The sequence below is a fragment of the Lethenteron reissneri genome, chromosome 19 (assembly GCF_015708825.2).
Source record: "Lethenteron reissneri isolate LAM-NWPU_2019-01 chromosome 19, ASM1570882v1, whole genome shotgun sequence".
NCBI lineage: Eukaryota > Metazoa > Chordata > Hyperoartia > Petromyzontiformes > Petromyzontidae > Lethenteron > Lethenteron reissneri.
Window position 1 is genome coordinate 14202148 of NC_083797.1, and position 124271 is coordinate 14326418.

The window sequence follows — 124271 nt, forward strand, 5'->3', positions numbered from 1 at the left end:
GGTCATGAGCCCCAAGACTCCAGAACGGAGTTTTATTTTATTTTTTGGCCCCTGCCCTGGCAACAGCTGTGAGTAATTTATGAGCCGCAGTCCTCCTGAGTGCTGTGAACGTTTTTTGTTGTTGCTGCTGCTGCTAAAATTGAACTTTCATTTGATTTTTGTAACTGAAGAGTGGGGAAATAAGTGGCTTAAAAAAAGCTAATCCCGTGTAATTAAATCGTTACTTTCCATCACAACATGTTTTTAAAATGTATATTTAAAGTCAGTTTCCTTGGTCAAAAAAGAACACGGAGTGGAGCTATTCACCTCATCATAAGCAACGGTGGTCAATTTGCTGCTGGATGAAGTATCCGGGTACATTTTAAACTTACTGGTGAAGACATTCCTAAGAAAGTGTGATGTATTTTCTCCAAATCCTATCCAAATGTGGTTATGGCTGATGTTTAAGCACAGCAGCGGCTGTGATTCTACTTTGAGGTGAGATCACTGCGTCAAGAGTAGCAGAGTGGTGAATCGTCGCTGTGCGATGATGCCTCCTCCGCTTTTGTGAATTGGGCATTGAGAGTCGTTATCTTCATGTGCAGTGTACCGAATCAAAAGGTTCACATACTTTTCCACACGTGGTTATTGAATGTAGAATCATGAGGATAATTACATGTTGAAGGAACATAACATTTTTAGCCATTTGTTTAATCAGGTGACCATTATCTATTATTAAGATCGAATAATATGTCACGTTTGAAATATGTTAAATATGTGAAAATCCTAAGGGGTTCACAAACTTTTTCTCGGCACCCCCGCCCGTCGTCTTCCCGGGGCCTGTCACCGGAGCCCGGGACTCCGGGGTCACTGCCGAAGCCTCCTCCCCGCCGTCTTCATCCTCCAATCGTCCCGTCGCTGGGTTCTTGCGCTCCGCTCCCGATGTAAACATGGTGGCGGCAGTGCAGATACTCTGACACCAGTTGTAGAGAAGTTCCCACGGACGCACTCGGAGACGGAGATAAGTTAAGGGCTTTCGCCAGGGTTTATTAAAGCTTATCAATAATACACAAGGGTACACAACTCCCAGGGGCTAGGGGGGTCCTACTCTGAGTCCGGGTCCCTGCCGGCTAGCTCCGGTCTCTCTCTCTCGTGTCGGATCGTGGACTCTGCCGACTCCACCGACCGGAGAGAGAAGTACCTCTACGGCTACCGCCGGCTTCTCCCCAGACTCCCTATTCGATCCCTCTCTCTACCCCTGGTTCCCTCTTCACCCTTCTTACTCTACCCATTCCCAGAGTGACCCCGCTTACGTCACAGGATCTCCCTTAAGTACCCGAGGAGACGTGACGTCATCGCATTGAACGGTACACCTGACGTCACGTCCCCATTTTACTCCTCTACATTTGCATAACTTCTTTCACGCCGTACGTAGCCAACCGTGCGGGGGGAAGGACAGCAAACTCTTCTGGTCTGGTGACCGCAGTGGCACACCGGAGAGTTTTCAATTTTCCATTCGTGCATCGAGTACAGGAGGCCGCACCTGCTGCTGCTGATGCCACGGTTCGTGCAGAGGATGGCGGTTGAGGCTTTCTGGCCCAGAAGCGTCCTGGAGGATCCCTCGCGTTGTCACAGCCACCTCACGAGATGAAGAATCCACGTGGGAAAGAAAACAAACTCCAGCAGTGCAGCCACCCACGTGTTAAGGAACATCCCGTGGAAGCAGATATGGCAGAATGAATGAGATATATATTAGTACTAGCTGTACTACCCGGCTTCGCCCGGGACTTGTATCTACCACGGCCGGCCGCCTTTGTCTCCCCAGTGGCGATGTTAATACGCTACAGCAGTTACTCGTTTGAGGCAGAGTCGACCTAGGGGAGGTTCAAATAATCGTCACCGGTGGTGGCCGTGAGCGGGAATCGAACTGGGATCGCCGGGTTGGTAGCGCAGCGTAGCGTTAAGCACTACACCCACCGCTCCTCACACACCACACACGCACAGACACACACACAGACACACACACAGACACACGCAGACACACACAGACAGAGACACACACACACACACAGACAGCACGCTAACCACTACACTACCGCTCCCCACACACCACACACGCACACACACAGACACACACACAGACACACACACACACACAGACACACACACACAGACACAGGCAGCACGCTAAGCACTACACTACCGTTCCCCCTACACAACACACGCGCGCGCGTCCATAGGTACACATACACGCGCTTGCTGCAGACACACACGACTTTCAGGGTGCGTACGGCAGTAAACGACTGAAATAATAAAGCGGCAATGCTGTGTAAGGAACGCCTTAGACCCGCATTACACATTTGTGTAATGCGAGCGTAAACACACAAACACACACAAACACATACACAATATACACACACACATACATGCAGACACACAGACAGACACATAACACACATACATACACACACATACAAACACAGAAAGACATACACACACATACATAGACACACACATACATACACACAAACACATCCACAGACGTACATACACACATACATACAGGCACGCAGACATACACATAAACACATACAAAAAAAACCCACATACATACACACACACACATACATACACACAAACACATGCACACACATACATACACACATGCATACAGACACACAGACATACACATAAACACATACACACATACACATGACCCGGCTTCGCCCGGGACTTGGATCCACCACGCCCGGCCGCCTTTGTCTCCCCAGTGCCGATGTTAATACGCAACACCAGTTACTCGTTTGAGGCTGAGTCGACCTAGGGGAGGTTCAAATAATCGTCACCGGTGGTGGCCGTGAGCGGGAATGGAACTCGGTTCGCCGGGTTGGTAGCGCAGCGTAGCGTTAAGCACTACACCCACCGCTCCTCACACACCACACACGCACAGACACACACACAGACACACACACAGACACACGCAGACACACACAGACAGACACAGACAGACACACACACACACAGACACACAGACAGCACGCTAAGCACTACACTATCGCTCCCCACACACCACACACGCACACACACAGACACACACACAGACACACACACACAGACACAGACAGCACGCTAAGCACTACACTACCGTTCCCCCTACACAACACACGCGCGCGCGTCCATAGGAACACATACACGCGCTTGCTGCAGACACACACGACTTTCAGGGTGCGCACGGCAGTAAACGACTGCAATAATAAAGCGGCAATGCTGCGCGAGGAACGCCTTAGACCTGCAACACATTTGTGTAATGCGAGCGTAAACACACAAACACATACAAACACATACATACACACACATACACACAAACACATACACACACATACACACACATACATACACACAGACATACACATACACACACACATACATACACACAAACACATACACAATACACACACACATACATGCAGACACACAGAGACACACATAACACACATACATACACACACATACATACACAGAAACACATACACACATACATACACACACACATACATACACACAAACACATACACACACGTACATACACACATACAGACACACAGACATAGACATAAACACATAAAAAAAACCCACATACATACACACACAGACATACACACAAACACATACACACACATACATACACACATGCATACAGACACACAGACATACACATAAACACATACACATGACCCGGTTTCGCCCGGGACTTGGATCCACCACGCCCGGCCGCCTTTGTCTCCCAAGTGCCGATGTTAATACGCCACACCAGTTACTCGTTTGAGGCTGAGTCGACCTAGGGGAGGTTCAAATAATCGTCACCGGTGGTGGCCGTGAGCGGGAATCGAACTCGGTTCGCCGGGTTGGTAGCGCAGCGTAGCGTTAAGCACTACACCCACCGCTCCTCACACACCACACACGCACAGACACACACACAGACACACGCAGACACACACAGACAGACAGACACACACACACACATAGACACACAGACAGCACGCTAAGCACTACACTACCGCTCCCCACACACCACACACGCACACACACAGACACAAAGATCCCCCGTATAGCCTTAACAGACTGTAGGGGCAAGTGCTGTTAGCGAGCACCTATGAAGGCCGGAACGGTACACGAGGGGGTGGGTGGCCAGCACCACGCCCGACCGCCTTTGTCTCCCCAGTGGCGATGTTTACACACCGCACCAGGTACTCATTTAAGGCTGAGTCGACCTAGGGGAGGCCCAGGACCGGTTCAGATAATCGTCACTGGTGTTAGCCGTGAGCGGGAATCGAACCCGGGTCGCCAGGTTCATAGCGCAGCGCGCTAACCGCTACACTACCGCTCCCCACACAGACACACACACAGACACACACACAGACACAGACAGCACGCTAAGCACTACACTACCGTTCCCCCTACACAACACACGCGCGCGCGTCCATAGGTACACATACACGCGCTTGCTGCAGACACACACGACTTTGAGGGTGCGTAAGGCAGTAAACGACTGAAATAATAAAGCGGCAATGCTGTGCGAGGAACGCCTTAGACCAGCAACACATTTGTGTAATGCGAGCGTAAACACACAAACACATACAAACACATACACACACATACATACACACACATACACACAAACACATACACACAGACATACACATACACACAAACACACACATACATGCACACAAACACATACACAATACACACACACATACATGCAGACACAGACAGACACATAACACACATACATACACACACATACACACACATACATAGACACACACATACATACACACACACATACATACACACAAACACATGCACACACGTACATACACACATACATAGAGACACGCAGACATACACATAAAGACATAAAAAAAACCCACATACATACACACACATACACACAAACACATACATACACATACATACACACATACATAGAGACACACAGACATACACATAAACACAAACACACATACACATGACCCGGCTTCGCCCGGGACTTGGATCCACGATGCCCCGCCGCCTTTGTCTCCCCAGTGACGATGTTCACACACGACAGCAGTTACGCTTTTGAGGCTGAGTGGACCTAGGGGAGGGCCACGTCCGTTTCAAATAATCGTCAGCGGTGGTGGGCGTGAGTTGGAATCGAACTGGGGTCGCTCAAGCAGCTTAATGACTGTTTGTACAAAGAACATATAAAGAATCGATTATAATAACCAGGCAAGAGTCCACATTATAGACTGCCAGTACACGCACTCAGCTTCATAAGCAGGCTAGAGTGTACATGATAGAGTGGCAGTACGCTCACCGAGCTTAATAAGCAGGCTACAGTGTACATGACAGACTGGCAGTACGCTCACCCAGCTTAATGAGTATTTGTACAGTGAACATTAAAGTAATCGATTGTTGGCGCGTTGGGTTTAAAAGTAATATTAATAGCACACATTGTGGTGGGGGTGTAGTGAAGAGTAGGAAAAACTTTGATGAATTTACCTCAGAGTGGCGTGGTGGGTGTCGAGGCCTAGTAGCGTGCAAAGCCTGCGGCCTCGCCTAAAATTGTCGGCTTGGAAAAGGCAGGGTACGGGTGGCGTTCCTTCCCCCCCCCCCCCCTAGCGCTCCAACAATACTGTGTAATGGCTATTATTTAATTAAATACGGAGCTTATGAAAGTGGCGAAGGCGTGGCTAGCCGTTGGCAGGGGCAACCGCCGTCCAATGAAACTGCAGCCCTTGGCGAAGGCGTGGCTAGCCGTTGCCAGGTCCAATGAAAGCGGCGAAGGCGTGGCTAGCCGTTGCCAGGGGCAACCGCCGTCCAATGAAAGTGCGTATGGGCCAAAGTCCACACACACACACACAGACAGACAGACATGAACGATTTTATATATATAGATACAGGAGGTCGTGGGTTCGATCCTGACCCTGGCGCATTTGGAGTTTGCGTGTCTCTCTCCCTATGGTCGCGTGAAATTTTCTCCAGTTTCTCTGAGATTCCCCCTCCACATATAGAATAAACATCACGCGTTTAGAGTAGTTGGCTGCAATAAATATCCATGTGATAAGCCACTTCGTTTAGCTATTATCTATGATGGCCAGGTCGCTTCTGAAAAATAGCTATACAGCACAGTGGCCTTACCTGGTAAAATATAAAATAAAGTTTTAATGTTTTTAATCTTCCTGTTACTTCTCCCTACCGTGCTGCAGGGTAACGTTCATCTCATGCCGGCCAAACCGATACGTTTAATTGTGGGAGCTGGCTTTACTAAGCGCATCACCAAATGTAATACGATGGAGTTTTTTGTATGCAGTCAGTGGCGACTGGGCGGAGACACTCAACGCACTACACTCGAGAACCCGGGACTAGTCACGGGCGGCCGAAACCTGGATTCGAACCCAGGTCCGAAGCCACCAAACGGATAGTGAATATATCTTAATGCTCGTCGTTTGATGTTAATTAATTGGAAATGGTGGCAGCGGTTGGTTAGAATGTTTGAAATATATTATATTCACTTTGACGATGGGTCGGTGGGTCCCCAAGAGATGGAACAATGGAGATGTGTGTGAAACACACACCTTGCAGGCAATACTTGTATGGGGAAGTACGGCGAGTAGGTTGGTGACATGGTATCTGTTCAATGGTGGAGTGCGTTAACACCGCATACGCGAGGGGTTCGCTGGGGGTTACTCCGGTTTCCTTCCATGCACAGAAACATTGAGAAATAAAGCGGCCGAACATGCTCGCAGGCAATCCAAACCTGTTCGCCATTCGACTGCGCACGCGTTCAGCAGCCGTTGGTCACGCCATCTTTCGCCGTACACTGCAAAGTCGTGGCGATTTGGGCATACATATAAACATGCAAGTGTAGTGATACGGAATGGGTCACTACGGCATGTAACGCTGGCTGCTGGCAAAAAGGAACTTGGCTGCCATGGCAACCCTGTCGGCCAGCAGGTGAGGGGGTAGGCAGAAGGAAGGTATGTGGGGAGAAGGTGATGGAGGGGGTACGGGAGAAGCCCGGGAACCTCGGAGGTTCTAGAAGGGGGGCGTAGCCAAGGGGGAGTGAGGCAGCGCTAGGAGGATAAAAGGGGGATCCCAGAGAGGACTCAGGGCCGTTGTTGGAGTGGACCCCTGGAGCCTGTCAAGTCAAGTCTCGTCAAGTCTTCGTCATCATTGACAACATCATCTTGCCCTCGTCTTCAGCGTTGTGGGTCAGCAGCCTGTTGCTGTCCTGACCTTATTGTGGTATTCTCTGTGCCTGAGAAGGCTATAAATAAACAGAGTGCCTCCTGAAATAGTGTCTCTCTAGTTTGTCACTACACAGCCAAAAGAGAAGTCCAGGATAACCTGGCGAGCCGTGTGGCCTGCCTGCACGCGTGTAGCAATTGTATCGCTACCGACGATACTCAGACAGTCGGCAAGTAAAAACAAAGCCCTCTGATTGGTTACTTAATGGTGCCTGAAACGGGATTGGTTAGAGGCAGGGAAATTGAAGGGGATTGGAGGTAAAAATATAAAAATGGAAAGAGCGGGAAACGGAGAATGATTGGCAGGCAGGTCGGTTTGGATCGGTTGGGAAAGTGGAAGGTGATTGGCTGGAGAGAAAGTGGGTCCAGGAAACGGGGCTTGAGGGATTTACAGTAAGGAGGAAAGCTCGGGACGCTTGGAGTGAAGATAATCTTTGAAGACGGTATCTCGTGCCTGGAGGAAATAAAGACTCTCGACTCTTGAAGACTGCTGTGTCGGATGTCACTGCACGTGTATGAGGCGCCCACTGCCAGGTGCTGGGTTGATCTTCTGTCAGTGGCGTTCTTCGTGCCCATGTTCATGACAACAGCGGTTTACTTGGCACGGTAAACTCTCCGCTGTTCACCGCGGGACCGGTGGCAGTGGGTGTACACTGTACAATATACGTGTTGCATGTGTGTATTACACATATGTATGTTGAAGTTCGTTTGCACCATACGTAGCCAACCGCGCTAATCTGGAGGTGCGAGAGAAGGACAACAAACTAAACACAACAAAAGTTGTTCTAAAGAAATTAGTTTTTTTTGTTGAGCCTCGATGTTGTATATAAAAACAACACTGCTGACCACGCATGCAGTATATACTATATGTTTAAATATATAATTATAATAACAGTGAAAATCTAATTGAATTTGTTATATCTTATTTCATGATTTCCACCAACTCTCAAGACTCGTTTTTAGGAGGTACCTGGTGGTGGCGTGTGGGCCCAGGCCTTATTTTGTGCCCAGAGAAATCCCATGCGGATGGGGGGGAAATCTGAAAAACGATAATACATTGCTGACAATGAAATGATACATACGGTCTGCTCGAGAACGCGGCGGTAGTTGCATTCCTGAAGAACACCACGTTATGGGAAAATTGCGTTATAATAAATGATGTAGGGTAAAGCACAGTCCGCAATAACACGTGAGATGTATACGCAGGCCAAACAAAAACTGAGGTGCGTGAGTAGCATCTAGAAGCTTCCAGCAGCATCCCAATGCCTTGTGTGATCCTACTCGCGCGACGTTGTTCACTCGATTGCGTTATATCCAATTCGCATCCAGCGTTATAAAAAAAAATGTGTTCCCTAATACATTCGTCGCATAAAATACCCAATTCGCGTTATGAAAACAACACGCAGTGATTTATGAGAACAGACTGTATCCGAAACTGAAAATCTGACCATTATCAAACAACATTTACAAACGACCTGTCAACCCTGACTTTCTGTAATGCCTCCGGTGAGCTCCACTGTTGAAGGTGTGCGTCGCACACAACCGCTCACATCAGCGAGCTCAAATCACGCTCGCGGGTCGACTTGGCCCCATCCTCTCTCATCAGGGGTGGACAAACTGAGTGCAGCGCTGCTTCGTGGGAAGCCAATAGAAGCTGTCTGTCCTTCGTGAGACCGGTCCTCCGACTTGGCGGTGCCGTAAATCGTCGCCGGCTCTCCATTCCCTGGGCCGTTGGTTCCCGCCCCGGTGTTTCTTGCCTTTGTAGGGGTGTTAGGGGAGGGATTCCCACCAATAGGAGTGGGAGTGGGACGGTGACAGGAGAAGGGGGAGGAGCAGGTGAGGAGATATAAGGGAGAGAGCAGGCGGGAAGAGGGGTTGGTTGGCAGGAACGAGATTGGGACGGCTGGGGACAGGTGTGGATGGGAGGAAAGGAATAAAAGACGAAGCCCCTGCAACCTTGTGTCGGCTCTCCTTTACACCTTGGTCCCCTGTCCTCTGCGGCTCCCCGTGCCCATTCACTCCACAGGGTCTCTCCCCATGGCAGATCTCAGCCGACCTTATCTGCGCACCGCGGCCTAATGCCCGTAATTGTGTTTATTTTCCGGCCCGGCGAATTGTAAAGGTCGCCTTTGTAGTTTGTTTGCTTTCTTGTGTGTGTGTTTTTAAAGAGAATTCCCTGCGATGTATGGATGTAATGATGCATATCCACAGCACTATTACCATGCCCACACACACACACAGATCCACTGTGCAGAATTACACATCACACAGGCGAGTGCTCTGAGCGAGCACCTATTAACGCCGGCGTAGAGAACGACAGGGTTGTGTGGTCAGGACCACGGTAGCGAGATGTTAACTACCTCGCCTCGTTTTTTCGGAGGCCGTGGGTTCGATCCCGACCCTGATGCCTGTATATTTTGAGTTTGCGTGTCTCTCTCGCTGTGGTCCCGTGGATTTTTTTCCGGGGTTTTCTCTCCACATTTACAATCAACATGCGTTTAGATTATTTGTCTGCTGCTATAATGCCACGTGATAAGACACTTCGTTGAGCGATCATTTGTGGCCAGGTTCCTCTGAAAAATAGCTACTACGTAGCTCAGTGGGCATTACGTGGTAAAATAAAAAAAAATTGTTTAGTTTATGCCAACGGATCCACCTTCGTGTCACAATATCTAGGTACCCATTTAAGACTGATTCGACATAGGGGTGGCCTCGTACAGTTCGATATGGTCAGGAATTTAATTGACATATTACATATTAACATCGATTTGTGTGTTGTGAAATGTTTTAGATTTCTCAAGTTACATAGTTTTTTTTGGTGGCGATTTCTATTTACGTAGTTGCTGTGCTTTGTTTACCTATCCTTTTGTAATGTTGGTGACAAGCCAGGCCACTTGCCTCTATCATGGTATCTCGAGTTCTCACCGTGGTCACACAGAATCACCTTGAATCCGCGTCACCGGGATTGTGTAGGTACCACTATAACATTATACACACGTACAAAGTTTCCCCATATAGCCTAAACTGTTGAAGGCTGGCATGCCACACGGGGTGGTGGGTGGCCAGCACCATAGTGGTAGTCTTTACACATCTCACCAGATACTCATTCGAAGCTGAGTCTATCTAGCAGAAGGTCCACGGCTGGCTCAGATTATCGTCACTGGTATTTGCCATGAACGGGAATCGAACTCGGGTCTCTAACAGCTAGACGACCGCTGCTCATACACATGCACATCTTCTTATATATAAACGCCTAGCTTTATCTGTGATGAACGCTGCACTTCCCGTCGTTTTCATGCAGGGGGCGCGTAGGTTTGAACGACAGAGGCGCACGGACAGACGTTCGATTACATTGGAATCGATCTGCAGAACGAGGCGATTCTTTGTTGATTCGAGGAATCGATGGCCAGAATCGACTTGCCCCCCACCGACACGACTTTGCCATTTGTTTGGCGACAATTTCCCATTCTCCCCGCATACGCTAACACAATCAACAAGTTGCAGGAACAGACGTTCGATTACGTTGGTAAGCGCACTACTTTATCTATCTTTGTATGATGCATATGATGGACGCTTGCAAGAGAGAGAGAGAAGAGCAAGGAGAGGCGGCCCACTCTTCTCTGTCTATTTGCCTTCATAATGTTCCTTAAAGATTTTTTCACTTCCTGTAACAAATTATGGACGAGGACGAAGATCCCCTCGTAAAAAAGCATCGAAAGGCTAACAAACGAAAGCAAAGATGGTTGGCCAAGCAAAGTCAGGAGTCGATCGAGACAATGTGTGCAGCACATTGTCAATCTCAACAATGTTACAGCAATCGACAAACTGCTGAGCAATCCCAGTCGCGGCGTGCAGCGGTCGTTGAGAGTCAATGAAGCCATACATTTCGACGACACTCGAGTAGAGGCGCACAATTGCAGTCCAATGAACATCATCTGCCAGTTCTGCGGCTCGAGGAACTTCATTTCAGAACGCCCTGTTGATGGGAAATTCACTTCGTGCTGCCGTAAGGGCAAATTAAAGTTGCCAAAGCAAAAAGTCATCAACGGAGTTGAGCTGGAATATCCTGAGTTTCTCCACGCATTGCCGACTGACCCAACTCATCCGAATCACGCTCACTTCCGCGACCACATACCATCCTACAACAGCGCAGTTTCCTTCGTGTCGATGGGAGCGAGATCATCGATTTGCCAGGACGAGGCCCATATGTCTTCAAGGTCCACGGCCAGACATATCACCGCACATCTCACCTGCAGCCGCTTGACAATCAAGCACCGTAGTACGCGCAGCTGTACATGTTTGACAGCACGCAAGCAACGGAGATCCGTCAACAGAACACCGCAAATGCTCAGTGTCGTCAACCTATCCTGGACGAAATTGATCGCTTTTTCCGCCGGCACAACAGATTCGCCAACAATTACCAGTTGATGTGCAAAGTGGAAGCACGAGAAGTTGACCGTGCACTTCAAGCGGGAGAAGAAATTCCGTTGGTCAGCATGGTGCTGAGCCGTGATCGTCAGTCGGATCAACGACGATACAACGCACCAACATCAAACGAAATTGCAATGGTCGAGCGTGACATTCGCATCTACCCGAGGAATCCACAGAATCTCAATCAGCAGTTCATCAACCTCAATATCTTGAGTCCCAACATGGATCCCATGACGTACGCGATTCTGTATCCGTACGGCGAGATGCTTTTGTGAGGGGGCGCCACAGGCACCCCCAAACAACTAGTTCATATACAGTGAGGGAAAAAAGTATTTGATCCCCTGCTGATTTTGTATGTTTGTCCACTGACAAAGAAATGATCAGTCTATAATTTTAATGGTAGGTTTATTTGAACAGTGAGAGACAGAATAACAACAGCAAAATCCAGAAAAACGCATGTCAAAAATGTTATAAATTGATTTGCATTTTAATGAGGGAAATAAGTATTTGACCCCTCTGCAAAACATGACTTAGTACTTGGTGGCAAAACCCTTGTTGGCATTCACAGAGGTCAGACGTTTCTTGTAGTTGGCCACCAGGTTTGCACACATCTCAGGAGGGATTTGGTCCCACTCCTCTTTGCAGATATTCTCCAAGTCATTAAGGTTTCGAGGCTGACGTTTGGCAACTCGAACCTTTAGCTCCCTCCACAGATTTTCTATGGGATTAAGGTCTGGAGACTGGCTAGGCCACTCCACGACCTTAATGTTCTTCTTCTTGAGCCACTACTTTGTTGCCTTGGCCGTGTGTTTTGGGTCATTGTCATGCTGGAATACCCATCCACGACCCATTTTCAATGCCCTGGCTGAGGGAAGGAGGTTCTCACCCAAGATTTGACGGTACATGGCCCCGTCCATCGTCCCTTTGATGCGGTGAAGTTGTCCTGTCCCCTTAGCAGAAAAACACCCCCAAAGCATAATGTTTCCACCGCCATGTTTGATGGTAGGGATGGTGTTCTTGGGGTCATAGGCAGCATTCCTCCTCCTCCAAACACGGCGAGTTGAGTTGATGCCAAAGAGCTCCATTTTGGTCTCATTTGACCACAACACTTTCACCCAGTTGTCCTCTGAATCATTCAGATGTTCATTGTCAAACTTCAAACGGGCATGTATATGTGCTTTCTTGAGCAGGGGGACCTTGCGGGCGCTGCAGGATTTCAGTCCTTCACAGCGTAGTGTGTTACCAACTGTTTTCTTGGTGACTATGGTCCCAGCTGCCTTGAGATCATTGACAAGATCCTCCCATGTAGTTCTGGGCTGATTCCTCACCGTTCTCATGATCATTGCAACTCCAGGAGGTGAGATCTTGCATGGAGCCCCAGGCCGAGGGAGATTGACAGTTATTTTGTGTTTCTTCCATTTGCGAATAATCGCACCAACTGTTGTCACCTTCTCACCAAGGTGCTTGGCGATGGTCTTGTAGCCCATTCCAGCCTTGTGTAGGTCTACAATCTTGTCCCTGACATCCTTGGAGAGCTTTTGGGTCTTGGCCATGGTGGAGAGTTTGGAATCTGATTGATTGCTTCTGTGAACAGATGTCTTTTATACAGGTAACAAAGCTGAGATTAGGAGCACTCCCTTTAAGAGTGTGCTCCTAATCTCAGCTCGTTACCTGTATAAAAGACACCTGGGAGCCAGAAATCTTTCTGATTGAGAGGGGATCAAATACTTATTTCCCTCATTCAAATGCAAATCAATTTATAACATTTTTGACATGCGTTTTTCTGGATTTTGTTGTTGTTATTCTGTCTCTCACTGTTCAAATAAACCTACCATTAAAATTATAGACTGATCATTTCTTTGTCAGTGGGCAAACGTACAAAATCAGCAGGGGATCAAATACCTTTTCCCTCACTGTATATACACCCACACACAACATATTGACAACACTACAAAGACAAACCCATATACAAGTACTGATGTGTACACACATACACAGCACACACAATGCATCTCTGCTTAAATCCTTATACTGGACAAGAGACTTGTTTTTATTTGCCAACAGGTGAAAACGTGTTTATACACAAGCCCCACAAATGGCATTGTCTCTATCAGGTTATTCTTTTGAAGTCGTTCCAATTTCAAGAGGGAATATTTAGACATTTGTATCACCGATGACCTTCTGGGTGAGCTCTGCGAGTAAGCAATGCCGTGCGTCGAACGAGTGTCTGTGTGGACCTCCCACAGGCAGTATGGCCTCACGGCAATCCAGGGATCGGCCCTCGAGATGTGGACATCACAGAACTCCTGCCGGCCACAGTTCCCTCTTGCTCCAACTCTGGGTGGCACTGCTACACCCGCTGGTTTATGCCGCAACTCAAGTGGCCCGTGACTTTTTTTTATTCAGCGCCAAAAGCGTAGCTTCGTCAAATTAAATAAAAAACTAATTTCATCGGTGGATTTTTGTGTGCAATCACTGACGACCAGACTGAGACCATCAGCCCTTATGGAAAAAAAAACGCGGACTTACCAGGGGTGGCCGAAACACGAATTTAAGTCTCACACCGCAGTGACGTCGGCTCAGTGTTTAGACACGGCCACTGTGAACCTCACATCCAAGTAGCAATGTCAATTGGCCATTACCAGGGCTTAATTTCTCACTGAATATGTTCGGCATCACCGGTAGCTGGAGCAGGCGGCGCATGACTAGGAGCCGCAGCCAAAGGTACACTAAGTGTGGTGAGCATTTTTACGGAAATGTTTGCCGAGTTGGCGATGCGAACTGACCCAACTGAAATTAAGCCCTGGTCATTTCCGCCTGCTTCTCAAATGATATGTCCACTCGGACTGCTCAAGTCCAGTCCAGTTCAATGTGTTCCAGTCCTGCTTGGTCCAGTTCAGTTCAGTCCAGTCTAGTCCAGTTCAGTCCAGTCTAGTCCACTTCAGTCCAGTCCAGTTCAGTCCAGTCCAGATAAGTCCAGTCTAGTTCAGTCTAGTCCAGTTCAGTCCAGTCCAGTCCAGTTCAGTTCAATCCAGTCTAGTCCATTCTAGTGTAACGGCACGGCCTCCGAACTCGGGTCCACCCCAACTTGAAGGACGCACGGGCTGCGCTCGGAGAATCTGGAAGAGCAGCATGGATGCGACGTCACTCTGAGCTCCTCCTGAGTTGGCGAGCCCGGCCATTCTGCCAAGGCTGCCAGTACAGTCCATCCCCACCCTATAAAGTCCAGTCCAGTCATGTCCAGTTCATTCCAGGCCGACAAAGTCCAGTCCAGTATGCTCCAATCTGTTTTGGTCTAGTTCAGTCCGGTGTAGTGCACTAGAGCGTGGTTTAGTTCAGTCCGGTCCAGTCTGGTTTGGTTCAGTCTGGTCCAGTCCAGTCGAAGCAAAGTCCACCAGTCACATCCCCTGGGCTGCGCCACGCTCACTATCGGCAGTTGCGCAGGGCGGCCGCGGCGATCATGGACACGGCCCTCATGGCCTCGGCGCACGTGGGGCCGATCTGGCGCTCGGGCAGCAGGAAGCCGTAGCGGCCCGTGTCGCGCAGCTCCAGCGCAAACGAGTAGCGTGCCCCCTGCGAGTAGGCCCAGTCCAGCGAGCTGCCTGACGTCACGTCTGTGGGGGGAGGCAGGGAGAGGAATCTAACATTTTTTTTTTACCAGGTAAGGCTCACTGAGCTAAACAGCTCTTTTTCAGGAGCGACCTTTCCACAAACGATATCCCAATGAAGTGGCTTATCGTGTGGAAATATATAACAGCCAGCTCTTTAAATGCAGAAGGTCTCCAGACGAACCTCAGGAGTTGCGATGTAAATCAGCAGACGATACGCCTCCTTGACATTTATGTTCCTCCACATATATATAAAATGACTAAAGATACACACATCGCATCAGCCACATGGCCTTTCTGTCAGTGATTTTTTTTCAGCAGTATTGGTTCAAACAAGCAAAATATGGACATTAACCTCAAATGTGATAACATTCCAGCAATATGGCCCACAACAAAATAATATATATAAAATTTGATTCAGCGTCCCTGATGTCAGTGGTATGGGATGTGACGCCGTGGCGTATTTATCCACCACGCGTGCGATTTTACAGGAGAAAAAAAAGTAAGGTACAGTATTTTTTTCACAAATCTTGTTTTGAAATTAATCCTGGTACGGCTGGTTTGTGACATGCGGCTGCGAAATTGGACGCGAAAGCAATTCTTGTCTCATATTAATGGCCTTCCGTTATGCCGGCCGTAAACACGCAGCTTTTTTTTCTTCTCTCTCTTTTAAAAATAACAAACCCAGCAAAAAAAAGAATAAATAAGTGGCAAGTATCCTTTGATTGTGTAAACACGGCTCCATGATGTATGTCTCGAACAAATGCATTTGTCATCTGCCTTTGTTTCAAACAGCCCGTTACAGAGAAATCGTGTGGGGGGGGGGGGACAAACGAGGCAGCCACGAATGGCCGGCTCAGCTTGTGTCTCCTTTTGGGTTGAGTTGATAATTTTGAGATCACCCACCTGAAGCATCAGCCCAGAATGGGTGACGGACACGCCTGTACTCCGAGAGCCGGTCAATGGCACCGACTTGAACAATCTCTCAAACGCATTGAGCTGCGGAGTTGGCCAGATGATGGCAGTGCAGCAAGTGGGTTTTGTGAGCGCATCTGTGCGGACCCCTCCTAGCGGTGGCGAGATGTTAACTAACTCGTCTGGTATACACGGAAGTCGTGGGTTCTATCCCGACCCTGACGCCTGTTAATTGGGTGTTTGCGGTGTCTCCCTCCTGGTGCTAGAGCGGATTTTTCTCTGGGTCCTCCGGTTTTTCCCTCCTCATTTAGAATCAAATCACACGTTTAGATCGTGTGGCCGCTATTCAATTCCACGTGATGATAAGCCACTTCGTTGAGCTACCATTTGTGATAGCCAGGTCGCTTCTGAAAGAAAGAGCTACATAGCTCAGTGGGGCCTTTCCTGGTAAAATAAAAAGTTTAGTTAAGTGCCAGGTAGTCCAGTCTGCCTCCCACATGCGGCGTGGTCATAGGTTGAGCCAAATATTCAGACACAATACCCTCCCGGGAGAGAGTCAGTGAGGTTCTCTTTGGTCAAAACTAAATCCGAGTTCTTACTCTTTATTAATATTATACTGTATGAGTACAGGGCAGCCCTTTTGTCAATCCACTGCTGGATGAAGGCCTCCCCACACCGTGCGGGTCGTGGGGGCAATTTGACCATACTTCACCACGCTGGTCAGTGCGGGTCGATAAAGGTCGGGAGGCATGAATCTGGGAGCATAGAAGTGCAGCATCATGATTATTTTCATCATTACACGACCGCTGTAAAACGCAAACTAATCTTCACATGCACGTGTTGATTCGCGAATCGTGAGCATAATAATTTATTTTAAACCGATGAACCGAATTGTCCGCAATCTCTCTCTCCCGTTCCCTAACGATACCCTAACTGGACCTTTGGTTGGCGCTGAGGCTCAGATGTTTATAACGAGCGCTAAGAATCTTCAACGTGTCTGACCACAAACATTGTGGTTAAAGTAGACACGACTCCTTGTAAAAAGGGTTTCAGTTTGCTGTTTTAACATCTTTAACAGCTGTTTTGTTGCCAGATGAAAGAGGGGAACACCCTATTATCATATTTTGGTACTGGCAAAGAAGGTCCCATGATGTGTCAAGGTCGCTTTATGAGTGGCAAACACCCTCATCTCTGCCATGAACGTCCTAACTGGGCCCAGAGACTCCACCTGGGCTATGAGGGTCACCTGGGCTATGAGAGTCACCTGGGTTTTGAGAGTCACCAGGGCTATGATGGTCACCTGGGCTATGAGAGTCACCTGGGCTTTGAGAGTCACCAGGGCTATGAGGGTCACCTGGGCTATGAGGGTCACCTGGGCTATGAGAGTCCTAACTGGGCATCAGTTTGCATTCTGTTTGCTTTTTGAAGCTTGGGGAACACTGACTGGCTCTTAAGGGTGGGCCAAAAGTCAGGACACATTGGGTTATTTAATTAATTTTAATACTAGTGTAATAAAAGACTCCATTAGGCACTGCTGGTCTCCGCTTATCTTTTATTCAGGTTCTTCTCCGCACCTCGCTGGTCTCCTCCACGGACCAGCGTCGTCTCGCGCGCGCCCCGCGCACGCTCCCTCTCGCGTGCCACGCACGCTCCTCCGTTAGCTCCTCTACTCCCGCACACCGCTGGCCGACGGCGTGCTGAGGTCCTTCGGCCACGTAGCCGATGGCGCGGATCTCTCTCACCACCCAACATGGCTCAGACTCTTAATTTCCCCGACTGCCCCGATCTCTTCTGGGCTCCCACTTATATCCATTCCCCCCATGTAACCCTGACTCCTCCCCTTCCGGATCATCAGATCCGGCCTTCCCATACTACCCCGCTGGCTCCGCCCCCATTCACCTCGCCTCCCATTGGAGCCGAGGTGAACAGTGGCCCCTCCTACACGCCCCGCAGACCAGGCTCCGCCCCCCAATACCCCGGGCCATGTGATTAGACCAGAGCCCAGCAACAACCCCATTTACGCTCGCATTACATGACCCCCCCCCCCCCCCCGATGAAAAAGCCAGCCGTCCCGGCTGCAATAGGACAAAATAATGCGAGCGACAGCATCATAATCAGGAATCACCAGACACAGCGGAGAGTATAACAACAACACAATTAACGAAAGGGAAGGGATTTGGAACAAGTGCGGGTCGCCGGCCCATCCTTCACGAGAGGCGGCACCCTCAAAGGTCGCAGTCCCGACAGGGTTTTAGGAGCGGCGAAACCGGAACCATCCGCCGCTGGTGGAGGCCTGTCCGTCCCAGCACCCCGTTCCCCAGAGAGGTCCGTAGTCGGGGCCCCGTGCAACTGCAACCGCGGCGGGGTTGGAGGGGCAGCGGGGCCAAGTGTCCCCGTCGCCGTGGTAGGCCCACCCGGTGCAGGAATCCCTGTGTCCGGCAGGATCACAGCCGGCCCGTCTGACACAGTTGACTCTCCGGCGTTGACGTCGCGTCCCTGGCCGGGGACTCCGGCTGAAAAGGCGGGCGAGGGCGACTCCGACAGTCCCGCGCAAAGTGTCCAAGACGCCCACAGCGGTAAAACGACGAGTCGGCCCGCCGCCCGGCTTCCCCCCCTGTCTCGGCGATCCCTCAGCGGTGGCCCGGAGCGCAACTCTGCTCCCCCTCGAGGAACCCACTGGCCTGCCGCCGCAGTGAGATCGCCAGGCCCCCTCTCGTCTGGCACGAAGACGGCCTTCGACGGAGTCCACCCGACGGCGTCTCCCTCCACGGTCGGGCTCCCCGTCCAGGCGGTCATCTGCGCCCAACAGCGCAAGTTTAACTGCACGTTGAGGCACTTGGCTGCCATCCAGGAGGTCAGCTGCTCATGGCCGCACACCGGCAGCGGAATGCCCAAGTCCTTGGACAGCTCCAACATCTTGCCCAGTATCAAGGGCTCCAACAAGTCGGGCTCTGTCTCTGGATACACGGCAATGGTCGGCTCAAGCACAGCGCCCCGGAAAGCCACAGGCGATTCCTCCGTTGCCCGTTGCCTCTGGACGAATCTGCGGTGTGCATCGTCCGGAGGCTCGTACGCTTCCGCCATTTTGTCGAACGCCCCTTTCAGCGTCGTCTCGCGTGCGCCCCGCGCACGCTCCCTCTCGCGTGCCATGCACGCTCCTCCGTTAGCTCCTCTACTCCCGCACTCCGCACACCGCTGGCCGACGGCGTGCTGAGGTCCTTCGGCCACGTTGCCGATGGCGTGGATCTCTCTCTCACCACCCAACGTGGCTCAGCCTATTAACTTCCCCGACTGCCCCGATCTCTTCCGGGCTCTCACTTATATACATTCCCCCCACGTGACCCTGACTCCTCCCCTTCCAGATCGTCAGATCCGGCCTTCCCATACTACCCCGCTGGCTCCGCCCCCATTCACCTCGCCTCCCATTGGAGCCGAGGTGAACGGTGGCCCCTCCCATACGCCCCGCAGACCAGGCTCCACCCCCCAATTCCCCGGGCCGTGTGATTGGACCAGAGCCCAGCAACAACCCCATTTACGCTCGCATTACACGAGCATTAAAAAAATCGTTTATTCTTGAAGTTAATATTTGATCTATTATCATTATTAATATTTATTTTTCGTCTTCCTTTTCAGATGACATTTAAACATGGAAAGAAAATTGACTAAAGACGAATTAATTTTATGGATGCTAAAGGCAGCTATAATCTTAAAAAAAAGAGTCTGAAATACATTTTTAAAGACAGTTCACGCATAACGCATTCATGTTAATGTTCTAACATTTGTTGAAGTAAATTAGATCAATCTAATATGTGATTTGTTGAAATAAATGTCTTATTTTGCGATCGGTATATTGTACTGGACTCGCGTTCAGTTGCAATCCATAAAACAAATCATAACCATAATGCGTCCTAACTTTTGGGCCACCCGTGTATCGGAGTGATCAACCTGGTTTCTCTTTCGTATAAAAAACCGACCAATGCATGCTCTGCTCTAGCGCGTCCGCGGTGCAAAGCCTTGTGGTCGTGGGTGAAAGACACGTGGTCGTGGGTGCAGGCACGCAGCCGCGTGGTCGTGAGCACGCTGCTTGTTGTTACACCACCTCCTCTCCCGCCCCCCCCAGATGTTGTGCAGAACATCACGTGTGGGGATATTTTAGTCGTCTGTCTATTTCCTAAAAAACATCGGCGCTGGCGATTTAAAAAACAAATCCCCAGCAGGAACCAATCAGAGATGATTAGCTGCTGTTTGGCAGCGCTCGTTCAAAGCCAAAAGAAACAAAGATACGAATTGAAGACAAAGATCCTCCCCCGTGTAGCCTTGACAGACTGTCGGGGCAAGCGATGTTAGCGAGCACCTGTGAAGCCGGGACGGCACACGAGGGGGCTGGTGGCCAGAACCACGCCAGACCGCCTTTGTCTCTTCTAGCGGCGATGTTTACACACCGCACCAGGTATCGTATTTGTGGCTAAGTCGACCTATGGGAGGAAGCCCAGGACTGGGTCAGATAATCGTCACCCATGTCGGCCGTGAGCGGGAATTGAACTGGGGTCGCCGGGTTCGTAGCGCAGCGAAGCGCTAACTGCTAACCCCACTGCTCCCTACAATACGCGCACACACGCACATAAACAATGCCGTCGAGGTAGGCAAATACATGAGTTTACAGCGCCGCTCAGTGAGTAATGGACCAGGCGTCGGTCCGGCAAGGGTCAAGTTTATGTAAACTTGAGGGGGAAACTCGTCGTGTTTCTCGTGAGTGACGGCTTCCCTCCGTGCGCACGCGGTGCTGACGCGCGGACTGTGGCTGCGTCACGAAGGGCGCGCACTGCTGCGGCCCGGGTGTGTGTGTGTGTGCAGTGTGCAGACCGTGCCTGTTGCGTCCAGGGTGTCTATGTTGTGTACACGGTGTTTCTGTGGGCTCCAGCGTGTCTCTGTTGTGTCCACTGCGAATGTGTCCCCGTGAGAATTCCACCGCGAGTGTGTCACTGCGAATGTTTCGGTGCGAGTGTGTCACTGCGAGTGTGTGGCTCACACATGGTGGAGGAGGCAGGCCCGTAGTCGTATTTGCTGCCGTTCACTGCGTGCAGCGCCGACACCGCTTCATTGGCCACCAGCTCCTAGTGCCCACAACGTAGGACAGACAAAGGTCCCCCGTGTAGCCTTGTCACACTGTTGGGGCAAGTGCTGTTCGCGAGGAGCAACCGATGAAGACCGGAACGGCGCACGAGGGGGTGGGTGGACAGCACCACGCCCGGCCGCCTTTGTCTCTCTCGTACCGATGTTTGCACACTGCGCCAGATACATGGTGCGGTGTGCAAACATCGCCGCTAGGTACTCAAGTGAAGCTGAGTCGACGAGTGGGAGGCCCAGGACTGGTGTAGACACTTGTCACTGACGTTAGTCGTCGGTGGGAATTGGGCACATCCGAATATATACACACATACACTCGTTCATACTCGTATACACACACACACTCCACACACAAACACCGATATAAACTGCTTTAGCATGAGGTGCCTGGGCATATGGGCTGCATCACCCTGCCAGTGCATCCGTACCCGATGGAGGAGCTCGATTATAATGGAACAGTGCCCGAGATCTTTCAAGGATCCGTGACCTTACATAATCTCAACTGGACGGAACCCAGGATGGATCGTCGGCAGGTCGGTCTGAATTGTTTAAATCTGGCACGGGGTATCCCTTGAAGGGCATCTACATTTTCTTCCACAGGCATAAAGAGAGGCAATAGCCGTGGCTGACAATACACGGCACCTTCGTGTGGAGCGACAGGCCAGGCGGCTTCCACACAGAGCGTCACTTCCACAGCCGATGGTGATAAGAGGGCACGGCGACCTCCCACTGCCGAACCGGAGTAGGTCACGAGCTCACTGGCCAGAGATTGCAATACAAGTGTGAACAAATGTTCACAATTGTATTGCTCCGTCACTCCATCACTTGCAGCCTGGGTACGTTGTGTCATCACTCGTAAATATACAGACACAAAGATAAAGATCCCCCGTGTAGTCTTCACAGAATTTGGGGGAAAGTGCTGTTGGCGAGCACCTATGAAGGACGGCATGGCACACAAGGGGGTGGGTGGCCAGAACCAGACCCGTCTGCCTTTGTCTCCCCAGTGTTGATAATGTTTGCACACCGCACCTGATACTCATTTGAAGATGAGTCGACCTAGGGGAGGCCGAGAACCGGTTCAGATAATCGTCACTGGTGTTGACCGTGAGTGGGAATCGAACTCGTTACGCCAAGTTCGTAATGCAGCGTAGCGCTAACTACTACAACGAGCTATCCCCGCCGCACACATACACGCACACACGCGCACACACATGCACACATACACACGTGTGAGCTTAGCGACACACGCAAATGCGTGATGGGTCTGGTTAGTGCAGCGCATGATGGGTCAGGACCAGAGCTTAATTTCACCCTTCACAGACTGGCAGCCACGGGTGGCACCGAGTAGCAGCCATAGCGAGAGAACGTACTGGATGCGGTGTTCCGGGTGCAATTGTATTTATAATTTTAATGAAGCGGACACCAACGTGGATAAGGCCAAATCACGTCCAATATTTTCAATGTCATTCTCTCGTTTGGTTTCGTACACTGTCCGCATCGTTCGTAACCATTCGGCCTGCAGTCACTATGGCACTCAGAGATGATCTCAAATGCCACTTCTGCTCCGGCGTGTTGAGATGTGGTTCATGAGCCCCGAGTTCAACCCCTTCAAGAGAGACCTCAAAGAGCAGTGTGACCGGACAGCACTGCACATGCGAGATGATTTAGCGTTCCTTAAATAACTATTGACATTACATTGCATGGGAGGCGTGGGGCAGATATGAAATCATGATGATGATGGATAAAAACATCCCGGGTCACCAACCCAGGCAAGCCTTGGCTACAACGAAGTCCTGGCCCTGGCGGCGAGGTTTTCGGGGCCCTGTCGATGCGGTGCACGACGGTGGCGATGGCGGTGGTAGTGGCGGCGGTGGTGGTGGTGACGATGGTGGCGGTGGTAGTGGCGGCGGCGGTGGTGGTGGTGGCGATGGTGGCGGTGGTAGTGGCGGCGGCGGTGGTGGTGGTGGCGATGGTGGCGGTGGTGGTGACGATGGTGGCGGTGGTAGTGGCGGCGGCGGTGGTGGTGTTGGCGATGGTGGCGGTGGTGGTGACGATGGTGGCGGTGATAGTGGCGGCGGCGGTGGTGGTGGTGACGATGGTGGTGGTGACGATGGTGGCGGTGGTAGTGGCGGCGGCGGTGGTGGTGGTGACGATGGTGGCGGTGGTGGTGGCGATGGCGGCGGTGGTGGTGGCGATGGTGGCGGTGGTAGTGGCGATGGCGATGGTGGCAGCGGTGGCAGTGGCGCGTCGCGCTCTCTCACCACGCAGTGGCGGTTGGGGATGGCGCTGCGGCGGTGCGCGTATGGGTAGAGGAGCAGCTGGGCGTAGGCGTGCACCGTCACGTAGGCGCGGAGGAGCCGCCGCTGGCGCTTCAGGAAGCGCGCTGCCGCCTTCACCTCGGGCTCCGACTCGGGGCGGCCCCCGCAGTACGTCTCATCGCACGGGTGCACGGAGGCGCCCGCTCCTGGGACGAGCGCCGTAGACGCTGATTACCCCCCCACCCTCCATTTCCCCCACTCTCCCCCCTCACCATCCACTCCGCCCCCCTCACCATCCCCCCCCACCCTCTATTCCGGCCTCCACTCCACTCCACCCCCCCATACCCCCCTCTTCCACCCACTTCCCTCCCCTCCCACCACCCACCCTCCCCCCCATCCCTTCTCCCCCCCACACTCTTTACTCCCCTCCACCTCCCCACCCCCTACTCCCCCTCGCCCTCCACCCCCCCCCAACCCCCCCACCCTCCACTCCCCCATTCCGCCCCCTCTCCACCCCCCACTCCCCCTCTTCCACCGTGTAGGGTAGCCAACACCACGTCCGGCCGCCTGGTCTCCCCACTGCCGATGTTAGCACGCCGCACTCATTTAAGGCTGAGTCGAACTAGGGGAGACCACCACGCCCCCGCTCCCACCCCGCCAGCACAGGTTCGGGTGAATGCCACTGAGGTTGTACCGTGGCCAGGAATCAAACACCTTCACTCAGTGGGTGAACCACTCAGGATACGCACGCACACACGCATCTTGATGAGGACTCAGCTCATTGCCTAAGGACAAGTTGTGCTTTCTTGCCATGGGAATGTGGAATTCAGAGCACTTGTTTGAGCCGGGAGGCACGCTGACTGTTGTTTTTTCTCAAATTCTTGTTTTTCGCGAGCATTCGAATCGTGTTGTCTCCCTTTCTCAATCGTCAAAACAAAAACGTGGAAATATCAGCGCAGAAAAAAAACACCACGATTTGAGAAAAATTTCACAAGTACAGTGCGCCGGTTAAAGTGTGTTCCTGAAAGCTGGGTGCAGGGAATTCACGTGAAGTAAAAAAAACTGTTCTAATGAATATTATATTGTAAACCATCCTGGAATCACGCAGCCGAGTTTCACGTGTGTATACATAGCCGGCGGTTGGACACAATTCATGGAAACATGAAATGTGTTACCAATATTTAGCCTAAAAATACTCGGCCCAGTGTAAACTTAAAGGCTCCAGCACGTTGCGTCGTTGATATTTTTCGCCAATTACATTTCGCGGAAACCGCGTGATTATGGAACGTTTCCAACGTTTGGGTTTTTCTTTGAGAACTGAACCCACAGCTTGTGCAAGCCGTTGGTCAAGGTGAGTGTGACATGGCCACCTCCACCGAGTGACTTCCGGCCAACGGTGGTGGAGACTCCACGCCGACCCTGCAGAGGGGTTTTCACGAAGCTATTCGGAGCGGAAGCTGTGACCGCTTGCGCCGCGTTCCGCGTACCGCTCCAGCCGACGTTCCAGTTGCGGTTGGCGTCCGCTCCCAGGCAGCCTTTACGCGACGTTTTGGATCGCGTCTTCCGCCACAGGCGATCCTGCCGAGGGGGCGAGGAGGCAGAGGGGACACACGGCGCAGCGCGGTGACGCGTGCGGCTTACGAGGCCTCCGCTTCGCCTGGGGAATGAAGGGAACGCGGAGACTCGTTGGGCCTCGCCTCCGAAATGACACTGGTGTCGCGCGTGCCTCGTATCGTTTGTCATCTGCGCGTCGCGACTCAAAACGGATCTCGTGGCATGGAAACACGAGTTATACTCCAATGCTGTCCTGAAGGACATCCGGTGGTCCACCAAAGCATCATTCACTGTTCGCACACGTTGTTTGGTGACCAGCTGCACATGAAACAAAGATCCCCTGTATAGCCTAAACAGACTGTTGGGGCAAGTGCTGTTAGCGAGCACCCATGAAGGCTGGCACGGCACACTACAGCGTGGTGCTGGCTTGCCGACCTCCCTCGGTGCCATGCCATCCTTCATAGGTGCTTGCTAACAGCACTTGTCCCAACAGCCTATGTAGGATGAAGCCAGGGCCACCATAGCAGGCAAGTGAATGACCGCTCTAGGAGGAGAGTGAACGCGAGTTGGGCCAAAGCGACATTTGGCGGCGCATGGCCCGGCGCCACGCTAGCGCCGGGCTGGTGCGGCCTTGAACCTGCACCCATTTGAAAGGAATCTATAGTGCAGACGATCGTGGGGGCAACAAAGTGGCTTATCATTGCGTGAAAATGTATAGCCGCCAAGGACTCTAAACACATGACATTGTTTCTAAATGTGGAGGGGAAAACCAGAGGACCCGGAGAAAATCCACGTGGCCACGGGGACAGAGAGACACGCAAACTCCAAATATACAGCAGGTGTCAGGGTCGGGTTCGCACCCACGACCTCCAGTATACCAGGCGAGGTAGTTAACATCTCGCCACCGTGGTGCCCTGATACTGAGCGACTGACCTTGTTCCAGCTGTAGGCGTAGCCGTCCACATTGAGCACGGGCATGACGTAGAAGTCGAGGCGGTTGAGTAAACGACGCATGGCCGGGTCACTGCGCTGGGTGCGCACAGCCTGGGGGTGAGGGGGGGCAGGGGGTGGGATGGGCGGTGGGGGTGTGAAGGAGGGAGGGCACGGGGGTGGTCAGCCACAGAATAACACACAACAACATATTAACAGATAACCACAGATTAACACACAACAACACATTAACAAACAACCACAGATTAACACACGACCACACATTAACACACAACAACACATTAACAAACAACCACAGAATAACACACGACCACACATTAACACACAACAACAAATTAACACACAACCATACGTTAACACACAACCACACGTTAACACACAACCACACATTAACACACGATCACACATTAACCCGCGACCACACATGAGCACAGCAGATGCACTCATATCATTACAAGAGGGAGAGTGCGTGGAGGGAAGTAGAGTGAGATGAGAGGGGAGAGGTAGGAGAGTGCATGGAGGGAAGGAGGGAAGTAGAGTGAGATGAGAGGTAGGAGAGTGCCTGGAGGGGACTAAAGTGCGATGAGAGGGGAGAGGTAGGAGAGTGCATGGAGGGAAGTAGAGTGAGATGAGAGGGGAGAGGTAGGAGAGTGCGTGGAGGGGAGTAGAGTGAGGTGAGAGGGGAGAGGTAGGAGAGTGCGGGGAGGGGAGTAGAGTGAGATGAGAGGGGAGAGGTAGGAGAGTGCGTGGAGGGGAGTAGAGTGCGATGAGAGGGGAGAGGTGGGAGAGTGCGTGGAGGGAAGTAGAGTGAGATGAGAGGGGAGAGGTAGGAGAGTGCGTGGGAGGGGAGTAGAGTGAGATGAGAAGGGAGAGGTGGGAGAGTGCGTGGAGGGGAGTAGAGTGAGATGAGAGGGGAGAGGTAGGAGAGTGCATGGAGGGGAGTAGAGTGCGATGAGAGGGGAGAGGTGGGAGAGTGCGTGGAGGGAAGTAGAGTGAGATGAGAGGGGAGAGGTAGGAGAGTGCGTGGGAGGGGAGTAGAGTGAGATGAGAAGGGAGAGGTGGGAGAGTGCGTGGAGGGGAGTAGAGTGAGATGAGAGGGGAGAGGTAGGAGAGTGCATGGAGGGGAGTAGAGTGCGATGAGAGGGGAGAGGTGGGAGAGTGCGTGGAGGGAAGTAGAGTGAGATGAGAGGGGAGAGGTAGGAGAGTGCGTGGGAGGGGAGTAGAGTGAGATGAGAAGGGAGAGGTGGGAGAGTGCGTGGAGGGGAGTAGAGTGAGATGAGAGGGGAGAGGTAGGAGAGTGCATGGAGGGGAGTAGAGTGCGATGAGAGGGGAGAGGTGGGAGAGTGCGTGGAGGGAAGTAGAGTGAGATGAGAGGGGAGTGGTAGGAGAGTGCATGGAGGGGAGTAGAGTGCGATGAGAGGGGAGAGGTGGGAGAGTGCGTGGAGGGAAGTAGAGTGAGATGAGAGGGGAGTGGTAGGAGAGTGCGGGGAGGGGAGTAGAGTAAGGTGAGAGGTGGGAAAGTGCGTGGAGGGGAGTAGAATGAGATGAGAGGGGAGAGGTAGGAGAGGCGATCTGCGAAACAAACAGACCCAATCACACTAAAGCTGCACCTCCTTCACGAACCACTGGCAAAAGGCTGGGCTGATCCACTCGCGCGCATGCATCCCGCAGTCGAGCCACATCGAGGGCTTCGTCCCACCTTTCTTTTTCCCCACCTGGATAGAGGAGAGCGAAAAAAACTTAGAGACACAGAGAGAATGAGATGGGATGGGACACTCAGAGGGACAGAGAGACTTTTGACTTTTAAACAACTTTTATTGCCGCCAGCAGTAACATCACTGGAGGCGATTCCGATACGAAATACACAGTCACCAGAAAACAAATAAAAAACGCTATAAATACACGTGCTGTGGCGCTAAATGTGCCGAAATAAAAGTCACGTGGTGATGGTCACCGCGCACGCCACGGCGACGAGCGAGCACTTCAGAAGGTGAACATGAGGGTGCCGTCCACGCTGATACAGAGGGCTTTTCCGGCCCCAGCTTTCGAAGAAGACGCGCACATCACCGGCACGTGTAGAGTGAGATGGGATGAGAGAGTGAGATGGGATGAGACACAGAGAGGGACACAGAGAGAGTGAGATGGGTTAAGGGGGAGATGGAGGAGTGGGAAGTTCCACGATCCCGCCGAGGGTTGCACTGCCCCCGACTTGATCTCGCAAGGTCCACGGCCACGAGGAGCCCACTCTTCTATTGTTTTACTATGTTTATTACTATGATTATTACTATGCTTATTTTACCAGGTAAGGCCCACTGAGCTGCGTAGTTTATATACCGAGCTACGTCGTAGCTCATTTTCAGAAGCGGCCTGGAATGAAGACCACACGGTGCTACCCCGTGACAGTGCAGTTGGCGATGGAGTAACTCGGTATTTAAACTATAAACTAAGTCAGTTTAACGCTTTGCATAATGTGCATGGGTAATGTATGTTGACTCACACTTCTGCGCAAGAAAAGTGTGAGTGATCATATCTACGCCTCTATATAAGGAACGAAACAGGTGGACTTCTCCACAAATCTGGTTATCGCCTGATGAAGCTAGTTGTAATTCCTGGTGAAACGTCGTACTCAGATTGTAATTGGCATGTTCTGTTTACGTGAGCACCCTTACTAGTTGGCTGTGTCGGGTGGTGGCGGTTTTTAACGACACATTTATATATTTACGCGATCCAACCCCAAACAACTCTATTATGTATAAACTAACGTATATATATATATTTTAACCAGGTAAGGCCTACTGAGTTACTCTATATCGCTCTTTTTTAAAAAACGACCTGGCTATGACAAAAGATAGTTCAACGAAGTGGCTTTTCACGTGTCTCTCAAGCCAAATAATCTGAACGCGTGTCGATTCTAAATGTGCAGCGGGGAAAAATGGAGGACCCAGAGAAGAGTAAACTCGACCACGGGGAGAGATACACGAAAACGCCAAATATGCAGCAGGCATCAGGGTCGGGATCGAACCGACGACCTTCTGCACACCAGGCGAGGTAGTCAACATCTCCTCGCCACCGTGGCGCTCCACAGCGAGCCAGCCGCAAGAGATATTGAGCCTGCAACTCAGGCACGTGACTTGGCCGGTTTACCTGAAGAATGTATAGAGGCCTCCCCTCGTAAGACTTTCCGATGAGTATGCGCGAGACCAGTGCAGGATTCTGTTCCGCGACGTCTGACATCCACGTCACAATCTGCACATGCACACAGAAACCAAGACAAAGATCCCCCGTATAGCCTTAACAGACTGTTGGGGCAAGTGCTGTCAGTGAACAACTTGCACCGCACAGGGACAGCTGCCACTGGGGGTCCCCTGGTGCATCTGTGTATGTGCGTGAGAGTAATTTGGGCTATTAAAAAATGTAGGTCATAGCCTTCCACCCGTTTAGCCGCTGCCTTAATCCAGCACTGCTAATGGTCCATGAACGCGTGAGACCAGAGCCGTGACGAGGTGAGCGGCGCACCTCCTCCAGGGGGTGGTACACATTGTAGTTGTACCCCCGGGCATTCCTCTTGTCTCTGGTGGAGGTCTTGAGCTGGGCATCGATCACCTTCTGGACATCGTCCATCAGAACCCTGCCATCGACATCACCACCAACATCAGCAGGGCCGGCATCTTTGTCATCAGCAGAAGCATCATCATCATCATCATCAATGTTCTTCTATGCACCGTCGAATATGTGTGCTGGTCTCATCGATATCACAGATCATCGGTACTTCATGGGCATGTTGTCGGGTGGTGTTGCGGATCGAGCGCTTGGCCCTAAAGGAAGTGCTGCGAGTTCAATTTTGATCAGGGGCTGACTCAGCCCATCATCCCACTTCGAGGGAGTAAAATTCTACCACGTTGTGGGAGATCAACAAATGGTGTGGATATACCGGCCTCGGGGGCGGGGGGGGCGTTCATCCAGCAATGGATGGACAGAGGGCCAGGCATTATTATTGTTATTCATTCGATCAACAAAATGTCAAATGCTGCAACCCTCCTCTCATCCGCGACTCCTGTTACAAGTGTAGCGTGCACTCTCCTCACCAACACACAGAAGACAGGTAAGGGTTCCAGCACTTTTATTCTACCTTGCCTATCACATACAGCTCCCTCGTTCATCCACAACACTCTCTCTCCTTCATCCACAGCTCTCTCCCTCCTTCATCCACAGCGTTCTCTCCTTCATGTGAAGCTCTCCTTCCTTCATCCACAGCAATCTCTCACCTTCATCCACAGCTCTCCTTCACATTAAGCTCTCCCTTCGTCATTCACAGCTCGCTCTATCTTTCCTTCATCCACAGCTCTCTCTCCTTCATACGATGAAGCTCTCCCACCTTCATCCACAGCTCTTTATCTCTCTCTCTTGTCTCCTTTCACTACGGCCCCACTCCCATTCCCTCCCCTCATCCCGATCTTCTTATTCCGAGCCACCAATCTCCTTTCCTTCACACCTCGGACCGTGTGTCTCCTCATCTCCGGACACCAAGCCCGCCTCTCTCCACACCTCGGGGTTACTCCCGGTCAACTCGGTGCCAGGGATTTACGTCAGTGTGGGGGGGGGGGGGTAAAGAATGCCGATGTTGTTGGGGGGCCGTTACGGGGGATGGTTGTACAGAATTTGATTGTGATTGACATGCAATGAAAACTTGTAGTAGGCTATATATATAACACTCTCATGCAGATAGTTATAAATATATAGCCTGCTACAGCAGGAGGTTTCTACTGAAGAGACTTGTACCGCCCTCTGTCGAGTGGACCAGAGGTCATTTTAATGGCAATCAAGAGTAGTTCTGTAATACCCACTTCCATGAATCATTCTTTAACAAATAAGATATTTCCTCTCGTAACATAAATACCTGAGAGAGCACATTTTAGACAACGTTTGAAGAAAAATAATTAGACGGATGCATTTTGACAAAATATATATATCCCCGTGGCCACCACGTGAATTCGCGAGGTCGCGAGCGGCACCCACGTGTGCGAGACGTTGGCGCGCGACAGGAAGGCCTTGACCTCCTCGGGGCTCAGCGAGGCCCCGCGTCCCCGTGCGCCGCCCTCGCCGCCGCGGCGGCCCGATCCGGCCACGACGGAGCGGGGGACGCGGAAGTCGGTGGGGGCGCCCGGGTGGATGAGGTCGCCGCTGCTTGGGTGCCACAGGTCCAGCTGCGAACGATGTTGACTCAGTCAAATGTTGCGAGTCGCAAGGAACCGCCGTCAAGAGGGCACTGAAATTGGGATGTTTTGGCGAACTCCATTCGTGCGGGCGTTGCGTGACAGGGAATGTGAGTAACCCGGTGGAAGCCCACGTGCGTGCGGGGAGATAACGCTTGATGGTCCGCGCACAGAGGTGTTTACTAGACCACGTGCTGTACTGCTATATAGCCTGGCGTTCACATTGCAGCCCTGATGCTTTGGGCGTTTCATCAATTTGACCCACCAAGCCTTGCCTTCCAAACCGATTCACGCACGCGCATAGAGACAGCTGGAGGGTTGACTGTGAATCGTGATGAACAAAACTCATCACGGGGCCCTGCCGCTGCGGTGGTGCAATGGTGGTCATGCTGGACTTACGTCTCCGGGATTCGATTCCACCTCCTGGCGAGGCAGACGTAACAATGGGGCAAGGTTCTGAAATACCCCCGCTCCCCCCCACCCCTCACCCCGTCACCTCTGTCTACCCAGTAGCATAACTGTGTGCATCACAGTTGATTGGCAGGTCACGTGTGTGGTGGTGGAAACTGTGTGCACTGTCACCTATTCCATGCCTGACGAGTATAGAAGAGTAGGCCAAGTACCCTACGGGGTGGTGGGGGGGGGCTCTCTAAAGCAGAGATTCTCAACCTTTAATGCAGTGGCGGCTCCTGCAAAATTTCTCAGGGGGGGCAAATGTCTGGATGATTGATAAGGATAAGGTCCACCCATGCAATGGATAAATTAACAGCTTAAGCATGTAAAGGCAACTTCCCTTCTTTAATATTAATGAAAAATAAAGTGACTCTTACAATACATCTTGTTTGTTTCTATACTCACTATTAAAACAAACCACTCAAGTTTTTTTTTTTTATTAAAGATTCCACTAGGTGGCAACAAATTATATTGTTGGATGAAACGTGCTTACGTATGATGACGTAAGCACGTATGATGACGTAAGCACGTTAGGGCGAGCCCTCCCGGAAGCCATAGAGAATGCATTGCAGCGCCCCCGTTCGAAAAAAAACATCTTTGAATGTAAGTCTATGGGACCACTCGGGGCGATTCTCAGCCGGAGTGAAATCGCCCAAAAAGAGGCGGTACTCCACAGAACGTAGCATGACGCTGATTGGACTATATCCAGAGGCACAGTGACGGCTAGCGTGACTCTGTGGTTGAATGACATTGGTGGTGCATCGCCCAATCGCCCTAATGAAGAAACCGCCCCTGCTTTAATGGCTACTGCTGTACCCCCCCCCCTTGTTGAATCTTGTTTCAACCGAGTCTACCCCCCTCCCCCCTCCGCTTGTCTGACCCAGTGTGGTTCTGAGAAATAAATGTATGAATAATGAACGTAAATATTTTAATCAATTGTCCATTTTGTGAGGAATCCTAACTAGCTGCTAGTAACTGCAAGCGAATACAACAAAAAATCAACGGACGCTCTGCACGCGTGTGACGTGATGTGTTCTCGCTCGCTAGTTACTCTTGGAAACCCGCATTGTTAATGATCAAGGTGTTTAGAAAGGTCTTCTAGGTTACCATCTAGACTTAAATTGTATCGTAGTTATATGATATTGGCAGATTCATACATCATTATTCACCAATGGCTCTCACGTACGATATAATTTCACACGTTTGTAAATCACCTCGCGGACCCCCTGGGACATTGCCACGTTACCCCCAGGGGTCCGCGTGTAACCCCTGGCTGAGAACCACTGCAGTCTCGAGCACCCACTAGTCGGAGGTCGTTGCGCCAGCAGTGGAGTCAGCAACTAATAGCAGGGCTACGCCTCTCCGTTATTCATCAGATTATTGACTCAAGTGAAGGTGTCTTGGTGGCCCTCAGCTACCTCATCCACAGGCTGGTCGCGTGGAAATGAACACACGGCCAACACGGCTAGAGGCCTGGGTTTCATTCCCAGCCATGCATGCCTGTGGCAATTCGTATCTGAATCCTGAAGTTGAACATGAACCTCGTGACCTGGACCGTTGGTACGGTCCTGGGTCGGTGGTCGAGTGGCGCTCGAGCACTCTGGCGGCACAGCTGACATCCTGGCGTTTTGACTCAAGGTTTCGGCTGCCCTTCGTTGAACTTCTTTCGCACCGTACGTAGCCAACCATTGTAATCGGAGGGTAAGCCGGGGTTCTAAGCGTAGCGATTTGATGTCCTCAGCCTGGCCGCCAATGGCTGCACAAACATAAAAAAACCCCAGCACATTGAATTTGGCTTTAAGCGTTATTCAGCTCATTCAATTTTTTGAGAGTTAATTCGTTGGACGTGCAATTAACACGCCAGCCGGGCGAAACAAAACCGGCGCTCGCAAAGAGAACCTACCCGCATAAGCCTCTCCAAGTTCAAACAACAGAGAGTGAGAGAGAGCTTTGCGTGCGGATGCAGTGCATGTGTTCGGGCATAACATGCGCAGCATGACAGAGGGCAGGAAGGTTTGAAAAGTGACCCATGACCAATTATATGCCCTGCAGATAATTTCCCACACATGTGCTCCCCCCCCACACCCCCAGCGCAATGGTGATTGCCTAGGGACCAGGTGCGAGCAATAGTTTACGGTCACTGCCGTTAAATGTCATTCCTGAAAACCGTTCGCTCTCCGGCTTCAAGCATTAGGGGCTCCGAAACGAACACCGCGCCTCCGTTAACTCGTACCCGCTCACTAATTGGCTGGCCACATGCCGTTCAGATGAGTTGCGCTCGGCTCACAAATAGCTCCTGCATTTAAATCGAGGATGGTGAGGATTTCAACCCAAAAACAACATCATCATAATCGCCACCACCACCATCATCCTACCGGCGTTGATCAATTCAGAAACACTCTGTGGCAAATCCATTCTGGCTGAGCTGTGGTTCCATGTTGGAGGAATGGACTGCGAACGATGAGTTCTAAAATCGTATCGACTCTCATAACGGGTTGCAACAGAGCGCGCCATAGACGCGAGAGGCCGTTACTCATTCCCGCTTCAGCGTTGAGCATTTGTTTTAAGTTTATTTAACGACGCCTGTATCGTGCATCCCCCTCCTCCACCCCCACCCTTAAGACAAAGTCACGCACCAGGGCTGCGAATTAGATGGAAGCGAGAGGTGTGGTGTGCAGGTCGCCGTGCAGAACGCGTGCAGTACAACTCCGCGTGATGGGAGGGCTGACACTTTACACGATTTACAAGCCGAATTTTTTTCTGACATGCGCCCTTTTGGCTGGGAGTCAAGAGAAAACGTCGAGCCGCAATCCCAAGGTGGAAAGCGCTTGCCCGTGGACTGAGCAACTCTGTCAAAAGCCGTGAGTTCAATTCCAAAGCAGGGTCGATTTGGCCTGTCATCCCTCCAGGGTTCATAAAAAAAATTATAAAACCACTTTGTAGCAGGGCCGGCGCGAGGTGGGGGAACTGGGCTGGGACCTGCCTGGCCAAAAGTCCCTTTGACTCCCTAAGTTGCAAGATGTTAACCACCTCGCCTAGTATACAGAAGGTCGTTGGTTCGATCCCGACACCTGTATATTGGGAGTTTGCATGTTTTCCCCGTGGGTGCATGGAATTGTTCTCGGGTCCTCCGGTTTTTATCTCCACATATGAAAACGTGCATTTAGAGTATTTGGCTGCTATATATGTCCACGTGATAAGCCACGTTGTTGTTTAGCTATCATTTGTGACCAGGTCACTTCTGAAAAAGAGTAGGCCTCCGACACACACAAAAGCTCTACCCGCCCCCCCTCCCATCTGAGAGAAGTTGGAGCTGGGCCGGCGTTGTAGAGAGAATCGAATTGTCCTCAGTGGAGGGATGAGGAATCTCCGTTGTCACCGGAGCTCCGATGGAGATAAACGCCACTCAATAAGCCATTTAATTACAGAGACAACAAAAAGCACCGTGCAACACAATACTGTACTGACCGATTTAATGTGCAATCTGTAATGAGGATGGTGATGAGATGGAGCAATGAGATCGGCCCACGTGCTGGAGCGAGACGAATGGAACCCCGACGGCATGGGGGGAGGCCTTAATCAAGCAGTGGATAAACCATGACCGATGATGATATCTCCCGTAATGAGCCAGTGATGGATATTCCATCATCCTACGATTTACGTGGAGAACTTGGTTGGCCGTGAAACATGGACACACACATATACAGTAACATATATATGAGCAGCAATCACACACACACACACCCAAACACGGTGCAATGTTCATCCAGCAGTTGACTGAGAATGGATGATGAAAATTACGTTGATGATTACCTTGGCATCGCGTGCAAGTGTGCGCAACATCTCCGCTTGCCTCGAGTTGGCCGGAATAACGCGGATAACCTGCTGCCTGTGACAGACACGACGCGTCATTCCAGCTCACGAGGCCTGCATCGTCATCATCGTCGTCGTCGTCATCATCATCGCCGTCGCGTCCACGGAGCTCACCTCCCCCCCCACCATTCAATCGCGCGCGCGCAGCCAGGCGAAAGGACGCGCACAGAGCCGCAATCATTTACGTCGCGCGGATCATCTTGCCTGGGCCGCCCACAAAAGCCCGAGCCGGTCAATCACCTTCATTGATCATTGTTGCAGGCGGAAGCCTCCGACATGGGCAACAGGTCCGCCACCCCTGACCACACCACCCCTCCCCCTGGAGGTCATAAATAAATAATATATACGGAGACAAAGGGTTACAAAACCGCTGGTCACATAGCAGATTGATCTCACTGCTGCGTAGGTCGTGCCAGCTGTGCTGTACAGCCCTCCCAGGAATTTCCGGGTTGTACTGATGATGATGGTGATGATGTCCGACGTTTCGCTCCACGTGCTCAGGGCTTCTTCATGAACTGAATAGGATAGCTCCCCCCCGCACCCCCCAAACACCCAACCACTCCCGCTCCCCAGCACGTGCAGCGAAACGTCGGACGTCTTGCTGAACATCACGTGGTACGACCCGACAACACATCGGATAAACACATACAAATCATGACGCGGAAAGGGATATGCTCATGAGTCAATGCTTCTTAAGAATATTTTACTTAAATAAAAGTCAACGGTGAAAGAGTGCATCCATAGCTGTCAACCCATACGGTTTACCTCGTATTGGTGTGCAGGGAAATTGAGTTTTCAGGTCCATACGGCGTACAGCCGTTTCAATAGGGCAATTTTTGGTCGATTTGTTTGTGTTTTTCGCTTGTGATGAGACTGTGTCGGATGAACGTTGAGATTTGTAAGGGGCACGGGGTGACCAATGAGGTCTGAATTGGTCTGTAATAAGGTGGGGCACCGAGAAGGGATTGACAGGTATGGTGCATCCCTACTCAATCCTGCGTGAAGTATTTGCACATCTCCTTCGGTGGCCTTTGGCCAGTTTTGGACATTCCTGCGGCAGTGACCAGTCTCTCCGTCGAGCGGCCATACCGCGGACACTCCTGCGGGACGATGAGCCGAGTCGATGACCCGGGATGATGATGATTCTGCCTGCTCGCCCGTAAACTCGCAGCAGGGTCGTACCCCGTTGTGGTGTGGCACGATGTACGACGTTTCGCTTTACGTGCCGGAACACGCGGTACAACCCGCAACCCGATTGGCGAGCTGAACAACAGCAATGGTAAAAGCCCTAACACAGCAGCAGCAGCCGCAGCCGCATCGCGAATCCAGTGCGTTGTTGCGGGTGTACGTCACTCGATTTAAATCCGACTGGTGGATCCGTGGCGATCCGACTTACAAATAAGAAAAGGTCGTGAGTTCAAATCGTTGTCGGGGTTAACTCGACCCGTCATCATCATCATCACCATCATCGTCGGCATGGCTAGCCAATCGGTGGTTTCCTACTTTTTGTGTGTTAGTTTTGTTGTCCTTCCCCCGCACCTCCGATGACCACGGTTGGCCTACGTACGGTGCTCAAGAAGTTCCACATACGGGACGTACATACAGGGCCCCTTTAGCCCGGGACATGGCCCCGCAGCGATGTCGGGAGGGGCTGCAGCGGCTCCGTCTCCCGCGAGGGAATGCGTCTCCTCCAACCACGGACAAGCGCGCGTGTTTGCGGACGGCCGGGACACATTTAACGTTTGCGTTGATTTTAACTTATTTAACATCCGTTCCTACGGGCGCTACAGGTGGGGGAAGAGACTGGCTCCCGTTTGAGGAATGTGTAATTTCCACCGTTGGCTCAGTTGCCGTCCGAGAGAGAGAGAGGAAGGGGAGGGCGGGAGAGATGGGATGAGATGAACGCAGCTCGGCGCGTGTTTGAGCGGTGAGACACCGAGAAGTCTGCAACGATCGAGCCGCGAGCTGCTTTCGTTCGAGCGAAGAAGCCCTGCAAGACGTGGACGTTACAAAGGAACGAACACGGACGGAGACACGATATTGCCACTCGAAATGTGTTGCTACAGAGGGATGCTTGCTGCATGTAAGCCGGACTCAAAGAGCGACCAACGTAGACGCGAGAACAAGGTTGCGCGTAGAAGAAGACGACCCGACGACGACGATGATGATGATGCAGACGGTGATGAGAAGGAACCTGGCACTATTTGGACACACATGTAGGATGGATGGCAGCAGGCACATTAAAAGTTTGTTGTTGTTCGGAAAAATTGGAAAGAACCGGAAAGAAAAGAATACTTCACGGAGAATGACTTGACGACGACATAAGAAGAGTTCGGTGCCAGAAAGACGTGCGCACTACTTGAGTATGTTGGCGCTACAAATAAGACAGAGAGGAGAGTGGAAACGAATGCCGAAATGTGCGGTGGACACCTCCTACGGGGCTATCTGCCCACGGATCGTGATGACGACGACGACAATTAAGAAGAAGAAGCGCCCACCCTTCTTGGCGCTGGTGGCGTCTGTGTGGCAGTGCGAGCAGCGGATCAGCGATCAGCAGCGAACTCACCCGGCGTAGCGAGAGCCGTAGCCTTGCCTCCAGCCCGGCGCCTCCAGCTGCACCTCCACAGCGGCGAGGCTGAGCAAGAGGGCGGCGCTGACGAGAAACGCGTGAGCGTGAAACTCGACGGCGAATGCCATCGTCGTCAATGAATGGACGAATGGTCGGTGCAGGTGTGAGTGTGCGCGCGCGCGTGTGTTTTTACTCTGTGTACCGTGCACAAGTACGTTAGAAGTTAGTTCTAGGGATGTTGTATTTATGTGTGTCTCGGCTGATGAAGTTGTTTTCCCGATAAGTTGAACGCCTCTCTCCTCTATAAAGATGATGCGGAGGAGAAGCTGAGTGGGAAGCAGCGAGTGAGGAGGCAGTTGGCTGGGTGTGGGAGGGTTGCTGGGTGGAGGAGTGAGGGTGGAGTGAGGGGAGGGAGAGGCAATGTGTCTTGGCTTCCTGTGCGCTTGTGATGTGTGGGAGGGTGTGTGTGTGTGTGCATGACATGTGTTCACATGTATGCGCCTGGGTGTGTACGTATGTGCGTGTTCACATCGGTGAAGAGTGTGTGTGTGTGTGTACGTGCATGTGGGGAGCAGTATTGGAGTGGTTAGCGCGTTACGCTACGAACCTGGTGACCCGAGTTCGATTCCCGCCCAGGACGGGTTCATTATCTGAACCCGTCTTGGGCCTCCTCTAGGTCGACTCAGCCTCAAATGCGTACCTGGTGCGTTGTGTGAACATCGCCACTGGGTGGACACAGGCGGCCGGGTGTGGTGCTGGCCACCCACCCCATCGTGTGCCACGGTACCGGCCTTGATAGGTGATCGCTAACAGCACTTGCTCCAACAGTCTGTTAAGGTTACACTGGGATATTTGCCTTTGTATGTGCGTGTTAGCGTCAGTGTGTTAGTGTGTGGGGAGTCGTGTGTGGGGGAGTGGTGGCGCAGCAGTTAGGGCGCTGCGCTACGAACCCGACAACGTGAGCTCGATTTATCGCCCACGATCAATAAACAGGGGCAAATATTTGAACAGGTCCTAGGCGTCCGCTAGGTCGACTCAGAATTAAAAGTGTCATATGGTGCGGTTGTGTAAAAACATCGCCACTAGGAAGACAAAGGCGGCTGCGCGTGGAGCCGCCCACCCAGCCTTCATTTAACAGACTGTTGGGGCAAGCTGCTAACGGCACTTGCCCCAACAGTCTGTCAAAGCAAAACGTGATAATATTCGTCTTTGTGTTAGCGTGTATGCAAAATGACACTGTATAATTCATGTACCATGGTATTGCATTATTCATGTTTCAGTGATCTATTCACTACTGACTACTGCATATAACCTGGGCTCAATTTCTCGCTGTAATATGTCCTGGGTCGTTGGTAAACTGGCGATCGTGCAGATGACACGGCTGAATGTGTCACGCACGCCACTTTGGCGAGATGTCAACTACCTCGCCCGGTATACAGGAGGTCGTGGGTTCGATCCGGACCCTGACGCCTGTTTTATAGTTGTAGTTTGTGTGTCACTCTCCCCGTTGTCACGTGGATTTTTTTCCGGGTTCTCCGGGTTTTCCCTCCACGGTTAGAATCAGCATCACGCGTTTAGAGTAATTGGCTGCTGTAAATTTCCACCTTATAAGCCACTTCGTTGAACTGTCATTCGTGGCCAGCTCGCTTCTGAAGCAGAACTTACACAGCTCAGTAGCCCTTACCCCGGAAAAAAAACGTGTTTAGTTTGTGTTAATAGTTTAATAAAGCCCAGCATAGCACGCGCTTATAAACTGTATTCCTACATGGAGACTTCAACTCGCACCCTCACAGGGCCAGTAATCACAGCCAATCATCCGACAGAGTTGGAGAGTCAAAGCGAAGTGTTTCTCCGGGTGCGGCGGGCCTCGACCAGTCGTGGAAATTCCACATTCCTATGCTGCGGGCCAATCTCTTCATAGGACAACCAACTGTTGACTTGTACCGACAAAGCGATGGCTCATGGCATTAAGCCCGGAGGTGGAGAGACGCTTCACCATAATTGGCTTAGTTGGATCCCTCCGAGACCACGGCATCGCCCAGCTGCCAAGCGGGGCGATGATGAGAGTGAAAACAATACAACTAAAGGCGTTTAACAAACGCAAATCGTCTGCCACGGACGTCGTGGGGGGGGGGGGGGGGGACAGAGAAGCCCTGGGCACTTGGGGGGGGAGGCTAGAGGTGGGGGTGGGTGGGGAGGTTAGAGGAAGCGTGCGTGACACATTCCTGCAAAGTGTTCATTTTGGCAATTACGCGCGTACACTAACAGGGCCAGCGTTTTCACGAATATATTTACCCAGGAACGCCTCGGCGAGACTCGAGGCCCCTTGTTGAGGAAGGTCCTGCATCCAGGTGTTTGGCCGGGTCCCTTAAATACTCCGCTTGCAACTGAGTCGCGCCGTGGCCACCGTCTACTCGGCGGTGAGCATCCTTCAGAGGTCCGTTCAATGAGTGGGAAGCCGACCGGCCACCTCTCGACTGCTGTGGGACATCCGCCGCGGCTCGTTTGAAGCGAGGAGACACTCGGAGCTGCAACGTCCACGCGCGACTTATCTGCATTGCGTCGGCCAGCGGACCAGAGGCGCGCGGAGAAAATCCCGACTTGCACGGATGAGGGAGCAAAGGCTGAAAATTGCTCAACTCGCTGTACCGCCACCTCCTGGTCACCTCGCACAGCCCACGATTATCTCTGAGTGATCCACCAACCCCCCCTCCCCAACCCGATTCCAAAAGCCTGGACCACCACACATCCAGTGCTCCAAAAACTCTCCCATTCTAGCATCACCACATTGAGGACATCACAGCATCACGACGACGCCATTGCGTTCAGCACGTCCTCCTCGATGGGAACACTTTACCAATGTGTACACGGGAACGATCCGTTTATAGATGCCTCATTAAACGAATAATTGGAGACTGTACAGATGAAAGAACGTTTGATTTCGATGCCGCTACGCCTCTCCCACTAATTCCAATCTCCGTAGTACATCTGTTAACACGCTTCTCTCGTGGAGACGTCAAGCTGCCGCTCTTTTAACTTGTGCAAAACAAGTCAGAGGGTCGATGTAAAAACCAACGGGGCGATCTATACATTGATTAGCCTGCGTGCCTGTTTGAAAAGCACGTTTGATAATAGCATGGAGCGTATTGCTAATATTAATGCTCATTCAACTCTGGGGTTACAGCTGGCGGAGGACTTCATCCCGCGGTGGATTAACCACGGCCGGCAATGTTAATGCTGACGATGAGCGGAGGTTGAATGGGGTCGCGTCGTCATCTTTGTTATGATCTTTCCCTGCCGTTGAAACCCTCCAGCGGGGTGGTGACTCGAGCCGGGCTACCGTGACCACATGGAATCCCCGCGCCGCCACGTCCCAACAATGGAGAGAAGGCACCGTGCGTTCAACACAACCCACGGCGTCGTTTCTTGTTTTCTTCAAGTTTATTTAAACTCCAGAGACCAGGGATGAGTCTCATGAGAGACCTCCCCCCCCCCGCGTCTGTATTTATGCATCCCAATAGAATAACTTGCGGAGGTGTGGTAATTTTCTACTTTTTGGCAAAATGTAGAGCCTGATGCCGGCAGAGAATGGTCCGCCCTCTTGCCAATGACGCCACGGGGATCGTTAACGTCCCACTCTGAGCGGACTCGTAATTATTTTAGGGTTATTTGCACCGGCGGCAATAACCAGGGAGGCCCCTTGGATTCGAACCGCGAAACCTCTACAACCGCAAGGCCACGTCACCGTGCGTTTACTTGTCCTGGGCACGGGCTTGTGGAGCTGTGTGTGGCTGTGCGCGTTGCGAGAGGGTTGTGAGTGTGACGCGTCACACCAAGGAGCCATCACATTCACGCGAGATTCCTCAGCAGTCGCCATGTGGAGACTCTTCTCACACCCGCACGCAAGGCAAAGATCCCCCGTGTACCCTTAACAGGCTGATGGGGCAAGTGCTGTCAGCGAGCAGCACCTGTGAAGGGCGGCACGGCACACGAGGCGATTAGGTGGCCGGCAACACGCCCGGCCGCCATTGTCTCTCTCCTGCTGATGTGTAACATTTGATGCCGAGTCGACCTAGGGGAGGCCCAGAGCCGGTTCAGATAAAATCATCACCGGTGTTGGTTGTGAGCGGGAATCAAACCTAGGTCGGCGGGTGCGTAGCGCAGCACGCTAACCACCGCGCCATCACTCCCCACACATAAATACGCTGACATACACATACATTCAAACGCACACACACAGACACTGAAGCACACATACTCACCCTCTCTTGCTGTAACGCCACTAAAGGGTCTCTTTCACTAAGCCGCATTTACAGCCTGTCAGGGCGTGAGGCCATTCTGGGAATGTCTTGCACTGCGAATTTTCAATGCAAACGCCTCTGCCACATCCCAGAGGCGTTTGCAAGTGTAATAACCCGATGCGTCTTCGACGTGCGACTCCTAACTTTTACAGAGATAGGTTGCATCTGTGGAGACTTCCATTGTCTCTGTTCCAAATGACCGATTGGTCTGTGTGAACTCGGATGTTTTTTTTTATTAAATGGTGCAAAAGCAAAAATATCGTTAATTTAGCGTTTGCTCTTTCATATTCACACTCGCAGGTGGCAACTTTGAAAAGTCATGCTTCTGTTTTTGGCCCACGCAAAGCCTTTTGACTCGCCTCACTTTAGCACGAGGTATCTTATGGGGAGGAGGGATGTAGCACAGGCATTAAGGTCCTATCCTCACAATTGTTCATCTTCATTAGGTGTGAGTCCACGTCACTGGTGGAAGCACTCGAATCGTATTAAATTGGGATGCCAATGGGCGATTGTCATGACTAGAGCGATACCCTGAGACTGCAGGCCGATCGTCCCAACACTTGGCTTGGGATCTGCATCGAGCTTGAACTTTTTATTTTAATCGTAAAAAAGGTGCCGCCGCTGTTATCACCTTGTTTGCGCGGGATTTATCCACGCCCTCTGATTTCCTTCCAAATGAAAACAAAAGCTTACGAAAGTAAATAACCCAAACTTCCCCAATAGGACGCTTCAGACTCTCCGGTAAGAGAGGGCTCAGTGGAGAGTTGGGAGGTTTAGAATACAATTATATCGGTTGACGACTCATCACACCAAATCGTTCAGGGATGATCAAATGAGCACCGCGTTGTGGCGAACTGAAGAAGCTGTTATAATTATATACTGGCCTCCCAGCATAGCAATTTTCACGATTGAATCTGGAATGCCAGTGGAAATGCTCACCTGCCCAATACTTCTTTGGGTAGGCTGACACTTTAACCATTAATGCTGGATATTGATATGAGGTGGAATTATGTAATCACACAGCTTGCTTGTGTAGCGCCGTATATTTGGTCACTAGAGCGTCTAGCGTCTAGCACGAGTCACTGGTAGAGAGTGGAATTGTGTGTGTGAGAGCCTCTCTCAGACACGAGTGTATGTTATGGCATGGAAGGGGACTCTGGGGGGCAGGGTCCCAGGTGTCTGTCAGGGAGAGACAGTCTAGGATGTGACAGTATGGAGGAACCCGGGTGGGGACGTAACGAGAAGGACAGGGAGAGTGAGGTCCCAGAGCTTTCTCGGAAGATCCCGAAGGGGTCCAGAGAGCCGAGGGAGGCTGTCTTCTGGGAATCAACTCGCCGTCTACGTCTCTTCGGTCTTCGGGCTTCGGAGCTTGTTAGTCGTGGACCAAGCAGTATGTTAACGGACCTGGTCCGGTTATATAGTTACCCGTGGTTACCACCAGATAGTATCCAGTTGTAGGGTTAGGTAGTGGACCAGAGTACAGAGTTAGCTACATTGTATGTTAAGTAGTTAGTCCTGTTGGGGTTGTGAAATTAACGTGTTGCCTCCAAGAACAAGTGTGTGTCTCAAAAAAAACCACGACACTTGTATTGGTTCAATGCTGCTAAAATTAAGCACTCTCAGCAGGCTGTGTAAGTGTAGCGTCGGTGTCAGGCATTGTATATTGCATTGTTATTGTTGCATTGTTAAAATGCGAATGTTAACATTTTACATTCGCATTTTATAAGGTCTACTTATTCATAATTTTAAAGATTTTAGCCCTTTGGTATTACTTATACTTTGTAACGTTAGTATAGTTAGAGTGTATACATTTTATATAAGTTAAGATTCCTACTTGTTCAATGTATGCACCGTCCCGCCATAGTGAATTCCTTGTTTGTGCAAACTTACATGGCGATTAAAACCGTTTCTGATTTCTGATTCTGATTATGCACACTAACCTGTAGTAGCACACATCTGTCCATAGGGGGTGGTAACCCGGGATAGATAGGATGAGCCGAGCAGTTGGGACACCAGGCTCTCCCAACCCCAAGAGAGGGGTTGGGGGAGATATTCCAGAGCCCCCTAGAGAGTTCCAGAAGGGGGGCGTGGCCAGGGGCGGAGAGACCCGGCCACGGGTATAAAAGCCGGACCTCTGGACGAGTCCGGCAGTCTTCATCAAGCTGAAAAAAGAAGACCAGCTAGGCTGGTCCTTCTAAGGGCCGGGGCTGTAGTGGGCCAGTGGTCGACCCTGGGAACCCCCGGGACCCGATGTCCTTCTAAGGGCTGGGACTGAGTGGGCCAGTGGTCGAGACCCGAGGAACTTGGCTGGGTCGGGTCAGAGAGCCTCCCCCTAGGTCCCCTTCGCCAGAGGAACGTGAGGTTAGTCCGAGTGGTTAGGACACGCTAGCCCGGAGGCTATACCTCTTTGGGTATCAGGTAGAGAGGCCGCTATCCCTCTGTGTTAGGGACCCGTGTATTCCGCAGTTGTATTGAATAAACATGTTCCGCAAGCGCTTCATCTCAGGTCTCCCTGGAACCCACTACATTTGGTGCCAGAAGTGGCCATGGAAACACGCCGAAGACCACGTACCCAGAACCCAGACGGGAAAGAAGATGGCCAGGCAGCCGTGGGACCGGCAACCCAGGCTGCAGACGGGGAAGTGTTGCCGACCGGGCAGCTGCCTGCCCCGCCACCCGTTGTCTCGCCGCCGATGCGCAGCTCACTGCTAGAGGCGCATTGCCGCCTCGCTGAGCTGCTCCACGCCACTGCCTCCAAACTCGGCAATATTCACCGCGAGGAGGTTGCAGCGGGGGTGGAGGATGCGGCGCAGCGAGCAACGGACTCCACCGCTTCAAACCTTCAACTCCCGCCAGCATTTTTGGACTTCCCGGCACAGCGGGAGCCAACCGGAGGGCGCCACATCACCGCCAGTGCGACGGACCCAGGAAGAGGACATCTTGCCTGCCTCCATTCCAACCAATAGCAAAGCTATGAGGCTGCCCGGGGGACGCTCGCCGCCCGTCTGCCAGTGACTGCCGGGTCAGTGGTCCGAGTTGGCCCATGCGGCTGCAGGTTCTTCCGCAATCATGGGTTCCATAGAAGGGGTCGAGGTCCGGATGCTGGTCGACGCCTGCGCATTGGCAACCATAATCTCGGACCTAATTTTTTACATTCTACCCAGAAACTGTCGTTCATTACGGCCTGTTGATGTATAGTGTTTCGCCGCTAACGGCGGTTCATTGGGCATAATTGGCCGGATCGACGCCCAGATCTGTATTGGCGATGTCAAATTGAATGGTCCCATTCTGGTTTCTTCAACCCTAGCCATTTCTTGTCTGCTTGGCACAGACTTCTTGGGGAAGATGCCCATAACATTTTTAATCAATCAGGGTTGCATCGAGCTCCCCTCTAGCCGACGCATGTCCTTCTTGCCCTCACCCTCTCGGTTGCGTATGGCCTGCTGTACCGTCCAGGCGTTGGCGTCATGCACTGTTCGTATTCCGCCCGGGTTTCAAGTGTTGGTTTCCCTTCGCCTTCGGAAACCCATTGACTCTGACGTGATAGCTGCACGAGTTTTGTTAGGATTATCGAACACTGTGGTATGCGGGTTGGATCTGGTTGCTGCATAGACGCTCGTTCCTGGTTACAAAGATCCGTTCATCCAGGTCCTGAATGCAGGATTGCGTACCACCGTCATCCCCCAGGGTATTGTGCTTGCTCATGTGACACCAGCACCCCAGGGAGACTTGGTGGTGGGCCACGTAGGGGACACTCCCGCACCCCAACTGGATTCGGTCCTCGACGAACGTTGGATCGACTCCGTTTGTTCGGACAGTGCTGAACTGACTGAGTCTCAGCGATTTTTTAGATGTTTTTAGTAAAAGAAAATTTGACATCGGTTGTACCGATTTGCTAAATCACCACATCAATACAGGTAACGCCACCACTATTCAACAAAATCTATTCGCCTCAGCCCTGCTGAAAAAGAGCATGTCAGAATTGGCATTAATGACACGCTGGCGGCGGATATCATTTCTCCATCCACCAGCCCATGGGGAGCACTGATTGTCCTCGTTAAAAAACATGATGGCAGCCTCCGATTTTGCGTGGATTTTCGGTGGCTAAATAAAATCTCCATCGCCGACGCATATGTGCTCTCGACGATGGACGAGTTGCTCAATGCCCTGGCACGTGCGCGTTATGTTTCAATGCTGGACCTTTTGTCAGGATTCTGACAATTGCCTCTTGACAAAGCGTCCAAGCCTAAGACGGCCTTCCGCATACCGCAGGGCCTCTTCGAATTTAACTGGCTGCCTATGGGTCTTTACTCGGCCCCAGCGACGTTCCAGTGCCTGATGGAGCTGGTCCTCGCTGGGCTCCAGTGGGATGCTTGCCTGATCTATCTAGACGATATTATCATCTTTAGCCAGACTTTTGATGAGCACCTCAGTCAATTAAGGGCCGTTTTTGGTAAAATGCGGGCGGCACGGCTCAAATTTCTCCGTACCATTCCTCTTGGATACAGATGCCAGCAACACCGGCATAGGGAGAGCGTTGACACAGGTTGTTGACAGTGTGGAACACGTGGTCGCATATGGCAGTCGGGTGTTGTCCCCCTCGGAGCAACGCTATTGTGTTACCCATCGCGAACTGCCGGCCATTGTCTTCTTTGTTCAGCAGTACAGGCCCTACCTGTACGGTAGACACTTTACCGTACGTTCCGACAATGCAGCACTCCAATATGCCCTGAGAGTTAACCAACCATCAGGCCAATTGTTCCGCTGGTTCGAGGTCCTCCAGGACTATTCTTTGACAGTCATCTATTGTAAGGGTGTCCGACATAGCAACGCTGACGCATTGTCATGACTGCCCAACTCTGATAGATGTGCGTGCTCCATGGGATTGGGCCACTGCAAGCAACCCGCTGACAGCCCGCCCCCTTCCCTCACTGCGGCAGCCAATTCCGGGGTGGATTCCCCTAAAGCATCAGATGTGCCCACCGCACGGGATGCACTGTTGCGCCTCTACCTGGACGATTGGAGATGTCTCCATTGTGCCGATGAGGCACACGAGGGTACAGGCCACGGGAGCCCGATTTCCTTTGTCGTGTGGGACGGCCTCGTCATGAAATGGAACAGCTGTGCACTGAGGTACAAGCTGGTGGTACCCACTCTCCTACGGGGGAAGGCTGTGTGGGCTGCTCATGAGTGCATCCTGCATCTGGGGGCACAAAAGACCCTTGCCATGCTCCAGCTTGATTTCTTCTGGTCGGGCATGGCAAGGGACGTCGCCGAATTGCTCAAAGGTTGTACCCAGTGCGCTCGAGGGAAACCTCCCTCTAAACCGTCGTGTTCGCCCCTACAATCCATTCACGTGTCTCGCGTGAATGAACTTGTTGCGCTTGACATCTTGGGGCCCTTCCCTGCCACTCCCCGGGGTAATAAGTACCTGTTAGTTGGGGTTGAATAATTCACCCGTTGGCCTATGGCCTGGCCGCTCCCCAACCAATCGGCAGCAGCCATCACGGAGGCCTTTCTCCAGGGCTATGTCCTGGATAAGGGTGTTCTGGAACGGCTGCTGACCGATCAAGGGATTTTTTTTTTCATCCACTTTGCTCCGGGATGTGTGCAACCTGCTAGGCACGTATAAAATTCGCACATCGCTATACCACCCACAGACTGATATTATGGTCGAGCGGCTCCACAGAACACGTACCTCTATTTTGAGCCACCAAGTGTGCGAGTCGCAGGTCGATTGGGACCTTCATATCCCCGGTGTATTGGCCGCCTACAGAATCGCACCCCATGCAGCCATGGGGTTTTCCCCATTCTACCTGATCTACGGCAAGGAGGTCAACCCCCCCATGGTCATTCAATTGTGCACTAAGTAGCCCTCCCCTAAGTCCAAGATCGCCGAACATATTCGATCTAATGTTCAGAGGTTGGTCGAGGCGCGAGAGGCTGCTAAACACAACTCTGAGGCTCGCCAGTTGGCTAACGAGCGACTGCGTGTCCAGCCATGAATGGGCTTGGCTCCATTGCCCCCAGGTGCCCTTAGCAACATCGCCCAAATTGCTGAAACCCTGGAGGGGTCCGGTGGACATTGTCCGGGTCGTCCGGCCTCAGTGTGTTAAATTCCAGCATGGCAAGCTGTGCTGGTATGTGCACCCATTGCGTCTCAAACCCTTCTTCCCTCACACTCCTCCTACGCTGCACGGGGGCCGAGAGCGTGACGTGTCTGACGAGCCGAGTCGTCCAATTACGGAGCCTAACCCTCAGCCCAGACATGTTGTTACGCCCTCAGACGCTGCTGGAATAACGTTGCCACAGGGGACCCCGCCGGCTGCTCCTGCTGACGTTAACCCATCTGCCCAACCACAGAGTGGCCAAGATGCTCCTGTCCCTGCTGACCCACGGCCACGACTTCTCCCCGCCGCTCCGGACGGGCCAGCCACGAGAACTCGCTCCATATAAAAACCTTTCTCTTAAATCCCACATTTACTCAGCCTCCGCACCGCTCACTTACCTTCTGCCGGTTGTTCATCGACCAGTGCTTGTTCTGGCCGCGTCTTGCCCATCGTCAATTCGGTTCGCGTCGGCTGCGTTGCAGGGGTGCGGGTGTGCGTGCGGTTTTATGTATATATGTAAATAGTGTAACAATTGTACAGGTGGGTTTGGGTATTTATGTGGGGCCGTTCGTGTTATTGTTACCGTTCTCGTTTAATGAGGCACACGTACTCTGTTCTGGTTTATTCACGGTCTTTATTGTTGGTTTGACAGCCGGGACGGCTGGATGCTACATGGGGGGGGGGGGGGGGGGGGGAGATGTAGCGTCGGTGTCAGGTATTGTATATAGCATTGTTATGCACACTTACTTGTAGTAGCACACGTGTCCATAGGGGTGGTAAACCGGGATAGACAGGATGAGCCGGGCCATTGGGACACTAGGCTCTCCCAACCCTAAGAGAGGGGTTGGGGGAGATATTCCAGAGCCCCCTAGAGAGTTTCAGAAGGGGAGCGTGGCCAGGGGCGACGAGACCCGGCCACGGGTATAAAAGCCGGACCTCTGGACGAATCCGGCAGCCTTCGTCAAGCTGAAGAAAAAAGACCAGCTAGGCTAGGACCCTGGGAACCCCCAGACCCGCCGTCTTTCTAAGGGCCGGGACTGAGTGGCCAGTGTTTCGGGACCCGAGGACCTTGGCTGTGTCGGGTCAGATAGCCTCCCCCTAGGTCCCCTTAGCCAGAGGAACGTGAGTGTAGTCCGAGTAGTTAGGACACGCTAGCCCGGATGCTATACCTCCTTAGGTATCGGGTAGAGGGACCGCTACCCCTCTGTGTTAGGGACCCGTGTATTCCGCAGTTGTATTGAATAAAGGTGTGCCTCAAGCACTTCGTCTTAGGTCTCCCTGGAACTCACTACACAAGTGATAGGTTGTGTTTATACATTATTTTCATGTGCAGAGACAGATATTAAGGAGAGATATATTTTCTGCTTATTGATATTGTTTTTATATTACACAATAATGCTAATGATAATTTTAAGCCACGTGTTTTTATTTTGCATTGAACTCGGACCCATGTCGTAAAGAGAGGGTCCTTGTCTATTACATTTGGCCGTTCACCAACATCGATTCAAGAAAGCCTGACTGTGCTGAGGAAACACCGTATGTTGAAACTGGTTCAGACTTTGCTTGTATTGGGTTAATGCTACTGAAATTATGCAGTCCCTTGAGACTGTGGGCCCACTGGGTTGTGTAATAAAAACACAGTACATCTCTTTTTTGGTACGTAGAGACGGTCATGTGGAGGAGTATTGTCTGTCGATCTATTTTGTTGCTTATGTTCTCCACAAAGACGCTTAACGATGATGCTGCGTTACAATGAATTCTGGCCAATTTACTCCACTGTGGGGTTTTGAAAGAAAAACAACGGAGGATGCTTTGTCAAATTGGCGGAGCTGGCAGCTATCCAACCCCAATGGGTTCATACTCTTTGTTTTTTTCGGTAAAGTCACGTAGGTAAAAATAAATAAATTAAATCACGACGCTTTGGGCGCAACACAAGTGTGTGCACACTTAAGCGGTGTGCTTTCGCTAAGTTGTCCCCACCTGAAGAAGGACGCTTGTGTTGCGCCCGAAACGTCGTGATTTAATTAAATTACCTACGTGACTTTACAAAAAAAAACAAAGAGTATGAATCCTTGCAGTCACGAAAACTTCAAATCTAGAAACCCAATGGGTTTCATATTCTTGGTTCTTTCGGTAAAGTAACGTAGATAGAAAATAAAAATAAAATAAAAATAATACAATTAAATTAAAATTTAAAATAAAAAGGATAAATTGAAAATAATCAAAGCAAAAACCCACGACATTTCGATCGCAACACAAGCGGTCTTCGTCCGGCGGAGAGAAACGAGGGATTCCATCAAAACCTGGACGGTGAGTGCGTCACGGCATTGAGCTGGTACCGTTAACAACTTGGGGTTTGAATCCAGGCTTCAACCGCCCGTGGTTAAACCGGGTTCTGCAGTGATATTAAATTTGGTTTTTCACTTATTTTTTTGCCAAGATTCCAACCATGAGGATTTAAGCATTTCGTTTTAAATACAATACCATGCGACAAACACTCTTTGCTGGGTACACCCAACAATGGGGTGCGAGTAACGGGAATTTAGAAGTGGTTCTATAACTTTATATATTCATGGGGCCCATTCTTTGACATGTCAGAATGATAATGTGGGATATTTATTGATCTATTTCTTGGCATGGTGCGGGGTTAAGGTGCGGGGACCAGACGGCAGTGACAGCAAGATGTACAATACAGTAGAGCAGTGGTTCTTCACCTTTACTGCAGCCTTGCACCCCTCTGGTTCTCCATCGTAAAAAAGTGAATAAATACGTAGGTTTGATGAAACAAAGTAATTTGTGTTTCGATGATTTACCTTTAAAAAAAAATCTGCCCATGTCTCGCCACCCCCAGAAAGGGCATCACGCACCACAGTGGGTGCGTACACTCCATGTTAAGGAACACTGCAGTCGATCATGATAATCACGAAATCATGACTTAAAATATATTTTTTGCACATTCTTGCGTAACATTACGTTTTAGGTGTTGTGATATGTTTGTTTTAAATGTGTTTACTATACGAAATTGTCATAAATAAACATACAAATAGACAAAAAGAAATATCCTACTGTAAAAAGTCACTGCATTTACTACACCGCACTTACCATTCCAATCTCGAAGACTCTGCACGGGGTCATGCATGAACTAGACTCTTGTTTCTACAACGTGTTTGACGATCACCAGACAGATGCAGTCTTTAGAGCGGTGCTCCAGTGAACGCCGAATTACACAACGCACTTTTCGCCGGATCGAACTGTTAAATATTTAGTTTTTATTACCGTAGCTATCAATCATGAAAAACATATATACGTGCAGTATTTTCATCGTTTAAGTTGTATGTATGTAGTGTATAATGTACAGTTCATAATATTTCACACTGAAATCAAGCGTAGCTACTCGTTTAGTGTCATGCACATGGTGTCGATCACCGGACTAGGTTCACTGCCTTTGGAGCGACGTTGCCGGTTTCGCCGGATTGGCTCGGGACCGCCGGATTGGCCCGGGACCGCCGGATTGGCCCGGGACCGCCGGATTGGTCCGGGACCGCCGGATTATGTTGGAAAGCAGCCGGATAACCGCTGATCGACTGTAATCCTTCCCACTCGTTTCCTCGGCTATGCTCCGCCGTCTTTCAGAAGCCCTCCACGACCCGATGGATTGATGGCCTCTGCGCAAATCCACAAATCACGTTGGGCAATGACGCAAACGCCAACGTCATAAGCCTTTGATTGTGACCAGTGGGGTTCGTGCCATGGTTGGAAGATGATGCTGGGCTCAGCATTGTTTAGATGAGCATCTGTGGAACCTTTGAGCGACGACCAATGGTTGATGGCACGAATCTATAAACAGCCCAGTGAAACGTCTCAACGCGTTCACTCACAAACACTGACACGATCGAGCGGTACGTTTGTAAAATATCTTGGGTTTTATTTTTCAATGTTCGTTAATGAAACAACAACAACGAACAAAAAAAACACGTCTTTAAGATGAAGTTAAGAGAGGAATGTGCGTGAATGGTGCAGGATTGCCGTGTGCGCGTGAATTATGAACGAGTGCACGCAGTTTGTGATATGCCTGCAGACGTGAGAGCAGGCGTTCGCAGCAGCTGCTCTCTGCCTGCGCCCGGCTAGAGCAAAGTCACGATGGGATTTAACATCATCGTCAGTGATACTTTTTGGAGGCAAAAATAACATGCAGCCTTAAAAAACGCATAAAGCAAATGCCTGCGGAGATTTTTGTACAATAAAAATGTAATTTTATAGAGGGATCGACTTTTGATTCGTAGTCACGGCTGAAATCAGTGAAGCGTTTGCTATTTGAACCAGTGGCCAAATCTTTCCACAACTGATATGGTATAGGGGAGGCCTTCATCCACTCGTGGATTGAGGAAGGGCTGCACGTTAGTTGGAATGTAGTTGCTGTACGCACACACGCACGGCATTGTTTATTTTGTGAATGTTTTTTTTGTGTTACATTACAGTGCTCTTGTTTTGCAACTCCTCAGTTGTTTTCGATTCAAAAGCCCGAGCTGGCCACACTTCCTTGCCTACATTCCGTCGGCTTTTAGCGGGGGCATCTAGGCAAGAGGGCAGGGTGGAAGCCCTTGGGCATACCTTGATCCTTCTATAATGATTTTTAAAAATCCCCCTACAAATAAACACTGTTTATGTTGATGTAGGTTCTCATGTTAAATACGTGTTTGCTAAATGCCTTGACACCCTTGCAAACGAGATATTCTATATCAAGGGACGAGGTGAACTATGAATGAAAATGTAACTGCCAGAGACAAAGGTGCACCATGTAACTGCAAAGCGTTTATATGTAAAAAAAAATACTTCACACAATCTATACACAGGGATAGAAATGGAGTAGTTACATAAATTAGTATCAGGACTTTATATACAAAATGTGTATTTACACTGGGGTAGCAGTTACTATTGCGTGAGAAGGGAAAGTTGCAGAGAGAGAGAGAGAGGAACTCAGATGATAAAGCATCGGAGATGTCAGACTTCTTCTCTAGTTAAGTGCAAACATTAAATCTCAGCCGTGTATAGTGGAATGCGGCTACGGAGAGCTCTATCGTTAGGTCTAAGTACATACCAACTACCGTGTATGGTTACATTGAGTTGGACCAGTCACATAATTATTCATATAAAGCCTATAGAACGTTTCGTTTAAAAAAAAGGTCGAAAATGTCGTCGAGGATGTTGCGAAATTGGTGCAGTAATCGTGGTGTCACTGCGGTGGTTGTATATATGTAGTGGTGGTATCACCGGTGGTAGTGGAGGTGGTGTATGTGTGGTCGTGGTTGTGTAGGTGTGGTGGTGGTTGTGTTGGTGTGGTGGTGGTTGTGTAGATGTAGTGGTGGTGTCACTGATGGTAGTGGAGTAGGGGTGGTGGTGGTTGTGTTGGTGTGGTGGTAGTTGTGTAGGTGTGGTGTCACGGTGGTGGTGGTTGGGTATGTGTGGTCGTGGTTGTGTATGTGTCGTCTCACTGGTGGTAGTTGTGTGGTGGTATAGCTGTGGTGGTGGTTGTGTAGGTGTACTGGTGGTTGTGTAGTTGTGGTGTCACTTAGTGGTGGTGTAGGTATGGTGTCATGGTGACAGTAGTGGGTGAGGCGGATGAGGTGGTGTTGTAATCATGGTGTTAATGCCACTATGGTGTTAACGTGATGCAAGTGGTGTCTGCGAGTTTTTATTGTGGAGTAAATATTGTCTGTAACGTGTGATATTCACTACCATCATTATGATCATCGTCACTATAAACATCGTGGTATCAATACCATAGTATTTTTTACCATCGTGTCATTACCATGTTATCATATTCATAATCATTAAGATGGTATGATCGTGGTGCTATCACCATCATCATTGTATTATTGTTATAATGACTGTGTAATTCGTCGTCGATCACCACGGTGTCGTGGTGTGTTTCAATGCACTGGCGTGGTGGTGGTCATCGTCATAGTGCCACTGTCAGGTGCCATCATGATTTTATCATCGCCATCATGATTAAATACCTGTGTCATCATCAATGTCCCATTTGTCATCTGCATCTTTATTAATGTCACCATGATAATCGTGTGATCATCACTGGCTTAACTGTGTCTTCATCGCCATCACCTTTGTCAATCACAATGGTGTCATCATCATCACTAACCACCACGATTACGATGACCACCACCAGCACCACCACCGTGATGACCATCACACCTCGTTACCATCGTTGCCCGCGTCGTCGTCACCGTCGTCGTCAGGGCAGTGTCGGTGGCAGGCGCACGTGCGCACCACCATGACGTCCCTGAGGGCCACGCGGTCGCCCGCGCACCGCATGCGCACGGCGCGTGTCAGCGTGCGGTGCGGGGTGCAGCAGCGGCCGTCGGAGCAGCCGCCGCAGTAGCGCGGGCGGTAGCGGCGCAGCGAGGTGCACGCGGCCCCGCCGGGCCCCGCCGGGTCCCGCAGACGCACCGGCGACGGTGCGCGGAACGTGCGAGTGCAGCGCTTGCCCGGCTGTTCGGGGGAAGGGGTGAAAAAAAAAATCTGAATATTTATTTTGACCGGAGGAGGAATCCGATGGGCTTTGAAGCTCTTTCTTACAGATGCTTAGTAGGGACGGGTCGGAATGTTACAACAACAAACAATACACAAACACGATAGGAGTGCAAAGTATATTGGAAAGGTAAGCACATCACTTGAAGAAGTATTCAAATAAAAACTCAACTATTTTTTTTATCTTACCAGGTAAAGCCCACTGGGCTATTAAGTTATTTTTCAGAAGCAACTTGGCCACAAATGATAGCTCAACAAAGTGGCTTATCATGTGGATATTTATAGCAGCAAAATAATGAAAATAATCTAAACGCACGTTGCAGAATGTAGAGGGAAAACCCGGAGGACCCGGAGAAAAACATCCACGTGACCACGGGGAAATAGACACGAAAACTCCTGACCTCCTCTATACCAGTCAAGGAAGACAACATCACACCACCGTGGTACCCCTGAAATAAATGATAAAAGTTCTAATTGTATATACATACCCTTAACTGGCGTCCTCTGGCCTAACACCGTTTGAGACGAGGCTCAAAAGAAAGCTGTCTCTGGTTTGGACCAATCAGTTTAAAAGACAATGCATATATTATCAGAGTATGTTTTTTGTTTGCATTTTGACCACAAGTATTGTGTTCTTGGTTCTTTCGGTAAAGTCACGTAGAAGGGAAGTAATAAAATAATAAAAATAAAACTGAATAAAATACAATTCTCACGACGTTTCGGCCACAATGCAAGCAGCCGTCCTCAGGTGACAGACCTGTTCTTCACCAACACTGTCGTGAGACGAATATTTCCAACCACCCCACGTACAAATGTTTATTTGAAGCTTTCGCAACTGCAGGAATACATACTCTTTGGTTAAATTTCGATTTAAAGCTTTCGTGACTGTAGGGATTCATCTTCTTGGTTCTTTCGGTAAAGTCACGTAGAAGGGAAATAATAACATAATAATAAAAACATAATAAAATACAATTCTCAGTGATAATTTCATTTTGATTTTATTATGTTTTATTTTTATTATTTTATTATTTCCCTTCTACGTGACTTTACCGAAAGAACCAAGAAGATGAATCCTTGCAGTCACGAAAGCTTTAAATCGAAACAAGTATTGTGGTTAATGCAGCCATGATTCCTTGTAAAAGGTTTCAGTTTGGTATTTTAACAACTTAACACATGTTTTGTTGCCAGATTAAAGGAGAAAAACTTATTCTCATATTTTGGTACTGGCAAAGGAGGTCCCATGATACCCTTAACAGTTTTTAATGTATACGGTATCTGTTATAAACCATGGCGTTCCATTTGTGCATTTGTCCGTCAACTAAATTATAAGAGCCTTCCAGAAGTCCTGAATGAAAACGTTATAGAAAGTGCCCCCCCCCCCCCGCCCAGATGTGGAGGTAAAAAGTTGATCCAACAGGTTTAGAATTGTCGACTTCCCCAATTTGTTTGTATATACCTATACACCCTACATACACTAGTCCGTAGTATCTGCATACATTGTGGGGGTGAAGAGGACATCAATGGGGGCGACGGGCTAGGCGCAAAGCACCGAGAAGCCCTTCACAGGAGCTAGAATAAGACGGCCGTAAGCCGCCGACATTCTAGTCTTTAAAATACGGATGCCACGGTATAAAGGGCATAGGATCAGTGTTGGGAAACGTGAGAGAGAGGAAGATAGACAGAGAGCAACACCGCAGCACAGCGCTGGAGCAAGCAACAACAACGAGCGCCAGCCACAGCCGGGGCAACTCTAGAGCATCCATGGGGGACTCGGACCCTCCACGCTGTAGAGTTTCTGTGTATTTGTTGTTGTGTATTTGCTGGCTTATAGGCACGTAATGATCGAAACCAGCCACGATTGGATAAACCTCGGTATTCAGGGTCAACAATTTAAATCGTGTATCGAGTCTTTATTTTGTTTCGAGAGGTGTTGCATGTTAATATCCCAGCCGTGCTGCGCTTTTGAGTCATTTCCAGAGATGGATGAAGGCAAGCGTCCCAACGTGGCGCCTATCGCGTCACAGAGCCTCGTGGCCAATCGGGGACCGACCCTGGAGGAGGATGCCATCGAATTGCTGCTCAGGTCACGAGGTGGCGCTCTTCTGTGCAAGGCAAATATGACTTGCACCACAAATGTGAATCTCATGTATTTAACAAAGTACGTATGAAAAACTCAAATACAAAACTCTCCGTGCCCCATCAGTGACCAGGCCGAGACCACCGAACTGACTACATGTGAGAGCCTAGTACTGTACGTACTGTGTTAGATCCAATCAGTGCTCTTGGCATGGCACTCACGCCGGACGTGGCCATTTAGAGCCCTCGGCTGGAAAGTCCATCAAACAAAACGTAAAGGGGGGAATTAATTGCAAATCGTTGGGGTTGATGATGATAAGCAGTGCAGCCGAGAGACGCATCAGGGTACCCGAAGGAAGTTCCCTCCACGCGAGGCAGAATCAGATTCAGCCTCCACTCCCCAACGTTCTCTCGGAACCCGCCGCCAATTTGAGAGGCCGCGATATTTCACGGACTCGCAGCGCCATCTGCTGCAGTCAATTCCATGCACGACCTCGCTCCTCCGTCCTGCACGCGAGGTCTACCATACCTACCAAATCCTTATCAGTGCCTGCCTTATCACAGACCAATTCAGACATTATTGGTCACCCTGCGCCCCGCATAAAATCTCCTACAAAGTCCCATCACAAGGGAGAAACACAAATAGACATTTTTCTCGTATTGAAACGGCTGTCCGCCGTAGAGACCTGAAAACGAAATTCCCTATACAAGAAGATGGGGAAGCCGTATGGTTCAGGTATGGGTCTACAGCAGCGTGGAAGCCGTATGGTTCAGGTATGGGTCTACAGCAGCGTGGAAGCCGTATGGTTCAGGTATGGGTCTACAGCAGCGTGGAAGCCGTATGGTTCAGGTATGGGTCGACAGCAGCGTGGAAGCCGGAGGGGAATGGCTTCATTCACCTCCGCATCGGTGATTCGGCAAATCTCTAACACTCGATTTATTGAATGTCACCCGCCTCGTGGTGCGTGTAGAATCTCTCGTGCCTGGCAGAGTTTGAATGACCCAATGGGACCTTTTTGCCAATATCAAAGTATGAAAAAATAAGAATAAGTTTTAACCTTTCTGGCAATAAATAGGTGTTAAGCTGTTCAAACACCAAATAGAAACCTTGTGCAAGGAATCAAGTCTGAATTAACCAAACGTACTTGTGGTGAACCTGCAAACAAACTATATACATATACTGCATACATGAACCAATTATTATATATGCATATTTATAGATAAACTAATGAATTAATATTAAATGGTACTGATTAGTAAAGGTGTTACAAAAGGACTGTACACATATATCGTGTATTTTGTGGAGAAAAAAATAACGTGCACTGTAAATTTTCTGTCTTTGTGAATGATATTTGTTTACATTTATGAAGTTATTTCATTTGTGCACTAAAGGTGTTTTTTTAATTTGTGCTTATGTACCCCAGGTCTCATTTGCAAAGGCACTTTTGTCTTAATGGGCTTCCACCTGGCTATGGGTAAAGTTAATTGGCTGATTGATATACAGTACTGTATATAGAGCTTCCACCTGTCCAGATATAAACCAGTACCACGTCACGATTTTAATAACCATCCCATCTGAGTACCATTGCAGTGGTGGTGTTGATCGTGGGGTGGTTGCCAAATCACGGCAGGGTTTCTCACAGCTTATTGGTAGACTAGAGTAGGCACGTGAAAAGTAGCAACCGCCATAGCCAGATTAGGTATACTTGATGTGGTGTGCTGGGCGAGGAAATATTTTGTGGGCAGCCGACCCAGACAAACCTGGCTGGCGAGAATCAATCTGAAAGTTGTGGACCACACAGTAACACCAGCTGCCCACGTTGATCGTTCGCTGCCAACATTTAAGACAATTCAACACGAAGAGACTGCTGAAGCCGTGCAAGTGGCTCACTCACGAGCCTCCACGCGGACAGAGAATCGCTCCTTTTGTGTTTAGTGTGTTCCCCTTCCCTCCCGCATCTCCGATGAGCATGGTTGGCTACGTACGGCGCGAAAGAAGTTCATCATACACACACATGCACCCGCCGCTGATCAACTTGTCGCCACACGGCGGAGGAGGGAGAAGCGCTGCGACGGTGGCTGTCACCTTTCTCGGCGGAGGGACGGGCAGGTCGCAGGGCCGCACGACGCACGCGCGCGACTGCCGCTCCATGCGGCAGCGCGGGTTCTCGGTGGAGACGCGCGTGGAGATGCCCGCCCCGCAGCTCCGCGAGCAGGCGCTCCACTCGCTCGAGTAGCCCATCTCGCACGTGAAGGGGGGCCCGGCTGCAGCCGCTCCCCCGGCTGGTTCCCCAGCAGCAGCAGCCTCGGAGCCGGATGATGACGACCCCCCCGGTGGCGCCACCACCACCATCATCGTGTCCTCCTGGCGAAACGCTGGGGGGGGGGGGGGGGGGGGGGGCGAGACGTTTCACAGGGAGAAGGGAGCAGCTTGAGGATGGCATTCTGCAGATTGTGTAACCGCAGTGAAGACCGGCGTGGAAACTGAAACTAAGATATTTTTATTTACCAGGTGAAGCCCGCTAAGCTATGTAGCTCTTTTTCAGATGCGACCTGACCGCGAATGATAGTTCAATAAAGTGGCATATCATGTGGAAAGATTTCGCAGCCAAATACTCCAAATGCAACTTGATTCTACATGTGGAGAGAAAAACCGAAGGAGAACCCTGAGAAAAATCAACATGACCACGGGGGAAACACGCAAACTCCAAGCACTGTATACTGCAGCCGTCAGGGTCGGAATAGAACCCACGCCCTTCTTCATACCAGGAGAGGGAGATAACATCTTGCCAACCACGGCGTGGAGATGGAGCGACGAAGGCGAGGCAGATGGTGGCGTCACAAGACTGTCAGGGTTTGTGACTGGGTGGAGGAGGCCTCCATCCAGAAGTTGATTGAGCATGGCTGTTCATGTTACTGTGCAGCATCTTGAGACACAAGTGCATGGATATCATATGCACATTCGACTTATATTGGAGGGGAATTGGTGAACCATGTTCCTGATGGGCTAGAGCAAGATTTCCAAAACTCCTGACCATGCGCTCAATCTCACTCTGCCTTTCTATGTTTAGAAATCTTTCCTCTTCGAGTACAAATTAAGATGTTACGTACCACACACGCCTGATGATTTGTGAATCTGACTCACGTGGAATTGCCAATTATAATGAAGCGATAGATAATAAAAGCAATTCAGAGTGATTCCTTGCACGAATGAGCACTGAGGCATTGGTGCTCATATCTCCCGTTCACAGCCCTGAGCCACTGGTAACAAATTACACATTCCCATGGCGGGGTGGAGTCTATCCATAGAACAACCACTGTTGACTTATCCGAAAAGTTGATCTTAATCCATAATCGTGGCGAAACCCAGAGGCTTTTGTCTTACTGGCTGGAGTGCTGCGTGATTACGCAGCATAATCAGCAGAGGGCAGCACAGCAAAGCGGCTGCCAGTGGTTAAACCCGCTGCCGTCTCGAACGTATTTGGGGTGACATTTTGACACGCGTGAGTTTGAGCACCAGCTGGCGCTGCTGCTGCTGCAGCAGCAGCAGGTGCTGCCTGTATCGTTACATCGCAAGGACCGTGAGAGGTGGCGACGGCTCGGAGCGGCCTCCGTCCAGCAGTGGATTGATTGGACGTAGTTAATGATGGTGATACTGAGTTTTAGTGTACTGGTACGCTACCCTATTCGTGTCAGAATCTTTAGACTTCCCCATTTTGTAAATAGGGACTACACATTTATCCCGACCATAGGAATGTGGAATTTCCACCTGTGGCTCAGGCTCGGTTGTGTAGATGAGTTCTGGTGCACCTTGGCCTTTGCCTGGACTCGAATCGCTCATGTGAGAAACTGCGGTCAGAGTTCATATCTCGGTCGGTGATTGGTTCCGCTCATCATCATCATCATCCCACCAGGGTCACTAAAATTTGTAACCACTGTGAATTCAACATACGTTTGCATTTTAAAACTGTCCCACTCCCTATGAATGTGGAATTTCTACCAAAAATGTAGTGCGCATATTATTGAGCGAGGAGGCATACATGGGATGATGGTGTACGTTGGCAAGCGGCCAGAATGTTAACTCTCAGCTTTCTGATTAGTAGTCGAGTTCTTGCATCTTAATTTCAGCCATTCTCAATCTACTGCTGCACGAGGGCCTCCCCACACCGTGTCACTATATTGGACTTGTTTGACCACACTTCACTCATTAGTGCGGTTTGCTGAAGGGCAAAACTAGACCCGGTTCGGATATCATTCGCCACTTTATGTTGGCAGTGGCCTGGAAACAAACTCGGGTCCATGGGTTCATAGCGCAGTGCAGCTCCTTCACCTGCTCGTGTATTCCACATCGCAATAATGGGTCAGGAATTTGACGTTGAGCAGTTCGGCGATTTTTTTTTCTCTCAAACGGCTGAGCGTAAACAACCCCGCAATTCACGGTGAAATATCGCACAGGCGGTGTGTGCGTGGCGTTATTTACATGCGCACTGCGCATTGGGGGTGGAGGGGGGCTCATAGGAAAGGTCGTAGTCTAATTGGCTTTAAACACGTACATTGTCATATTTATCCTTCACAACATCAACATCTGCCCTGCGGCTCCTTAATGAGCGACTGGTAAAGGTCGACATCGACGCTTGTGGCCCAGTGGTCAGAGCACTTGCAACTTCGCTGGCTCCAAGCAGAGTCGGTGGCGATATCCCGGCCAGGGCACCAATGTAACGTCTGCTTTGAAGTGACCGTGGTTTCGGTAGGCCGGGTGACTCACGGTGATCAGAGGGGCTCATAATTGCCATGTCAGAGAAGGTGGCTTCAACCATTTTAATCACTTCGGAACAGAGGTGAGGACAGTAGCAGCCAATGCACAGAGGTCATGACACACAACCTATGATACCAGAATAGCGCTGTTACCTTAGAAATACATCATTGGAATGCCTGATAATTTGAAGAAAGTATGGTGGTTAAGGAATTTGATTGGATGCATATAAACATGTGGTAATTATTAATGAACGCATCTGGAAAGTAATCATCTGCCTGTGACTACGAGTGCATGTGGAGGATATTCGCAACTCCATGGTGGGATTTGGATAAGCAACTTAGAAGTACTGCATAGAACATGACACGAAAGTGGGGAGCCTATGTGGCCGTCTGCCCTGCATATGGCCCCAGGGATAATCGTGACCAGTGACAGACTGGGAATAATAATCGGCCCAGCCATTTGTAAATACACCTCAAATTGCTTGAAGATGCGACAGTGGCTGGTGTATTTGGAATCTTTGGGGCCGCAGACTATGGGAATTAATGCCCACTGAGAGCGTAAATATGCAATTAAGCGTACAGGTGAGAGGTAATACAATAATTTAATACATGGAGTGGCCCACCGGGCATTTGCCCGGACTGCTGACCTATGGCTAGTCGGCAGCCTGACCGTGAGCGTTGCCTTGTCACCCGTACCGGCCATCGCGTCGTGCCCTCCGAGCACCTCCCTGGTCCGCTTGCCGGCGCCCGCCGCCTCTGGCTGCCCGCACACCCACTCGTGGCAGCACTTTCCCGGCGGGGGCGGCACGCGCCGCGGCTCGGGGCAGCTGGGCGAGGGCAGCATCTCGGAGTGGGGGCAGGCAGGCACGCAGGCTACGCCGCCGGCACGGCACGAGCAGTACTGCTCGCAGCCCATGTGGAACCTCTCGCCGTCGCGGTACAGCACTCCGCCGAATTCGCACGACCGCGCGGAAGGTGGTGGCGGTGGTTGTGGGGGCCGCGGCGCCACCATGGCGGTGCCAGAGACACGGCGACCTACAACAGCCAGCAGAGAGAGAGAGGTAGGGGAAGGGATGCGCCGAGTATTGCAACGTTAGCAAACCAAACCGTGGACCATAGCAGTCTAACCAATGTGGTCTGTGCTCCTCCAATAGAGGAGGAACGGCGAAATATCACGAACTCTCTCTCTACTAAGGCTCTCTCATCGTGGCCAGATAAAAAATGTTAGTCTATGGGCAACATGTTAGTCTATGGGTAAGGTAAGCCTATAATTGGCAGTGCTAGTCCGTCAGAAATGTTAGCCTATGGGTAGTGGAAGCTTATAGACAATGTTAGTATATGGGCATTGTAAGCCTATGGGCTATTTTCGTCTATGGGCAATGTAAGCCTATGGGCAATGTTTGTCTATGGGTAATGTTTGTCTATGGGTAATGTAAGCCTATGCGCAATGTTAGTCTTTGGGCAGTGATAGTCTACGGTGCAAAGCTAGTCTATGGGCAATGTAACCCGATGGACAGTGTTAATAATGTGCACGAATAGAACTACAACGTTTCCGCACGCAGGACAGCAGGAGGAAACATTCGTAAAGTTGAGTTTGAGTTACTTGTAGACTGTAATGTAGTTTTTTTTTGTAGGGGGGTGGAAGTAGATGGGGGAGTGGTGGGAGCTAAATGAGCAAATATGCAAAGAAGCTTACACTCTGATCATATTTGCCACTTCACCACCCAGACCCGCTGCACCGGCCATCAGAATGGAGCGACTCACTGGGCATTTTCCTGGACTGTTGCCCTATGGCTAGACCCGGGCCTGACCGTGAGTGTTGTAGCCCTTGCACCCGTACCGGCCATCGCGTTGTGCCCTCCGAGCACCTCCCTGGCCCGAATGCCGGCGCCCGCCTCCTCTGGCTGCCCGCACACCCACTTCTCACAGCACTCCCCAGGCGGGGGCGGCACGCGCCGCGGCTCGGGGCAGCTGGGCGAGGGCAACAGCACGGACTGGGGGCAGGCGGGCACGCAGGCCAGGCTGCCGGCGCGGCACGAGCAGTGCAGCACGCAGCTCACGCGAAATTTCTCGCCGTCGCGGTACAGCACCCCACCGAATTCGCACGACCGCGCCAGAGGTGGTGACGGTGGCTGTGGCCGCGGCGGCGCCACCACCACGGCAGTGCCTGAGTCACGGCGACCTGGGATGAGCAGGGGAGGGAGGGAGGGAGAGTGAGAGAGACGTGTTCATGCAGAGCTCCTGGCCTTACCTCTAAAAACGTTTTCTTCACCTTTTTCGTTGGATTATCTTTTCATCAACAGTACGTGTTTTGCTTTATACACATTGTGATCATTTGTTTGCTCATTTAGGAAACGTTTTTGTTTTTTTCTTTGTTCTTTTCTGGTTGGTTTCACTGTTCAGGGCGTGGCTCTGCAGTGCAATGGTGGCTTTGTTCTCTGCACAATCCCCAATTTAATTTTATAGTTGATTTCATAATTACACGTTTTTATATATATATATTTTATTTTGAGGTTTTTTTTCTTCTTCAAACTATTAATTAAGTTTCGTGATATTTTATATTTTGTTTGGTGTGGTTTCACATGAACACATCCGTGCATCCCATTTGAACCCCTTTTATTTAGTACTGTGAGTGTGTTCACGTTATTATGATTTTTTTGGCCTGCTCCTTTTTCTACATTTTCTGTTTTTTTATCTTTTTGTAAGCTACTGAGGACTATCAATTATGTTACCCTCTCGCCAGGGGAGCTTTGTGTGAATAGAATTAACGGTATTAAGAGAAGTTGGTCAAAACAACATAGACCATCTTTATATAATAATGCTTATTTCTTTATTTTCCTGGCTTTTGAAAACATATATTTGATTTAGTAGTTGGGCGTGACATATCCCACACACATGAACATGTCCACCCGATCAGTAACAACGTATACAGCAGCTGGTGCCTTCTCGCGAGTGTGGAATCCACTGTCTGACTTCCACCAATGTCCCGATCAACATCTACGTCGAAGCGCAGGCCGGCGTCGTGCCTGCAGGCTCAATAAAGTACGCCTCCAAGTTGAGTGTAAAGGCGATTTTCTTCATGGGGTTCAAGAAAATGGCATATACTGCCATGGGGAAGGGGCTGACTGTTAACGACTGGCACCTCACCTTGGAGCCACTGTCATCGCCGTCGGTATGCGTAATCATATTAAACGTCCCCCCCCTACATTTCTGATGAAGAAATATGAGACAACCTGGCTAAGTTGGGTACACTGACCTCATATGTACAGCATGTGCCTTTGGGCTGCAAACAATCCCACCTTGAGGCATGTCTTGTCTCTCAGAAGGCAGGTCTACATGCTGGTGTCCAATAGGCAGCTGGGGGAGGGCCCCTTTACGTTAATAAACGGAGGAAGGGCCCATAGGCTGTTTTACTGTAGGGACGTATTAAAATGCAACCTATGCAAAGCAGAGGGGCATGTTAAAAAACGTCCCGAAGACAGCAAATGCCCAACCCAACAACGAGGGGACTGTGAAAAAGGTTGGTAAAGAAAAAACACCCAACAGATGACTAAGGAGAGAGCCCTTACCACAGAGCTCACGCGAGATGGCAGTAGACCCCGCTCCAACTGAAGAGAAATTTTATAGATGATTCAGCTTGGTTATCTCCAGAGTCAAGTGGGCATGAGGTCGGTCCTTTAAAATATCTCCCAGAGTTGAAGTTGGACATCGCACCCATGCCTGGGGCATATACGGAGAGCACTGGTGGCAAAGACAGGGTCTTCGCCATTCCCAGATGCTCGTAGAAGTGGGACACGCATAGGGAAAAAACCTCGTGCTGGAACCAAGACCAAATCCAGAATGCGTATTCTGTGGTGAGCTCGAAACAGTGGCACATCAATACATACCCTGCAAAAGCCTAGACTCACTCGATAAGCTGCTACGAAATCTCCTACTCAAAATCTTATTTTTGGATATAGGGGGAATGAGGGCACCAAAGATATAGAAGGGTTGGTGAACTTCATCATGAACAATGCCAAACTGGCTCTCTATGGGGCCAGAAAATGCGCAATTGAAGGAAGCGGCTTATCCAGCCACTGTCGCATCTTCAAGGCCCTGGTTTCTGCCAGAATTTAGCTGGAATTTCGGTACACTCAGTTAACGGGGGGGGGGGGGGGGGGGCTGGGGGTGTTGCATCCGTTTACACAAGTTGGACTAGCGAGGGTGCTTTGTGTCACGTGACTATTGCAGGGATCTGGTGATGGGTTTTGAGGATGATTTTTTCTTGTTTCTGCGCAAAACGGGATTGATGTCACACGGGAACCCGCGTGGCGTCTTTGATGAAACAAGGGGCACAAAGCAAACGAAAATATCGACATGATGAACGAAGCAAATTGCCGAATAACCGAGCCTTTTCCTGTTTTTTCTGATTATGAAAAAGGAGAGAGGGAGTTGCCGATTACTGCAACGTTAGCAATCCAAACAGTGGACCATCGCAGAGAAACCACTGTGGTCTAAGCTCCTTCAACAGAAGAGGAACGGCGAAACTTCACGAACTTTCTCTCTGCTGGAGCACTCTTGTCATGGCCAGCAGACCTCGACATTGGCATCGAGTCTATGGGCAATGTTAATCGATGGGCAAAGAAAGTCTATATGCATAGTAAGCCTATGTGAAATATTAGTCCATCGACAACGTCTAATCTATGGGCAATATTAGTTTATAGGCAATGTTAGTCTATGGGAAATGTTAGTCTATGGGCAATGCGAGTTGATGGGCAATTTTAGTATATGGACAATGTTAGTCTTTGGGCAATTTCAGTCTATGGGGAATGTTAGTCTATGGGCAATGTAAGCCTCTGTAAAATGTTAGACTATTGGCAATGTTAGTCTATGGGTAATGTAAGCCTCTGTAAAATGTTAGACTATTGGCAATGTTAGTCTATGGGCAATGTAAGCCTCTGTAAAATGTTAGACTATTGGCAATGTTAGTCTATGGGTAATGCTAGTCTATGGAACTGCTAGTTTTTGGAGAATTTAAGCCTATAGCCAATGTTGGCCAATGGGCAATGCTCGTTTTTAGGAAATTTTAGTCTATGGGCAATGCTAGTTTAAGGGCAATAAGCCTATGGAAAATGTTAATCTTTGGGCAATGTAAGCCTATGTGCAATGTAAGCCTATTGGAAATGATCGTCACGTGCACGAATTGAACGCAGGACAGCAGCGGGCAACATTCGTCAAGTAGAGTTTGAGATACTTGTCGACTGTGTTTTATTTTTTTGTGGGGGGTGGGGGGGGTAGATGGGGTAGTGGTGGGAGATGAACAAGCAATGAAGCGTTTGCATGAGGTAATACAATATTTAAATTTAAAAAAGTAATTTTTAAACTCTGATTATATTTGCAATTTCCCCTCAAAGACTCATTCCATAGTCCCTCAGAATTGAGTGGCCCACCAGGCATTTGGCCAGACTGCTGCCCTATGGCTAGACCGTGGCCTGACCCTGAGCTTTGCCTTCTCACCCGTACCGGCCATCGTGTCGTGCCGTCCGAGCATCTCCCTGGTCCGATTGCCGGCGCCCGCCGCCTCTGGCTGCCCGCACACCCACTCGTGGCAGCACTTTCCCGGAGGGGGCGGCACGCGCCGCGGCTCGGGGCAGCTGGGCGAGGACCGCATCTCGGACTGGGGGCAGGCGGGCACGCAGGCCAGGCTGCCGGCACGGCACGAGCAGTACTCCTTGCAGTCCACGAGAAACCTCTCACCATCGCGATACAGCACCCCGCGGAATTCGCACGACCCCACAGGCGGTGGTGGCTGTGGCAGCGGCGGTGCCACCACGGCCGTACCAGAGTCATGGCGACCTGGGATGACCAGGGGAGGGAAATAGGGAGGCGCCGATTAATTCAACGTTAGCAACCGTGGATCATTGCAGTTGTAACCACTGTAGTCTGCGCTCCTCCTATGGAGGAGAAACAGCGAAACTTGTTACCCTATGGGCAATGTTAGTATATGGGCAATGTTAGTTTAGGGGCAATGCTATTCTACGGGAAACGTGAGCCTATGATGAACAATGTTAGTTTATGGGGAATGTAAGCCTATGGGCAATGTTAGTCTATTGGCGATGTTAGTCTATGGGCAATGTAAGCCTTTGATGGACAAAGTTAGTCTACGGGGAATTTAAGCTGATGGGCGATGTTACCCTATTGGTAAGTTAAGTCTATGGGAATGTTAGTCCATGGGCAATGCAATTCTTTGATTGACAATGTTAATCTATGGGCAATGTTAGTCTACGAGTAATGTTAGCCTATGGGCAGTGTAAGCCTATGGGGAATGTTAGTCTATGGGCAGTGTTATTCAATGTGCAATGATATTACTTGGGCAATTTTAGTCTATGGGAAATGCTCGTCGATAGAAAATATTTGTCTATGGGCAATGTTAGCCGATTTTGGACAATGTTAGTCTATGAGCGATGTAGGCCTATGGGCAATGTTAGTCTATTGGCAATGCATGCCTATGATGGGTAATGTTAGTCAATGGGCAATTTAAGCCGATGGGCATTGCTAGGGATTAGAGAATGAATTTAATTTGCAATGTGTATCTATTGTCCCCCCCCTGCCTTCGCACGTGAATGGCTCACAAGTGACGTCATAACATCTATCCCTCTAAGGAACGAAATAGGAAAATTTCTCTACAAATCTGGCTGTTGCGTGCTGATGCTTGTCGTAATTATTGGCGAAACGTCGAACTCAGATTGTAAATGTTGTGGATGTGTTCTCCAACACGACGGTGTGCTGTGCTAGTAACGAATTGGCATGTTCTGTTTACGTGACAAACATTACTAACTGGCCTACGCGTCAAACAGACTTATGTAGTTGCGTGGGTGGAGGGGTTGGGGGGTAGATGGGGGAGCGGTGGGGGCTAAAGAGCACCCACAATAATGTTTGCTTCGTGCACCCAACCCATGGGCCACCATCACCGCTACATTCCACACCCATTACTTAACGTCTCACTCTCTGTTCGTACTTGAATAAAAAAAAATGTTGCTTTTGTTCAGGCGTTCGAAAAAATGAGGAGCGGTGGTGCAGCTGTTAGCGCACTGGGCGGACGCGACCTTGCTCACCTACGCACACGCCCGTGCCACCCCTTCTACCGGACTCGTGCCGATGCTGCTGCTGCTGCTGCTGGTGGTGCTGCTGCTGGTGGTGCTGCTGCTGGTGGTGCTGCTGCTGGCGGTAGCGACACACGAGGCCGGCTCGCTGGTCGCACGCGGCGCCCTCGCCACACGGTTGCCCGCGCAGCCTCGGGCACACCTCGCAGCAGCCGCACGCGTCGCGCACGGGAGCCGCGCCCCCAGGGCACCGCGAGGGGGCGACGCCCGCGGGGCACCGGCACGGGGAGGGGCAGTCCGCCTGCCGCGCCTGCCGCGCCTCCGCCTCCAGAAGCTGCGGCTGCTGGCGGTGGTGCACGGGCAGAGCGGTGGTGCAGCGGTTAGCGCGCTGCGCTACGAACCTGGCGACCCGGGTTCGATTCGCGCTCACGGCCAACATCAGTGACGCTTATCTGAACCGGTCCTGGGCCTCCCCTAGGTCGACTCAGCCTCAAATGAGGACCTGGTGCGATGTGTAAACATCGCCACTAGGGAGACAAAGCCGGCTGGGCGTGGTGTTGGCCACCCACCCCCTCGTGTGCCGTGCAGGCCTTTATAGGTGCTCGCTAGCAGCACTTGCCCCAACAGTCTGTTAAGGCTACACAGGGGATATTTGTCTTTGCACGGACAGAGCCAATCCATCACTAGCGCTGCATCACGACGAACTCAACACAGCCGTCAAGATTTGGAGAATACACCGACTCTAATCACCCAGGAATGTCTGTCCTTAATGCTCGTGACGTCACTCCACGTCGACCAGCGCCCCTCATTAACATGTTAAGTAACGTCCTCCAAATGGACACCCCCCTCCCAGTCATAATAATCAGCGGCTGACGTCACTCCACATGGGGGGCCGAGGCGCCTCCTCACGCCTCCTCCCCCCTCCTCGGCGTCAACTTACAACCCTCACGTCACGCGATCTCCATAACGCTGTTGAGGCATCAAAGTAAAAGGATGTCATGATGAACAAGGGATTACAACCTTAGGACGAAACAGGTCTGTGTCACCGCGCCCTCACAAACTGCACGCGCATTAAGGCAATGCATATCACGTCGCGCTCTGCTTTTCGCTTGCAAGTTTCAGATTTACTGCAACACACCCCGTCCTTGGCCGGGCAAAAGGCGAGTATAAAATAAGAACACATTTCGCCTCGTTCCCTGGACATTAAACATATATATAGGAAAAAAATATGTTTTCCATATCTCATCAGCCACGCGTCCTTCTATCTGAGGGGTGCATTATTTCCACAGCGTGGGTTCAACAACAAGACCAACTGTGGACCGGTTTCGCCATTCAGGGTCTCATCATCAGCAGAAGAGCCAGCCTCGCTTGAAGCATCACTGGTGAAGCGCCAGATTTACGTCGGCAAGGCCCCCCCCCCCCCTATTCGATATGGGTCGTACTTAGTTGTACGCTAAACGAGTTACCAGCTGTGGCTTAATGTTTCCCTCGATATCTTGTAGAACGTTGCCGCGCTGCTCTGGAGTCGGAATTATCAGCCGAAGCCAGGACCACGGGAATACACGAAACGCATGTCAATACAGTCCTGTATTGTTGCATATCACAAGAGCTTGGGGAGATAGACGACGATGACGATCATCGTGATGGGAGGAGAGGGAAGTCCAAAGTGGAGCGGTGCGAGGGAAGAAGCAGGAAGAGAAATGGGGTGACCTGCAGTGTACACTGATGGTTGAGCGGGTGAGTGAATGGGCGAGTTTGCGAGTGAGTGGGTTGGTGATCGTGTTGTTGTTGTTGTGACCTGCAGTCTGGTGGTGGGTGAGCACAGTGGGGATGAGACATCGCAGGCAGGGCGTGATCGAACGATCTGACGAGGTTTGCGTGACCCGAACCCTCGACTTGCGTGCAGTCTGACAGCGCAGTGAGGAAAACTCGAGGGAGAGACCCCCTCACTCATCGTATCCTCGTCCCTGCCCCGCTCACTGCCCCCGTCTGGCCTGTCCTGCTGAGCCGAGAACATCTGGGCCACGCGCCAAGCAAGACGCGCGATTGAATTGACACCCTCGGCTTACACGAGCATGGCCCTGCCAAGGCGGCGAGCGGAGGGCGGAGGGCAGTAGACGAGTTAACGAGAGTGCACGAGGTGGCGGGGAGGGAGCTGCCACATTCCCCGCATTCCACGCTGGGGTTTATGTTTGTTGGCAACTGAAATTAATTAAGCGGCGGAGGGGGGTTACTGAGCCAGTTTTGCACGGAAATCGACGGCTCGATTCCCCGTTACGGCTGCCGTGCATCGTTGGCACAAGCGGTCGGGTCACGCACAGCTTCGAGCTGGGGACACAGCCCCGCAAGTTATGGGGGGCGCACGCGAGCCACGCATATAAGACTGCCCGCAAGTCGGAACAACACGAGAGAGAGAGAAAAACAAATCCGAGTCTCCTGGCTCATATGAGCACATGGCGCAGTGCGAATGTTTGCTGGAGGTCTGGAGTCACTGCTGGACATTCAACATTTCCGTGGGAAGGACAATAATTTTAATATGACAACCGCAGATCAACCAGGCTGGATTAATAGCAAGTTTCTATCCGGATATAATTTTGGTTTTCGGATACAAAACCACAATGGATCTCAGTTGGATCCCACCCTCTTAATGCGCATTGCATGAGCAACATTTACAGAACCCGTCGCTAACAACATAGCGACTACTAGTAGTCGTTCATATATTTTATACTACTATACAGATAGTAACAGTCGAATTCTTTATTGAGCCTTGCGATGCAATTCAGACCCTGCTGAGACACATCACAAGAACACATTGCCTCTTGTGCGTGGGGCCCCGCAGAGCACGACGCACAATACCTTGCAACGCACCAGGACGGGGTTCACGTGAACCACCGCCTTCTCATCCTCTAATCGACGCCTGCTTGCGCGTTCCCGTGCGGCACGGGGGGCAGGGGGGTCACGCGCACGGCGCTCTTCTCGTCAACCGCCCGCCCGCCCGCGGTCTGTGAACCCGACACGCGCGCGCGCGAGAGACAGGGCTCCTTCACGGGATGGCATTACGCAACGCCGCCCATTAACGACGCCCGGTTTCGTGTTCTTGGTATTCATCGGCGAGCCACCGCTGGTTACGTAATTGCCGCAGTGTTGCGCGACCGCCCATCCGCCGCCCCCGCACAGATGGCTCGGGCCAGAGCAGACACAGGGCGCGATCTGGGCTCTGTGTGTGGGGCCTCGCTGGCGATATTCGATGACGCATTCATGTGGAGAGAGAGCGATCGCTCCGTCTTTAAGCACAACACGCGCCCTTGGCTTCCATGCACCTCGTCGTGCGATCTCGCCAGGTGGCGGTGCTCGATTTACCCACCTCTGAGGGATGATGACGATGATGATGGTGTTGATAATACTGTTGATGTAGATCATCAGCATAAGTTTACAACTGTGACGCTGATTATGATTATGATGGTCGTGCTGATGATGGCCATCGCGATGATGGTGATGATAATTCTCCTTAATTATTCTATGAAACCATTCCTACGTCTCAAGACAATTTTTCAAGAGGTTCATGCATTGGCATATTTGACCAAATCCATGATGAATGAGCGTTGTGCTTGATGATGGCGATGATGATGATAGTGATTGTAGTGTTGATGTTGGTGGTGATGATGATGATAGTGAGCATAGTGGATTAGTAGTGGTGACGTGTAATTGATGTCAATTCCGTATTTCCAACAATGATTGCACGATGATTTCAGTCGTGATGAGTCTGAGGCTTAGCCGTCCTTGATCGTGCTCTAACCTCACACACACGACACAAACAACCCTACACACACAGCACACAGAACCCGACACATTGGACTCGTGTCCCTGGCAGCGAGAGGCACCCCATCCACACTCACACTCCCGCAGAGACAAAATCCCCCGTGTAGCCTTCATCAGACGGTTGGGTCGAGTTCTGTTAGAGAGCACCTATGAAGGCTGGCACGGCACACGAGCGGGTGGGTGAACAGCACCACGCCCGGCCGCCTTTGTCTCCCCAGCGGCGATGCGTTATACACCGCACCGGGTACACACACACACGCGCGCGTGGTCTCACCAGCGGACCATGCAGAGCGAAGAAAGCTGTTGCCAGCACAGTAACCAGATGAATTGACGCCATCGCTCGCTGTGAAGCTGCTGATGCTGCTGATGATGCTGCTGCTGATGCTGATGATGATGCTGCTGATGCTGCTGCTGCTGATGATGCTGCTGCGCTTACCACTGCTGCTCTCACTACTACCGGTGCCGCCGCTGCTCTGACACTCGGCGCGGAGGCTTGTTCACCTCACCACAGTACGTCTGACTTCTGAGCCACGCAAACTGCATTCACATCACTCACGGGCGGTGATCGCAACTTGCTCGTACACTGCCCATGCGCGCGTGTGTATATATATAGAAGTCTAAAGTTAACCGCTGCCAAGCTTGTTTAGAGTCGGGGCCGTGTGCCGGGGTGCGGAGTGGATGGGGAGGGGGGGAGTGCGTTGGGCTGTTTTTGGGGCTCGGAACGTCTTAGACGTTTATTCCCCCCCCCCCCCCCACCTACTCAGCCCTCCGGGTCCGAAAGTATTTGACAAGAATTCGGATGTACCCATGCTGCTCCTGTGTATTGACGTGTTGTAGTTAAAGTGACAGAATACATCCAGGCGGGATGGAAATACCGGAGAGGGTGGGGGGGAGCTCGGACTCGCGTTCCCCCTTTCCTGCGAGCTCGGCTAAACAAACCCAGCATTTGTACAGGTGAGCAGGGGGCGAAGCGGCGACGGTGAGGAGCCCCTTGCTGAATGAGGCACTGTCTGAATGATGGACGCGGTTGGTTGGTGGGCACCTCGCGCAAGCACGTGGACACTCCGAGAGGAGGAGGGGTGGGGGGTGGGGGGGCGACGTCACCCCGCATCGACGTGGCGAGCGACTTCACGCGGCGCAACGCAACCCAAGAGTCGTTCGGGATTTTGTCAGTGCTGTCTTGAATTGACTGCGGTGGCGAGATGTTGACTGCCTCGCCTGGTATGCAGGAGGTCGTGCGTTCCGTCCCAACCCTCACGCCTGCTGCTGTATGTTTGGAGTTTGCGTCTCTCTCTCATCCCGCGTAGATATTTCTCGGCGGTCCTCTGGTTTTTTCCTCCACATGTCGAAACACGCCTTTAGAGTAAGCCACTTCGTTGAGCAATCATTGGTGGCCAGGTCGCTTCTGAATAAGAGTTATGTAGCTCAGTGGGCCTTACCTGGTAAATAAAATAAATAGTAATAGTCGTTGTAGTTCTGGCCGTTTGCTCTGCAGGTTCTGTTTATTTCCTGCTTTCTACACACGGTTAGCGCATTCGGAATCTACGGATGAAATGTGCCGTACAAATGCAAATGGTAACAATGATTATTGTCTGGGTGAATCAACGTCCACTGCGGCTCATTCCGCGTCTCCCGGAGATCTTGACTCGACAGCCCAGCGGAACATCGCACGCGGACCACCGTTGTTGCTCCACGAGCCACCACCGTCATCGTCGTCATCATCGCTGCGTTCATACCCAGCCTCTAACCCTCCCTGCTCACGCGAGCATCGGAGTAGTGCTCACCTCGGTGACCCCCCCCCCCCGAGCCAGCGGTGGAAATCCACGTTCCCTCGATAGGGGTTTAATCTCAACGTACGGCCACCGCTGCTCGCTTGCCATGAACCATTACCCATTTTAGTGACCTCCAGAGTTGAGGGGAAAGGTGACTGAGCGACACCTGCCATGAGTTCAACTCATGTCCTCTAGATTGTGAGTCTGGCACTCTAACGACAGTGCCCACTTAGCTAGACATAACAAAAGTGCATGGCTTCAAAGTGCACCTAGCCTGGCACCGGCGCTGTCGTGACCCTCGCGAGCACTCAGCAGTGAATAGCGGTGGTTGCCATGCTCGCGTACACGATGCTTGGGCCCACGTGCGTGTAAGCGGTAACGGTGCAGCCCTGCAATTGCCATGCCCACGGAGCTGCTGGTAGAATGGCCTTCGTGAGATGCAGCCCGTATAGAGAGCGTGTGGCCTAACTCTTTCATACTCGCCAATACATTTTCGGAAGAAGCGGTAGGAGTACCCACTCTTTACCCCACCGTACAGGACATGTCGATCCGCTGCATTGAACTCCTTCACACTCCACGTGAACGTGAAAATATTGTTCACACTGCTGAGTGGACAGAGGGCGGCGCGGTTTAAGAAACGCGCACCGTTGTCTGAGCTGTCGCGCCGGGGGATCGAATTAAACCGGCGACTTGTGGATTGCAATTCCAGCGTGATAATCATTCCGCAACGGCAGCTTCCATAGCGTGTGCGCGCGCGTGTCTGTACGTGAGTTGAAATTTCAACCCCGTCGCGTGGAGAACAAGCCTGCACTCATTAACGGAATTCAACAACAACAACAGCTGCCCTGTGCTCGGCGAGAGGAAATGCTGGATAATTATCCACGTCCAAAACATAGGCGAGCCTTGTGCCAATGGGGCTCCCTGCTTTTACAGTGGCAGAGCGCGTTATAATTCAACCCTCTCGGAAGGCCCTGCAGCATTAAACACTTGAGCCTCCCGTGCAGGGGATCGCAGTGCGCCTCTTCCACCCAGCAACCGGTGCTGGCTGGCCGACTCACTCTCCTCTCGACAATGCAAATCGGCAGAACTCTGACCACCGATTTGCCGATTTGGGTCAAGCCAAGAGAACGGCACGACCACGTGTCGCCGTTGTTTCGGTTCTCTTCGCCAGAGCCACCGGCGGCTGCGCCAGCTGTGGCACAGCCACCAGCGGCTGCTCCGCCACCAGCTGCTGCACAGCCGACATGCAGACTCTGCGGTGTGCGTGTTCCCATCGGGGTCTTCGACCACCCCCTGAGCGCACAGTCCCAGTGCCTCGCTCAGGGACCACTCTGACATCGTTAGCCCCGTCTGGCTTCAGGCGTTCCCGTTGGTTGCGGCCGTGGCGAGATGTTATCTCCCTCGCCTGGTTTGCAGGAGGTCGCGGGTTCGATCCCTACCTTAACCACCTGCTGTATATTTGGAGTTGGCGTGTCTTGTCTTTCTCTCTGCCCCGTGTTTGTGTGGATTTTTCTCCAGGTCCTCCGGTTTTATCCCTCTTCATTTAGAATCAAAATGCGTTTCGAGTATTTGGCTGCTATAAATGTGCCTGATATACATTTCCACATGATAAGCCACGAAGTTGAGCTATAATTTGTGGCCAGGTCGCTTCTGGTAAAATAAAAGAGTAAAAAAAATGGTCCCTGACCTCCGGGTGCTACTGAAATTCGCGTGTCGGTAACCTGCCGTCCTCCAGCCTGCACAGGCGTCCCACCCATCACAACCTTACATTGTTTCATGCAAAATACCATTTAGAGCTTACTTTTTACTTATCCTATCGTGCCATGAATTCTCTGACACCTTATAGATTCTGCATTCAAATCAATAGCACTGAGGACATTCGGAATCACTTGCATGCGAACAAAACCCTGAAATGTGTTCATGTCTCTCTGCTGAAATGACCACACGACAGCGCTCGTCTCCCTAAGGCAGCAGTAGAAATTCTACATTCCTGCAAGGTGACCCAGCCTCTCCATAGAACAACCCACTGTTGACTCACCAACCAACGTTTTGGCCTTGCGTGTGTGATGGGGCGACAGCAATAAATCAATCAAATTTGATTTAGTATTGCACCCTTCACAATAACATCATCACAGAGCACTTCACAGATGGACACATTAAAAAGTATACAACGTTACGTCAATAACATTCAAATTACGCAACGAAACATTAGTTATTCTGGCAAATCGCCCGATGTTGCTGAATGTAATTACCAGCGTAACGTCGGACTTAAATTGTAAATGTTGTGGATTTACTTTCCAACACACCGGTGGGCTGAAGTAATAACTAACTGTCGCGTTTTGTTTACGTGACAAACCTTACTGGCTCTGTCGGGTTAGTGGAGGGTTACGACACATGTATGCTTACGCGATCTAACCCAAAATTCTTTATTATGAATAACATTGGTCGCGAAAGCCTACGTGTCAAACGAACATTGATTAAACTTACAATAAATAAATAAAACGATCATCAAACCAATTCCCCCGAGCGAGTAAAGAGGCCCCATAAGCGACTCAAACTGGGGTTTGAACTCGAGACCCCAGCTCCAGCAAAGTCGCCAAAATCATCGTCGCGCTCTGCCAAGCTTCGACGAGAGTTCGACGGTTTTAAATTGGTCAGTTCTCATAGCCGCTCCTCATCCTCGGTGTTGCCTTCCCCTCAAATACCTGGTCAAACGTGGAGGCCCACAATCAGTCGATGTGCACCATGCTCACCGCTTGAGAGACATATGCCGCCGCCATAGCAATGTGGAATTACACCGCTGTCTTTAGCCCAGCAGACCACACGCGGCAGCATTTGAATGGTGCTCTTCTCCATTATCAGCCTTGAGCTAGCGGTGGAAATTCCACATTGCTATGGCGGTGACCAGCCCATCCACACGACAGCCAATTACAATTAACCGCAAATAAATCGAGCGATATAGCATGGAGGCCCTCACAAGGCAGGCAAAAATTAACCCGTAAAAACAAAGTTTTTCACTATAAATCCTTTATATGCGTGGCATCGGTTTTATTTTATTATTCATTTCTGTTTTTCTTGAGTAAGAGTTTCATTTTTATCACATTGGTATTTTAAATTAAATATGAAAAAGAAAATTTCCTAAAAAGAGGAAAATTTTGGGAAAATTTTTTCACGAAAATAAATTGTCACGCACAACGAGTCTGTGTGCAAAATGTCAGCTCGCTTGGATCACGGGAAGTGGGTTAAAAAACTATCGAAAGATTTCCACGGTCGTAAGCGCGCAAGCAAGCAAGCAAGTGAACTTAATATAAAGAATTTAAAAAAGACAAAGATCGCCCGTATAGCCTTAACAGACTGTTGGGGCAAGTGTTGTTAGCGAGCACCTATGAAGAACAGAACTGTACACGAGGGGGTGGGTGGCCAACACCACGCCCAGTCGCCTTTGATTCCCCAGGGGTGATGTTTACACACGACACCAGGTACTCATCAGAGGCTGAGCCGACCTAGGGGAGGCCGAGGACCGGTTCAAATATTCGTCACTGATTTTGACCGTGAGCGGGAATCGAACTGGGGCCGGCGGGTTCATAGCGCAGCGCGCTAACCGCAACACGACCGCTCCCCACCACACACACGAACGCTGTCACACCGCGGCTTGCAAAGCCCCAACCGTGGCTGGCCGTCACAGAGATCGAGAAAGACAAACGAAACAGATCGGCCCTCGGGGAGCAGCGTTGGGATGTCCCAATAAATCTCTCTTCCGACAGACCACCTCCCCCCAGCTCCCTCCCCCCCGATTAGAGAGGTGCAAACCCTTCTCCTGTAAGTTACGCTGGGATATTTTTGGGATCCGTGACCTTCGTACGGGGGGTAGGGGGGGGCTGGACAGAATGTAAATAGTAAAGCTGTAAATTGCAGGAGCCTTTGTGAGGGCGAACTATTTGCACAACCTTTGCGGAACAAAAGCCGACGGGACGTTTTTAGGCCAGCGCCGCTGTGCGCGCGTTGAGGAGCCGCGTCGTCCGCTTCGGTGATGGGCGGCGGAATCCAGCGGCTGCGGAAAGAAAACAACACGCGGCGAGACTCAAATCCCGGGCCGCGCGAGGCCCACGGGCGTCTAAGAGCACCAGAGTCGACGTCGAAAGCGCCAGTGGCGGTGTCCATGCGCTGCGTTCCGTTGCACGCGGCATGAAGCCGGAATCGGCTTTGTGTGGGGCGGGTGGTCAAGGCGAGTGATGCGCTGGCGGTATGGTTGGGGGTTGTCCACCTCTTAAACTGCAGGCCAAAGCCAGACGAGCGTTCTCGACCAGGCTAGGTCTGCTCTCAAAAACCGTGCAGTTTGCTGTGATGGAGCTCAACGCAGAAAAACGACACCGGTACCAGATTCTGATGCGAATCAATTCCTGCCAGGCCGAAGGCAGATGGCAATTCCTGGAGTGCCCGGTGGATCAAACCGGGTCACACCCGGAGAGGCGACCATCCGTAATGTCAGGCGACGAGGCCGGGAGCGGGCCCCCACTGTATGGAGGAGTGGTTCTTAACCTGGGGTGGCACTCACCCCCTGCGGGCGCCAGATACCTCTTCCGGGGATGGTGCGAGACATGGCCAAATCTTTTTCGAAGACGGATCATCGAAACACACAAATTACGCACGGACACATGAGTAACAACTTTGTTTCATCAAACCCTCCGTATTGATTAACATTGTACATTGTTTTAACAATTGAGAATCAAAGGGATGCAAGGCTGCAAGTAAAGTTTAAGCACCGCTGGTGTAGATGGAGCCATGAGATTGGCACGTGTGCAGGACCTACATGGATTGGAAGCATTGCACGAGGGATGGTGAATGATCTGGGAAGGCCTCCATCCAGCAGTTCAATTAAATATCCAATTCTGGACACATCCTGCCGGAGTAGCTCAGCGGTAGAGCGAGTGGCTCGCAATCGGAACGTTGCGAGCTGAAATCTTGGATCGGGGTTGACTCAGCCTATCATTCTCCCGGGGCCGATAAAATTTCGACCACTTTGTGGGGAAGTCAACGGCGGTTGTCGAATGGAGGAACGCGCCCCGCCATATCAATATGGAAATCCCACCACTGGTTCAGGGCTTAATATGCGAGATGGTCACCAACCTCAATGTTTAATTTTGCAATAAATCACTGACTCGATATAGCACGATATAGTACAATACCGTACGATATAATAAGGTAAAGTAAGGTCGAGATGACAACTGTAGGATAGATGCAACATAATCCCATGCAGCTAAGGGATTATCCAATCACTTCTCGCTCGCGCGTACCGCGTTACAAGGCTCGCGTGGCACACGGCGGCCATATAGTTATTTATTTATTTAGTTTCTCGCACCGCGCAAACAAAATCCAGCCGTGGCAATTTGCACGGGAAATCGAGGCACGCAAATCGCGCATCTCCCGAGTGGGTAACGCTGTCGAGGTCACGGGACACGCGAGCAGCAAAGACGACGCCACATTCCCAACCACCACCACCTCCATCGCCCCAGACGGAAATTCAAATCGCACCCTTTACAATTTTGAATGCCATTTCGCGCCGTCATTTCCCACCAACGGCAGCGACTTAGCGTTAGCCGAGCGTGGGAAGGCCCCTGCAATTTCACGCGCCCCCCCCCCCCCCCACCCGTCGGCCGCCGGTTGGGGCCCAGGTGCCGGGCTACGCAGGGAGGGAGAGATTGGACGGCTCGGGGCCCCATTTCACTTCTTGCGCCACAGTATGAATACATGGAAATATTCAGATTTTGATTATGATAAAGCAGACGTCACATCTGGAGCGGAACCTTACACACATTTTCGCTGAAATAGCATTACGATGATAAAGATGAATGGGAAGGACGACGATGATGATGTTGTTGAAATGTCATGATGACAATGATAATCATACTAATCGTGATGAAGAAATTATGCAATGTTGTTGATTATGATGATGTGAAAAGGTTGATGATGATCACTGACATCTTTCGCACGAACCTTCACCGTCGAGGAAAATTTACAGATTTAATTTTGCTCTCGCGTGGTGATGGCAGCAGCAGTGGTGTGGTTCAGGAGCGAGATGCCAACAATGTCGAGGTCTGCAGCTGCTGTTGGCCACGACGAGAGGGCTTCAGCAGAGAGAAAGTTCGCGTCGTGTCGCTGTTCCTCCTCCTTTGTTAAAGGAGCGCAGACAATAATTTGGGTTGCATGGCCACTTCTGTGGCTTGTGCCTGTCAAAGGTCCACATTTAAGTTGTATTATTGAAAGGAAGCAAGAGATTATTTTAAAAAAATACAATTCTATTAAAATCTAATGTTTTGGTATTGAACCACAGTGTGAGCCCATCAGCGTTATCATCTCAATTGCCATGCGGATCAGGAATGCAATCGCTACACCAAGTCAAAGGTCGTGTCAAAGTGTATCTCTGGCTCAAACAAGCATCGTTAGCGCCCTAAGCCATTAGTTGGAGTTGCACATTCCTCTGAGTGCGGGCCACTCTCCCCACAGGAATACCCGTGGCCATGAAGCCGCATTTCATTTTCTGCAACCTTGGGGGAATGATGGGCTGAATCAATGATAGCTCAATACCTTCTGGTCGTGAGTCCAGTTCTCCAACCGGGCGACATCCAGCCTGGATCAATTGTAATATGCCATTTCTTGCTGTGCGCCCATTACCCGTCAAATCTTGGAAACTGAGCAAGGTTTGAGCCTTGGACAGAGTTTGGATGGGCGACCGCCACGCACGCCAGGTTGTCATGAGCTTCTGCGTGGCTGTTGCTACTTTGCGAGCAGCAGAGCGCAGAGCAGCGGAAGCCATTGCTCAACGCCCTCGCGTCCTTACTGCCCGCTTTCCCCAACCCTCATTGACCAGCGTGGTGAAGTATGGTCAAATTAGTCCCCTCCCCCCACGACCCACAGGGAGTGGAGTAGCCGTCACCCGGCAGTGGACTGCAAGGTGGAGTGTACACTTGGGTGGATCAGTTGAATTGAGATGGAAAAACAAATTATGCGAAACTTGTTATTCTTTTAATTTGCCAGGTAAGGCCCACTGAGCTATACGGCTCTTTTTTCAGAGGCGAACTGGCCACAAATAATAGCTCAACGAATTGGCTTATCACGTGGACATTGACAGCAGCCAAATACTCGAAACGCGTGATGTTGATTCTAAATGTGGAGCTAAAAACTGGACGACACACCCATGAACCTCCGGCACACCAGATGAGGTAGTTAACATCTCGTCGCCGCGGCGCCCCAGAATAATTCACCTGGCCTGATCAATTCCTCAGGATTATAACTCTGCTAAGAGGGACCACCCCCACACAGTCATCATAGTGCTGGAACCAAGAACCTCAGAGGTGTGGCATGAACCACCACCATTATTATCACTGCTTTATTACAACATCGCTACGAACCTTCCATCGCAAACTTCATCATCATCAGCACCACCGTCAACCTTCCATCACTACGACTGCGGTAGCGGTGGTGGCAGTGTGGATGTTGCAGGAATCCAGTTGGTGTTTTCGCGTGGCTCTCTGAAGAAGAAGAAGCTGTGTTTTGGCAGTCACTTTTTTTATTATTATTATTATTTGACACCACATCCGGAGCGGCAGCCGAGCAAACAAACACTCCGTCTCCTCGAGGCGTGAGCTCGGCCGCAGCCTGCACCACACGTGCGTTTATTTGCGAACGATATTTTTATGCCTGAATCTGGGCCCTGGGAATGTTTGCCAAACCAGAAGTAAAATAAAAATTGCAAGCACAACAATTCGCTCACCCAAAACAGTTTTTTTCCCTCTCTCCCTCTCTCTCAAAGTCTGTTTTATGATGCGCATAGCGAATTCGGATTATTAGTATCGCTATTTAACGCAAGAACAATTTTACGCTCGTGATGTATCATCGGTCAGCCATGGTCAATCCACTGCTGGATGAAGGCCTCCCTCCCCAAGCCGGGGGGCCGCCACCATCCCTCACGATCCGGCGATGGATAACGTAGTCCTGGGTCTCCCGTAGGGTTGACTCAGCCTTAAAATAAGTACCTGGTGCGGTGCGTAAACATCGCCACTGGGGGAGACGAAGGCGGCCGGCCCACACCTTCTATGTGTGCCGTGCCCGGCACCTCATCGGCGCTACTCGCACTGCAGCACTTGCCCCAACGGTCTCTTAAAAAGGCAACACGGGCGATGTGGGAGCTTTGTCTGTGTGCGGGGGCAAAGACGCAAGGCATGCGTGTGCCTCGGCTGGCGTTTGATGTTATTCTGGTGGCTGGGGAGAAATGTGGAAGTGAGGGATGAGGAGGTGGGTGGGAGGGGGGGGGGCAATAGCTTCGTCCCTTCAAAGCCGCTGTACCAAAACAATCCGCGGGCCTCTGGCCACGCACCTACACCAACATAAACACCTCCTCGCCGTCCATGCCCGCTCGCCCCGGCCCGGATCGCGTCAGGACACACCGTGAACAAATCCGCGGCGAGATGAGGTCAAACTGCGCCCGTCGTACGTGCGGGTGGGGCGGGGGGAGCTGTAAACACGTGGACCAAACGCGGTCTGGGAACGTCCGCCGAACGTCAGCCGAACGTAAATATGATTATAGTCCCGATTACAGCTATCTTCGTGTTTTGACCGAGCAGTGGCATGGCGCTCGTATTTCTCTCGCTCTATTAACTCTTCTGGCATTTGGTCCCAAACTGGAAGGGTAAATTACATATTCCCATGGCAGAGATCAGTCAATCCATACACGGTGGTAACCATTGTTGACTTCCCACAAAGTGCTCCTGATGTTATCGAGCTTAACCGTGAATTCAACTCAAAGATTCGCCGCGGTGGTGATATGTTAACTACCTCGCATGGAATGCAGGAGGTCGTGGGTTCGATCCCTACCCTGACGCCTGCTGCTGTGTATTTGGAGTTTGCGTGTCTCTCTCCCCGTGGTCGCGTGGATGTTTCTCCGGGTCCTCTGGTTTTTTCCCTCCACAGTTAGAATCAACATCACGCGTTTCGAGTATATTTGGTTGCTATAAATTTGCACGTGATGATAAGCCTCTTCGTTGAGCTATCATTTGTTATAGTCAGGTCGCTTCTGATAAATACCTTAATAGCTCAGTGGGCCTTAGCTGGTAAGAACATCTACTGGACACTTGTGAAAGGGAACTTTATAGCTCATCGGATTCCTTCGGTGTAAATATAGAGATTCTGGTAAAATAACAAAAATAAAAATGAATAGTAAATTTTCGCAATCGTGCAGTGTGACCTTGTTTAATGATGGGGGGACGGGGGGGTACAGGGGCGGGGGGCACGGGGGGGTCACAGAAAGACTGGGAGGGGGCAGCCCGACACGGCGAGTGTTGAACTCTGGGCTGGGTCGAGCCATGAGTGGTGCTATCGAGCGGTAATCCACTCGTGTCAGGCATGTGAAGCTCATTTACTCGACAACCGATGTTTCTGTGTTTCGTTTGTTGTCCTTCTCCCGCACCTCCGATTAGCGCGGTTGGCTACGTACGGTACGAGAGAAGTTCAACGTACACACGTAAGTACGTGGGTACGACTACATAGTTGCTACCTTAGGTGGCACGGATTGCTGGCCTGGTCCATGGAGCAATATGAGGACAGTCTGTGACGACCATCAATCACTTGATTGTACTTTGGAGGCGGGGGCTCAGCAACATTCAAGCCTCTCCCCCCAACTAACCGACGCTACGATGTGTGTGTGTGTGGGGGGGACACAACCCCTGTATTGAACCGCGCGTGTGTTTTCTTTCTACTACTGCTTGTCCGCTTGTAAAAAAAAACAAAGCGTCGGCTGAGTCGCGCGAAGCCAAACAGAGGACGACCCTATGGCCGTGACAGGGGCAGGCGCGCGTTTATTCCGCGGCCTCCGCGTGCCCAGCAGCGCACGCGCGCCGCCACCGCCCACGCGGGGACACGGCGAGCGAGCGCGCGCCTCTGAACTCGTTGGCCGATCTGCCCGCGGGCGCGCGCGTCGCGGCCCCTCTGATGAGACGCCGGCGGTGCGGCGTGGCGGTGGCTGCTGTGCGCGCACCTCGAGTTGTGCACTGCATGGGAGTAGCGGTATGAGTACTGGACGATGATGATGGGGGTGATGATGATGATGAGGGTGATGATGAGGGTGATGATAATGATGATGAGGGTGATGATGATGAGGGTGATGATGATGAGAGTGATGATGATGAGGGTGATGATGATGGTGATAATGATAATGAGGGTGATGATGAGGGTGATGATGAGGGTGATGATGATGATGAGGGTGATGATGATGATGAGAGTGGTGATGATGATGAGGGTGATGATGATGAGGGTGATGATGAGGGTGATAATTACGATGAGGGTGATGATGATGAGGGTGATGATGAGGGTGATAATGATGATGAGGGTGATGATGATGAGGGTGATGATGATGAGGGTTATGATGATGATGAGGGTGATGATGATGAGGGTGATGATGAGGGGGTGATGATGAGGGTGATGATGATGATGAGGGGGGTGATGATGAGGGTGATGATGATGATGGGGGTGATGATGATGATGATGATGAGGGGGTGATGATTATGAGGGTTTTGATGATGAGGGTAATTATGATGAGGGTGATGATGATGATGAGGGTGATGATGATGATGATGAGCGTGATGATGATGATGAGGGTAATGATGATGATGATGAAGGTGATGATGATGAGGGTGATGATGATGAGGGTGATGATGATGAGAGTGATGATGATGAGGGTGATGATGATGATGAGAGTGATGATGATGAGGGTAATGATGATGATGATGAAGGTGATGATGATGAGGGTGATGATGATGAGGGTTATGATGATGATGAGGGTGATGATGATGAGGGTGATGATGAGGGGGTGATGATGAGGGTGATGATGATGATGAGGGGGGTGATGATGAGGGTGATGATGATGATGGGGGTGATGATGATGATGATGATGAGGGGGTGATGATTATGAGGGTTTTGATGATGAGGGTGATTATGATGAGGGTGATGATGATGATGAGGGTGATGATGATGATGATGAGCGTGATGATGATGATGAGGGTAATGATGATGATGATGAAGGTGATGATGATGAGGGTGATGATGATGAGGGTGATGATGATGAGAGTGATGATGATGAGGGTGATGATGATGATGAGAGTGATGATGATGAGGGTAATGATGATGATGATGAAGGTGATGATGATGAGGGTGATGATGATGAGAGTGATGATGATGAGGGTGATGATGATGATGATGTAGTACGGGGTAGACCCGTGTGATGGAAGAGAAACAAGTGTAGCTGGAGGCATATTTGATATTTTTGCGACATGGACTTGTAATGTCTGACTTACTGTTAGTAGCTCAGCTTATTGGAGAGTATATTTAGTATATTGATGATACTGAAGTAGTTTATATTTTAGTTTTTTTACGTGGTGGTTTAGCTGCTGCAGCTCCTTACTATTAAAATTCCTTCCTTTTATTACTGCTAACCCTACTCCCTCCCTTTGATGCTGCTAATCCTACATAATGCACGGGCATAATATGACTTTGAACCCCCCCCCCCCCACCTCCTACGCATTCCACAAGTAGTGACTAATCCCATATCTGCATTTTCCATAAATATGCCAAATTCCTCTAGATATGCAAATTCCTTTGTCAAGGCGTCCTTCCCCCTCCAACCCAGCTTAAATATACGCTGCCAAGCGTGGTGGTGCTCATTCAGACGCTGTCTTTCCGACAGACCTATTCTGCACCTGAGGACGGCTGCTTGCGTTGTGGCTGAAACGTCGTGAGAATTGTATTTTATTATGTTTAATTTTTTATTATTTTATTATTTCCCTTCTACGTGACTTTACCGAAAGAACCAAGAAGATGATGAGGGTGATGATGATGTTGAGGGTGATGATGATGTTGAGGGTGATGATGATGATGAGGGTGATGATGATAATGAGGGTGATGACGATGAGGAGGGTGATGATGATGATGATGTTGAGGGTGATGATGATGTTGAGGGTGATGATGAGGGTGATGACGATGATGAGGGTGATGACGATGAGGAGGGTGATGATGATTATGATTGTTTTTGCTGAGGGTGAGGTGGTGCAGTTATCGGGAACATTCAACACATTCATCAACAACGCTGCGGTCTTAAAAATTGCAACATATTTATTTTCGATGTGACCCTTTTTACCGGTATCAAATTATGAAAATATTAATATATTTTACCCTATCTTAACAAAAATACAGGCGGTGTTAAGATGGTCAAACACCAAATAGACACTGCTACTGTTCAACCCGAGAGATATGAATACTTTGATATTTGCATTAACTTTGTGCTGTTCGCATTTTGGCGATGTTATTTGGTCTAGTACTTTTGGAGGCTTGTGTAGGCCAATCAGTTTCAAAGATAATGCGTCTATTATTATCAAAGCATGTTGTTTTACATGCCTTGCCACAATAACGTGGAGTTAATGCAGATGTAACTCCTTGCAAAGGGTGTCTATCTGGAATTTGAACATATTAACACCTCCTGTTCTAGTGCCAGGAAGGGTAAACCCCATTCTATTATTCAAAGCGTGTTTTTCTTTGCATGCTTTACGACGAGCACGGGCGGTCAATGCAGACTTGATTGATGCCTTGCAACCGGGACGTCCATTCGGTTGTTTGGACACCTCAACGCCTCCTGCATCATTGCCGGAAAGGGTGGAGCCTATGATCATTGTTATTACTACTCGTCTTCTTCAACGTATTTATTAGGCGATGTTTCGGACGGTCGGGCGGCCTTCTTGCACACCGCATTCGGAGGCTGGAGAGGTCAAAGTGCTGTGGACAAGAAGGCCCATTACCCGAAACGTTCGCCTCTCGTTTTCGTTTAAAGGTCGCGGTGCTCGGGAGGAGCACAGCGCGACTTTGTTCCTACCCGCTCGTGGGCCTCTGGCCGACGTAGCGCTGTCGCCAAATAAATTGTCCCAAACAACCTGGGTTCGACTCCCCTCCGTAGAAGGACAACCCAGTCCACAGTGCAGCAGCAGCAGCAACTTGTGCACCACTCGGTAGTGAACAAGGCGTTCACTGTGACGCCGCCGCCTTGCGTTTGGCTGCAGATAAAATAAATCTGCGTGTTATTTTGTTTTTCTACCGAAGTTTGTGTCCTCCCCCCCCCCCCCATCGGGTTCAAGTTGTACCACCAATATTGCCACGTCGTGCGACGGAGAGATTTTACAGCGAGCAGTGCACTACACTGCGCATTGGGAGAACAGCCCTGGAAGATGACATCACGAGAGTTCTTCCCGGAGGAAATTCCACATTTCCATGGTAGGGTCTAATCAAGTCTGCACAGAGGGGTCTGAGTGGATCTCCAAAGCAGGATTTGGGAATGAACCTCCCGATTTTGAGTTGCGCTTTTATGTTTACACCATCTGTGACATTGGGCTATTTTAGGGCACACATTGTTTGACTTGGTTCCCATTCAGAGAGGAAATCGTCGGTTATAAACACGGACGTCTTAAAGTGTGCTTGTGTGTCTGGTGTGTGTGTGTGCGTCTAGCGTGGGTGAAATGTGGCACAGCGGGGAGCACATGCCGTGCATCTGCCAGTCATCGCAGTCGGTCAACCCACCCCACCCGGGTCTGTTGCGTGACCTCCTTCCTGCCAGCCTCTGACACTTCACGTGGCCTCAACGTGCGCCCAGCCTGGCAACACGCCTGGCCTCCCAAGCTTTAACGAGATGACTGTTTGTATCGGGCAGGTGCAATATCATTCCACAAGGCCGAAACGTCGTACCCGAGGGCCTATCGACCAGATGTTGTTGTGTGCAGAGGGAGGTTTTTTTTCCGTGTGTTTGAAATCGTTTCGCCCGGCCCCAGCTGGAATGTTTATGGGTGGTTCAGCTCCGCTGACAGCCGCGCGGTTGCGGAGTTGTGAACCGCGCGCGAGGGCGACGCTCAGGTCTTGGCTAGCGCAGGTGCCCAGGGCGGGGGAGGAGGGCGAGGGGAGGTGGGGGGCTAGGAGGAGGGAGGGGGGCTAGAACTCTCCCCCCCACTGCGGCAGTGAAAGCGAAGCCTTGTGTGCGATCGGAATTTCTGGTGCGCGCCACTGCAGCTCACGCACGCACGCGCGCGCACGCGCATACACTCACACACATACACACAACCCCCCCCATCCAGCTGCAAAGACCAGCTCAGTTCATTCTACAGTACTCCCCTCCATTCACTCTCCTACCTCTCCCGCTCATCTCACTCTACTCCTCTCCACGCACTCTCCTACATCTCCCTCTCATCTCACTCTACTCCACACACTCTCCTAACTCTCCCCGCTCATCCCACTCTACTCCCGTCCACGCACTCTCCTACCTCTCATCTCACTGTACTCTACTCCACTAACTCTCCTACCTCTCCCCTCTCATCTAACTTTACTCCCCTCCACGCACTCTCCTACCTCTCCCCTCTCATCTCACTCTACTCCCCTGCACTCACTCTCCTCCATCTCATCTAACTCTACTCCCCTCCATGCCCTTGTGGGGGCCGTTGGCCCCCGGGGTCCCTCCCGCCTGCATCCGCTATTCCGTTTACGTTACCCCACCTCCCTATTACCCGCTAAGGTTTCGCCGGCATTCGAACGCGACGCCCCTACTGTTACAGCCTTGCGCCGCGCTCCCACGCTGCGAGCATACGTGCGCACAGCATCATCACTCAAACGCCATACTCCCCCTCTTTACACCGCTACGTACAGCTCTCGCACGCTGCGAGCGTGTACCCGTCTATAGCCCTGTGCGGCACTCGCCTCCACGTCGAATAACCACGTTACCAATGCGCACCCGTATCCGACACGTAACGAACGTATGCGCACTCACGCACACAGCTCCCCGCGGCACTCACTCACCACTGAATACTCGCATTATTAAACGGGGGTCAGGGGTCGGAGGGCGAATGACGCTGCCCTCACGTACACAGCTCCCCACGGCACTCACTCACCTGGCGAACCACTGTGTACACACGCTCACCCACGCGCTCAGCTCCACGCAGCGCTCACTCACGTGGCGAACCACTGTGTACACTCGCACACCCACACGCTCACACTGCTCGACAAGATCACGCGAGGCCACGCTTCGCTATTAATGATTTATTATCTGCTACCTGGTAATTAATGTTGAATCAGTGAGTCGACGAGGCTGGCCTATCCTACTTCCCCTGGACCTATTCCCTATTTATCGTCTTACGATACCCTGTCACCTTGCTACTCACGGGTCGAAGTATTCGGCGTCCTGTGGCTTTTCCTCTATGCCGTCGGGGCACGTCACGCGGACGTCCGGAGGGCAGAGCTGGGAGCCGACTTGAACGCGTGCCTCTTGAAGAGAAGTGACCTCTCTCTACCTTGCTGCGATCCCTTTTATCCTCTGTCCCGTACTCCCGAATGCTCTCCGCTCATGAGCGGCGCATATGCTAATCAATGTCCTGCTCGCGCGGCGTAAACTCTAAACAATGGCTCGCGCCCCCCTTGCACGAGCACGGTGGCTCTGCGGCGCCTCCACGGCGCTTTTGTTATGCTAATCGGATGTGCTGCGGCGCCGATTCCAAACACGCTCCTGTATTAATCTCCCTCTCATGCATGGCGCCGCGCTCCTGCGCACCCTAAACTATGCCGCCTCATCCCTCCTCCGCCTGTCTCGTCGACCCGTGGGGGTGTGTGGGGGGGGAAATGCGCCTCAACCGCGGTGGCCGAATGCCCCACGCCGCGACCAGACCATATTAAGGCTGGTCGCAGCGCCGCGGCGCAACGTAGCACGGGGGAGGTCGTCCAATTCCCTGATCGCTGGAAACCGTGAGAGTTAATCCCGATAAGGGTTTCTCGGATAAAAACCGGCCGATCAGGTGATCTCCCCTTCCAGCTCTATGGGTGGGGGAAAATGCATGCGGGTGTGTTCATGTGAGGTGAGGTGAGGGGGACGCGGGGTTGGCTCCGTTGCTTGGTGGTGGCGAGGTCGGGGATTGGGCGCCTGCCGAATGGCTTCGTGGCGGCGGCATCACATAGCCCCCCGAGGTGCCAGTCCCCGTCCCGGGTTGACTGGAGCACCTCGCTTGGGCCGCGCCCACGAGGAAACGTTGCGGGGTCCGGGGGATCCGTCCGGACCTGGTGGCTGGCCTCGGGGCGGATGGTTCCGTCCTCTGTAGCTCCTGCGGCGGCCTCTTCCTCCACTCCAGCGGCTCTCCCCGTCCTCCGGCACCTGTGGGCTGGGGCACAAACTCAGCAGCGGAAGGGTTTAGTGGCCGTTGTCCGCGCCGTCTCCGGACTGGATCGGGGCGTCTCGGGGGCCCGGCGGGGCCCATGTAGTGTGCGAGGCCCCCCAACACGAGGGGTGCGGGTACTCCGGGATTTCGGGGCCTTCGGGTGACGGGGTTCTCTCTCGCCGGGGCCGCTTTCCACGGTTTTAAGCGGCGGACATTGACCACCGTCTCTCGACCCCTCTCCCCGCCATAAATTAGTACCGTCCAGGGGAAGATCTGCCACACCACGGTCCAGGGTCCCCGCAAGAAGGTCGTCAGTTTCCCCACCTGCCCGGCCCCAACGCGAGGGGTGTGTAGCCACACCTTAGCGCCTGTCAGGAATAAGGGGGGTTCCATGCGGGGTCGGGTGCCCTGTTCCTGCCGCCGATGCGCGGCTTCCCCTTGCGGGTATGCTCGGCCTCGGGCTTCTCGCAGGGTCTCCAACAGGTGTTCCACGGGGCGGCTTCCTTCCTCCGGCTGGGGGGAAAGGACGCCGAATAGCAGATCTGCAGGTAAACGAGACTCACGGCCAAACATCATTAAAAACGGGGTTTGTCGAAAAGGGCGTAGGGGAGGTGTTCGTCCCAATCCCGTTGATTTGCGGCCGCCATACGTTTGAGTTTCCCCGCTAGGGTCTGATTCATGCGTTCTACCATACCGTTCGCTTGGGGGTGGTACGCTGTGGTTCGGTCCTTCTGGATTCCGAATTCTCGACACAGTGCCTGGAACAGCTCGGCCTCGAACTCGCTACCCTGGTCGGTGAGGACTCGTTCTGGGATCCCGTGCTTAAGTATGTAATGTTTCACGAATGCCCGGGCCACCACCAAGGCTGTTTTATCAGGGATGGCCACTGCCACGGGGTAGCGGGTGAAATACTCTACTGCGATTAGGATATACTGGTTGCCTCGATGGGATCGCGGGAATGGCCCCTGTAGATCGATCCCGACCAGCTGATTCGTGCGGCTGACGTGGAACGGCCTTAGGGGTACCTGGTATCGTGCCGGTTTCGGCCCGCACTGCTGACAGGCGCGGCAGCCCTGTACCCAGGCCGCCACGTCTTGTGCCAATTTGGGCCAGAGATACTGGCGACGCAGGGTCTCTCGCGTGCGTCGTTCCCCATCGTGGCCCCCGAGTGGGTGGTCATGCACCAGCCGTAGCAGCTGGGGTCGTACCTGGGCAGGAACACAGATGCACCCCGGCTGGCCGGCCTCGGTTAACTCCCGTACCACTCCGTTCTGCACACACAACCGGGCATACAAACCGCTCCAGGGTCCTGGTAGGGCGCTCTTTTCCTCCTGCAGTGCCGCCTCCACTGCCGCCAGATCGGGATCTCGCTGCTGGGTCTGTCTCAGCTGCTCGTCGTTCAGGCCCGGGAAGGCGCAGCCGACGTCCTCCTGGATCTGTCCGATCGGGTCCCGAGCCGCGGGTCCTGCGCTTGCCGGGCGGTCGACGGGATCCTCGGTGCCACCTGTGAGGGTCTCTGTGGCACACACTGCACTCTCTCTCGCTGGGGGGGGGGGGGGGTCAGTGGCCGCGGCTGCTCGGGGGTCCGTTGCCTGCCGGCAGCGTCCCCCCGTGAAACACGGGCAGGCCTCCTCCGCCCTTGTCTCGGCGTACACCGTGGGTCGCCTTGACAAAGCGTCCGCGTTTGCATGCGTCCGGCCAGCCCGATACTCGATTTGCAGGTTGTACTCCTGCAACTGCGCCAACCACCGGGCCATCTGCCCCCGCGGCTCCTTGAATATAAGAAGGAACTGCAGAGCATAATGGTCAGTGCGTACGCGACATCTCCTGCCGTACAAATACGGCCGGAACTGTTGGCATGCGAAAATCACGGTGTACAAATCTTGGCGGGTCACGCAATAGTTCAGCTCGGCCCCACTCAAGGTCCGGCTGGCGTACGCGATGACTCGTTCCGTCCCATCCTGTACCTGTGACAACACCGCGCCCAGCCCGCTGCTGCAGGCGTCGGTGTCCAAAATAAAATCGGTGGTAAAATCTGGGAAAGCAAGGGTGGGGGCATGGGTGAGGTGGTCTTTGAGAGTGGTGAAGGCCGTCTGGCAGGCCCCCGTCCACTGATAGGGGTGCTTAGGGGAGGTGAGTTGCGTGAGAGGGCGCGCAATCTCGCTGAATCCCTTTACAAATCGACGATAATAGGTGGCGAGCCCCAAAAATGATCTGATCTCCGTCAGATTCCTTGGCCGTGGCCACTCCACTACGGCGTGTACCTTCTCCGGATCGGTGCGCACGCCTGCCTCACTGACGCGGTGCCCGAGGTACCTCACCTCGCGTTGTGCAATGTAACACTTCCGTGGCTTGAGCTTGAGATGAGCCGCTCGCAGTTGCTGGAATACCTCTCGTAGCCTGGACCAATGCTCAGACAAAGATCTACTGAACACGACCACATCGTCCAAGTAAATCAGGCACTGTTCCCATTGCAAACCCCGCATCACCAACTCCATCAGCCGCTGGAACGTCGCGGGCGCATTGGTGAGTCCGAACAGGAGTACTCGAAACTCGAATAGCCCCATCGGGGTGGTGAATGCGGTTTTCGGCCGATCCTCCTCCGCCATCTCCACCTGCCAGTACCCGGACGCGAGATCGAGGGTGGAAGAATATCGCGCTCCGGTGAGGCTGTCAAAAGTGTCGTCAATGCGGGGTATGGGGAAGGCGTCGCCAAGCGTGACTGCGTTCAGTTTACGGTAATCAACGCAGAACCGGGTTGACCCATCCTTTTTCGTTACTAGTACCACCGGGGCTGACCAGGGGCTCGCCGAGGGCTGAATAATGTTATCGCGAAGCATGTCCCCAACCGCCTCTTTGATTTGTGCGCGTTCGGGTGCGCCCACTTGGTACGCAGGGAGTTTGATGGGTCGGGTTGCACCGGTGTCAATTTGGTGCTTAACAAGGTCGGTCCGACCCACGTTCGAGTCGTGTTCACTGAACACGTCGGCATACTCCCGCAGTAACTCGCGCAGCCGATCGGCCTCTCCCTTAGGTAAATCCGCCCATGGCACATGTAACGCGTCGAGCAGGGGGACGACCTCGGCTCGGGGAGTCGGGCCAACTCGCCAGGCCAGGTCCTGGTCACCCTTCGAACGACCGGGGTCCTCAGCCCAGAGTGCGAACACCGATTCGTCAAAGTGGCGTGCGTGCAGGGGGTGTACAGTGGCGATCGGGGTGCGCCGTCGCAGTATCGCTGGGGTATTGTGCGGGTTAAACATCCGCATAAACAATCAGTCCCCATCTGCATCTACCAACGTGGCGGATCCCACGACCCCATACCGTTTTGCCAACTCCGGGTGAGGAGTTAGCATTACCTCCCCTGATGGTCGGAGCGCGGGGTCGGTGGGGGATGTTGCCACCGGCACCAGCATCTCGGTGAGCGGCCCGATGGTGACTGCCGTCGCCAGGATAGCGGCCACAGGTGCGAAGCGGGGGCGCGTTGGTTCTCGTCCCAGGAATGGAATCCGCTCGCCGTTGCTCTCCATGGTGGCGCATCGCTGGCGGGGTTGCACGTTGAGTCCCAGCTTTTCTAAGAGGTCGGTACCTGCAATACACTCGTGACACAACGCACTCGACACGTAGAACTCCTGGGTGCACACCTGGCTGCCTATGCGGACCTCTACGGTGGCTTTCCCCAGCAACCCCATTCCGGCTCCGCTCGCCGTGTGCAGCGCGCAGTCCGGGGCCTGCAGATGACGCACGTCGACCCCGATCGCGCTGCAGTGCGCTGCGCTCACGAGCGAGGCCACCACCCCCGTGTCCAGCAGGATTCGGGTACGCATTCCGTTTACCTCCCCTTCCACCAGCGACGTGGCCCCCGTGATCCCCGCCACCAGCTCCCGCAGCCAGTCGCCAGGAGTCACCGTTTCCGTGGGCGTTGTTGCTGGAACCTGTGTGGAGATTACTCGCTCGCCATTATCACTACAGCTTGTTTGTGTCGGGGCTATGTCGATTTCACCCCCCGGTGGTCCCCTCTCTAGGGGGGCCTTAGTGTTTGACCTTAGCTCTTGTCTAGCTAGGGCGACCTGAGGACAGTCCCTCCTGAGATGCCCTCGCCGATCGCACACATAACACGCCCGGGGAGGGGTGGCGGCTCCGTAGTGGGCTCTCTGCCCACTCCCTCCTCCCCCAGTGCGCTGCTGCTCATACTCTGCTTCTAGTCGGGCTATTCTTCCAGTTAGCCCTCCTACCGTGGAGTCTAGTTCCCCCATCTCGGATCGGATGGTCTCAACGGAGGATTGCAGCTTGGTCATATTCTCACCTACGTGGGTTACCCTCTCACCTACTTGGTTTATCATATCTCCCATACCGGCCTGTAACCCAGCTACCCACCCCGGGGTTTTCTCGCTGGGTCTCTGGGGCTCCCTTGCCCGTCCCCTTACTGCGATGGCGATCTCTTCCTCCTCGTCGGAGAGTAGGCTCGCTACGGCGCACTCTCGTCTCCTCCCTCGAGGCTGCGCGCGCTCACCTGAGAGTTTCTCGCATTTGCGCGCACGCTCGACGAGGGTGTTAAAGGAGAGGCGTGCACCGTCGACATTTGGCTGCCACCATGGGGTGTGTGCCAAATATCGCTGGATTTTACCGGCGGCGAGGCCCTCAATTATTTTGGCCTCGTACTCTGGGTACGCGAGCTGGGTCAACATGCGTACATCCTCGGCGTAATCTCGTAGATCCTTGCCGGGTTGGCGGCTGCGTGCCTCTAAGGCCGTCTGCGTATCCTCCTCGTCATAGGCGCCGAAGCGCCGTTCGAGTTCGCACATTAATTTTTCCCACTGAGTTTGTGCGCTTGCGGGCAAAGCTTCCACAAAGTCAGCTGCTCGCCCATCTAAATGTAGCTCTAACTGCTGCAACGCCTCCTCATCTGACCACACATTAACTTTTTTAGCCCCCTTGATGCTGCGGGCAAACGATTTCCATGATGGAATTCCTTTGCCCGTTAATGTGCATTTGATTTTAATCTGGGTTGGGGGGTCTCTCTCCCTTGGGAGCGCGGGGAACGTCCCGTTTCTGACACCAATATGTGGGGGCCGTTGGCCCCCGGGGTCCCTCCCGCCTGCATCCCCTATTCAGTTTATGTTACCTCACCTCCCTATTACCCGCTAAGGTTTCGCCGGCATTCGAACGCGACGCCCCTACTGTTACAGCCTCGCGCCGCACTCCCACGCTGCGAGCATACGTGCGCACAGCATCATCACTCAAACGCCATACTCCCCCTCTTTACACCGCTACGTACAGCTCTCGCACGCTGCGAGCGTGTATCCGTCTATAGCCCTGTGCGGCACTCGCCTCCACGTCGAATAACCACTTTACCAATGTGCACCCGTATCTGACACGTAACGAATGTATGCGCACTCACGCACACAGCTCCCCGCGGCACTCACTCACCACTGAATACTCGCGTTATTAAACGGGGGTCAGGGGTCGGAGGGCGAATGACGCTGCCCTCACGTACACAGCTCCCCGCTGCACTCACTCACCTGGCGAACCACTGTGTACACACGCTCACCCACGCGCTCAGCTCCGCGCAGCGCTCACTCACGTGACGAACCACTGTGTACGCCCGCGCACCCACACGCTCACACTGCTCGACAAGATCACGCGAGGCCACGCTTCGCTATTAATGATTTATTATCTGCTACGTGGTAATTAATGTTGAATCAGTGAGTCGACGAGGCTGGCCTATCCTACTTCCCTTGGACCTATTCCCTATTTATCGGCTTACGATACCCTGTCACCTTGCTACTCACGGGTCGAAGTATTCGGCGTCCTGTGGCTTTTCCTCTATGCCATCGGGGCACGTCACGCAGACGTCCGGAGGGCAGAGCTGGGAGCCGACTTGAACGCGTGCCTCTTGAAGAGAAGTGACCTCTCTCTACCTTGCTGCGATCCCTTTAATCCTCTGTCCCGTACTCCCGAATGCTCTCCGCTCATGAGCGGCGCATATGCTAATCAATGTCCTGCTTGTGCGGCGTAAACTCTAAACAATGGCTCGCGCCCCCCTTACACGAGCACGGTGGCTCCGCGGCGCCTCCACGGCGCTTTTGTTATGCTAATCGGATGTGCTGCGGCGCCGATTCCAAACACGCTCCTGTATTAATCTCCCTCTCATGCATGGCGCCGCGCTCCTGCGCACCCTAAACTCCGCCTGTCTCGTCGACCCATGGGGGTGTGTGTGGGGGGAAATGTGCCTCAACCGCGGTGGCCGAATGCCCCACGCCGCGACCATACCATATTAAGGCTGGTCGCAGCGCCGCGGCGCAACGTAGTACAGGGGAGGTCGTCCAATTCCCTGATCGCCGGAAACCGTGAGAGTTAATCCCGATAAGGGTTTCTCGGATAAAAACCGGTCGATCAGGTGATCTCCCCTTCCAGCTCTATGGGTGGGGGGAAATGCGTGCGGGTGTGTTCATGTGAGGTGAGGTGAGGGGGACGCAGGGTTGGCTCCATTGCTTGGTGGTGGCGCCTGCCGAACGGCTTCGTGGCGGCGGCATCACACCCTCTCCAACCTCTCCCCTCTCATCTCATTCTACTCTACTCCACTAACTCTCCTCCCTCTCATCTCACTCTACTCCCCTCCATGCCCTCTCCTACCTCTCCCCTCTCATCTCACTCTACTCCCATCCACTCATTCTCCTACCTCTAATTTTCAAAATGCCAATGGTTGTGCCATTGTCGGTCATAATAGGCGTTCGCAACCGCTGGCACTTACACATAAACACATGTAAGAGTTAGGGGCCTTCCATAAATGACGTCACGCGATTTTGGACGATTTTCGACCCCCCCCCCTCGTCACACGGCGTCACAAAAAGTCAGCCCCCCCCCCTTAAATATGACGTCACAAAGCTCTGACACCCCCCCCCCTCCCAAAAAAAATAAAACATGCTTCAAATCGATTTAAACTATTGTCATTGTAATGCGTATTTAATGTGGCCCTGCACTCTGATGTTGTAGGAGAAAAAAATAATTAAAAAGTATATTTAATTAAGTAGAACACGTTGTCTATATTTATTTAAAGTTGCGCATTTTGATGTGACGTCACCTTCTCAAACCCCCCTCCTCGTCACACATCGTCACAAATGTCTGACCCCTCCCCCCCCCCCCAGGTGCGTGACGCCATTTACGGACGTCCCCTTATTTGCTACAAAATGGCGGTAACGTACCCAATGGCGATTGTGCCAAGCTACGTGCATACTGACGCCAAGTGACATGGAGAAAGCTTACTGGCAGGAGGTCACGGGACAAATCCAGGTGACTCACTGACTGGCAGATATCTGCAGCACTTGTGCCTACTTTGCCAACTTGCTGCGTTTTAGCAATTGTTGAGAGTTTCTGCCAGACTGCCTCGTAACATCTTGCATAGGTCGACAAAGATCCCTCTATATCCGTACATGCTGTTGCGATAGATGCTGTTAGCGAGCACCTATTAAGGCCAACACAGCACATGACCTGGCGGAGTGGTCACAACCACCCCTGGCCGCCTCCCCATTGTCTTTTGGTATGGCCATGTTTGTTTGTTGTAGTACGGAGTTAAAATGATGGCTTTAATCTAAATTGTCTTGTGGTTGTTGTTGTTTGACTAGCAGCCCACTGGGATTTTTGAACAGTTCACAGTTCAAAGTTAAATTTCGATTTAAAGCTTTCGTGACTGCAGGGATTCATCTTCTTGGTTCTTTCGGTAAAGTCACGCAGAAGGGAAGTAATAAAATAATAAAAATAAAACATAATAAGAAGAATTCTTCACCTGAAGACGGCTGCTTGCGTTGTAGCCGAAACGTCGTGAGAATTATTTTATTTTATTATGTTTTATTTTTATTATTTTATTACTTCCCTTCTGCGTGACTTTACCGAAAGAACCAAGAAGATGAGTTCAAAGTTAATTTATTAGGTATAATCCTGTGAGCCATTCGGATCTTGAATCGGGTGCAACCGCAACAAACAAAAAAACATGAACAAGAAAACATCTTAAAGTGACTATGTGCCAACAGACAGCAAAATATTGCAGAAAAATCACCGTACACCAACCCTGTGCAAATATCCCAGTGGGATGCAAGTCAAACAACAACAACAACAACCACAACCACAAGACAACTTAGATTAAGGCCATCAGTCTAACTCTGTACTACAAAAAACATGGCCAAACCAAAAAAACTTTTCGAAAATCACCAAAATAAAGCCATAAAAGCAATGAAACAGTGGTCATAGGAACTGTGACCGAATTTTCACAATAAACGACGTAAACAACATGATCTACCAAACTCTGCAGCCATAGCGGGCTGCATGAGTCACTCCACAACAGTAGGAGCATCAGTCGGAGTATCAACATTTTTCAATGCACCTTTAAGATCAGCACACTAAATCAAAACACAGATCATACTTTGCATACTTTGCAGTGATCATCCGGAGCGAAACATTGTATTTTAGGCCAATAAATTGCAGTGGCAGCTAGGGGTGTACAACTCCTCTAGAGCAGTTTTGAGTGAAGATTTCATAGGTAGTGAATTCAAGTTGCAGTTTATTGGCAATAGCATTCCAGACCCTGGGGGCATCAATAGCAAAGGCCCTTCCTCCAGTATTTGTACGGCAATGCGGAATATGAAGCTGGTAAATGAGCGAAAACCTTAGGTCAAATTTGTTCTTTGAAACAGAGAAGAGATCTAGCAGGTAATCTGCGTTGGTGTACGGTGCTTTTTTTTTGGAAGACTTTGCAATTTTGTCCTGGATTTTTCTGTTTGCACATAGTCACTTTAAGATGTTTTCTTGTTCATGTATTTGTTTCTTGTTTGTTGCAGTTGCACCCGATTCAAGAGCCAAATGGTTCAAAGAGCTATACCAAATAAATGAAACTGAAACTTTCTCCCCATTGCTGACTTTTAAACAACGCACCAGACACTTACCTAAGTCGGAGTCAACCTAAGGGAGGCCCAGGACTGACCAGTTCAAATATTCGCGACTGACGTTGGCCATGAGCTGGAATCGACCTCGGGTCTCCGAGTTCATAGCGCGGCACGCTAACCACTGCGCCACCACACACACACTCGCACACGTGCCACACTCGCACACGTGCCACACTCGCACACGTGTTAAACTCATACGCGTGCCACACTCGCATGCGTGGCACACTAAGACACGTGTCACAAACGAACGCAAGCACGCACACATATACAAACTGAGACCTCCGTATTTACAACTGAGGATTTCCACTCTGACAAGGAACCAAGCGTAACAATCCGTGGCCTCAAAAATACCCTGCCAATAGCGGAGTTTGTTTTAAAAAAAAAACATCCACACACTGTTCACGCTGGCAGAGTTGGGAGGGCATTCTGGGTGGGCCCTCAGACCCGCGGGCCCGAATCCGCGCTCCGTGCCGCGTCCCAGGGACCCAGAGCGGTCACGTGGGCCGCGCACGTGGAATGCGGACCAAACGGTGCTGGCGATGGAGTAACTCGGTATTTGAAATATAAACTAAACTCTTTTTTATATTTTACCAGGTAAGGCCCACTGAGCTGTATAGCTGTTTTCAGAAGCGATCTGGCTATCACAAATGCCAGCTCAGCGAAGTGGCTCATAGTATTGAAGTTTTGCAGCAGCCAAATACTCTCAATGCACGTTTAAAAATCTGGAGGGAAAAAGCGGAGGACCCGAAGAAATATCCACGCGACCACGGGGAGAGATAGGCACGCAAATTCCAAATCGACATCAGGCGTCAGGGTCGGGATCGAACCTACGACCTCCTGTATACCAGGCGAGGTCTTTAACATATTCACGGGGAGAGACACGCAAACTCCAAATATATTTCAGGCGTCAGGGTTTGGATCGAACCCACGACCTCCTGTATACCAGGCGAGGTAGTTAACATCTCGCCACCGTGGTGCCCTATAGTTTGTTCGACATGTGTTTGGATTGCCTCGTGTGTGTGTTACCTGATAATAAATGATTGAATGTGAATATTGCAAGAAAATGTGGGGAAAAGCCAGGTTCTCCACACCGGGCTCCGTGTGCCATCCACATGGCTCAAATTAGAGAGAGAAATTTGATTCACGCGTGACAATGACGGGACGCGAGCTTTGAGCTCTTAGTGTTTTGAAGGGCGAGACAAAAACATCGCTGATAATGATGATGGAGATGATGGTTATGGAGATGTTGGGGATGGTGGTGATGATGGTGGTAATGATAATGGTGGTGGTGATGATAATAGTGGTGATGATGGTGGTAGTGATGATGATGGTGGTAATCATGATGATGGTGATGATTATAATGATGATAATGGTGGTGGTGATGATGATGATAATGGTGGTGATGATAATGGTGATGATAATGGTGGTAATGATGGTGATAATTATGGTGATGATAATGGTGGTGATGATGGTGATGATTATGGTGATGATAATGTTGATGATGATGGTGATGATTGTAGTGGTGATGATGATGATGAAAGACCAAGTGCACTGGAGAGAAATGACGAAGGCCACTCATTTGCTTTCCACTCGAAAGCCACCATCATCATCCACTCGAAATCCAGACGTTAGTCTGCAGCTAGGCAAGGCTCACTGATGAGCCCCTATGTGGATGAAACATATCTCAGTTGCCGAACGTGTTTCGTCAAGCCCGGTCAGCTGAAAGATTGAGATGCGTTCATCACGATTAAAATCGCCAAGAGTCGAAGAAAAAAAAACGGTGAATTGAATAAGATAATAAATGTTGTGAATTGGAGGTGGAGTCACTTTGTAATATAATAATATGATAGAATAAGATAATATTATATAATAAACAAAGCGTGGCACGTTGTGAGACGTGAACAGCGATTCAATAATAGAGCTTTATTGGGTTAGATCGCGTAAATATGAATGTGTCGTTAAGCCGCCCACCACCCGACACGGCCAATTAGTAAGGCTTGTCACGTAAACAAAACGTGCCAATTCGTTACTAGTGTAGTGGGTTCAATTGAGTCGCACACTTAGAGTCGCGGCAGCGCATTTTATTTATTCCAACACAACGGGGTAACTTCACCCCTTAACAAGACAACAACCTAGGGTGGTGACCACCCTGGCTAACTACACAGGTTACTAGGTAACTATTAACTATGGACCGGGGCCAACAACATACTGCCCGGGTCCACGTGTTGGAAGACTCACAGAACGCAGATAATAGACGAAGGGTTTTCTTCCCCGGGACGGACAACCACAATCCCTCTCGAGACTCGGCTTTTTTCTCTCCGGCGTGGCCAGCTCCGCCCCTGGTCATGCCCCCTTACCAGAACCTTCATGAAGAATCTCGGTTCATATCACGTGACTCTCACAGCCCCCCCCCCCCCCTTCCTCTTGGGGGCCCCCCTGTCATTATAACTAGTCACGTGTCTTCCCAGATCAGACTGTCATGGCCTTACCTGACTTTCCCCTCAGGTCGACACACACACCGTGCCCGCTAGGGCCGGCACTGCACTTACAGCATAGTGATATCCAGCGATGTCACTACAATAGTAGAGGACTAAGCAGTTGTGTGTTGGAGAGTAAAGCCACATATTTACAATTCGAGTACGACGTTTCGCCATTAATTCCAACCAGCATCATCAGGTGACATTCAGAGTTGTGGAAAAAACTTCCTGTTTTGGCCTGTTTCGGTCTTCGGGTGGTGGCAGGTTTAACGACACATTCACATTTACGCAATCTAACCCACACACCTCCATTACTGATACTCTTGGTCGCGATAGCCCACTACTACGCGTTACACTCAACAGCGAGGATATACTGGCCCTGGCATGGGAATGTGGAATTCATGGTTCAAGGTCATGAGAATTGAGTGGCGCCGTGTGCCCGGCTGGGCTGAGCTGGGCAGTGAGATGCTGGCCCGCTACGCTGCTCCCTTCGCGGGTGACGGCGTCTGCGAGGCCACACTGGGGAATTGTGTGCCGGGGGTGGTGGGGGTGGGGCTGGGGGAGGATTTTGGTGGCTGCGGCCGCCGTCTCCGTGGGTGCGGCAACTCGCGCCCCCCTCCCAACCCTCTGAGGGGCGTCCGGGCCAAGTAGCAGTGGCGCGAGGCGAGCGTCAAGCTGAAGGTCGCCGCGACCATGCTGATGACCAATACTCGGGGAGAGAGAGAGGAAGATGGAGAGGGCGAGAGACAGATGGAGAGGGAGATGGAGAGGGCGAGAGAGAGAAGGAAAGAGATGGAAAGAGTTATAGAGATGGAGAGAGAGAGAGGGAGAGAAATGGAGACTTTCTGACTTTTAAACAACTTTTATTTCAGCCAGCAGCAACAGCACTTGAGGCGATTCCGATACGAAACACAGTCACCAGCAAACACATAACAAACACTATAAATCCACGCGCTGTGGCGCTAAATGCACCGCGCACAACACAAATAAAAGTCACGTGGTGGTGGTCATCGCAGGCGCCACGGTGACGAGCGAGCATTTCAGAAGGTGAACATGAGGGTGCCGTCCTCGCAGGTACAGAGGGCTTTTCCGGCTCCCCAGCGTTCGAAGAAGACGTGCACATCACCGGCATGTGTGTGGTATGCGTGCTCCAGCCGGAGCTGCGCCTTGAGCACATATCAGCCATCAGTGTCACCTTCCAGCATCTTTTTCCTCGTTCTGTAAACCGCCATCTTCGCTTGAGCACAGGCGAAGTTGGCGAGGTCATGGCGCTTGTTAGCCAGGTAAGACACCACCCCATGTACGAAGCTGCTGTTGTAGAAGGGCACCCCCAGTTTCCTGAAGATGTCCCCCAAAAGGCAGAACATTGGTTTGAGGCGCTGGCAGCGTAAGTACTGGTGGGGCAGATCCTCTCTGGCATCACAGGAAATGCACAAGTCTGTTGCCCCCGGCGATATTCGGCTGAGCCACACGGCCGATGGCAACGTGCAGTGTGCCAATCTCCACTGGAGGTCACTGCAGCGTTTGGCTACGGGAGACTTGTACATTTGTTTCCACTGGGGGGCGGCCGCAATGAGGGTGGAGAAATGGTCTCTCCATTTTGTGTCCGGCAGGTCGGCCAGGTCCCGGGAATGCAGTGCCTTGACAAAGCACGTGCAGAGCGCTTTGTAAGGGGCGCTCTTTTGGGGCACGTTCCTGCAGCCTCAGAGCTTCAGTAGCTTGCCGGAGTCGCTGTGGCCAGGGGGCTGCGCGCAGGAGAAGCACAACTCCGGGAAAGAGGAGGTGGGGGAGGGCCGCCACGGTCCCCCGGCGTCTACAGCTTCAGGCGCAGCTCCTTCATGGCGCAGAGCACGTCCCGCAGCAGCTTCTCCCCGGCGAGCGTGGAGCGGAGTCCCGCGGTGCTGGCGATCTCAGCTGCGGTCTTCTACTTGCGCTGGTCGGCCTGCACGAGGTGAAAGACTGTCTGCAGCCCTGTTGATGTGAGGTGCAGAGCCAGAGTTCTCTCTCTTCTGATCCCCTGGAAGAGGCTGTTGCAAAACAAGGGCTCGTTCAGGAACTGCGTGATGTCGTAGGGCGCGCACGTTCTGCTCCACTCGAAGTTCTGCCACGCGTCCAAGAGGCTCTGGTGATAACCTGGCAGCCTTGTGTAGTCGACCAGGCTCAGGTCCATCAGGAAGAGCTCCTTTACGTACCCCAGGGACTCCCCTGCATTCCTCAGCAGGGCGAGGGCCGGCGACTTCCAGGGTAACTCTTCCCGGTCGTACAGCAGCCACCTGATGGCCATGAGCCTGAAGCTCATGACCCTGGCGGCGACATCCACCAGACCCTGGCCACCCTCGCCCTCCGGCAGGCAGAAAACGCCTGGCCTGAGCCAGTGCTTCCCATGCCAGACGAAGTGCGCAAGTGAGGCTGGAGGGCCTTGGTATTGTGCCACAGCACGGATGCTGCCAGGGTGTTAGCAACGAGCACTCGGCCCCTGAAAGACATATGCGGAGCGAAGCATGCCCATAGCCTCGATTTTGTTGGCCAGCTCGGTCCAGTTGTTCATAGTGACATGTGGTTTCCCCAGGTAAACCCCCAGGTACTTGAATTCTGTCAGCCTGCCAACTGACTCCTCCTGGGAGGAGCACAGAGCAAACGCCGCCTCGTGACCCCAAACAAAGGGCCTCGCACTTAACCCAGTTGATCTTTGCGGAGGAGGCCCTCTCGTCCACTGCAACCGCCTGGCAGAGTGCGGAGACGTCATGCGCGTCGTTGAGCATGACGCATATGTCGAGAGCTTGACAACCGCGTTCTCAGGACCCGGGACCTTGAGGCCAGACAGATTTCGTCTGAGGTGGCATAGCAGTGGCTCAATGGACAAGGTGTACAGCAGCCCCGATAGGGGGTTTCCCTGTCTGACCCCCCTCATCACAGAGAAAGGGGCACCGATCCACTGGTTTATCTTGAAGAGGCTGGATGTGCCGATGTACAGGAGCCTAACGTGCGAGATGAAGACTTGGCCGAAGACGAGCGACGTTAGGAGTTTGTGCAGGTACTCGTGGCGCACCCTGTCAAAGGCCTTCTCCTGATCCAAGAAGAGGAGGCCCAAGTCCATGTTGTGTGCTTCTGCAAGGGAGATTATGTCTCTGACCATACCGATGTTGTTATATATGCACCGGCCGGGGATGCAATACGACTGTTCTGGCAGGATCAGCTGGCCCAGCACTGTTTGAGATCGTTTGACAGCACCTTGGAGAAGATGTTGTAGTCGGTGCACAAAAGGAACACGGGTCGCCAATTCTCGATGAGGCGCAAGTCCCCCATCTTGGGTAGCAGGGAGACTACTGCTCTCCTGCAGCTCTATGGGCGTTCACTCTTCTGCAGGCTCCCCGTCAACAGTTGCAGTAGTCGCATGGGCATGGCCGAAGCCACCGCACACATAGCAGCACGGATCTGCTCGTGTAGAGCACGGATCTGCTCGTGTAGAGCACGGATCTACTCGAGTAGAGCATGGATCTGCTCGTGTAGAGCACGGATATACTCGAGTAGAGCACGGATCTGCTCGTGTAGAGCACGGATATACTCGAGTAGAGCACGGATCTACTCGTGTAGAGCACGGATATACTCGAGTAGAGCACGGATCTGCTCGTGTAGAGCACGGATATACTCGAGTAGAGCACGGATCTACTCGTGTAGAGCACGGATCTACTCGAGTAGAGCACGGATCTGCTCGTGTAGAGCACTGATATACTCGTGTAGAGCACGGATCTGCTCGTGTAAAGCACGGATATACTCGAGTAGAGCACGGATCTGCTCGTGTAGAGCACTGATATACTCGTGTAGAGCACGGATCTGCTCGTGTAGAGCACGGATATACTCGAGTAGAGCACGGATCTACTCGTGTAAAGCACGGATCTGCTCGTGTAGAGCACGGATCTACTCGTGTAGAGCACGGATATACTCGAGTAGAGCACGGATCTACTCGTGTAGAGCACGGATCTGCTCGTGTAGAGCACGGATCTACTCGTGTAGAGCACGGATATACTCGAGTAGAGCACGGATCTACTCGTGTAGAGCACGGATCTGCTCGTGTAGAGCACGGATCTACTCGAGTAGAGCACGGATATACTCGAGTAGAGCACGGAACTGCTCGTGTAGAGCACGGATCTGCTCGTGTAGAGCACGGATCTACTCGAGTAGAGCACGGATCTACTCGTGTAGAGCACGGATCTACTCGAGTAGAGCACGGATCTACTCGTGTAGAGCACGGATCTGCTCGTGTAGAGCACGGATCTACTCGAGTAGAGCACGGATCTACTCGTGTAGAGCACGGATCTACTCGAGTAGAGCACGGATCTACTCGAGTAGAGCACGGATATACTCGAGTAGAGCACGGATATAATCGAGTAGAGCACGGATCTACTCGTGTAGAGCACGGATCTACTCGTGTAGAGCACGGATATACTCGTGTAGACGTGCACCGGTTCTGGGTCCCGTGTGCGCGAGGGCAGCATTATGATGCGGGACACAACGTTGTCGAACTGCTCAAGATCTCATTGTAGGTCGGCAATTTTGAGGAAAGGTGGGGTGTTGGAGATGAGCTATTTTTGCGCGGGGGTGGAGAGAGGTGTGCATTGCACAAAAATCTCCCCCTTATAGGTGAGCCCCATGGCGATGACACACGCCACCATCTCCACGTTGGTGAGGAGGACCACATAGCCTCGGTTCATGCGAGCCACGGCAATGCCGTTCAGCTTCCCCACACACTGTCCAGCGGCGGCTATCACGTCGTCCACTTTATCTCAGGTGGCGGGAAGCAGAACAGTCCGTGTTGGGGGGATTGAGAGGAACCTCCGGAATAGTGTGGCGTGGCATTGTAAATAAATAAATAACTTGTATAAATATATAAACAACCGAAATATATCTTCTTGGTTCTTTCGGTAAAGTCACAATCACTCATCTTTCTCACTCCTCTCCTCTCTCCCTCTCACCCTTTCCTTCCATGACTGTTGTCTCCCTGCTGCCCTCGCAGCACTCATCACACCGCGGGATGCTCGTGAAAACAACTCTCACTGCCCCCCCCCCCTCTCCTGACGCCACCCTGTGCCTCCCTCCACCCCTCTTACTTTTACATCCAACTCTCTTCGTCTTTTCCTCTCCTTTCATTCGTGCAGCTAATGTATATATTTCGGTAAAATTTCGATTTAAAGCTTGCGTGACTGCAGGGATTCATCTTCTTGGTTCTTTCGGTAAAGTCACGTAGAAGGGAAATAATAAAAATAAAACATAATAAAATACAATTCTCACGACGTTTCAGCCACAACGCAAGCAGCCGTCCTCAGGTGAAGAACAGGTCTGTCGGAAAGACAGCGTCTGAATGAACACAGCCAAGCTTGGCAGGGTATATTTAAGCTGGGTTAGGGGAGGAAGGCCGCCTTCACAAAGTCATATTGGGATTTCATCGGTCAATCGACGCCTGTTTCTGCATGTCGGGTGAAACGAGAGCACCCACAGATAATCCACGCCTTCTCCCAGCGAGCCAGGGGCACGGGCTCCTCCTCGACGCCGTGATCCACCAACCCTCGCTGCTGCCTCCACAGCGCTGGGGTTGAGCCAGCCACGTGCAGCGCAGCCACCGCCGGCGTCGCGCGATGAGCGAGGAGTTTCGCTCGCCCAGCGGGACCTGGCAGCCAACGCGCTAGAAGGGGCAGGGGTGGAGGGGAGGGGTTTGGTGGTGCACATGCCCAGAACTCGAGCGTGCATTCACTTCATCGTTTCTCGATTCGATTTGTATGGAGTTTTGAGTTGGATTATATAAATAACGTATGAGGTTGAAGTGTTTCATAGAGATGTAGTGGTGGTATTGACGTGCGCCGGGAGTGATGGATCACGGGGCGCGGGGTTGGGCACGCGGTGTGGGCGTGGCAGGGACGCGCGCGCCGGTGGTGAGGCGCGCTCACACAAGCTGGGAAAAGAGGATCGTAGCGAGTGCGCAGTGATTGGTCAGATAAGTGAGTACTCTCAGCGACGTCCGCAGGAGGGGTATAAAGGGGGACGCGCGAGAGCACTCGTGGTCAGTGTTAACCAGTTGAAGACCGAAGACGGGGTGGAGGAGGTAGGGGCCCTGTGTGGCTCGGAGCCGAGACTGGGGGGACCGTAGTCCGACGCCCGTGTGGGTCGGGACGGTGGTACCCAGAGCCGAGACGGGCACCCCGGCTGGGTGTGTCCCGGAAGGCTACAGGGCGTAAGAGCCCGTGTCAGTACAGCTGAGTGGGTGTTGGTCACCCGTGTAGCTGAGTGGGTGTTAGTCACCCGTGTAGCTGAGTGGGTGTTGGTCACCCGTGTAGCTGAGTGGGTGTTGGTCACCCGTGTAACGAAGTTGTAGTTGAGTGGGTGTCCGTCACCCGTGTAGCTAAGTGGGTGTTGGTCACCCGTGAAACGAAGTAGGGTGTTAGTCATCCGTGTAACTACAAGTTGGTGAAAATAAAGAGTGTGCTACCCGTGAAGTCGTCTCCTGCCGAGTTACTACTTTACAACTGGCGTCAGAAGTAAACCTGTCTTCAAGGAGAATGGACACAAGGAAGACTTCTCGTTCCCACGTGCAAGACCGGGGAGACGACGACGTACCGGTGACACCACCCTCGGGAGGAGAAGACGAGGGGTTGCCGCCGATGCAGCACTTCGCGGAAATGGCCGATGCTCCGCCCGCCTCCGACACCAGCCTGCAGGACGCACACTCCCGCCTGGCGGAGTTGCTGCTCGCCGCCGCTGCGATCTTGGCGGAGATCTCCGTTCCAGCGGCCGGTGGAACGCCTGCGGGGTTGGAAGAGGCGGCGCGGCTGGAGGGTTCCCGCCATAAGGCGTTTCGCGCCAAAAGTTTGGGAGTTGGCGCCATTTTTGAGGGTCCGCCTCCGGTTGGCGGGAAACGCGGACACCACGTGGCCAGAGGTCTCCACACAGCGCAGCCCGCGTCATCGGCGAGCGCCAGAGCTCTCCATTTTGCGCCTGCAGAGGGAGCCGACATTTTCTACAACCACAGCAGCGCGCGGGAAAATCGTTCCAACGACGACGACGACGATCGAGTTCTCCAGCAACGATTGCCCGCGCTGTCGGTGTTCAAGGCGGACGGGGGCGACTGGGGAGCCTTCCAGCGACGGTTCATCGCGCATCAAGAAATGTCGGGGTGGTCCGACACCACGGCCCTGCGCGCGCTGCCAGCGATGCTCGACGACGACGCGCTTGCGGCCTTCACGTCTGCCCCGAGGTCGTCCCGCTCAACGCTCCAGGCCGCGCTGCACCTGTTGGCCAAGGTGTTCGGGCCGCCCTCGACCTGTCGCCACCAGTTCTACGATCGGCGGAAGGTGGTTGGAGAAACAACGCTCGCCTATCGCACGGCGCTGCTCGCCCTGGCGGATTCAGCTTTTCCCCGCATGGACAAGGAGGGGAAGGACGCCATGGTGACGGAGCAGCTGCTGGCGCTGGCCCACGGATTGGGAGTTCCCATTAATGCGGCGGACGAGATGGACATCTGCTCCCTGGGGATTGCCACGAGTATCCACGCTTACGAGGTCCTACAGCGGAAGCCGACGGTCGTCTGCGCATCGGTGGAGAACGGGGCACCGGCCGCCACGATCAGCGGACCCCAGCCTGCTGTGCCTCGGGAGGAGGCCTTCGCTGGTTCGAGGCCGGGGGAGTGGAGACCGGGAGGTCGTTCGCCCACACGCTCCTCCCGCAAGCTGGAGCAACCGAAACCTACGACGTCCCTCGTCGTCTGCTACAACTGCGGCCTTCGGGGCCACGTCGCGGCCGGGTGCCGGGCCCCGCGTCAACGCACCACGGGACCACGTCCGGACGACGACCAGGGACTCAAGACATCCCAACTGAACCCGGCAAGTCGCGGCACCTCACACGCTCGGTCCACACGCACGGCACGTTCGGATCGCCGCTTAGCGGTGGGGGGACCGTGTATGGGCGCCGGGGGTTCGGTTCGGCGAGAGGGGTCCGCGTACGGCCCGAAGGCAGTCGAGTGGTCCGAATTGGCCCACAGGATTGTGGCTGCGTCGGCCGGGTCGTCCGTGGTAACGGGGTACATTGACGGGGTTGAGGTCCGGGTGCTCGTGGACACGGGTGCGTCGGCCACTATTATTTCGGACCTTATTTATAATATTCTTCCCGTACAATGTCGACCACTTCTCCCGGTGGACGTACCATTTTACGCGGCAAACGGGGGATCTTTGGGAATCATCGGCCAGATTCGGGCGAATATTTGTATTGGCGACATTAAATTGGCGGGTCCTATTTTTGTATCATCATCGTTGGCCGTTCCTTGTTTACTAGGCACGGACTTTCTGTCTAAAATGCCCATAAAAATTCTCATAGACCAGGCCTGCATTGAGCTTCCGTCGGGTCGGCGGGTTGAGTTTTTGAAGAGTCCAAATAAGATACGCACGGCTTGTGCGACGGTGCAGGCGCTGGCAACCCGGACTGTACGGGTGCCCCCGGGATCGCAAATGTTGGTACCCCTTCGGTTGAGAAAACAACTGGGGGCGGATGCGGGGGCGCAGGGAGTTCTATTGGGGCCGTCTAACAGGGCTAAAGGGGACCTCGGCTTAGCGGTGGCCCAGACCATGGTGAGGGGGGACAGTGAGCCGTTCGTTGTGGTCCTGAATACGGGGTCGCGGCCGGCCGTGATTACGCAGGGAACGGTGCTCGCTCACGCCGCGCCGCTACCCGTCGAGGAACAGCTCGTTGCTCACGCCGATTCACATGTCGATACGCATCCCCAAAGTGAGGAGGGGACGGAGTGGTTGGACGCGTTGTGTGCCGGGTCCAGTACCTTGTCCAGTGTGCAGTTGGGTGCATTGAGGGGCTTGCTGCTCGAGTTCGCTGACGTGTTTAGCAGGCACAAGTACGACATTGGCTGCACAGACCTGTTGCGCCACCACATAGAGACTGGGGACGCGGCCCCTATTCGACAGAATCCCTTCCGGCTCAGTCCAGCCGAGAAGGAGCATGTGCAGTCGGCAGTAAATGACATGTTGGCGGCCGACATCATTGCGCCCTCTTCCAGTCCGTGGGGTGCTCCTATCGTCTTGGTTAAAAAACAGGATGGATCCCTGCGGTTCTGTGTTGATTTCCGCCGCCTAAACAAAATATCAATGGCCGATGCGTATCCGCTCCCCAGGATGGATGAGTCGCTGGATGCCTTGGCAGGAGCACAGTTTTTTTCGACGCTCGATTTGCTTTCGGGATTTTGGCAATTGCCCCTCGATGACGAATCAAAACCTAAAACCGCTTTCCGGACACCGGGAGGCCTATTTGAGTTCAACCGATTGCCCATGGGTTTACATTCCGCTCCTGCCACGTTCCAGAGGCTCATGGAATTGGTTTTGGCAGGCCTTCAATGGGACACCTGTTTGATTTACCTCGATGACATCATCGTTTTCAGCCGAACTTTTGAGGAGCACCTCCAGCGACTGAGGGCAGTGTTTCTCAGGATGCGTTCCGCGAAGCTTAAATTTAAACCGGCTAAATGTTTTCTGCTTCGGGAATGGGTCAGGTATTTGGGCCATATCGTTAGCCGTTCGGGGATCTCGACGGACCCTGCTAAGACGCAATGCGTCGGCTCATGGCCAACACCGACCTCTGTTACTGAAGTTCGCAGCTTCATAGGATTTGCCTCCTATTACCGTCGTTTTGTCAAACAGTTTGCCACCATAGCCAGGCCCCTGCACGCCTTGACGGCTAAAGGGGTGCGGTTTCACTGGGGGCCGGAGGAGGAGGCCGCGTTCTGCTCCCTTCGTGACGCCTTGGTGCAGGCTCCCCCCTTGTGTTACCCCGATTTCACGCAACCGTTTGTGCTCGACACGGATGCCAGTAACACGGGTATCGGGGGAGTGCTCTCACAGGTGGTCGGGGGGGTCGAACGGGTGGTCGCCTACGGTAGCAGGGTTCTGTCCCCCGCGGAACAACGCTACTGCGTGACACGGCGTGAATTGCTGGCGATTGTGTTTTTTATACAGCAATTCAGGCCGTATCTGTATGGCCGTCACTTTACGGTTCGCACGGACCATGCGGCTCTCCAATACGCTATGCGGGTGGCGCAGCCATCGGGCCAATTGTCCCGATGGTTGGAGGTCCTTCAGGACTACCAATTCATGACGATTTACCGCAAGGGGTTGCGCCACTCGAACGCGGATGCATTGTCACGGTTGCCGACGCGTACGGAATGCGCATGTCAGTTGGGATCGGCGCGGTGTAAACCTTCTGTCGATGTCCCCGCGGAAGTAGTGCTAGCCGCCACGGATACTACGGGGGTCGACGCCCCCACGGGGAGGGACTCGCTGTTAGCATTGCCTCTCATCGAGTGGGGCCGTCTGCAAATGGCCGACAGCTCCCTACTCGCGCTACGTCGGAAGGTTAACGTTCCCGAGGGCGGGGAAACGCGGGTCGGTTCCTGGGTGTGCAGACAGGGCCTCTTGATGAAGTGGGACTCCATGTCCCGGCGTCACATGCTTGTGGTGCCAGTTGCTGTACGGGGTAAGGTCGTCCTGGCTGCCCATGAACGACTCATGCATCTGGGGTTTCATAAAACGCTCGCCCTCATTCAGCGAGACTACTATTGGCCTGGGATGGGCAGTGACGTGGCGAACATTCTTAAGGGGTGTGTAGGGTGCGCTAAAAGAAAACCGCCACAAATAGCGGCTAATCCACCGCTTCAATCCATTCAAGTTTCGCGCACGAACGAATTGGTCGCGCTAGACATCTTGGGGCCCTTTCCCACTACACCTCGGGGAAATAAGTTCCTGCTGGTTGGCGTAGAGTACTTCACCCGCTGGCCCATGGCGTGGCCACTCGCCAACCAGTCGGCTGCGGCGGTGGCGGACGCCTTTGTCCAAGGTTACGTTTTGGACAAAGGCGCCCCCGAACGCTTGCTGACGGATCAAGGGAAAAACTTTTCGAGTGTTTTGTTGCGCGAGGTGTGCGACCTGTTGGGTACAAAGAAAGTACGTACCTCCCCGTACCACCCGCAGACTGACGGTATGGTTGAACGTCTGAACAGGACGATTACATCTATGCTGTGCCAACAGGTATGCGACGACCAGGTGGATTGGGACTTACAGGTACCGGGGGTACTAGCGGCCTATCGGATGGCACCCCATGCGGCGACGGGGTTTTCTCCATTTTTTCTGATGTATGGGCGGGAGGCTGATCCGGCCATGGACGTCCAACTGGGGATTTCACAGCCACGTGCGAAATCAAAATTGGCAGACCACATTAAGTTTAACATCGCCAAATTGGCTGAGGCGCGGGAGGCTGCGAGGTTGAATTCACGCTCTCGGCAGATCGCGAACGAGCGATTGCGTGAACGGAAGGTGCATACGCACAATTGGGAACCGGGCGATAAGGCCTGGCTGCATTGTCCACACGCACCGTTGGCTACGTCCCCCAAACTGTTGAGACCATGGAGGGGACCGGTGGAAATTGTGCGGGTTGCACGACCCCAGAGTATACAGATTAAATGGGGAAAACGCCGTTGGTACGTGCACTCCTCCCGACTGAAACCCTACGCGGCACCACGTGACCCCGGGTTGTGCCGTGACGACCGAGCGTGTGATGTGACCGTCGACTCGGGGAGGGATGTGTCGCAGGCTGATCCTCACGTGTCTCCACCTGACCCACCCCCAGGTGTCTCGGACCTGACGGCTGTTGACCGTCGGGAACCGGAACCCCGCGGCTCGCACGGAGCCCCGATGCCTGGCCCATGCCTTCCTGAACTGCCGGCGCCGCCGGATGGCCAACTGCGTCCTGTGCCGTACGACGGTCCGGCAAGGCGGACTCGGTCAAGGACGCAACACTTTTCATGAAAAAAAAAAAAAAAAAAATTTCTTTTTTTGTTAAAGCCCGACTTCGTTGCCGGCTTCCCCCTCTGCCGGGGTAATGTCCCGTTCAAGGGACGCTCGGACATCGGGACGCTGCATGAGTCGGAGAGAAAAGAAGAGAAAATGATTAAAGAAATTTTTTTTTATTGTTACTCTTTCCGCATACACAGTATCGTTGCCATTCGCCGGATTGTGCATGTTGTTCTTGTTGCGGGTGTGGCGGTTGCTGGGTTTTGCGGATTGCGGTGTTCATGTTGTGTTGTTAGGGTTTGTGTTATGTTACGGGGCACACGTGGGGGGTGAAGGGGTGTTGTATGTTTTATTAGCAGCCGGGTCGGCTGCGAGCTATGTGGTAGGGGGTGATGTAGTGGTGGTATTGACGTGCGCCGGGAGTGATGGATCACGGGGCGCGGGGTTGGGCACGCGGTGTGGGCGTGGCAGGGACGCGCGCGCCGGTGGTGAGGCGCGCTCACACAAGCTGGGAAAAGAGGATCGTAGCGAGTGCGCAGTGATTGGTCAGATAAGTGAGTACTCTCAGCGACGTCCGCAGGAGGGGTATAAAGGGGGACGCGCGAGAGCACTCGTGGTCAGTGTTAACCAGTTGAAGACCGAAGACGGGGTGGAGGAGGTAGGGGCCCTGTGTGGCTCGGAGCCGAGACTGGGGGGACCGTAGTCCGACGCCCGTGTGGGTCGGGACGGTGGTACCCAGAGCCGAGACGGGCACCCCGGCTGGGTGTGTCCCGGAAGGCTACAGGGCGTAAGAGCCCGTGTCAGTACAGCTGAGTGGGTGTTGGTCACCCGTGTAGCTGAGTGGGTGTTAGTCACCCGTGTAGCTGAGTGGGTGTTGGTCACCCGTGTAGCTGAGTGGGTGTTGGTCACCCGTGTAACGAAGTTGTAGTTGAGTGGGTGTCCGTCACCCGTGTAGCTAAGTGGGTGTTGGTCACCCGTGAAACGAAGTAGGGTGTTAGTCATCCGTGTAACTACAAGTTGGTGAAAATAAAGAGTGTGCTACCCGTGAAGTCGTCTCCTGCCGAGTTACTACTTTACAGAGACATACCGCAGAATGTGCAAGGTGGAAGCACCGTTTGAATCATCATCATTAGCCATTTTCTTTCCACTGCCGAATAATATCCCTGCGTTACTCAACGGCTTCCCGTATGCCTCCAGTGTCGTTAGCATTCGCCTCTTTCCAGTACCACGGATTTATCTCATCGCTCCATCTCCTTGTAAGTTGTCCTGTTGGACACATTCCTTCCTTTGGCCATCGTTCTATCTGAAGTTGCTCCGTGTGTCTGTGTGGGGAGCGGTAGTGTAGTGGTGAACGTATTGCGCTACGAACCTGGCGACCCGGATTCTATTCCTGCTCACGGCCAACAGCGGTGAGGATTATCTGAACCGGACCTGGGCCTCCCCTAGATCGACTCAGCCTCAAATGAGTACCTGGTGTGATGTATAAACATCGCCACTAAGGAGACAAAGGCGGCCGGGAGTGGTGTTGGCCACCCACCCCCTGGTGTGCCGTTACGGCCTTCATAGGTGCTCACTAACAGCACTTGCCCCTACAGTCTGTTACAGGCTATATGGGGGATCTTTGTCTTTGTGTGAGCGCTCGTGCCCACGTGTGTGTGTGGAGTTGTGGTGACTCATTGCGCCTCTTCCGACTAGCAAGCCACCATCAGGGCTCGAGGTAATGAAAATCAAACTAAAATGTTTTCCTCCTTTGAGGTTACTTTCTTTCATGTTTTATTTACTATATGGTAGGACATTCTGTTAAGGCTATATGGGTGATCTTTGGCTTTGTGTGTAAATTTCACATTGCTATGGTGGGGACCAGTATCTTCCTATGGGACAACCCCCATCGTGATGGAATCTATAGCAGGTGTGGGTAGCAGAATGAGTGGCGCCACGGTGGAGAAATGTTAACTACCTCACCTGATATGCAGGAGGTCGTGGGTTCGATCCAGACCGTGAAGCCTGCTGTATATGTAGAGTTTGCATGTTTCTCTCTCCCCGTGGTCGCGTGGATTTTCCTCCGGGTCCTCCGGGTTTTCCCCCTCCACATTAATAATCAACACCACGCGTTTCGAGCATTTTTGCCTGCTATACATTTCAACGTGATGATGACGATGGTGATAACCAACTTCGTTGAGCTATCATTCGTGATAGCCAGGTAGCTTCTGAAAAAAAAACATACGTAGCTCAGTTTGGCCTTAAACCTGGTAAAAAAAACAGTTTAAGTGCATGGGCAAGGAGTTGTGTGGCTCCTGGTCTCCGCCGCGCGCTCTGAGTTTGCTGTGAAGTCTGCGTGCGTCACGGTCGGCTGAGCGGACGTGACCCTCGGGACCCAAGGGTGGCGGGCGGGGGGGACATCGTCCGCAAACAGCGCCACTGTGACTCGGCGCTTCCTGCTCACAGCTCACTTGCACACTCATGGTGAGTGTGTGCGGGGGGGGGGCGCTCCTTCTCTTTGGCCGCTCCTCGTGTGTCTCTAAAGATGATCGCTGCCCGATGTGACCTCGAATTCATTTTTCTCGAGGCTAACCTCGCCAGGCCATTCGCTCATTAATCCGACGCGTCGTCTTGAGATGATGTACAACTCGGGTCGCCACCTGCCTGGGGTTGACCCGGACAGTCAGGGAATTGCCGTCTCTCTGTGTCTGCTGGGTGGCAGGAATTGATCTGTGACGAGATCCGGTGGCATTGTGTTAACCTTCATTGCTCGATACATCGCAGGTTTGATATTGGACCTCGTGCCGACTGAGGAATCTGTCGTCCGTTTGGTCGATACCCAGGGGTCGGCAACATGCGGCTCCGGAGCCGTATGGGGCTCTTTAAGGACTGCTTCGTGATGCCGCGTTATTCATGTGGCAGTGCGACTCTTGAAATATTGAGGAGTTTTTTGTACAGAGTCCGAAAAAACGTCCCTTATTATTATTATGGTTGGCGACCCATTAGGTGTATACGGTAAAAAAATTGATTAGCCTATATACAGCGAGTCGATCCGTGCTCTACTCGAGTGGATCCGTACTCTACACGAGTACCGTTGAACTCTCTCTCTCTCTGTGTTAACCATCACGCGTCCTCGTGTAGCGCATCAACAAGTGGAGTCGCCACCCCCCGCGCACCCACGTGGGCTCTGGCGCCACTGGACGCGCTGTTGGTGAGCTCCTCATGCCCATCACACGAGGCTTAATTCGGCAGAATGGAACAAGGCCTACGCGCACTGCTGATGAGCCTCTGCAGTGGAAATCGGGCTAAGGGCTGCTGCCTGTTAAACAAATTAAGCTGGGAAGAAGAAAAACAACACTTTGCCAGTGACCCAATCACCTGGGAGGAGTCCAACCTCTCCCGATGTGGGAAGCCAAGCAGGTGTGAGCCTGTATGGACGACCACCAAATGAACAACCAGGGTGCCACGGTGGTGGTGGTGGTGGCAGTGGTGGGCAGCAGAGGCCCGTGCGGTAACACCCATTGTTGTATTCTTGGTTCTTTCGGTAAAGTCACGTAAATAGAAAACAACAACAAAAAAACAAATAATAATTATTATATAAAAATAATAATTATTTTTATATAATAATTATTTTTATTTTGAAAATGTAAAAAACTAAATTGTTTTATATGTACGTGACTTTACCGAAAGAACCAAGAATATGAATTCCTGCGATCACGAAATTTTTAAGGCAAAATTTAAACACATTGTTGTACTCCAATCCTGTTCACGCGTCTATGCTTCCCGCCGTCAACTCGCACTGACCAGCACGGCGACGAATGACGGTGGTCACACAATCTCCTCGCGACTTGCACCGCGTGGTGCGGGGCCCTCATCCAGCAGTGGATATCGACACCCAGGGCCGTCCGCTGGGGGAGGGTCGAGCGACGGCGGAACGAGGAACCGAGAGAGCGCAGGAGACGCGATGGGCAGGCGTGCGTGGGTGCGTGCCATGCTGGTTCAGCACAAAACCAGCCGTCACCGCATCGTGCGCTTTCAGATGCGCTTCTGCGGCCGTCTGGAACGCTCTCCCTTCCGATAGATGAGAGCTACTGGGGACTGTGCAGTTTCAAATCATCTGGATTGAAAACTAATTTATTTAGAATTGTTTTGTTATGCTTAGTTTATTCTCCTTCCATCTGCACCTCCGATTAGCACAGTTGGCTACATATGGTATGAAAGAAGTTCAACACACATACATATCCCCTCCCAAACTAACAGACCATGAGGAATATTCATCCATTTGACTAGAGGCACACGTTTGATTACTTTGTGTTGTCCTTCCCCCCGCATCTCCGATTAGAACGGTTGGCCTACGTACGGCGCGAACGAAGTTCAACATACAATTACATAGCTGCTGGTCGGCGGCTCACTGATACAATGTTTATAGAAAAACGACCGTTAAGTCGGACAGATTTGTGGCTGCTAATCCCGGCCGGAAATGCTGTCTATGTCTCTTCGTCTCACCGGCTAGCAGTGTCCCCATGAGCCCGTGACTGGTGTCTGACTCGTGGACTCTCGGCACGCATTGGAGCCGCTTCACCAAAGTGACAGACTTCTGGGGCCGTTGTCTGACTTTGCGAGCGACCCTTCGGTGACCGCGCGAGTTCGCGGGGGGGGAGTGGATGTGGACGTGTCGTTGTCGCCTCGCGACCTCGGAGGTGAACCCAGATGTCACGTATCCGTGCTGTGTGGATGAAAACCCGTTTGTCGCTGAGGCGTGGTGGTGCGTTGACGCAGGTGCTACAGCGATTCGCCGACTGTGCTTTGAGCTCGCCCTTGAGTTCAATTCCTGGCCCCGGCCAATGTCAGTGGCGAGTGATGGACCAGCCGTGAAGAATGGTCAAAGCACCACCACGTGACTGACATAGCATGGGGAGGCCTTCATCTGGCGGTGAATTAACAAAGCTGCAAAACTATAATCACAGTGGTCCCTCGTTTAACGGGGGAGATGCGTTCCTGAAAAGTTCCATGTTAAGCAAAAAACATTTCTTGGTTCTTTCGGTAAAGTCACATAGAAGGGAAGTAATAAAATAATAAACATAAAACATAATAAAATTATTCTCACGACGTTTCGGCCACAACGCAAGCAGCCGTCCTCAAGTGAAGAACATGTCTGTCGATAAGACAGAGTCTAAATGACACGTCTTAGGCTTGGAGTGTCTATTTAAGCTGTGAGGGAGGAGGAAGAGAGCCTTGACAAAAGAATTTGCATTTGAAGAGGAATTTAGCATATTTATGGGAAATGCAGGAATGCGAATAGTGCTAATTGTGAAATGCGTGGGAGGTGGGCGGGGGGTTTTCAAAGTCATATTATGCCCATGCATTATGCAGGATTAGCAGCATCAAAGGGAGGGGGCAGGGGCAGGGGCAGCACCAACAAAGGGAAGGAATGTGAATAGTATGCAGCTGCAGCAACCAAACAACCACGTAAAAAACTAAAGTATAAACTTCATAGTATCATCAGTATACTAAATATACTCTCCAATAAGCTGAGCTACTAACAGTAAGTAATACATTACAATTCTATGTCGCAAAAAATATAATATGCTTCCAGCTAAACTTTTTTCCCTTACATCAAACAGGTCTACCCCGTACTATATGCTGCCATAGACAACCCTAACATTAAATTATATACTGTATTACTATACACCACCCTATAATTTATACATTGTTATATTACACTGTGCATTATTCTACCCACCCTAATGTATATCACACTGCTATATATTCACTATACAATTACGATACTATATATTACTTTGTACATTGTATTAAGCATATAAATGTTATACTATTTGTTATTATACACTGTACCATTGACCGTCGTGTGAAAGATACTAAGAGGCAGCAACGAAATATGACAATGGGAGAGTAGCAGAGCAAAGAATCCATTCCCTGCGGAGAATACAATGCCAGTGAGTGGAACGCGGTCTGAGAGTCACCGTAAACGTGAACACAATCAGTTAAGATCCGAAATGGTTTATTACGTCCTTCCAATGATTGCTAAGCCAGAATCCATCTTCTCGGTTGAAATTGTCTCTGTGTTTGTATATGTGGATCGCCTCATGAACGAATCTCTCATGATAGCCAGATGGCTTGCAGAGAACCTCTGTCTTGTAGAAGTCAATGTCATGTGAGCCCACTGAATTGTAACAGTGATCTGCCACGGTTGAGGTGTTTGTCCTACCGTGTTTCAGGTCTGCTTTATGTTCACGGATGCGGTCCGAGACATGTCGTTTGGTTTCTCCAATGTAACTGCTACCACAGAGGCAACTTAGTTTGTAGACGCCAGGGTACTGTATGTCTGGAACCACATCTTTTACAGACGGGACCAGATCACGGATTTTATGTACTGTGTTGAATCGGACCTGGATCTTGTGTTTAATCAGGATTTTGGAGATCTTTTTTGTGACCCCAGCAATGTAGGGTAAGGTGATGTATAGGTATAGGGTGGTGTATAGTAATACAGTATATAATTTAATGTTGCGTTTGTCTATGGCAGCATATAGTACGGGGTAAGACCTGTTTGATGTAAGGGAAAAAAGTTTAGCTGGAAGCATATTATATTTTTTGCGACATAGAATTGTAATGTATTACTTACTGTTAGTAGCTCAGCTTATTGGAGAGTATATTTAGTATACTGATGATACTATGAAGTTTATACTTAGTTTTTTTACGTGGTTGTTTGGTTGCTGCAGCTGCATACTATTCACATTCCTTCCCTTTGTTGGTGCTGCCCCTGCCCCTGCCCCCTCCCTTTGATGCTGCTAATCCTGCATAATGCATGGGCATAATATGACTTTGAAAACCCCCCGCCCACCTCCCACGCATTTCACAATTAGCACTATTCGCATTCCTGCATTTCCCATAAATATGCTAAATTCCTCTTCAAATGCAAATTCTTTTGTCAAGGCTCTCTTCCTCCTCCCTCACAGCTTAAATAGACATTCCAAGCCTAAGACGTGTCATTTAGACTCTGTCTTATCGACAGACATGTTCTTCCCCCGAGGACGGCTGCTTGTGTTGTGGCCGAAACGTCGTGAGAATTATTTTATTATGTTTTATTTTTATTATTTTATTACTTCCCTTCTACGTGACTTTACCGAAAGAACCAAGTAGATTAATCCCTGCAGTCACGAAAGCTTTAAATCGAAACAAAAACATGTTACAACGGTGCGCGTTCCGCATTATAACAGTGTGTGCATTCCGTGTTATAATGGTTTGTGCGTTCTGCGTTATAATGGTGTGTACATTCCGCATTATAACGGTGCACGTTCCGTGTTATAACGGTGCTCGTTCCACATTATAACGGTGTGCGTTAACGTTATATCGGTGCTCTTTCCAAGTTATAACGGTGTGTGCATTCCGCATTGCAACGATGCGAATTCGGCGCTGGGCAAGAACATTCCCAAATGAAAGATCCCCACTTCAGAGCGAAAACGTGTCGTGTGTGAAGACCACCGCGTTAAGCGAGGACTTCACGTAACCTCATTACAGAGATGAGCCTAGCGCCGCTGGTGGCGATGCCAGTCAAGGTCCTAACCGCTTGCTGTGAATGTGCTGCCCTCTCTTGGCCGTGGCTGTACACGTGAGGTCGAATGAGTAACTGGCACAGCCCGGGTTCGGAGTTGGCTCTCCTTTTGCTTCGTTTGGCTGGTGATGTTGATGGTGATGTAGAGCAGCAGCTGTGATGATACATAGGTATGGTTTATGAGCTAAGATGATCCCGTTGCAGTAACGGAGTGCATCACTGTGATAATGGCTCCTTTTATAAAAAAAATATGTGTGAGTCAAAGGGTCTCTGTGTGAGTGTATGGTTCTCGGTGTGAATCTATGGGTCTCTATGCGAGTCTATGGGTGTCTTTATGAGGCTGTGGGTCTCTTGTGTGAATTCATGGGTCTCTATGTGATTCTTTGGGTCTTTTTGTGAGTCTAGGGGTCTCGGTGTGAGTCTATGGGTCTTGGTTTGAGTCCATGGGTATCGGTGTGAGTCTATGGGTATCTATGTGAGTCTGTGGGTCTCTGTATGGGTCTATGGGTCTCTATGTGAATATATGAGTCTCTATGTGAGTCTATGGGTCTTTATGTGAATCATTGGGTCTCTATGTGAGTTTATAGGTCTCTCGATGAGTCTGTGGGTTTCTATGTGAATTCATGGGTCTCTATGTGATTCTATGGGTCTAGGTGTGAGTCTATGGGTCTCTATGTGAATTCATGGGTCTCTATGTGATTCTATGGGTCTAGGTGTGAGTCTATGGTTCTCTATGTGAATTCATGGGTCTCTATGTGATTCTATGGGTCTAGGTGTGAGTCTATGGGTCTCTATGTGAATTCATGGGTCTCTATGTGATTCTATGGGTCTAGGTGTGAGTCTATGGGTCTCTATGTGAATTCATGGGTCTCTATGTGATTCTATGGGTCTAGGTGTGAGTCTATGGGTCTCTATGTGAATTCATGGGTCTCTATGTGATTCTTTGGGTCTAAGTGTGAGTCTATGGGTCTCTATGTGAATTCATGGGTCTCTATGTGATTCTATGGGTCTAGGTGTGAGTTTATGGGTCTCTATGTGAATTCATGGGTCTCTATGTGATTCTATGGGTCTAGGTGTGAGTCTATGGGTCTCTATATGAATTCATGGGTCTCTATGTGATTCTATGGGTATCAGTGTGAGTCCATGGGTATCGGTGTGAGTCTGTGGGTCTCTATGTGAGTATATGGGTCTCTGTATGGGTCTATGGGTCTTTATGTTAATCTATGGGTCTCTATGTGAGTCTATGGGTGTCAATGTGAGTCTATGGGTCTCAATGTGAATATATGGGTCTCGGTTTGAGTCTATGACAATTGGTGCAAGTCAATGGGTCTCTATGTGAGTCTATGGGTCTCTATGTGAGTCTATTGGTCTCTATGTGAGTCTTTTCGTCTCTATATGAGTCTATGAGTCTCAGTGTGAGTCTACAGATTCGTCTTCGTATGCACCCATGTCGATGTAGAGAAACCGCTGTGTGATGTTACATTGCGGTGGTTTACGATGCAGGATGATTGCGTCGGGTGTAGCTAAGTGGTGCGTTGCTGTGGTGATGCCTCCTGCTTCGTATATGTGACTCGGGCATTGAGCCGTTATAACGTTCAGTGATGTGTTCGAGTTGGTGACCACAGTCACGCATGGGCGATTTTATAATTTATCATTTGCGCATCACCATCGTCCACCACCATCATCATCATCAAATTTCCGCATCTGTTGCCATTAATAATAATACCAATAATTGAAATTTGTAAGGCACATTTCGTTTCCGTAGACCCCAAAGCGCAACCGTGTATGGAAAGCAGGAAATGAACAGAACCAGCAGCGGGGTAAACGGTCTGAACTGGGGGTGGAGGGGGTGAATGCCAGTTTACAGAGGTGAGTGTTCACGACGGACTTACACATATCCAACGACTATGATCGTCTTTGGAGCAGAGGCAAAAACGTCGCTCCAAAGCCTGGGAGCTGCACTGGCAAAGGCCCTGCAGGAAATGAGCCTTGGCCTCAGTAGTAGTGATAAGAAGTCGATCCGAAGATCTCAGGGACCTCGTTTGGGAGTATAAAGATGGATGGGTGGTTGTTTGCGTGCGAATTTGGGTAAGGGTTGTGGCCCAGAAGCTTCATGGAGGACGGAACCCGGGGATCATAGGCGCCAGGTCTCTCGCAGGGAGGTGTTTATTTAACGCGTAGGCTTTTCGCGACCTATATTATCACATTTCTCATTCCGTTTAAGACCGAAGCAGGAGGATTTCTCCACAAATCTTGTTTTCTGCTGGATGACGCTGGTTGTAATTGCTGGTGACACATCGTATTCGAATTGTAAATACTGTGGGTTTTACCCCCCTAGTAACGCATTGCCATGTAACGAATTGCCATGTTTTGTTAACGCGACACATCTTACAAATTGGCTGTGTATTGGGTGGTGGCGGGTTAAACGACACATTTATATTCATGCGCTCCAACCCAACAAAAATCCTGTATTACGGAGGTGTTTGCAACTTTTTTTGTGAACTCCGTTTGGCTTTTCGAACCTCATCGTCCTAGTTGAAGTTACAGATTTGGCACTGCTGAGGA

At 51.7% G+C, this 124271-nt stretch overlaps 2 protein-coding genes across 3 annotated transcripts; both read right to left on the bottom strand.

The window, feature by feature from the left end:
- Positions 1-13731: 13731 nt before the first annotated feature.
- LOC133344311 (carboxypeptidase A6-like) lies at positions 13732-38613 on the bottom strand. The gene is made up of 11 exons (XM_061554412.1): positions 38224-38613; positions 35598-35673; positions 31135-31322; positions 29635-29746; positions 29263-29364; positions 27729-27833; positions 26101-26211; positions 25101-25191; positions 23617-23819; positions 21258-21342; positions 13732-15319 (listed from the first exon to the last, which is right to left on the bottom strand). Exons 1-11 carry the CDS (start codon positions 38352-38354, stop codon positions 15132-15134), a joined length of 1392 nt encoding a protein of 463 aa, XP_061410396.1. The 5' UTR covers positions 38355-38613; the 3' UTR covers positions 13732-15131.
- Positions 38614-52561: 13948 nt separating this feature from the next.
- Positions 52562-73478, bottom strand: LOC133344312 (kielin/chordin-like protein). Of its 2 annotated transcripts, none has more exons than XM_061554414.1 (7): positions 73190-73478; positions 69109-69436; positions 67517-67849; positions 63855-64196; positions 62711-63049; positions 59346-59635; positions 52562-55144 (listed from the first exon to the last, which is right to left on the bottom strand). In XM_061554414.1, the coding sequence occupies exons 1-7, from the start codon at positions 73250-73252 to the stop codon at positions 54842-54844; spliced, it is 1998 nt and encodes a 665-aa protein (XP_061410398.1). In that variant the 5' UTR covers positions 73253-73478; the 3' UTR covers positions 52562-54841. The 2 variants fall into 2 exon arrangements, with proteins under 2 accessions (XP_061410398.1, XP_061410397.1); XM_061554413.1 differs by having other exon boundaries at positions 69109-69439.
- Positions 73479-124271: the final 50793 nt, after the last annotated feature.

What these genes read in the sequence shown, in the direction of transcription:
- LOC133344311 (XM_061554412.1), bottom strand. Translation starts at nt 38,354, where the DNA reads ATGGCATTCGCCGTCGAGTTTCACGCTCACGCGTTTCTCGTCAGCGCC. An exon ending in GCCAGTGGTTCGTGAAGGAG is followed by an intron (nt 26,212 to 27,728) that starts GTGCAGCTTTAG and finishes CCTCACCCCCAG; the next exon opens with GCTGTGCGCACCCAGCGCAG. An exon ending in ACGCCTACAGCTGGAACAAG is followed by an intron (nt 25,192 to 26,100) that starts GTCAGTCGCTCA and finishes CCCCCTCGGCAG; the next exon opens with GATCGCCTGTGGCGGAAGAC.
- LOC133344312 (XM_061554413.1), bottom strand. Translation starts at nt 73,252, where the DNA reads ATGGCGTCAATTCATCTGGTTACTGTGCTGGCAACAGCTTTCTTCGCT. An exon ending in TCGCTCTGCATGGTCCGCTG is followed by an intron (nt 69,440 to 73,189) that starts GTGAGACCACGC and finishes CACCACCGCCAG; the next exon opens with CAGCCGCAGCTTCTGGAGGC. An exon ending in CCGTCCCTCCGCCGAGAAAG is followed by an intron (nt 55,145 to 59,345) that starts GTGACAGCCACC and finishes TCCCCCGAACAG; the next exon opens with CCGGGCAAGCGCTGCACTCG.